The 141,473-nt window shown below is 41.9% G+C and overlaps 14 protein-coding genes across 31 annotated transcripts; 9 read left to right on the top strand and 5 right to left on the bottom strand.

Annotated features, from left to right (window-relative positions):
* Positions 1–25,748: 25,748 nt before the first annotated feature.
* On the bottom strand, positions 25,749–36,994 carry LOC109470668 (coiled-coil domain-containing protein 22 homolog). Its single transcript, XM_019769695.1, has 18 exons — positions 36,916–36,994; positions 35,899–36,070; positions 35,094–35,226; positions 34,272–34,405; positions 33,384–33,468; positions 32,891–33,060; positions 31,906–32,016; positions 31,256–31,345; positions 30,805–30,861; positions 30,082–30,201; positions 29,526–29,645; positions 28,795–28,911; positions 28,265–28,366; positions 27,763–27,870; positions 27,243–27,338; positions 26,946–27,005; positions 26,394–26,468; positions 25,749–25,910 (listed from the first exon to the last, which is right to left on the bottom strand). Exons 1-18 carry the CDS (start codon positions 36,963–36,965, stop codon positions 25,797–25,799), a joined length of 1,914 nt encoding a protein of 637 aa, XP_019625254.1. The 5' UTR covers positions 36,966–36,994; the 3' UTR covers positions 25,749–25,796.
* A 667-nt stretch (positions 36,995–37,661) lies between these two features.
* LOC109470545 (putative protein arginine N-methyltransferase 9) lies at positions 37,662–45,295 on the top strand. Its single transcript, XM_019769510.1, has 11 exons — positions 37,662–37,890; positions 38,633–38,807; positions 39,256–39,492; positions 39,826–39,993; positions 40,361–40,481; positions 40,844–41,006; positions 41,400–41,527; positions 41,951–42,140; positions 42,781–43,543; positions 43,952–44,108; positions 44,792–45,295. Exons 1-11 carry the CDS (start codon positions 37,662–37,664, stop codon positions 45,149–45,151), a joined length of 2,691 nt encoding a protein of 896 aa, XP_019625069.1. The 3' UTR covers positions 45,152–45,295.
* Positions 45,296–46,183: 888 nt separating this feature from the next.
* LOC109470739 (transmembrane protein 184C-like) lies at positions 46,184–50,831 on the bottom strand. The gene is given in 11 exon segments (XM_019769804.1): positions 46,184–46,455; positions 46,458–46,484; positions 46,487–46,543; positions 47,158–47,332; positions 47,831–47,933; positions 48,290–48,402; positions 48,877–48,970; positions 49,384–49,458; positions 49,865–50,067; positions 50,307–50,343; positions 50,581–50,831. Coding segments are annotated over 11 exon segments (1,386 nt in total). The 3' UTR covers positions 46,184–46,204.
* A 1,359-nt stretch (positions 50,832–52,190) lies between these two features.
* On the top strand, positions 52,191–55,943 carry LOC109470544 (spartin-like). Its single transcript, XM_019769509.1, is given in 6 exon segments — positions 52,191–53,664; positions 54,041–54,060; positions 54,062–54,187; positions 54,644–54,857; positions 55,106–55,196; positions 55,649–55,943. Coding segments are annotated over 6 exon segments (1,998 nt in total). The 5' UTR covers positions 52,191–52,412.
* An 851-nt stretch (positions 55,944–56,794) lies between these two features.
* On the bottom strand, positions 56,795–58,541 carry LOC109470740 (3-oxoacyl-[acyl-carrier-protein] synthase, mitochondrial-like). Its single transcript, XM_019769805.1, has one exon. The coding sequence runs from the start codon at positions 58,338–58,340 to the stop codon at positions 56,943–56,945; it is 1,398 nt and encodes a 465-aa protein (XP_019625364.1). The 5' UTR covers positions 58,341–58,541; the 3' UTR covers positions 56,795–56,942.
* A 95-nt stretch (positions 58,542–58,636) lies between these two features.
* LOC109470742 (integrator complex subunit 12-like) lies at positions 58,637–65,245 on the top strand. Of its 3 annotated transcripts, XM_019769807.1 has the most exons (9): positions 58,637–58,927; positions 59,349–59,414; positions 59,983–60,141; positions 60,920–61,119; positions 61,794–61,860; positions 62,408–62,500; positions 63,090–63,119; positions 63,976–64,101; positions 64,517–65,245. In XM_019769807.1, exons 1-9 carry the CDS (start codon positions 58,763–58,765, stop codon positions 65,012–65,014), a joined length of 1,404 nt encoding a protein of 467 aa, XP_019625366.1. In that variant the 5' UTR covers positions 58,637–58,762; the 3' UTR covers positions 65,015–65,245. The 3 variants fall into 3 exon arrangements, with proteins under 3 accessions (XP_019625366.1, XP_019625367.1, XP_019625368.1); XM_019769808.1 differs by lacking the exon at positions 63,090–63,119 and having other exon boundaries at positions 58,657–58,927; positions 64,517–65,242; XM_019769809.1 differs by lacking the exon at positions 59,349–59,414 and having other exon boundaries at positions 58,660–58,927; positions 64,517–65,240.
* A 959-nt stretch (positions 65,246–66,204) lies between these two features.
* On the top strand, positions 66,205–67,565 carry LOC109470543. The gene is made up of 2 exons (XM_019769508.1): positions 66,205–66,565; positions 67,315–67,565. The coding sequence occupies exons 1-2, from the start codon at positions 66,205–66,207 to the stop codon at positions 67,563–67,565; spliced, it is 612 nt and encodes a 203-aa protein (XP_019625067.1).
* A 198-nt stretch (positions 67,566–67,763) lies between these two features.
* Positions 67,764–72,362, bottom strand: LOC109470542 (protein unc-93 homolog A-like). The gene is given in 7 exon segments (XM_019769506.1): positions 67,764–67,961; positions 67,963–68,156; positions 68,829–68,930; positions 69,960–70,127; positions 70,509–70,608; positions 71,136–71,542; positions 71,789–72,362. Coding segments are annotated over 7 exon segments (1,575 nt in total). The 3' UTR covers positions 67,764–67,931.
* Positions 72,363–73,794: 1,432 nt separating this feature from the next.
* On the bottom strand, positions 73,795–82,726 carry LOC109470704 (arfaptin-2-like). Of its 15 annotated transcripts, none has more exons than XM_019769738.1 (8): positions 82,636–82,726; positions 82,148–82,476; positions 80,569–80,883; positions 79,967–80,017; positions 78,915–79,101; positions 78,354–78,528; positions 77,122–77,193; positions 73,795–75,767 (listed from the first exon to the last, which is right to left on the bottom strand). In XM_019769738.1, exons 1-8 carry the CDS (start codon positions 82,680–82,682, stop codon positions 75,615–75,617), a joined length of 1,329 nt encoding a protein of 442 aa, XP_019625297.1. In that variant the 5' UTR covers positions 82,683–82,726; the 3' UTR covers positions 73,795–75,614. The 15 variants fall into 15 exon arrangements, with proteins under 15 accessions (XP_019625297.1, XP_019625299.1, XP_019625301.1 ...); XM_019769740.1 differs by having other exon boundaries at positions 73,796–75,767; positions 80,569–80,880; XM_019769742.1 differs by having other exon boundaries at positions 73,796–75,767; positions 82,190–82,476.
* Positions 82,727–88,054: 5,328 nt separating this feature from the next.
* Positions 88,055–90,061, top strand: LOC109470705 (mitochondrial import inner membrane translocase subunit Tim10 B-like). The gene is made up of 3 exons (XM_019769754.1): positions 88,055–88,168; positions 88,739–88,834; positions 89,414–90,061. The coding sequence occupies exons 1-3, from the start codon at positions 88,133–88,135 to the stop codon at positions 89,834–89,836; spliced, it is 555 nt and encodes a 184-aa protein (XP_019625313.1). The 5' UTR covers positions 88,055–88,132; the 3' UTR covers positions 89,837–90,061.
* A 1,925-nt stretch (positions 90,062–91,986) lies between these two features.
* Positions 91,987–103,491, top strand: LOC109470541. Its single transcript, XM_019769505.1, has 19 exons — positions 91,987–92,664; positions 94,334–94,390; positions 95,839–95,909; positions 96,786–96,879; positions 97,253–97,321; positions 97,856–97,944; positions 98,496–98,569; positions 98,755–98,840; positions 99,228–99,311; positions 99,653–99,705; positions 99,861–99,938; positions 100,066–100,126; positions 100,569–100,683; positions 100,910–100,968; positions 101,075–101,179; positions 101,545–101,781; positions 102,118–102,192; positions 102,623–102,712; positions 103,214–103,491. The coding sequence occupies exons 1-19, from the start codon at positions 91,987–91,989 to the stop codon at positions 103,346–103,348; spliced, it is 2,310 nt and encodes a 769-aa protein (XP_019625064.1). The 3' UTR covers positions 103,349–103,491.
* A 1,338-nt stretch (positions 103,492–104,829) lies between these two features.
* On the top strand, positions 104,830–109,258 carry LOC109470672 (tumor necrosis factor ligand superfamily member 10-like). Its single transcript, XM_019769699.1, has 6 exons — positions 104,830–105,254; positions 106,146–106,185; positions 106,600–106,746; positions 107,266–107,401; positions 108,180–108,308; positions 109,067–109,258. The coding sequence occupies exons 1-6, from the start codon at positions 105,042–105,044 to the stop codon at positions 109,227–109,229; spliced, it is 828 nt and encodes a 275-aa protein (XP_019625258.1). The 5' UTR covers positions 104,830–105,041; the 3' UTR covers positions 109,230–109,258.
* A 2,226-nt stretch (positions 109,259–111,484) lies between these two features.
* On the top strand, positions 111,485–113,744 carry LOC109470676. Of its 2 annotated transcripts, none has more exons than XM_019769706.1 (4): positions 111,485–111,568; positions 112,362–112,427; positions 112,765–113,013; positions 113,498–113,743. In XM_019769706.1, exons 1-4 carry the CDS (start codon positions 111,562–111,564, stop codon positions 113,692–113,694), a joined length of 519 nt encoding a protein of 172 aa, XP_019625265.1. In that variant the 5' UTR covers positions 111,485–111,561; the 3' UTR covers positions 113,695–113,743. The 2 variants fall into 2 exon arrangements, with proteins under 2 accessions (XP_019625265.1, XP_019625264.1); XM_019769705.1 differs by lacking the exon at positions 111,485–111,568 and adding an exon at positions 112,081–112,108 and having other exon boundaries at positions 113,498–113,744.
* Positions 113,745–115,179: 1,435 nt separating this feature from the next.
* On the top strand, positions 115,180–120,835 carry LOC109470540. The gene is made up of 4 exons (XM_019769504.1): positions 115,180–115,207; positions 118,438–118,503; positions 118,859–119,062; positions 119,730–120,835. Exons 1-4 carry the CDS (start codon positions 115,180–115,182, stop codon positions 119,933–119,935), a joined length of 504 nt encoding a protein of 167 aa, XP_019625063.1. The 3' UTR covers positions 119,936–120,835.
* The last annotated feature ends 20,638 nt before the right edge of the window (positions 120,836–141,473 follow it).

The raw sequence follows: 141,473 nt of genomic DNA, 5'->3' as shown, positions 1-141,473 counted from the left end.
TCACCTACAACTTCATAGATGATAATATAAGGTAAATCACCCAACAATTCCAGTACTAACTCTTCCCTATTACCCAATGATGTATGTTTGCTATATTTCGCAAGTTATCGTCGGAAGTAGAGATGTACAGAGGTGTTCGCTATGCCGGTTGTGCTCTTTTACAGAAGAACACAAAAGAATGTAAAATCCACCTACGACTCCATAAATAAGGTAAATCATCCAACAATTTTCCAGTACTAATTCTTTCCCATTACGCAATGATATATGTTTGCTATATTTCGCAAGTTAAGGTAGGAAGTAGAGATGTACAGAGGTGTTCGCTATGCGAGTTGTGCAGTTTTAATGCGTCCTGTGGGAGTACTGCCGGCAATTAACGCTTTACAAGCGTGACAGTTAACACGCCGTAAAATAAATTTCTGACTTGAGAATGGGAATCTAACGTCTCAATACATCATCACTGTAAGTGCATGCATACATGAGACATGTAAACAAGTAAATCTAACTTTCAGCAAAACACATGCTTTTTATCGTAATGCTTCTATCGTTTTTAAGACACCAAAAGATATAAGATCATGATTAACCAGTGGTACAACACTGTGAAATACAAATGTGAAATTATATTTCAATATGAGTGTATAGATATTTCGTTAAATTTTGCTTCTGGCCAGGAATCTTTTGTTTTCCTTTTGGAAAAACTAAAACAATTTGAATACCAGAGCATAGTTGACTATTTTCCTTTATATGACAACACAATAAATTCTTCCACTAGAATGTTTCAGATGTTTCGTAGAAACTTGTTTTCTGATAATATCAAAACAACCCGTACATAAGGACGTACAACCCCAGATAGGTTCGTCCAATCAACGCCTACTTTCTTAGATCCGCCGGTTGAACGACCTGAATGGCCTACATCCATATGATTACAGTCAGATATTTCAATTTCCTTTCCGATTGCAAAAAGAAGAACCTCCCAAGAGAACGATTTCCAGGTCGCTAATAAAGCTATTTACCTGATTGTTCGTTCATCCAACGGTCTTCTAAAGTGTTGAGATGTCCTCTTCAATTTGTTCCTCCTTCATTAAGGGTGGGTCTCAGTAATGGTGGCAAATCGCAAACTGTGAATTAATGTACAGAGTATGTTTATTAACCTTGCATTTTGTTCAATTTCAGTTTATTGGCCCTGAAGGCCGATTTATAATATCACAGTTCAACCACCACTTCTGCTGTAAAGTTCGACAATCATTCATTTGGATACTCGATAGGTTGTTACGAATAACACCTTAAATTGTACGTACCTAACCACAGATAAACCTCTCAACCTTTCAGATATGATGCTTTATGATGTTCAACTAAAAATAACATTCGAGATTGCTGCCGCCATTTTACAATGCAAAGTACGGAATGACCAGTTGACAAAGACTCTTATGCACATAATATTACATAAAGTATCTGAAGCCAATTACAGTTTATATATATGCACGTTGAATACTTCCTAAAATAACTGTTGAGTGAACGTTGCTTACATATGCATGCTAATCATTATCATACTTTTCGATGAATACTCCCACGTTGAATACTTCCTGAAATAACTGTTGAGTGAACGCTGCTAACATATGCATGCTAATCATTATCATACTTTTCGATCGATAGACGAATAGATATATCGATGAAGAGGAAATGGACAGCGACGGCCCATTTCCTCCGGTGGTGATGACATATCAGCGTCTCTTTAGAATGGACCTTTCCGGATCGAACACGTCGAACCCCCATGTTCTATTTCGAACACCTCGGTCAAAATCAGCGCGGGAAATGTAAGAGCAGGAAAATGAGTTGATTACTTGATAAATGCTCCTTGTTTTACCGGTGAAATGGAATTTGTGACATCGGAGGCAATTTCAAGACCAAAGACGTTTTGTCATTCTTGTATTTGTTTATGAAGCCCTCATTATTGTTTACGTTGGCGTTGCGCCCTTCCTCGTGACCACCCGAGCTGTTTTTTTCTCATTTCCCGAGGTGTTCTAAATAGAACAGGGGGCGGGGCTTACGGTGTTCCACCGGAAAGGTCCATTAGTTAGAAGTGTTCAATGTCACAACAGTACACGGGACGGTGTTCGATAGTTAAGCTTGTTGTGTTCTGCATTCAGCCAAAAATCAGATAAAGGAGAACTGGACATCTACAGAAACAGCTGATGATTATCTACCACGTAGCTGCTTCTTGAAGGGAGCAACATACTAGTACGTACCCAATGACAATGCATTGCATAATGGTCTTTGCATACTTCATACACTCTACTATATTTTAGATAATGCTCATTATCAAACAACGTTAACTGCGAGAAGAATGCTTGTTCAACAAATGTATATGATAGAATTTTTCTGTATCTGTATCTGTATAGCCGGTATAACCGCCTTTCGGCGTAACACATCAGCTTCGCAGGCTTGCGGCGCGGCAGCAGCTGGCTACATTACACAGATCGAGCATTGCATATGGTCTTCGCATACTACATACACTCTACTAAATTTTAGATAATGCTTATTATCAAACAACTGCGAGAAGCGAAAAATGGTTGCTCAACAACTGTTTATGATACAATTTGCATAATGACAATTAAACTGTTCTCCAACTCAAAGAATTTGACTCACCAGAATTTTCGTCCGAATCCCTCGGTGTTCCTTAGCTATCTGACCCTGGTGCTGTAGACACGTGACTTTTTCCACACGTGAGACGTCAGCACTCGGTCAAAGGTCGTTGGAAGTCAGTGATGCCACCCGTCCCGGTTGAGAGAAGATTGTTGTGCCCTGATGTAGATTTTCACCATCGGCTTTATTACCAACTCGACCTGATACAAATTGTACAACGATCCAAGTAACTAATCTACTTTGTGAAAGATTATGTAGTACAGGCTGAACCTATATTAAAGTATTAACTTCATAAACTTTATTTGATGTATTCAGTCTCTATCTTAACGTTATTAGGCCACACCAAGTAAATTTTATGGATGACGTCCGCGCGCGCATTGATTTTGGCCTGTTGCTAGAAAGAAAAAAACAACAAGAAATTCCGCTTCCTGTAACTATGACCAAATAGTCACGACAGTGCCGCAAATTACCAGATTGATGTGAAACCCGTAACGCAAAGAAAGTTTCTATTGACAGGACCATCCTGTCAATAACAGAAAATTTTTCACTGTCCACTGTTCCACCTGATTTATTGCTGTTTTGATGATGAATAAAAGACTTCTTGCTTGTTACACTGTGTCACCTCATTCAATTTGTGTCCTAACATTTGTCGTCTCTTAGTACATTTCTAATCTAGGCATCTTGTTTTTTAGGGCCCTTCTTGTTTTTTTTTCGCCCTCTCGCATTAGATTTAGGGTCTCCAAAGGACGTCATCCATAAAATTTACTTGGTGTGGCCTTACCAACTGCTATTCTCTACTAAGGTCTTAAAACCGCTGATGTTCAAAACAGGTAGTTTCGTATTCCCACAAAGTAAAACATATTCATGGGTCTGTCAATGCAATAATACCCGCACTGTCAGTGTCGGTAGCTCCCGGGCCCGTTATCTGATGTTATGTAACTTATCCTGTAGGGACTGTCGATAGTTCCTCTGGAAGCGCCATCCACAGTTATCTTGATTGTGTTTGATTTGACGTTGCGGTCATTAGAAAACCTATAGGTTGTCATTGAACATTTTTAGAAGAAAACTCGTTTCCGCTACACTTACTTAGATATACATTTTGACGATCGGACAAAAAAAAAGAAAAGTTTTTTTTTTATTCCAGAGGCCCTGTTCTCACATAAACGCATAAGGATAGAATTAATATAAAATTTAGATAAAAAAATAATATTGACACGTAAAGAAGAAGCGAAAATATATTTTCTAAAACTACTGGTAGTACTTTACTCTCTCACGACATTACAGTATCTACTTAATTTGCTAATTAATTGGCAATAACTCAGATATTGTAAAGAGAATTTCACTTGACAATTAATATAGCTTATCATATATAATAATCCAGATTGGCAATTAAAATAGCTTATCATATATAAGCATACAGAGAAGCCAAGTCCTTGAACTTCTGTGTTATTTTGCTATAATTACAATTGCGGAGGAGTCTGTCATTGTCAATAAACTGATCATTAAGCGATTTAGAGTACTGATAGTAAACTTTTCTATCACCCCGAGAGGTCACAACACAAGACAGAGTGCACCAAATCAGAGGGAACGAACACAATATTGAATGACTGATATCTCAATTACTCGGTAATACTACAATACAGTAATGATATATGATATTCATGGTGCTCAGTCTATGTCGCGATAACACCTAGAGTCAGCCGCTTCCACCCCAGCCATAGAGTCAGACCTCGGGGGAAATTAAAACATTCCAAAATGTGGAGAATAGCGTAATCGTGACATATATACGTACAGGTGACGCGACCCTGATAATAGAAAATGAATTACTGTGTGTGTACCAACCAAATACAAATTGTCGACAACTAATTGGCACATACAACAGTGTGTTAGCTGAGTACGGATAATAATGCGACGGGAAGGTCGTCATTGGGACAATAATGGTGGTGGGAATTGGAAAATATATTCATCATTAGCAAACCTACACGATGCATATGTTATGCTATCAAGCACAAACGATGGCTATCTGTTAGCCGAGAATCATGACAATAGTATGTTCGGAGCATATGATACAAAACATTAGAAGTTCTGCTGCAATACCACAGAGAACCGCTAGGGCGTCTACCACTATGAATCTCATGTTCAATTTCGCAACAGTCATTGTTGCATAACCTAGCTTAGAAACCTTTGGAACAGACATTATTGCACAACTTAATTGTCCTTGAATCCACGGAAACAAATGCTGCACCAATAGCCTCTTTCTACGTATACATCAGCTAGCTGCATCAAATAACCATTAGTAGGCTATAGTAACCAACGTTAACTCCTGCAACCCTTTCATTCTTCGTGTAACGTACAGTGTCAGCAGTTCTCACTATAGACGTAAAACCTTTGTTAGAAATTGAACATCGAGGTTGCATTTAAAAACGTTATGAATTAGGTTCTAGCCATCCCACGAAGGCTTGATTATTTGGGACGAATTGAGGTTCAAATCACCTGTTGGTTGATAGATAGAAGCAGTCACGTACCTATCTGCCGTCTTCATCTGAACGACGCCAGCTTACAGAATTAAACAGATGTCAGACAAAAAGAGGAGATTCTGTTTATATACTGTCGTTTTATTACTGTAGCTAAACGTTTCTCAGCTAAGGATAAGGCCATATCGGATTTCCTTTTCAACAATGTCAACAGCCCAGACAAAGAGAAATCTGCAGTGTGATCAGCACAGTCCTAGCTACAAACTTGACAATAGGCCTAGGGAGCTGTAAAATAGTTGTAGTAAATTGTTAATTCATCATCTTAAAAAAAGATTTTCGCTTGACTACAAATCCAGTAATCAATTGAATCCGTTCTCCAAATATCTGTGTTCTTTGCCAGATTTCCTTTTCAACAATGTCAACAGCCGAGACGACAAAGAATCTGTAGTGTGATCCGTGAATAGTTTCATCACGTTGGTAAGACACTGAGTAAAGAGACTCTTTTTGCATAACCAAGTCTTGTAGTGTAATATAATCCAGTAATGAAATGTGTGAATCCGTTCACCACATATCTGTGTTGTTTGCCAGATTAATCTCCATGTTAGCTCCAGCGCCCCTCCTCAGATTGCCGCAGACTTTCCCCTGGGGAGTTTTCCTCAGAAGACCTTTCCTGTATGTCATTAGTAAATAGAAGTCAATGATTTTCACACGGGAATCCATGATGAGATCAGCACATGTGATCACAACTGTCAAATACAGCTTTGGTTACAAATGAGGAATCGTGGTGAAACTCTCGTTTTCCCGATGAGCACTTCGTACCTGTGAAACGGTGTGAATTAGAACGTCACGGTTGATATCTCCTTGTGCTGGATATTTCGGAGATTTGCATGTTACCCGCACCAGGCAGCATCCTCTACATTTTACGTTACGTCCCGAGCGGGCAAATACTGATATAACTTGGCGTGTAAGACCAGAGGGCGGCACACCCTGGTGCCTCTGCGATCCTTCGGGAGCGAACTGTAGCCGCTTAATCTTATTAGCCGTCACAGTCAGGAGTTTCAAAAGTATTGGAAAGAAGACCACAAAGAGAAGTCACGGCTTATCACTGGTTATTTCACTTTTCTCTTATCTGTAACACTCAAGCCGTAAGTATTTCACAACTCTTTTCAACTCCAGGGCATTTCTAAGCTTATGTCAAATGCGTATGTAGATTTACAATAGCAGCGATGGTGACGAGTTTCTATTCAAAATAGTTCAAATAGAACCAGGGACGAAGGAAAATGTACTTTGGTAGTAGTGTTCACATTTATATCATTATGATCACTACCACATCCCATCTGATGGTAGAACACTTTTGATTAATACTGAAATAAGTCTGTGGCGTCAACAGCTAAACGTATCTATACATCATCAACATCTTCTAAGAACTTTCCCTAACCCCGCAGCTTTACAAGCTCCTTGGGAATTTTTCAATATTCTCGCGCATATTATCAAGATATCTTTCCCCTTAATATTGAAAATTATTGATAAATCCTCGGGTGTAACGGCCCTTGGTTAACAGGCTGATTTGGAAGGCTAATGGCGTTGTCAAATATGAATTCCGCTCGGCTCCTGCGGCTGACATTGAGTGATTACAGAGTCAAGTTTGGAAATGTCCCGTGGACATGCTTATCCATCTTTTATTCTCTCTGATGAGGAAAGACACGGTACATATCAGGAGATGAATGACTGCCGGTCTACCGTGAAAGTTATCTGAATCATTATTTCATGCGCCAATAGAAAGGATATAGTCAGTATTCTGCCACAAGCTAGTGGACGAATACGAATTCCGAATTATGATGAAGGATCTTTTAAACTGCAAGTTTCAACACAAAGACTTGGACTGGACGACACCAAGCTTTGTTAAGAGCCGAATACAGTTGAAGTTGTTTATTACAAATTCATGCCCGAGGGCTAATTGCATACAGACATTGACAAGAAAAATGTGGGGATATAAGACTATTTGCTAACATGAAGTTCTACGTGCACGATATACTTATCAAACCTACTATCTCTACTTAAATCTAATAACGTTGGTAAACATACAGGATACAAAGCTTCTAGGTCTGATCCTTTGACACATGGTGGCTTTTACGAACCCAGATGAAGTTTAATTTCAAGCTAGAATTTGATTTGTAATGTACAGAACTGTGACGGACCGTCTGATTGCAGCAATGGCGTTATTGATTGGAGCAACGTTCATAATCAATTTCTATTTCACTTATGAAATACGCGGTGACAACAACAGCTTCAAGCGCCTTGCCTTGACACTTAGAGATAGCCAGTAGATTTATACTCTATATGTACCGTCGAAAGTTGTTTTTCGTTGCCTCGGCAATAAAACTACTCTTATTAACAGAGAAAGAAACATTCAGTTGGTATTAAAACCTGGCAGACGCATCATTTACGGCTAAGCCATGTGTGGCGAGGGTCACGGCTGGTCACGGATGACTGCGGTGTTATCCATCTTCAGTCAACTGCTGAACTTCCTGTATTCAGACGGACAGGCACGTCTGCTGGAATTGAATACCGCTAATTACTGTAAGGTCGGGGTGGATCTTCCGCCCATACTGTAGTCTTCGCACACGGATGCTGCATGAATACTGAAGTATCTGATACCAGCCCAGAAAACAACAAGAAACAGTCATGCCTTCAAATATCAGAGTTATCAACCAAGAATTGAGGTGTTCAAAAACTCGTGTTTCCTCGTGTTTCCCCAACTATCGTAGACTGGAACTCGTTGCCACCAAATGCAAGCACAGTAGGGGCATCATCACTAGAAAGCTTTAAACAACTCCTGCAATTAAATGTGCAAAGATTGAGTGTAACAAGTCGTTCAGTGTGATATAGCTAGCTACCGCCGCGCCGCGTGCCTGCGAAGCTGGTGTGTTACGTACGCCGAAGGGCGGTTATACCGGCTATATACAGATACAGATACAGAATACGATATAGCGCGACGAAGGTTTGGGCATGTGATGCGAAGACCAGCAAACACCTTAGTTTATAAGGCATACCACCAGGAGTTAAATAAATCCTAGACCCCAGGGAAGACCACCCAAGAGGTGGAAAGACCAGATCCAGAGTGACACAGGGCTTACACTAAGAGAAGCAGAGACTATTGCCCTTGATAGAGCTGGCTGGAGGAACCTGACGGAGGGGAACAAGGGGCCAGTACCTGGCCTGTGCATATAGGCAGTAGGCAGGAAGGACTACAGAATCTGATATGGTGTCCAAGCGGCGGGGTCACATTCGTGACATAGGCAGTGGTACGGTTTTGATGTTGTAGAAATTTTTAATTGTATGGACTGACACGGTCATCCTACTAGGAAAAGTTGTACCTGTATATATGTACATGAATCTGTATCTGTGCATGAATATGTATCTGTACATGAGTCTGTATCTGATTGCAAATAGAGATCTCGAGTGATTGCCATAGATAGAGAGATAGATAGATAGGCATTTTAAGCAGACTGGGACAGAATCAACCACAGACAAGGATCTAAGATAGTTATCTGAAAGCAGATCTTTTGGCGGCTGCAATTGCAAAGGGAGAATCAAATTGGCCAGGCTGTATACATTGGCCAGACAGTTACTTCTGCCTTTCCCAAAGGGCACAAGATAGGCAGCATGTCAGGACTCGAACCCGGGACCTCTTGGTTCCGAGTAGAGCACTCTGCCGTTACGCCACGCGACCCCACACAAAGGGGAGGGGTTCTTTACAGCGCTATAAAGTTCATACAACTGTAATACTCCTGGCTGATGCTATGCACGTTTGTTAAGTATTAAAAATGTCTACACCTGCACCTGGCAAAGTTTGTTTTCATACGCGAAAGCCTTCCTTGATCCAAGGCTTAAGGGATAAGAAACTGCATGATGTAGAATTTGAAAATGAAGAATTCGTGCTGTGTGTAACAATCGTAGTCGTGATACCACATATTTTTCATCATTACATCGATGCCAAGCAAACGCACTTGAATTTGGTGGTGTCATTTAATGTTTAAGCAAGCGTTTTAATCATTATTGTATGATCGCTATACTTTCACTATTGTTAGTCCGCTAGGGTTGGAGAATAATTAATGATATGGAGAAACTTAATTATAGAGGAAATGATTCATATATACAGTAAAAAGCATATATTGCATAAAGACTATAAGTATAAAGCATCATGAATATTGCTGTTCTGAGTAAGACATTTCACCAATGTACATAAAGCCGTAGTTTCTATTTTGTTAATGAAAGTATTCGTCCAGATGATTACGAATGCAAGTATGAAAAACATCAATATATAATAACTCCGTATAACAGGCACAAAATCGATCAGCGCCTGGGAAAGTCATTCAGAGGTGTAAAGACAAACCGCGGGAACTCTAAGCACGTTGCGACTTGCTTTTAAGAGATGTAAGACGGATTCTCCTCCAGATCCTTCTGGTCTTCAGTGACATCAACTATCGGCAGAACAATGTAAATTCCAAGGTTGTGAACTCGTGGTGACTACATCTACCAGGACACCTAAAAAGGTTTTAATCTTTGGGGGAAACTCGGACTTAATGTGAGGACCTTACGTGAGGGGTGGTCATGTAGGTGCAGTAGAGACGCCTTCGAGCTTTGCCCTCTGGTGCATGAAGAAAGAAATTTAACGGCTCTCAGTGGCCAATGTGCAGATGTTGTCACATCGTCGCACCAAATCCGTAAGGTGTTTTTGGCACACAGTTAGACAGATTAGCCTAAGAGGCTCGGTGGTCGTCACTCCACCGTATAGGTAGGGAAGTCGTGTAAAGTGCCTTTCCCAAGGGCACAACGTTGGGCCACGGTGAGTATCGAACCCGGGACCTCTCGGTTCCGAGCCCAACGCTCTAACCGTTGCGCCACCGACGCCACTATGGTGCATGCATAGCAGCTAAAGCGACCGTTTGATGCGTCCCTGTGGCACCTTGGCGCGTCTTGGTGCAGTAGAGAAGTCTTCTGGCTTGGCCCTCTGGTACATGCACAGCCACAAAAGCGACTGTTTGATGCCTCCCTGCGGGGTGGTATAGGACTCTGCTGGGCTAAGGGCGAGTGTCTATAATGCATACACAAGAACTGTATATGGCACGTGCTCGTAATAATGTCGATAGGGGAGGTACACTCTCTCTAGCCCACTGGAGACTGCGACCGCTCAGCGACAAAGAGTTGACAGATCGTTAAACGAATGCCAAAGATAAAGAACTTTACGGTTTGTGTGTTACGGCAAGTAAGTTGCCTAGTATTCATCGATCGCCCCCTTGATTAGTATAAAGTCTTTTGGAACCTACCAGTTTTAGTGACCTTAAGTATAGGCTCATTGGTTATACAAAGAGCGGTCGTATCTGGTATGCACAGGTTATACCTATGGTTAATGTTATATACATATTGTTAAGGTTATAATTGGTCGTGCAAAGAGTGGTCTTAGTGACCTTAAATATGGGTTCATTGGTAATACAAAGCTGGTCGTCTAATTTGTTGTTGGTCTTCCTCACGTTGCCTTGTCTGACCCGTTACATTATATATGTAAAACAGCAGCAATCTGGTAACTCTTTAGATTCCGTTGCGATTTCATGATAACTGTGGGTTCAGGGTAGACTCAAATTAAAGCTTGTATGCAGTTGCACACTCCGTGATAACCCCATTTACTCTTGGGATGGTTAATCGGGATGTTATATTCAACAGCAGCCCATCCTTTGCGTACTGAATACCGCATTCCGAAAGTTTATGTCCAGATAAAATACGACCACGGTACGTTTCCCGATGTTTTTTTTATCGCAGCTTGCTTCGACCTGTCAGTTAGAAAATGACATTGAAAACGCTTTTATTTGAAACCTGAACATGTGTGTGGAAGGATTTCAATTTCACCTAATGCTCGGCAGTGGCCTGCCGCCTGTTCCCGTGCCTCGGGGGTGTGCGAAACCCCGCGGTTTGACACTTTTATAGGTCAGCGGAGAACAGGATTCACGAGCGGTACTCCCAGAGATGTTACGAGGGACTAAACGGAGGATTTGCGTTTACCTATGGCTCCTGGCTTGCGGCAACAATAACGGAAAAGACATAAAAGATGGCGGATCATGTGCCATCGAATTCGTCCTCGGGCCTAAGCCATCCATTTTAAACGCGGGGCCTGGGCAATTGCCGGGGGAGGGGGGGCGTGAGTCAGCAGTTCTTGGGAGCGATTTCCACTAATGCGACCTGCATTAAAACAACATCAGGCGTCAAACTAACTGAACGGTGCGATAAAACAATGGAAGAAATTAATCTTAGTTCGGAACTATTTAGAAGGAGGAAGAGTAGAAGGAAGAACACTATATCAATTAACAGAGTGCTAAGAAACTTAACGTGCATGTGCTAGAAATTACATTTTTAAGGTAAGGATTTTCAAAAATTTGAGAGCAATATAATATATCTTTGACAAGATGTACTTAACCTTATGTAAGGATCCAAACACGAAGGGGTTTTGCACAATTTGTCGAAAAAGTTCGAAAAGTTCTTTTACCTATATACATGTACATACCAACATACAATTATAAACATGCTGACAAATGTATATATTGACATGCATAACAAATTATATTAAAGCCACACTAGTACTCATGCGGTGCATTACATAAACAAGAACTATCAGACAGCATCACCATTTACCAAACCTTTACAATTCACTATAGCTATCCAGCAATGGGGATGTTGGACATGTGAGACAGTCCGCATAGTTTCCATAAAGCAATCAACATAAAGATGAGTCTCTTTGGGCGGAACATCTACCAAGCCCCTTCACACATGCATCTACGTATGGTTGAAGAGATGAAGATGATATAAGACGATTGTCACATCCGACATAATTCATAACTCCCGCACGACTGTCTGAAAAGATAATATTCCCAGGGTCAGGAGGTTTCCAAAAGTGATTTCAAATTCGTCGCACCGTCAAGTTAGTATCTCGGTTGCATTTGTCAAAACCGCGGCGGGCTGTGGCGAAACTTTGAAACTGTTTCTCAGATCCGTTCAGAGGAAAAGTCTTATGGACTTACCCAAGGTTACTTCTGACGTCAGTGGTCTGATCCTTAACTTACTGGACAGCTTTAAAAGACTGGAAAGGCCTATACTGATGAACTCATCAGCTAATGTCTATAAAGCTATTATCAAGTGGATAGCTGGAGTTAAAGTATGAATGATGCAGCTTGATGAGAACTTGACGCAAGTTTTGTAGGTGTTTTTTCATCTCCCCACCGTACTTAGATTAGACTACATGTATGTCTGTAGTGTCTGTGTCCGTGTGTGTTTGTGTGTGTGTGTGTGTGTGTGTGTGTGTGTGTGTGTGTGTGTGTGTGTGTGTGTGTGTGTGTGTGTGTGTGTGTGTGTGTTTCCTCATACTTTAACCCAAGAAGCTATGTATTGACTGTGGTGGTATTTGGTATGTGGGTGGGTCTTGACAAGTTCAAGGTCAACATTGGGCCTCCTAGCGTCTCTCCTTCTTTAACATTCTGTAAGCGTTTGGCAAATAAAAGAGAGGGTAGGTAATACAATAGACTAATAACAATACGTTACACACACCGTGCGTTGAATGCGTGTTTGGCAGTATAGAGTGCTTCATGGCTTTTTATGACGTTGGTAATTTCAGTTTGCGGAATAACGCAATAGAAATCACCCATGTGTGTAACTGTTATGATTACAAATCTTGGACGCCCACTGAGGTTGCATATGGCAATAGTCAGACCTGCTTGAAACATTTCGTCGTTATTGTTTTGACTCAGTGCCACTAGTATACATCTATATCAGATTTGTACGTGTTTTTGCAGAGTCGTGCAATGGCTTTGATCTGTTTTGAAATTAGCAAACCCTTGTAGCATAAGCTAAGGGTTGCAGTTTGCAATTATACTTGCTTGTGTAATTAATTGACTCTGGACTTTAAAATGGCGAGGCAAAGGAAGCAATCTGTGCCTTCTTTAGTACAATACAACTTACTATCGGACTAGCAACAGAATTTATTCTCTTTTTTTTGGTGGGGGGGGGCGTGAAAATGCCGTATTTTCTCCAACAACTCTCTATAACTGTAAACTCAGTTTCCCTCATCCATTTCACCCTTCTGTGGTATTAACTATGTGGTATATTTTCATCAAGTGCAATTCTTGGAGGGCTCAGACCTAGATAGCATCTTATCCCCTTTCCACAACCTCCGAAATTGAGATAAGAAGTCGTAGGAACGATGTGGGAAGATGGAATATTCTGGAGATTTGTTCAGACAATTGAGTGATATTATGTAGTCCTAAATATCCCGACCGGCGTCCCTGTGAGGTTTGCCTCGTGTTGGAGTTCCAGTCTTGACTGACGAGTGGTGCATGGCCTTTTCCCGACCCACGCGATTTTCATTTCCTTCCACCCCCTCAGCAATCCTTCACAGCCCAGTCCGGACGCCTGATACAGTATATCAGAGTTTATTGCCCGGCAGCATCTGACTGGGAGGTTGTATGGAGGGATTATTGTGATGTTATATGGCCTGAGTTCGGACACCGAGGTCTACAAGTCTCCCCCTCCGGGAACTCATCCACCAGCCGCCGGCAGGCTGTGATTTATCGCCTTTATCAATTTACGGATGACCTTTTCACTTCTTGTGCAGAGAGGCGTGTGCGGCATGTTGTAGAGCGCAGTTTTTTGACAGGACAGTAGAACAGGAGTTTGTTCAAACGCATGTTTCTTCAAGTACCAGAGTTATCAACCAAGGATTGAGGTGTTCAAAAATTCATTCTTTCCTAGAACTATCGCAGAGTGGAACTCGCTGTCACCAAGTACAGTAGGGGCATTGTCATTAGATAGCTTTAAACAATGTTTAGTGGTTAGGTGTAACAAGTCGTTCGGTGGAATGTAGCCAGCTACAACCCTTGAACATCTAACTCTAAAGACTGTTTAAAGCTATCTAATGACAATGCCCCTACTGTACTTAGTGACACCGAGTTCCAGTCTGCGATAGTTCTAGGAAAGAATGACTTTTGAGGAAACTTTATGCAGGAAAGGACGCACACCGTAAGTTCCTGCTTCTGTGCTCTATCATTTAACCCGTGACAAACAGCTACCCACTGGGGTAACACGGCCTTCGACGTCAGCAGTACTCATTAACCAAATGTCCGGGCATCATTCTCATCTACCGATGGACTGTACATGTCCTTGAGTCCCGGTCGTAACGTCGTGTGCAAATGAGCGGTGCAGAGACAAGGGTCATCCAGGGGGCAGTCAAACTTTGTCTGTGTGATAGAATGACGGCATGGACCCGAAAATCGATGATGAATTCAAGTCGTATGTGCGTAGGATGAAAACAGGGACTTGGTTCTTCCGTGTATCTGTATCTGTATCGGTATAGCCGGTATAACTGCCCTTCGGCGTAACACACCAGCTTCGCAGGCACGCGGCGCGGCGGCAGCTAGCTATATCACACCGAACGACCTGTTACACTCAATCTTTGCACATTTGATTGCAGGAGTTGTTTAAAGCTTTCTAGTGTAGGAGTAGATAAGGGAGTTGTAACAACTAGTTTCCATCGTAAATGCTCTAAATGTTTAATTCAAGGTGCATTTATCCAAATCTTTTGATTGATTAAAAAAAAATACAAAAAGGCCGTGCGTAGGAGCATGTCGAGTTTATTCCGTCCGTCCGGACGTGGAAATCTGTCTGAGTAGGCAATATTTCCCCAGATTTCTACGCTGTGGGCAATTTGTACTTATCGGCAAATTATTCAAGCTTATCGGAGTAAAGCCGTCCCTCCCTCTGTGGACTAAAATTAGTCGGAGCGCCGGAGAATCCAACATTTTCCCGGTCACCATGGGAAATTCATTTGAATTTTACGGAATTCATTCCAATTTCAGGAAATACATACGACCATTACTCGGAAATATACGATCCTTACTAATTTGGTGACCTGCTCCTGGATTACAAAATTAGTAAATATCGTATGTTTGCTTGTAATGGATCGTATGGGTTTCTTAAAATTCGTATGACTTCCGTAAAATTCATAGTAATTCCGTAAAATTTGTATTAATTCCGTATGAATTTGGCACCCCCGAATATGCGATTTTAGAACCTGGTAGAACGCTTGAGTAGGTTTCATCGCTGTAGATGCTTGTTCTTTCTACACTTTCTACCTATCGCGCAGACAAGGCGGATAGAACCGGGGGGGAGTCAGTCTTTAAGATTAGGTCGCCGTAAGAAGCGGTGACCTCCTCGGGTCTCATCCTTCTTAAGGACGCTGAGCCGATGAATATGCCAGTCAAAGGGGGAAACTTGCAGATGCAATCTAAATTCGTGTAAATCCGTGGGAATCTTCATGAATGTTCAAATAAGAGCCCATGGTCGTATATTGGACGTACGATCGTAGTACGCAAACTGATGGCATTCTTGGGGTAGTCGTGCCGTGTCGCACAATGAATGTACAACTAAGGCACTGGTCGTACTTTGGTCGCAAGAAAATAAGTTGAAAATAAGTTGAAAAAAAACAAACAAACTTGAGTGCCGTCGCCATGTCTTGTAATAAATGTTGGGATAGAAAAAAAATCACATGACAGGCTACGACGAATGTTACCTCTCTGCAACAGGGCCGGTACACAGACTTACAGTTTAGTCTCTAAAATCTTCAGCAATAAGTCAGATGGATTCGATTAAAGCTGCCAGATGAAAGAAGGGTGGGTATACGTACACACTATTAACAAATATGCACCTGCGGGCTATATTACAGCATATGTACAGAAAGTTCTTATTTAATTAAAGAATTTTGTAAACCCATTAACCATCACTTCACGGTACATCTTACTTACTTGTCTAGTCCGTATATTAAGTCAATAATTCACTTGCAGTGAAGAGTAGTCTTAGTGAAATTACAGTAAAACGTGTATCATATTCAGTAGTATTAATAAAGGATTACCGTCCTGTACCGCCAATTATTCATCCGGTGCGGCAAACTTAAGTACATATTTTAGCGGCTTAACTGAACACGGATGAAAAGTTTTAATAAAATATACCTACACCAAGAAATAAAAGACGTCATGGCTATATTTTATCTTCATTTTTCTGCCTTGATATCAAGGTTGATTCCAACCCTTGTTTCCAAACGCTGGGTTCTCTTTCTTATACAAGGTTACAATGCCCAATCAGTCTGTGAAGTGAAAAGTATGATCGATATAAAAGACAGCAAAAAAAAAAAAAAAAACTTGAAATAAAAAAGGAGAAATGGACACCATTTGAATGTGTTCATTCTTGATATGAATCTGTTTTTTTTTCGTTCACCCAAACAGCCCGGCCGGGCCCCGGTTTGGAAATGTGAACTTAGCATAAACAATAAACTCAAAGACCAATAGTGTCATGGATAGCTTTAATGCTGAGGCCACATTTCCAAAAGCGGGGCCCGGCCGGGCACTCTTATGGAACGAAAAATATGATATAAAAGACAATAAAGTACAAAAATGTTGAAAAAATTGATAATGGAAACTATTTGTGTATATCATTGATATACATTGTTGATTCTTCGTTAATCGAAACAGCCCGGCCGGGCCCCGGTTTGGAAATGTGACCTCAGCATAAGGAAAACCATATAGAAACGGTAGCGATAATATATTATGCAACAGTTGATCAGCATAAATAAAGAAGAAACCTGGACCGGAGACAAGTACAGAGTGGGCCCGGCTGAGTAGGCGGCGATATCCCCACTCCCTCACCGCGCGCCAATAATGGAGCTGGCCGACCTCTGATTTATCATATGTGGGTTGAATCGCAGAGCATTTTTCATGTTGTGTTTTAGTGATGAAAGTAGCTTGAGATGGTGGGGGTTTGTTAGGGAAGGTGGAGGGGAGGCTGGTGTAGCTATGTTTGTCCATCTTATGCTGAGGTCACATTTCCCAACCGGGGCCCGGCCGGGCTGTTTCAATTGACGAAACATCAACAATTTATATCAATAATATACGCAAATAGTGCCATTATTATTATTTTTTTCAACTTTTTGGGGGCTTTGTTGTCTTTTATATCATACTTTTCGTTCCATAAAACTGACCGGCCGGGCCCCGGTTTGGAAACGTGACCTCAGCATAAGTAGGCATATGCAATGGGTCTACGTTATGATAAGAACTTTACATATTCGGTAACGTGACTTGTTGTTATTAATAACGCATTATCTTTACGCATATCCTGAAGCATGCACGTGTAAGAAACGGAACCTTCACGCATTGTTTAAGGCCGTAAGAATGGATTTTGTGCAGTGCAACATGCTGATTTAAATAATCCATTCAGAAATTCTTGAAAGAATTAAAAAAAAAAACTTCTCAATGAATTGTGAAATTCAGTATACGGTTAGGTATTGACTTGATTAGATTTCGATCCCCTAGCGGCCTTCCTTGGTACCGTAGCATAGCATCTTGTTTCGTACGTGACATCAACAACGTATAAACAATACGGAAACGGTTTTATCTTAGTTCCAACTTGCTCGTCGCTCAGAGTAAATGTAGCGGGACGAACGTTGGTATTTGGAGTACGGAAGCCATGCATGCACCATACATTACTGATAATGTAACCACGATACGCCAAGCCACGGCAGGGTACTAAAAAAAGATTTATACTATTGTTGGGCACGTAGTGATACTCATTGGGATGGGGTTATGCGAGTAGGACGATTGTTTATATTCACGTGTGTACCCAAAGATTGAGGTGTTCAAGAATTCATTCTTTCCTAGAATTATCGCAGAGTGGAACTCGCTGTCACAAAGTACAGTAGGGGCATTGTCATTAGATAGCTTTAAACAATGTCTAGAGTTACTTAGATGTTCAAGGGTTAGGCGTAACAAGTCGATGAAATGTAGCCAGATGCCGCTAACGTTACACCTTTAAGTTGTTTCAGATTGGATCAATGTATAGCGGCGACCTCTTGCGTGTTTGTTCATTCCTGCATGTGGAAATAATGCTCCCAATGTAGGTTAGATAGTTATGAAGTTAACGTAAACACGACAAATTAAAAAAAAAACACATTCACCCAAAGTTTTGGACAACTTTGTCAAACTTTGTCAAAAAATTCAATTGCAAAATCAGTACCTGATCTGAGAGATAAAAGACGATAGATTCACAATGCGTGCATATATATGGTACCTTATTTTTCATCCGCTGTCTTATCTTGACGTATCTTTAACATTTGGTCAGTATATATATAACATACTGTGTTCTAGAAGTTGAAGAATCTGTGTGCGAAATAAGTATGATCCTCCGTTAGATACGCCGAACTGTCGGGTCCAATGGTTGTCACGTGACCTTTACGAAGACGTCATGTCACGCACGAGTTACACGTACACCTTAACGACGTGACACCAATTCTTAATTTGCTTTAAGGACGATTTCCTGGCACAAATAAACTTTAACGACGTGACACAAATTTTCAAGTTTTTTTAGGACGCTTTCTTGGCAGAAATACACCTTAACGACGTGACACAAATTCTTAATTTGTTTAAGGACACTTTCTTGGCACAAATACAACGTGGCATCAACTACAAAAAAAAAAGAAACCAGAACATTGAAGCCAAAAAAAAAAATAAAATCGATGCAAAAGTTGCGGATCCAGACAGATGGTTCTGTAAAGACTGCCTCACTCGGGAACGGATTCTCTTATCTACATCTCGGGATCAAGGCACGGACAGCCGGACAGTAAGAGGTCCTGTTTTAAAAACCATTCTTAAGTTTCTTAAGTTTGCTCTGAGAACGGTTTCTTGGCACAAATACACCTTAACGACGTGACAGCAATTCTTAAATTTGCTTTAAGGACGCTTTCCTGGCACAAATACGACATGACACCGATTCTTAATTTGCTTATACAACTTGGCATCAACTAAAAAAAAGAAGAAACCAGAACATTGAAGCAAAAAAAAAAATCGATGCGAAAGTTGCGGATCCAGACAGATGGTTTTGTAAAGACTGCCTCGAGCTCACTCGGGAACGGATTGTCTTATCTACATCACAGGATCAAAGTCTGGACAGCTGGACAGTAAGAGGTCCTGTTTTAAAAACCATTCTTAAGTTTGCTTTAAGAACGCTTTCTTGGCACAAATACAACGTGGCATCAACTTAAAAAAAAAAGAAACCAGAACATTGAAGCCAAAAAAAAATCGATGCGAAAGTTGCGGATCCAGACAGATGGTTCTGTAAAGACTGCCTCACTCGGGAACGGATTGTCTTATCTACATCTCGGGATCAAGGTCTGGACAGCCGGACAGTAAGAGGTCCTGTTTTAAAAACCATTCTTAAGTTTGCTTTAAGAACGGTTTCTTGTCACAAATACAACATGACATCAACTAAAAAAAAAGAAACTAGAACATTGAAGCCAAAAAGATCGATGCAAAAGTTGCGGATCCAGACAGATGGTTCTGTAAAGACTGCCTCACTCGGGAACGGATTGTCTTATCTACATGTCAGCATCAAGGCACGGGCAGCCGGACAGTAAGAGGTCCTGTTTTAAAAACCATTCTTAAGTTTGCTTTAAGGACGGTTTCTTGGCACAAATACACCTTAACGACGTGACACCAATTCTTAAATTTACTTTAAGGACGCTTTCTTTGCACAAATACGACATGACACCGATTCTTAATTTGCTTTAAGGACTCTTTCTTGGCACAAATACAACGTGGCATCAACTATATATAAAAAAAAAAAGAGACCAGAACATTGAAGCCAACAAAAAAAATCGATGTGAAAGTTGTGGATCCAGACAGATGGTTTTGTAAAGACTGCCTCGAGCTCACTCGGGAACGGGTTCTCTTATCTACATCACAGGATCAAAGTCTGGACAGCTGGACAGTAAGAGGTCCTGTTTTAAAAAACATTTTTAAGTTTGCTTTAAGAACGGTTTCTTGGCACAAATACAACGTGGTATCAACTAAAAAAAAAAGAAACTAGAACATTGAAGCCAAAAAAAAAATCGATGCGAAAGTTGTGGATCCAGACAGATGGTCCTGTAAAGACTGCCTCATTCGGGAACGGATTCTCTTATCTACATCTCGGGATCAAGGCACGGACGTCTGGACAGTAAGAGGAATTCGCCACCGCAGATTCACGAAAATTAATCGACTGTAACCGGCCATAATCGTGCACAAGAAGAATGCGGACGTCAAAGACAATTAATAGTAATGGAGGTGGCAGGCACAGTGAGAGACATAACACTCCGTCACTGTCACCCAGTCCGCGTCAGTATCTCTCCTAGATGAATAACGACGCTATATGTGGCCGCTATTAGATAGAAATGGGGACTTGATTAATTAGCCTGATTTCTGGAGATGATTGATAATTTTAATAAACAACTGGGTTATTGATTGATTGATATGGGTGTAATTAATATGCTTGAAAGTGAAGTTGTACTTTTGTTTGCAAAAATTGATTTTGGACAAAAAAGTTGGTCTGAGTACAGGTGGATTTGGCAGGTCTTCAAAAACCAGATTCGATTTTTTAAAAATCTTTTCGGCAATATCTCATATTTAGTTATCGTGCACAAAGTTGTTTGTACACGATAGTAACTTAGAACAATACCGAAGAATATACTAGTAGTACTCTACTCTCTTACACCAAATGTATGCTAGAATAGAGTACTATTCTTAAGCAGAGCGGTATACTCTAAATCTATATTGCTGATGCTACAAAGTTTTTGTTAATGCTAAAACTTCATAAGACGTTTTAGGTTCGGTCGTGGTGACATCTCCCAAGAGAGTGCCTAGTCAACATTACCATCCTGGTGTTCTCATAAGACCGTGGGTAGTATTTTTATAGTTATCTGTCCCCGGCACGCACCGCCAAACAACTCACTACTAGCCGCCCACTTTTCCAGACAATGTTATCTTAGTTCTTTGTCCCCGCTATAATTTCAGGAAGGCTACTTGTTTTACGTCCCCTGAGTCTGTCCCGAGCTCATTTCCATTTCCTATCTCCCAGTCAGGACGTCTCCCGTGTGCCCAAGTTCTTCTGACTTGCCAACTTTTATGTATAGACCAGAACGGATCACCTCGCGCGTTATTTGATTGGTTGACCCGGGCTCAACCCCTGAGAGTCCCCGAGAAACCATCAGTTTCTATTCGCTTCAATCCTGAGGAGCAGAGTTTCATTCCCTCGCCAGCCCTCTGGGACCGGCCTGATGACAAAATCTATAGTCGGCGTCACTTCTTCCGATGTTTTCTTCAATAAGACTGGCACGGGAATATATGACTTATCCGGTCCCGCCAAGATAACGCCACCGTCTCAGACTGTAAAGATAAAACATCCAAAACTCATCCTCAAGACACACTTTCTTTTCTATATTTTAAGTATTACTGTTTGAAGATGTTTTCTTCAATAAGACTGGCGCGGAATATATGACTTATCCGGTCCCGCCAAGATAACGCCACCGTCTCAGACTGAAGAGATAAAATATCCAAAACTCATCTTCAAGACACACTTTCTTTTCTATGTTTGAAGTATAACTGTTTGACAAGACTTGTTGCTAGTAGCCTTATGACAAAGGCGCATATTAAACACATATGTTATCTCTATACGTACATCACCAGATCGTGGCCTAATAACTAGTGATGACGTCTTCCTGACGTCACAAAAATGGTGATGACGTCATCCTGACGTCACAAAAATTTGCATAAATTATCATGTTACAACACGGTACTTATCTTCAAAATATTACAGCCGAAGTAATAACCGAACTGTTATTTTCAAGACAGTCAAGAAGTCCTGTATCACCCTTCTATGTCACATAGCTCTGAAAGAAAGAATTGTTTTATCATGTCAGCCCCGGTTACGTAATCTTGGATTGTGATTTAAGTTGACATCCGACGACAAACTTTTAAAACAACGCCGTTCTGGCACGTACGTGTAAAACGTATCACTATACATTGTGTATAAGGTAAGGACGGAGGCGTGGCAAACCCCGTCGAAACCCCCGAACGAAAGGGTATGCCACCTCGTAAGGGGCGGTATAACCCCGACCAATACGGTCGACCGATGATGATGATGATGATGATATAAGGTAAAAACCCTGTCTATAGTAGTAGCAATTTATTTCATATTCCAACTCCTAGATAATCCTCATTCAAATTTAGCGCGTTATTTTACAAGGAGTTACAGTACCAAACAATAGCTAACATAAAACCTGCCGTGGAAAATCGTGAATCAGGGTAAGGTGCCAACATTCTGTCATGAAAGAGCCGACCGGATTTAATAAAACATATCGGAAATTAAACAACGCTGGAAAGTTTCCAACACTCCCAGAATTGTGTTAGGGTATCCATGGCAGCTCTATTAGTTTCCCAGTCTTGTGAGGTATGGCCTAATACACACGTGTGTAATACAGGCGGTGGTGAAGCATTTTACAGCATGTCGTGACAAACCGGCCCATTCCAACGTGCGAGAACAATGCTGATATTACAGCATATCTTTCCTTACAACAACATTACCTCGACATACATGCAATACTTTCTACACAGCCATGCAATCTGTACTTGTCATAGCAGAAAAGCGCTTCGACTGTGAAGATATACAAAAATTCAACAAATGTATCACACGAACGTCAAGTAGAACGAATTCGACACTCAATTTACCTTCAAACTGACAAAAATATAACGTTTGCAATGCATAATTCTAGCGTCAGATACCCACGGCAGAAATTTCACCATTATACGAACGTCAAGTCTACGAATACGACACCCTTTTCACCATCAAATCTGACAAAAACATGGAGTTTGCAATATATAATTATAACTTCAGATAGCCGGCAGAAATTCTACCGTCATACGAACGTCAAGTCTACAAGTATGACACTCGCTTCCCCACCAAACTGTCAAAAACATGAAATTTTCCATACATAATATTATTATAACGTCAGGTTGCCGACAGAGATTTTACCAGAAATCACACGAACGTCAAGTCTACACGCGTATGACACTCATTTCCCCATGAAACTGACAAAAACATGAAACTTGCAACAAGTAATGTCAGATCCCCGGGAGATATTTTAACGTTCTCCATAATACGAGCGTCAAGTCTACAAAAATGACTCTCGTTTCCCCATCAATTGGACAAAATCATGACGCTCGCGACACATAACGCCAGATCGCTGGGAGATATTTTAACGTTTACCATCATACGAACGTCTAGTCTACAAATATGACACCGCTTCCCCGCCAAATTGACAAAAACATGAAACTTGTCATTATAATTCTAGCGTCAGATTGCTGGCAGAAATTTTACATAGGAATATATATCATAGGAACGTCAAGTCTACACGTATGGCACTCATTTCTCTTTGAAGCTGACAAAAACACGAAGTAATGTCAGATCCCCGGGAGATATTTTAACGTTTACCATCACACGAACGTCAAGTCTGCATGTACTGACATTCATTTTACCATCAAGCTGACAAAAAAACACGGAATTTGCAACAAGTAACGTCAGTGTGCCGGCAGAAATTTTACCATAATATGAGCGTCAAGTCTACAAAAATGACAGTTTCCCCATCAAATGGACAAAATCATGGAATTCGCGACATATAACGTCAGATCCCTGGGAGATATGTTAACGTTTACCATCATACGAACGCCAAGTCTGCATGAATTGACATTCATTTTACCATCAAGCTGACAAACTACGGAATTTGCAACAAGTAAGTCAGATAGCCGGCAGAAATTTTACCATAATACGAACGTCAAGTAGTCTACAAAACTCGTTTCCCCATCAAATGGACAAAATCATGACATTCGCGACACATAACGTCAGATCGCTGGGAGATATTTTTCAGGATCACCTCCTGTGCCGATCACGACCTGTGACAGATCGTGTCTTGGGGGATATCGACTCTGTCGGGTTGCGGTTCGTCAGAGGTTTTGTCCAGAATCCAAAATAATGTCGCCGGATCACAGCGATACCAACTACGCCACAGCCTGGCAGCAGATAACAAAGCTAATTTAAAACGAAACTTTACAGCCTTTTTGTCCAGAATCCGGAATGTCGCCAGATCAGCAATATTAAGTACACCACAGTCTGGCTGAAGACCTACAAAGCTAACTTATAAGGAAACTTTAACAGTATTTTTGTCCAGAATGTTGCCAGATCAGCAATACATATCAAGTGCACTACACTCTGGCCGAAGATAACAAAGCTAATTTAAAAGGAAACTTCACAGCATCTTACAGTTAAGGTCCTACCATTTGGAGTTAACATTACAATGGAAAGTATAAGTACTGGGTTTTTCTCTAACCACCTTTATCTTTGAGTTTGTCAAAACATGTTTTGTGATTGTCCTTATGTCAATAATTGAGCTATTAAGGTAGCTATATGTTTTTTTCTGATATTGGATGAGTTGGTGGTCAGAGAGCTACGGATATCTAATATATGTACATGTAACACACTTGTATAGATTTATCACTACGCCTCTACATATGCCATTTTTCAAATGCCAACTTAAAACCGCATAACGGCCAAAAAACACAGGAGGCTGGGCTATTTTTATACCTCCTTCACCTTCAAACGATTCAGCAACTTTCTAATGGAGACCCTCAGGTACACACTTACGAGTACCACATCTATTATCTAACACTGTGTGTGAAGAAGGCTGGCGTTTTGCCATCAGAACCCACGTAGTCATAAAGTACAGAATAACGACGCTGTGAAATCGTAATGCATGTCTTATGCAATCTTATGGGTGTATTATATAATAATACGTGTAAATTCTCCCTTTCATTACTGTCACAGTCGTGGCCACTGCACGCCTCTTTCCAAATACAGTACATGTATACATGGTGAAATCATTAATCTGTAGCAAGATCATGTTCAGGACATCCTGGCAACTTCTTGGCATTACATGTAAAATGAACTAAGTTCCTTATTAACACTTCATAATATATTTTTGAGAATGAACTTTGACGATGTTTTGTCCAAATTAAAGTTTGTAATACAATACCTGTAGTAGTCAACTGGCATTGGTTACATTTGTAAGCAGACGATACAGTAAATTGGCACTTAATAGTTTCCCGATATAGTAAGACTGAAAATTACTATTATTTCTTGATTGCATAATCCTTGTTGCCTCCAACTTGTAGACGTGTATAATATGACAAGTATCAAATTTTCATAAAGATGAACTTTTGTGTCTTGTAGCAATTCTAAATCTCCACAATATTTTCCCTAGATATCATCATATATCATCAAAATTACCAAGGACTCAGCGACTGTTAATATTTTGAAACACAAAAAAAATTGGCACTCACTGTACTTGTAAACTAGCTATCTAAACTGAGATCACGTAGAGAAAAATTATGGTGATGATACGCACAAAATTCCTGATTTGAACACTAGATTTGATAGTTAGACTTGGCAGCTAAAAAACATTGACTGTCCACGTATCTTAACCATCATCACAGAGTGATATACGGTTGTATGTTAGCTTCTACCTGGCTTCAGGAAGTGGCTGGAAAGAGTAGATATTAGCCATAGCCAGATACTAGTAACATGCCAGGGGAGTTGGTCCACACTAAGAGAAGAGTTTAACGCTCAAACTGTTTTCGTAGTGCAGACCAACTCCCCTGGCATGTTATCTGTCTATTTTTATATACTACATGTATGTCGTCATAGTTAGCTGACATGATGTAGAGAGGATGGTTATTTTCCCTTTAGTTTAGCCACGATGCTGGAGTTTTCTTGTTTCATCTGTTTGAAGTCTCCCATGATCCTGTCCAGGTTCTGGGTGGTCTTCTTGGCCCCTTCAGTTTCAATCTGACAAAATAAAAATAAAAACAATAACAAATGTTTGTGATCTGTAACCTTCCAGTCAATGTTAATCTATCAGTATCAGTTCTACATTAATCTATCAAAATACATGGTAATAATATCATATCAGCACTTAGTGCTCACCAAATACATGTAGGTACAAAAGAACCACCTGGCCATTGTGGTCTTTTAGCCTATTATTCAAACTAGCCCAAGCGTCAAGACGGCTGTCACCTGTATATACTGTGAGCATTTTCTTCCAAGGCCAATAAAAAATCAGGGAGGATTGTTTATCACATTGTATGCAAATTTAATGTATGTATTTGCTGTATAGTAAAAAGCATTCACTGCATAGTAAGTCTTATACTGAATGTTGGTATCCTTTCAAGCAACATATTAGTAGGTCCTGGAATACATGTATTAGTACATAAGGTTACATAATCCATTCTCAGAGTTAATCTCATCTTGTCTGTTATCTAATCCCCGTACCTGATCCTCTAGATCCCTGATCTCTCTCATGATCCCTCCTGTCTCCTCAACTGTCTTGATCAGCTGCTCACAGTTCTGAGGGAGACAAAAAAACACCAAAACATTCAGTCAGATTAAGGTAGTTAAAAAGTTCCTTCCTACATTACGTGGCATATAGGGCGGCACCCATCTCTGGTTCAGTAGCTCTTGGGCCACACAGTAGTGCCATCACTACAGAAGGGGGCTAGTTCACTGGTAGTGGTGTGTGTTTAACCCTCATACTCTCCCCAAATGCTGAGTGCTGATTAGAGAGGGCAGTATTTCTAAAGTCTTTGATATGACTCGGTTGGGGATTGAACTCACGACCTACTGAATTGCAAGGCAAACACTCTACTTGGCCATTGCACCGGTTTACCGGCTAATGGTAGGTGACCACTTTTTATTTCCTGATTGAGACAATGCACAATGCATTATATTATGTGACAATACAATATGGTCTTGGTCTTTTCAGGAATGAATCAGGAATTGAAGTAAGATAAAATATTATAAAGTTTTTAAAAAGAGCCACTGTACCTCATGTAGAGCAGCTAAAGACTTGTAGGCTTTCCTCACAGCCTCATCTTTCTTGGCATCCTGTGATTTTTTCAAACAAATAACATCAATTATGAAAAGAAATACGTACAAGGAATCAATCAGTGTCATAGAAGAGACATACAGGTTAAACAACATTGCAGAAGATTATTCTAAATAAATAGAAGATTATGTTTCACTACTTCCTGTCCATAAGAACAGCCTGAAGGAGGGCTTATGAGAAAAGTTAGTCTCTTAGAGCTGGTACTACAGACACGTTCATCAAATCAGTTTACTCACCCTAAAAATGAGCTCATCGGTGACAGCAAAAGTCCTGTCCAGCTTGCCTGTGAGTTGGTTAATCTCCTTCTGAACATCCCTGGTGTCTATCAGAATCTGTCAATCAACAATTATTGAAAACACAATCACTTTCACCTCAGAACAGTAAGCACAAATGTACCCAACTACAAATACATACTGGGAGAATTGTGTTACCACTTACACTACAGGGATCTGTAAATATGGTAATATTGCAGAAACAAATGGAGGAATATGCCAAACAGTTATAGTTACTGAAGCAAATCAATCAATTATATTATAGTTCTTGCTTTTCTGCACAAGTTCTCTAATGTCACCAACGAAAGGTAGTGGATGCTACTTACGAAAGGTAGTGGATGCTACTTGAAACGTCTGACCGTTTCCAAAATCATATCCAGTTGCTTGAGTACCTGCTTTTTTGGCATATCTTATTACCTGGATGTCTAACCTTCACCAATGTAAATGGAGGAATAGATGGGTAAAAAAAGTCTGTCCCTCCCACCTTGTCAATCTCTTCCTTCTGTTTCTTAATGTTGCCCACTATCTCCATGATCCTCTTAGTGTAAGCACCTCGGTTCACGTCCTTAGTCATTCTCTCATACTCAGACGCCTACAGGAAAATGGAGACCAATTATATAGATGTCAAGACTTACTTATCAATGCATGGTACCTCTGTGGAAAAAGCTATGAGTAATATACAAGTAAACAAGTACTGTGAATGAGTACAGTAGCCCCTGCTGTAGTGCTTTCACTCATTGCAGACAACATCTTTTCTGATACAACATTTGAGTGTTATCCTTAAATATGCGAATACAATAACCTTAAACAAGACGTTCTGCCAAAGTACTATGCACAATATCTTTCAGGTTTTACGCAGGCATAGTACGTTCTGCTGATGTGCTGTGGAATTGGAGATAGACACCACACTATACACCAAAGGGTGTGGGAAGGATTTGAACTGTTTCTCACTGACATACATGGAAGCTATGCAGGAGAATACTAACCAGTTGTTTGTAGACATCATCCTTCCCCCTGGCCTCGTCTGCTACTTCCTTCATCTTCTCTCTCAGGCTCTTGATCTCCTCTAGTTTCTTCTCCGACTGAGACTGGATTTAAGGAAAAAACAAGAACGTCACTTTACAAGAATAAAACTGAATGTTAAGGCATAGTGCTTGAACAACTGTGTGGCCCAAGGGCAATAGAAAATTGGATGGGCACCGCCCAATACATCAAAAGGTGTAGGAAGGACTATAACTGCACTAAACCTCTAGTTGACTGACATATTTTTAGATATATGGGACTTTGCCTGCACAAAAAGAATAAAAAACACTGATGAAAACATTTGTATTGAACCTGTATCAAAAAGGGCTAAAATTTACAAAAACGTAGTAGTAAGACTTAGTACAGATTGAATTTAGACCTTGAAAGGGTGGAGGGTACAAGTCTAGTAGGGTACAAATCGTTAACCTTACATGCACATTGTATATGTGCACAGATTATAGTGAATTTTACCACAAGCCATAGAGAAGTGTACCTCTCTGTTAGCGTTGAGTTCCTTGAGTTCCCTGTACTGCTGTATGAGGGGAACCCTGTGTTTCTCCCACTGCTGGGCAAGGTTCACTAGTCTCTGGGAACTCCCATCAACCACTCCCTGGAAAACAACACAGATCATCTCTGAAAATAGGTTCATCAGGTTAGTAAAACATAATATATAGGGATTTTCTTTTATACAACCAGACAATGCTGGTTACGTAAAAGAAAATCCCTGTAAAACAACACCTATTATTTCAGGCTATACTGATTCAAGGTCCTGAATGTCAACTTGCTTATGTAAAGCTGGGCGAAATTCAGCTGTGGCTGCAAGGCCAATCTACTGTGTTTTAACAATAAACTGAATCACTACTACTACTACTACTACTACTACTACTACTAAGAATTACTACTGCTACTAAGAATTACTACTACTACTACTACTACTACTACAGTAACTACTACTACTACAGTAACTACTACTACTAATACTACTACTAATACTACTACTAATACTACTACTAAAATATGTCATTTGAAAAAAAAATACCAGGATAGGAATCAACACAGAAATGTGCATATTTTTACACCGAAAGTTAAAGAAAGGTCAGTATTCACAGGACAGTCATGCCACCATGCAGAATGGAGCAAAACTGCAACAAGAGAATCTAGAACCTTTGGACGTCTTTGGTGATGATTGACATCAATACACTACGTACACAAGCTGAAGATTACCTGTAGTTTAGTGATGTTGTTCTCAGCGTCAGGCAGAAGGTCCAACGTCCTCTTCTTGACCTTGTAAGCCTCTTCCTTGTCGCTCCTCCCCCGAACCTCTGTATTCACCTTTTCCTCCATCTATATGTACAAGTAGCAAAACATCATTATTAGCATATGTATACGACTATACGACTTATGTTTAGTATTACAGACTTTTACAGACTCAAGTTATACATCAAGTTATCATATTACTGATGTACATGTGTACAAAATAAATGGAGCAACTGCATTAAATTTATCTAGAAGCTTAATTTATGATGTATTACGTGTACTTAATGTTTTACATGAACATCTAACCTTCATCAATGTATATCATTCATTTGATACATGTACATGTTACATGTACCTGTAATTATAATATAAGGTGTTTAAAATAATCAGAATATTTCTAAACAGCTACCATATTTGTTGGTACCATAATCATTGAATTTGCAATTACCAGTGGCCCTCGGGCATGTATTTGCCCGACATTCTTTCTATGTTGAACTAAAATCTGTAAGTGCTGGCTAATCACCTGCTGTATCCCAGCTGTAAACTTCTTCATCTCCACATCCAGGTTCTGCAGCTGACCTGTGACCTGCTCCAGCTGTCCCCGCAGCTGATCTACCTCCTCCTCTCTCCTCCTCTGCAGCTCCTGTAGGGAGGGAGTGGGGGGGGGGGGGGGGCATAAGGACACAGGTTAGTATTAGGCACAGGTGCAGAGGGCCCCGTTTTAGTATATACAGATGGCAGTGTGAAACCAAACGTTAAGAAGTCTTTTTCTTAGGAAATGTAAGTTGTTGTTTTGGAGCTGGATGTTATTGTAAGGGCTGTAGTATTTTTATTTTGTTGAAAAAAAAACAGACTTTCCGCCATGCTTGTGTTGTTGGCTCGCTAAAGAAGATATACTATTAGGTTTTCATGCGGTCATCAGCTGTCCAGAGGGGCCAGGGGTCACTTCTCAGTGTCCGGGCAGAATTCACGCATGCTTCCAGTGTATAGGATCTTTTTTATTCCAGTCTAAATGGAAACTCTAGAGGTTGGACTACCCGGCCAATGTGTGTTTGTTAAGGTCTAAAACTCAGGTAGATGACTTTTGCCTCCTTGTCCTGACATACATGTAATCTCCATATATTAACATGGGAAAGACAATTACTTGTCTTTTCCCATAAATATGTAGCAATGCAGTCATGCCACCTGGCAGAATGGAACAAAACTGAAACAAGCAAACACCGTAACTGGGGATAAGAAAACGTACCTCTTCTGTGTCCACTCTTGGTCCCTCTCCCATCATTTGTGCCGCTGTTTCTTCATCCTACAGGTCCACATGAAGAATACAATATTGATCAAAACATGCAATTAACAAGTTACCTTGAACTGCAGGTGTTTTCATGCACATTATTTCCCTTCCCCTTAAGGTTGACCCATGATTGTTGTTTTAAAATCTTATCTATCTTTATAAGATGTATACTGGATGGAGACATGGTTTCAAGCTTGTCTTCAATCTTACCCAATTGGCATTTGCAATAAAAGTAATAAAAACCACATCAATATTATCAATCAATCGGAACAGAAAAAAATTATAGACAAAATTAACAATTTCTACCAACAGGCAGCATTTGGAGACCCCCAGGAAGTACATATACTTCAGCATTATGTTGCAAGGGGGGATCCCTGAGATTAATGTTAGTGACTACATCATATCTTACCTGAGCAAACTGGAGCTTCTCAGTGTGGGTGAACCTTGACCCTTTGGTCACACCCTTTCCTGCACCTCTGTCAGTGAAGGAGTTCAGTATCTTTGTGTGGGAGGAAAAGATGATGTCAGATACAATGTTCCATTTGGAAAGCATGTACATGTATGCACTTCCCTTAAGTGACATAATAAATGAATCATCTAATGATATACCTTTTATAGATTTTTATGTTTGTTATATTGAAAATTTCTACAATGAAAAACAAAAGTAATTCTTTTGAAATTCACAAAACATAGAATCTGCTAGCTCTCTCTCTGGCCTTTCCATGTCTCATTTGCTACTGAACTACCATCTGAATACAATAAACCTTTTTAAAATATTGATCAAAGCTCTCTCCTCTTGTAAAATATCAACTTGAAACAAGAACAAGAGAGACAAAGGTATTTCAAAGGTATGAAAACAGTGCAGATGTACAAAATACACCAAAGCTGCAAAGCAAATCCAGCAACACTGTCTCCCCTACAGAGACCTGTGAGTGGTTCAAACCTAACAGTCCAGTCTTACACAGCTTTTACTTACATGTACAGAACTGGTATATTACGCCTAAAAAAAGCAGTTTACCGGTTATGCAAAACAAACAAACAAACAAACACCCTACACACCTGAATGAGATCCCTACCAGCCGCAGCTTTGCTGGTCTCCTGTTGGATAGCCTGTCTCAGCTGGTCTGATATTCTCTTCTCTAACCTCTGTCTCTTCCTCGCTTTATACTCCTGCAGAGGGAGAAATCCAGTAAAATTAAGTATCTGCATAGCAGGTATAACTGCCTTTCTGTGTAACAAACCAGCTTCGCAGGCACGCGGTGCGGCGGCAGCTGGCTATACTACTCTGAAAGACTTGTTACACCTAACCCTTGAACATCTAACTCTAAACGTTGTTTAGTGTTCCGCATACATGTACAGTATTGTGACATCAGTCCTGTATCTAATAACCATAACAATAGCGTGCGTGGTCTAGTGGTACATGTATATCCTGCCTCTGGACCAGGAGGTTGGGAGTTTGAATCCCAGCTGTTATCAATCACCTGACATGCACGCTACTGGAAAGGGTCGCAGTCCTTAGGACAGGATGTTAAGCTGCGGTCCACTCTTCATTGTGCTTGTCGAAAAGAGCTAGGGGAATTTCCCTGGTACAATGTACAATGCACCTGTAAATTCTGTACATAGTGTCGTTTTAACTGCAAACTCATAAATTTTAGTAGTATACTCTCCTCCTAAATCTATTCAACCCTATGTTACTGCAAACTCCTGGATGTCAGTATCCTTACCTCCTATGACAGCCGTGAAGCACTTGAATAATATTAAGTGTGATAATCATCCCTGTATCATTCTAATACTCAAACACCTTTTGGCTGACCAATGAAATCACAGCCTCATAAGAGGCTCCTGGTTGGTTGACGCCATCTGGCTTGTGACAATGTCTCTTGGTAGTTACAAACCTTTATTCCTTTTATGCAATGTCTTTATAATACAAAGGCTCACCACTACTGGCTTCAGCCCCATGCTGTTGCAAACTCTTGCAATTGGTATATGACCATGCCTTGACATTTGAGTGCAAATTTAAATGAGTTTACGGTAGTGTACTTACCTCCTGTGACAGGCGCGAGGGCAGGCCGTGCTGGTTCCACTCAGTTTCCCACTCCTGCTGGGCAGTGACCGACAGGTCGTTCACCTCCAGGATGGAAGGTACCACCTGTGATCCGCGGGGGGGCTGGGATGTCAGGGGCTGCAGGTGTTTGTCATAATATCTCTTCAGCTCTGCAATAAACACAACATTTTACAATCAGCAGGGCTCAAAATACTGGGAGCTGTGTGCCCAATCTTTTTCTGTGGGCGCACCAGTGCACCCAAGTAGTTTCGTAGATTTACATACGTAAAGATGTAAATGTATAGTAGTATACAGCATATTCTTAACATCCAAGTGTCAGAAAAATAATAAAATCATTGTTACTTTTCTTTAGAAATGAAACAAAATTAGTTTTTGCTGACATTCTACTTATCTCATCTTACATGGTGTACCCACAAACACCAGTGCACCTTTTGCTAAAAATAAATTTTGCACCCTAGCCTGGTCAGATTACCTTTTGGAGTCTTTTTTGTGATATCTCCTACTCCTTCTGGTGTGCGTACAGGACAGGAGTGGAACCTCTTGACTCCGCTCAGACCCTGAGTGTGAAACATTTGAAAGCTCATTACATGTACATACAGTGGCACAACTACATGTAGTAGCACCTGAAAAAGCTTAAACACCTTACGTAGTGTCAAATATTTTGTGTATATTCCAAGTTGCTAAAAGTATGAGTATGCATCATCAAACACCTAACTAGTAATACATGTTTTCAATACTTATACCTCTCTGCTGTAACATTATATAATTCCAGCCCCTAATAGCAAACTATCATTATGATATTACCTTAAACCTCCCTCAATATTTTTCATCTGGGATGCCTCTTTGGCAGACTTCACCAGTAACTGTTGCATTCATTTTTGAGAATATTATGAATAACTAGAAAGGCCAATATTTGCTTAGGAGCAAATACAGCGATGGCTTCACCACATTTTACGACATGGTAGGGAAAGAATGAGAAACACAAGGGAAAACAATGATTTACATTGATATAACTATAATATGAAGTAACATACAACTAAAACAACAGTTGGATAGCTATTCCCTACTTTATTAGTTAGGATTTTTAATTGCATAATGCAAACTGTTGATTTTCAAAATAAAAAAAAAAACGTTCATGCCCCGCATTCCAATGCTGGAGCAGGAAAGCTTGAAATACCTACCAAGACACTTGAATACAGACATACTGTCAGTGTCAGTATGAAAATGCTCTGTGCAGGTGTTGTGGTGTGGTGAAGCCATAATAATTATTACCATTCGAGCAGAAATTCTGATAACTGAAGTTTATTTTTACAGCTGTAGCAGTCAAAAGTTCTGGAGCTAAAGTAAAAACAGGCCGTACCTCCCTGTGCCAGTGTCGTGGTTTGGTCCCCCTCCAACACAGCCCGTCCTGTTTACAGTAGGCCGGGGTCCACGCTGACTTCATCTGTCTGTCTAACTCTGATGCTATGCTGCGTTTCAGCATGGCTGACTTACCTGTGGGGTAAAAATAGCAGACTCATCACAGATGAAGTAAATAGTAGAGGGGATTCATTCCTCAAGCTAACCGACATCTTGCACACGCAGTCGTCCCTCAGTAAGACATCTGGAGACGCATAGTTCCCGTTTAGAAGTTTTATTCAGCCTGTCACATGACAGGTTTCACCTGTGTAGCTTCTTCAAGTGTACAGCGACTGAGTGTGCAAGATGTCGGTTAGCTTGAGGAATGAATCCCCTCTACCATATATCAACACAGAGGAAGTTTTCCTGTTCACATGGCCAACAGACAGAAGATTTGTTTAGAGTAAAAATTTTGTCCATAAGAGAACTGTTGAAATTTAAGAGCTTTTGACTGGTCACTCTGGTCTTCTTCAATAGACTGACCCAGTGAGACTTGTCACGTGGCTTCTCTGAAGTGTGACGTCATTACTGGGTCAAAGGTATCTGGTAAACGATGTTGTCCCCCGTCGCAGTTTAGTGATTGAGGAAGATCAGAGTTGCTGGTCAAAAGCTATGGGTGAGTATGATTCTTTTGATTTGGAACAAAAGTTTTAACTCTAATAGTCTAAAAACGTGTAACTACCAACCAATATCAACTTTCTTAATATACTCTATATTAGATACAAGATTTACGTATTGGAACGTCACAGTATACAATGTACTACTAGTACACATGACAGTTTACCCATGGGTTCTGATGCGACTTCAGCAGCCTCTTTCGGCATCTTCTCCATCAGGAACATGAGAACTCTCCTGATGTCTGCCTCGTTGGAGTACAGGAACGTTTGGTACCCGATGTCCCCTCGGAACCCAAGCTCCTGGGGAGGACAAAAATTATCATTGTACATATATATTAATATTCAATTCTAAATCAACAGTAAGCTTCTACTTCGGAACCCTGATACAAAGAGAAGAGTTGGACGTCCAAACCTAACACTTAAGAAACTTATAGAAACTGAAACAGGCTTAGAGGGCCTGGAACTTATCTCTGCAATGAATGACAAACAGTTCTGGAGATGACACTTTGTATGCTTCACCTCTTCAGAGGATGATAGATGATGATGAAATCAACATCTGTGTCTATTGCTGTATCTGTATAGCCGCCCGGTATAACCACTCTTTGGCATAACACACCAGCAAATCATTACATGTACCTTGTGATTAACATAACCCTGTTTCTAGATCTTAATCCTAGATAAATACAAAGTAAGTTAAAGCAGTCATGCTTAACTGAGGTGAAGCTAGGTGCCTTCTCTTCTATCTAGTACAATGCAGCTTTGCTATAGACATTATTCAGCCAAGTAACCCCACTCTTCTGGAGAGGTGCGTCTGTTTCTTTTACATTGTGAGGTTTAACATATATAATGTGTAAAGCTCCTCAACCCCTGTACACAGAGTAGCACTGCCAATTTTATGTCACCATCTGAAATGACAACTGCAACCCCTCCCACGCACCATGCCCAAGCGGGTTTAGAACCCGGTCTTCTCACCTGACAGGATGTGGCGAGCTGTGTGCCGACCCTGTACCTGGCTGACATGCCGGGTGGGAGGGCTGGGGAGATGTTGGGGCCATCACCGATCACACGCAGACACCTCACTGTCGCCTCGACTATGTTCTCTGTGGTGAACTGTTTCAGGCTCTGTACGTCATCATCCAACCCACTGTAAGAAACAGGAGGAGCGAGTAGAAACAGATAAAAACCCTCCTGGTCCCAGGCCGGGGTTCGAACCCACGACCTCCCGAGCACCAGATTCAGACTCCGACGCTCTAACCACTCGGCCGAAAAGGTCTAGACCCATTGGCCAGGTCAGTTGGTAGCGCCTATAAACCCCCCATTGTTACCCACTGTAACAAATCCCAGAGATTAAATCTTAAACTTATTACCTTCCACAAGAAGGTTATGTTTTCAAATTAAGCCATAGTAGAGTGGTGCATGATATTTGGTAGGCGAGTAGTGGTTGTGCAAATGAATGTCTAGTTCAAAAATGGTCCACCTGGCAATTTCCTACAGTACTGCAGCAGGCTGTATAGTCCAGCAAACATGCTATTAGTTGAAGAGTTGTGCCAATATTTTGTCTAAAGCAAGCACAATACATTCTATTCTATGTCCTTGGCTAAAGCATCATCGATCATGTACTAGTGTGGAACACACTACTGCTGCAATTTTGTGCAGAATATTGTGTACACTGTAGCTGTGTTACAAGAGTTCATAGAAGCATGGCATGGACTGGAGCTCTTCATTGTACATTATTGTTCCTAAAAATCTTCGTGTGCATGACAGTGGCAACAACAGAAGACGAAATTCCCGACAAAAAACGAAAGAAACTTTGTAGTTCCGCCCACTTCCGCTGACAGCTAGCTCAGACATCCGCCCCCCTCCCCTCCCCCCAAAAATGTCCTTCCCTCTGATCCTAACACCACAAATAACCTCACGCAGGGTTGTATATCGATATGGACATTTTCTCAAACATTTGCGATCCACAGAGTGACAGAGAAGAACACCTACCAGCCGATTTCTCGGAGGGTGTGGATGATAATGTTGTCCACTTCTTCCATCTTGGATCCGTCATGTGATACTTGAACTTTGCACCGGGATGACCTTTTGTGACCCAGACCGACAGAGTTGAAAGGTCAAACCAAAAGCGCCAGAGTTTGTAGCGGCCTTTTTATATCACTATAAAATCATTAATGGATATAGTTTTGCAGTACGGAAACACTGTGTGACAGTTTGAAGGTTTGATTCAGTGTTTTGTACAAACAAAGATTTGGAAGACTGTCGCAGTCTTCAGAGACGGCGCGAGCTCGAGATTCAACCTGTATTTAAGTTGTAAGGGGGAGGGTGCAACTCAGCTATTATGAAAATCGATGGATTTGGACAAAAACCAAACGGACAGCGACATATCCACTGACTGGAGGATGGAGAACGGACGTGATTCTAGTCCTGATGAATCTGGTCAGTTGCATATGCATTAAAAACTTTTTTCAGCAACTTTAGTGCATACAAGGATGAAGTTGAATGATACATAATGTTAACGCTATATGAAAGGTAAGAGTGGGTTTTGAAATTTTCCCTAGAATTATACATTTGTTCAAGTTCCTTCACTATGTGCATACATATTAGCTAGGTAGAAAGTCCATGTCAAGACACTCATATGTTTAAAGTTAAAACTTTTGGTCCAACACAAAAAGTTCTCTCACCTAGAGCTTTTTGTGTTGGACCAAAAGTTTAACTACCAACACAGATGAACTTTCATGATAGTATATAAGACACTCGTATGTTTGAATAAATCCTCATTTTTCTGTTGCCCCTCATACATAGATGAAGATGCTGAGGAGACAGGTTCCTCCTCCAGTAGTGAGGATGGGGACAGACAGTCACAGCTGCACCTGTTACAGCAGACCATGGACACTGCCAGGCTGTCCCTACAGCATCAGGACTACAGCACTGCCTTCTCACATTATCTCATGGTGGTCAGTACAGGTGAGAAGTTTATGATATATGTAATATACAGTTATAACTTTTGTTCCAACACAAAGAAGTTCTCTCACCTAGAGATTTTGATCAGTCACTCTGGTCTTCCTCAGTAGATTGACCCAGTGAGGCTTGTCACATGGCTTCTCTGAAGTGTGATGTTAACACTTACGTGACTCAGGTCAAAAGCTCTACATGCAAGTGAGAGAACTTCTTTGTGTTTGATCTGAAGTTATAACTGTAAACATGTAACGTTAACTACTAACACAGACATCTGGAGCAGCATAGTTCCCATTTAGAACTGTCATTCAGCCTGTCACACAATCAGTTTTGCCCTGTGGGCTTCTTTAAGTGTACAGAGGCTGAATGACACAGGTTCATGTGCTAGATGTCGCTTAGCTTGGACAATGAATCCACACTACTACTATACACTATAGTACATATGTTGTGGCTTCGAATGAAAGCTCATCTGTGTTGGTAGAATCCATAGTTATATAGAGTTCAAGCTTTGTTCCAACACAAGAAAGAAACTCACCAAAAATTTTCAGTCGATCTCGTCAACCTTCGATTCCCGCCACTTTTGATGCACTCCTGACATCATCACGTTTCCAAACATCCGGAGAGTCAGCGAGTGCATCACACATCTGACGAAGGTTGACGAGATCTACAGAAAATTATGGTGAGTTTCTTTCTTGTGTTGGAACAAAGTATGAACTCTAGATAACTTTGTTGTGTATCTGTTCAACGTTAGCCCCGGACCTGAAGCCTTATGTGAAGGAAGACTTCAGCCTGGCAGTGAAGCTGTGGGGTGATGAGTTGGAGTGTGCAGGGAGGTGGGAGGAGGCACTGCACAGCTACCAGCAGGCACTACAGGTGTACCCTGACTGTGAGGTTGTGCTCAACAATATGGGAGCTCACCTCTTCAGGTAAGCCATGTGCTGTATATGCTGTAAGTTCGTTGTTACAGGTTAGCAAATAGGAAAATCTGTTGGTTTTGGCCTTGTCCGTGGGTACTGACAATTACATGACATTTCCCTGGCCATCATTTTAACTTTGACTTAAAAACTTAATCTTGTGGTAGGTGGTGAAAGGAGGCATTCACATTTCTAAGTTTGAAGTTCAAACCATATGGTAATACTAATAGATACAGTAAGATAGACCACAATCATGTTTTAATGTAACTGACAGTATAACAACTTGTAAAGTGCATAAAACAGCTTGTACCCTACTCTGGTCATTGCATGACAAAAAAAGGTAACAAGTGTCTTCTCCATTTTTCACATGTCTACTCTCAGGACTGAGCAATTCGTTTAAAACTTTTTTTTAGTTTGAGAACAGTTTAATTTTTAACTATGTCTTTTCCATTATTGACAGGCACGGCTACACCGATGAGGCAGCTTCCTACTTCATCCAGGCCTTACAGGTGGCCCCAGGTTACAGGTCAGCCCGAGAGAACCTCCAGGCTGTGTGCACTGCGCTGGTGGAGAGGTGGCACTTCCGCATGCTGAACGACCAGCCCAGGAACACAGCCTTTCATCAGGCAATCAAACGAGCCGTACTAGGGGGACATGACACTGTGCTGGACATTGGGACAGGCACTGGGATTTTGAGGTAAATCAGTTATAAAATGTGTTGTAAGAAAGTGAAAAGTTGCCAGTACAAAACTTTTGGAATGCGATTGTATTCTAGCTCCAGTTTGCTCTTGTGATTGTTTCTCTGCAAATATTTTGGCACCTGTCAATAGAGGAACAATTAGCACAGCTCATATTCATTAAGATTTCTGTAAAATATATGTGAGAACTCTGATTGCCTTTGAGTTACACAGACCACTCTGATCATTAGTTTCAAACAGACATCCACATATTTGATCCCAGTTACACCAGCATCCCAGTATTTGGATACCACATCCAGGGTAAGTTCCAACTTGTGTGGCTGTGTTCCCAGTATGTTTGCTGTGCAGTGTGGTGCCAGGACAGTCCATGCCTGTGAGATGTCCCACACCATGTACCAGCTGGCTAACAAAGTACTGGCAGCCAACGACATGCAGAACAACATCCACCTGCACCACATCAAGTCAACAGACATGACTGTTCCTGATAACCTACCTGAAAGGTAAGTTTCTTTAGATAATTATGGCATCCAGCTCATGCTTTGTTTGCACATTATCTTTAATTGTTTGCTTCATTTAGCTGGTGGGTCAATCACAGACAGTATAAGTGTTTTCACTGTGTCTTTTTTTTTCAAAGTAATTACTAGTACTAATAGGGTTATCGTGTAAAATTTAAAATTGTCATTTATATGTATGACCCTTTTGAAATGAAAAAAATTTATTTACCTTGGATTTGGGATGCCTTCAAGTGTACATACATGTTTATTTTAATTTGTTGAGTCTCTCTGTAGGTAGATTTACAACATGTACATTCACATATTAGACATTAAACTACAACAAGTATCTTTCCCTGTACTTTATATTCTCCAGAGTATCCCTGGTGGTTACTGAGACTGTGGATGCAGGTTTGCTGGGTGAACACATCCTGGCCACCCTGAGACATGCATGGGAACATCTGATGCTGCCTCCCAAATCTGCACTCAACCAACCAGTAAATGATGTAGTTCCTTTGTCCAGGATTTTTTAACCTTCTTGCTTTGTCTTTAATTGTAATAAGTACAACGTCATTTAAGTACAACTACAGGTAGCTGGATTATTGTGCTTTCATAGTGACATTCTTAAATAGTTTTCCACTAGCTCGCAGGATTTCTTACCTTACAAGAACATATTGCACATTTTTGTAAATATCTGTTTGAATTGCTTGTCCTTTCCAAAGGGCATGTGATTGAAATCTGGTAGGATTTGAATTCAGAATGTCTAGATTCTGAGGCAACAACCCTCACCACAAGGCCACTATACCTGCTATACCACTACCCTGCAGAAAGTTTGACATTTTGTATGAATCACTTGCAGGAGTGTGTACGGTATGGCAGGGTGATACCAGGCGGTGCGACTGTCCATGCCTGTATAGTGGAGTGTCCAGACATCAGGCGTAACCACGCGGTTCTACAGTCCAGCTGCTGTGGAGTGGACCTGTCTGGACTGGTCATCACCAGTCAAACAGCAAGCCACACAGGTACATGTACATGCAATAGAGTACTTCACACACTTTCTATAGCTGTGATGCAGACAGGTGCCAATGTTATTATGACAGTCACACTGACAAAGCTGTCCCTGTCCTTGGTGCTGAATGACATTCACACTGGCACAGCTGTCCCTGTCCTTTGTGCTGAATGACATTCACTGGGGACAGCTGTGTCAGTGTCAATGTCATTCAGCACCAAGGACAGGGACAGCTGTGTCAATGTGAATATCATTCTGTACCAAGGACAGGGACAGTTGTGTCAGTCTGAATGTCATTCAGCACCAAGGACAGGGACAGTTGTGTCAGTGTGAATGTCATCCAGCACCAAGGACAGCTCTCTATTTTTTTCTGCTGTTCTAAGAGATTTTTATGTTTTGTTTCCAGACAAGGCTGACCAGATGCCCCCTGATGCAGAGCCGTACTCCTCTGAGGTGTTAAGCCGAGTCCGAGGCGGGTTCTCCTGTCTGACAAAACCCTGTCAGGTGTTCCAGATAGACTTTAATGATCCTCAGGTAAACTACTGGTTCTCACATATGATTTTAGAATTTGTAGATTGGCAATATTTGACAGATAACAATGTGATATGAAAGCAGGTAGCAAGGAGATAATTAGAGCCAGGGTGCCGACTTGGGCCTGGCAGGGCGTATGGCTTCTTTGGGCAAAGGATATTATCACTCACTCGCAAAAGGGGCTGGCACCCAGGCAATATTAGCCTGGGTGCCTATTAAAGAAAGTTAGATCAAGTATCAAGTAGAAAAAAAAAGTAAAAGAACAGCCCTGTGTACCTTACTCCTTTTAAAAATCCAATGGAAAGGTTAGTAAAGGTAAACAGGTAATGTTCCTGTAAGTTTGCACATGTACAAGTCATAGAAAATGTAAAAAGAACTAGTTGCACAGCTGTTTACAAACAGTATGTTGTTGTCATGGCGCTTCAGACATTTTCACCTGAATCTCTGGAGCACCTGCGAGTCTTCCACCTGCCTGTGAAGCGCCCAGGTGTGGTGGATGCCGTTGTGCTGTGGTTTGACTTGCACCTGGATGAAGAGACACACCTGTCCACTTCACCTGAACAGGACACCTGCTGGGAACAGGCTATCTTTCCAGTGCACAGGCATCACCTGACAGGTAACTAAAAATATGTAATTTACCTAGTAGTAATTCATTTTAATTGGTCACTAGAAGTCCAGATATATTGAACCTTGAACAGGGACATCAAAGATATCAACATGGGAGACAATGGGTTCTTCTTCTCCACTTATCCCTGTCCTCCATCAGTGAGGGGAGCTCTGCTGTGGTGATGTTTCTGAGCCCAGCATCCCGCTTCAGGGTGTCAATGAAGGTTGTGCTTCTTCTAGTTCTACCCCTTTTCTTCCTTCCTTCTGCTGGCTCCCACAGGATACGCAGCAGTGGCTGGCTAGTAGCTAGCTCAGGATGTCAGATGCTGTGTCCGGCCAGCTCCATTCTCTGGATATAATGTATCTCCAGATATATCATTAATAAGTCAAATAAGTCATAAGAGTAAAAGTGAAGACAACCCTAAGGAATGTTATACACACGTACACTTCTGCTGGCTTCAAAATGCTTGTTATCTCACATGTCATTAATTTGTTTTAGATTGATACTTAGTTTAGTAAGTAAATATTTTGATGAATACATGTGTTATTAAATCAGTCTGTGGCTCAAATTTGTTTTCTATTAATGATTGAGTTGGAATAATGAGTTCAAGGAACAAAAATGATGTTATGCTATGTTTTTTTTTAATCAGGTTCAGACCACTTGGCAGAGGGTCTCCAAGTCACAGAGGGGGACAGTGTGGTTGTGTCAGCCACATGCCGTGGGGACTGTGTCAGGATGTGGGTGTCTGAAGTACAGCATCACAAAGATGACGGACAGTTGCACTGCACTTCCACCCCAAACACACAGGGGGAGCAGTTGGAAGGATCCAAAGACCACGGAGAAGCTGAGATGGAGACCTCCACTAGTACTGAACCAATGGACCCATACCACTCAAGTCAAGATATACCTCTCTCCAATACGTCAGGACAAGTAGAAATTGTACGCCTTTCTCAAAGTGACATGTGTGTCTTGAATGATAGCAGATTTAATGAAGCATTTTACGCTGCTCTACACAAATACTTTTCTAGAACCGTTGTGAGCAGCAGCAATGTTGTAGACTTGACAGGCTTCTGTGCAGGAGACAGTATGGAAACAGAAGGGGCTCAGATTTCAACAGGGTATTCAGGAATATCAGTGTTAGATCTCAGCCAAGGAACGTCTATGATAGGGCTCTGTGCTGCAAGGCTTGGTGCCACGAAAGTCAGGTATTCTGGCCAGAATTCCAGCTCTCAGGAACTTCTTGACATGTTGGCGAGAAGGAACGGTGTACTGGAAGGGGTTGTAGAGTTTGGGCCGAGTTCCCTGGAGCCGACAGGAAGCAGTGGTGCATTGTGGGACGTGGTAGCGACAGAGCTGGTGGAGCCGTCAGGAGTGCTGAGACAACAGGTGCTGGAGGACGTCGCTTTGGCAAGGTCAGGCCTGGGAAAAAAAAAGTTGTGTTTCCTGACTGACCCTAGAAAAAACTGCCTCACCCTAGCCTTTTTGGGGTGGACTCCCTGCAAGGGACATCAAATTTTTGAGCTGATTGAGCTTTTCTAGCTCCATGATCTGACATCTGAGTGATGAACTTAATGGTGTAATGGTGTTTATTTGAATGGTGTATGAATCTTCTGTTTGTACTATTCTATTTACTCTATCTACACAGGCACAGATACACACACATAAACATGCGCAGATGAAATGAAATACTGTATAGACAACAACCATCTACAGAATGTTTCTGTAAGCTAACTTTGAATTTCATAATTTTTGTCAGCATTTAGGGGATGGATGTACAATGTATTATCTTCTGTACTTAGTAACATTTCTCTGACATCTAGGGCCTATGCTGTAAAACCAGGGGGAGCCATCCTACCCTGTGCTGCAGCAGTGTACGGTGTGTGTATAGAGTCAGATGTCCTACTGAGGGAAAACAGGGTGCTAGGCTCAGAACCCACCTTACAGCTGAACGTTGCAGACTTCATGAACATCTTCCAGGTAAGATTTTAGACTGTCAAACAGATTGTTCCATTTTATAAATTTCTGTTCATATTGTTTATGTGCAAGGGTGTTTCAATGAGGCATTAGGCCACACCAATTTAATTTCTTGGTTAACGGATTTTTGTAGAAAAATAATGGAGCGGGCGGGCGAAAAAAAAAATTAAAATAAAAACAGGCCTAGGCATCCTATTATGGCCCAAAATGGTACGATAGGAGCCATGAAGTCAACACACCAGGCTGGTTCAAAATTTAAACAATAAATTTTGAACTTTTAATGGTAGCACTGCATTAAAAGATGGAAGGACTGTAACAAGTAGTAAGAAAAGGACTGTTTACAACTGTTCAGGACAAAATATGAGCATTTTGCAGTTGATTCTGAATTTTTATTTTTATTTGCAAATCAGAAAAAAATGAAGAGGCGAATCCGTTAACCAAGAAATTAAATTGGTGTGGCCTTATGTAACATTTTTGTACCAAAAATTGAACTATTAAAAAAAATCTTGTGATTCTGATTTACTTTGAATCCACTTTTTCATATCTGTGCAGTTATCTCACATTTCTGACATTTACGCAATGTTTTAGCAACTACATAATTTCCCGAATTTCCCCTTCAATGATTTATATCTAACTTTTGCACCTGTGTTTCTATAAAAATAGTACAAATGTTCCCCACCACACAGGCAACAACCCACCAGGACATCACCCTGTCCACACTTCCCCACAAACCCCTTACAGAGCCTTTCCACATCTTCAACTTCAAACTGGACGAGGAAACCCCCCACGACACCCTCCCCTCGTACTTGGAACAGTCCAGAACGTGGGTGGTCACAGCGTCTGACTCTGGGACAATATCGGCCGTACCATTCTGGTTCGAGATCTGGGTGGACTCAAACAATAAGCTGAGTACAAGAGATGACAGCAGTCACTGGAAACAGGCTGCTATTGTGCTGGACAAGCCAGTGTCAGTGGAGAAAAGGGACAAACAGATATGTCTGGAGGCCAGTTGTCAGAATAGTACCATCTCAATCACTGTTAAGTAACAAGGAAGCATTTTGTATATGGTCAGACAGGAGTCTAATCCCTCCTGCTCTAAAATTGCAACATGATGTAACCCAACACTAGTTACCATGGTAACATACACAACATTGGTTAAGGCCGTTGAGGTCACTGTTTTGGAGAAGAAGAGGAAGAAGAAACGTGTTTTCCAGTAATACAAAATGTAGATAACTGTTCTTAAAAGCTAATTGCATAAAAGACATTTCTACTTGAGAAAGAACCTAGTGACAGAACATTTTGCTGGGTAGAGAAAACACTGACAATGCAAAATGTTACACACCTTTTTATTGTACATAGTACTGTATCTGTATTCTATCATCCAGATTTTTACATTTTTACATCAAATCTATATTAAAAACAGCTTTTGTAAGTCACCCAGGATAATCAACCCCAGTCAACACTAGTAGTTCTTAAGATTAGACTGTCTCTGAGACATTTTAACTGGCGGTTGTAGTGTGTGTTTGTAGTGTGTTCAAAACGTTTCAGACAATAAATAGTTTACAGATATGAATGCAATTATTTATAGTCAAGTTTCAATACATTTTTTGTCTATAGCAGCTGATGTTTTTGATCTAGGAACATGTAACTCTCTTTTAAGACTCATGCCCTAACATCTATGGATTTTGTGAAAAAATAGAAAACTTGATAATCATTAAGCCAGAGAGTATCGTCAGTAACTGAATGTTATTGTCTCTCTACACAAGACAAAATTGAAATTTTCATGAATATTGCACAAACATTTTCACAGTACCACCAAGTCTGCATTGCATGAAACATGCAACAATTAAAAAAATGAAACAATTACTCAAAGACAACATTCAAGATACAAAAATCTAAAGAATGTAAAGAAAGACCCTACTGCCTCAAGCTATGTTAAAATGTTATTCACTTAATATTTTCCATTAAAAATCCCCTTTTTTCCCTCATTCATAGTACATGTAAGCCTGGCACTTGTTGTTTAAAGGATTCACTACAGGAGGCTTGTAAGTACATACATGTAAGTACAGTATTTGATGACACATATCTGGTAATAATGTTTACACATCCTCATGGTGACTGTCTTTTTTAAGTCCTGCTCCTTGGTAAGAAGTTGTACTATCTGCAGCTTCTGAGTCTCTTTCTACCCTTCCTGGTTTGGGAAAACTTCTGTCTCTCTCTGCTACACTCCCCTCTGTGTATCTCATGTGATCTGGGGCCACCTCCACACTACTGAAGGTGGTCATCTCAGTGTTGCCTGCCCTCTGTAGGTTGGACAGGTAGGATGGTTCTGGCTTTTGGTTCTCCATGATGGGTGCAGTAAACTGGTCCTCTCCGAAAGTCCCCATTCCTAATGTCCTGGGATGATGTAGTCTTAACTCTGTTCTGTACCGTGCCTCCTGAAATACAGAGAGTCAAAGTCATTACTTTTTACTACTTATTTCACAGAGAATAGATAGATTCTCTGAAAAGTGCTAGCATAAGGCCATAATTATGATGAAAAATTAGAAACACTTCCAGCAGATAGTTACTCTGATACCGAAGACTAAAAATGATACATAAGAGTAGCATGGTATTCAAACCTATTATAGTTGTGGACAGGATAGAAGAGACTATGCAGCTATAATTCTCTTTATTCTGATACCCTTTAGCCAAAAGGCTAATCTTCCAGGGTTAGGTTGGGTAATACAGTAACTACATGATACTGCTTTCTCTGCTTAGCATTAGACACTTATGACAAAGAGTATGAACACACAACTCTACCAGTAGACTAGCCCCTGCAGTAGTGCAACTGACTGGCCTGGCTAGGCTATGGAAAAGAGTTGGGCATCACTCTATACACCATACACATGTGGGAAGGACTTTCTAAGACCTACATTATTTCTGTATTTCTACAGCTACACAAATGTACATGTTAGCAGAGTAAGCTCTTGCCAAACGTCCACAAAGCCTTTGCAGCTTTCCTGTAACAGTTTAACTTCTAGACAGTGATGATACAACATCACAGACTTACCCACGACTCTGATGTGCTCCCTGACATCATGTCTGACATCAGACACGTCCCACATGGCCATGAAGGAGGCAAAGCAGGGTACAGACGGGGCGTTAGGGTCGATGTAAGGCTTGTGGGAGAAGGTGTAGTAGTGGGCAACTGCTGCAATAAACATCTCGATGCAGATCAAGAAATCCTAAAAACATGGGGAAAATAACCGTGAATAGTTTCATTAGGTTGGTAAGACACTGAGTAAAGAGACTCTTTTTACACGACCAAGTCTTTCATTCAGCCAACCTTTCGGTGTAAAAAGAGTCTCTTTACTCAAGGGGAAAACAAGGTTTAGACATCAGTCAACAGGAGTGTTTGTGATCATGATAATACTACATGGTCTACAAAAATAGTGAACAGCAAGAGCCAACACTGTTAGGTAATCAGAGATGGCAGACTTCACTGCCTTATCCACACTGCTTTGCAAACCTTGCTGTTCCACAGCCAAAAAATGCAGCACTGTCACTGAGGATGGCAGTGCTGTACGGTGTATATTTGGAATCACAGACGTACACAGAGACAGACAAGCCAAAAACAATACTGGTACATTTGTATTTCACTCCACTTGGGTGAGGTAGTGACGCAAAGGCCAAAATTGATTCCTCTTCAAAATTTTGGATGCCAACACAGAATTGCAGATTACCTGAAGTCCGTTGGCAACACTGTCCACCCCATCCCTGAAGTCCCATGTATTCTTCTCATTGATGACCCCAACCTTCACCAGTAAAGCGATGGCCACAGCTTGCCTGAAAAAAAAAACACACACAAACTTGTCTAATATGCATCTTTATTTTGACTGAGAGCGCAGTGATGTCCGAAAAAAGTTTTAAAACTAGATAGGTAACATTTGCAAAGCAAAATGCATAATGTTTACCTTCGCTTATAGTCTACTCTGCTAATTCTTCCTCAAACACATTCACACACATGGTGACAGGAGTCTAAATCCCTCCTACTATAAAATTGCAACATTACATAACCCAACACCAGTTACCATGGTGGGAGACAGTCTGGTTCTCTCAGGTCAGAGGTCACTGTTTGGAGAAGAAGAAGAAGAAACTGAGCAAAAACAATATGTTTTCCTTTGTTAAACATAAAAACTTACCAAAAGGAGAAAAAGACGACCATCTTCACACACAGGAACTTTCCAAAGGGGCTGATGGGGGCCAGTTCCTCCTTCATGGCATGGTAGAACAGCACCAGGCAGTACAGAGCCCACTGGAACAACCACAGTAACACATGTATCTGTATCTGTATAGCAGGTATAACCGCCCTTCGGCGTAACACACCAGCTTTCATGTCACCATTGTTGTAACACAAAACATTGCAGGAGCCTATAGCTACATGCAGAAGGGTTTGGAGAAAAGACCCACACTGTCCATCACAGTCAGATCAATGACAAAGTGGCTGCATGTCTTTCTAAATACATGTGTGTACAAAAATGTATTTGCATTTTTGTGTTTTATTCTGCATTTTGGCAAAGATGTGCTAGGATTGCAATAGTGTTCCGAAGTCAATTCGTTACAGTCATTAATTTAAGATGCCAAAAAAAGGCTTGTTAAAATTACAGAATACAAATGTATGTGAATTGCTGCATCTAAAACATGTTTCTTTGTATACTATTAAATAAAAAATTATGTCACAAAAGCAAGCATAACATGTAATCAAATCATCACTGTTTTTTTCACTCACCACTTGTGAGATGTTATTGATAATGACTACGTATGTCCAGGCAGAATCCCAGCCAAAATCTCCCTCATGGTACACTCCAGATAGCTCACAGATTCTGGAAGAGATCAGGAATAAAAAAAAATATCAAATAATGGTCTTCATCTTCATTGGTACATTCATAAATTTATACAGTACAAATTATCATCTGCTGTAAGCTGGACTTTTACTCTAGCTGTCTCTTTCACTGTACTGCAGCAGTCTTTTTTCATTAAAAAATGAGTCAATTTACCTGTTGTAAGTTACTGGTTAATGCAGATACATGTAGGACGTGTTATTTGGTGAGCAGTGACAGGATACATACTTCTGCAACTTTGCACACAAGTATATCAAACCACAGCGAGAGCATCATAGTCCTGTTTACACTTTACTATCTAACAGATTTACCGACAGAATCATATAGTGCCATTACATTGCAACATGTATAGTGTCTGCCTACATGTAAAATGTTAAGTGTACATGTGTACTTACAAGGCAATAATAGTGGTGATCGGTCTCACCACTGAGTAGGATATTGCACCGTGTTTGCACCACGCTATAAAATTTCTGTAGGGAGAGAAAAAAACAAGTGACATTCAATAAAAGTGACACAAATTTTGACACAGAAATTCTAAAAAAGTGAACTGTATTACTGCTGTAGAGTGTTAGGAGGCATTCGCATTTTTAAGTCAACCATTGCCCTGAGGAAGGTGACAGATGGTCACCGAAATGTCAGCTGTGAATAGTCTTGGTTGTGAAAAAAGAGTCTCTTTACTCAGTAACTTAGTACTAGTACCAGCCTGACGAAACTATTCAAGAAGTAAAGCATGGGGCAGGGGAGCACAAAGACAACATATACAATGTACATGTTCACAGTGTGATAATTTTTGTGGGGCGATTGGAAGGGGTCAAAATGAAAACTTGAAAATATTCAATTACAAATTTCACAAATTACATTAAAACCACCACCTACTTGCCCATCCTCCATGGCGGTAGGAAGCAGAAGGGGAAGAGATGTTTGACTTGTTTCTTCCTGGCACACACGGCCTCCAGGTCCATCTCAGACTGAAGGTAGTTCAGCACGAAGATCATGAAGTTGTAGATGACGTAAGCCTCGTAGCACTCCCGGATCGTGTCCAGGTAGATGGTGGAGGCAGCAAACTTCAGCGCAAACCACTGGCAGGGAAAGAGGGAGAGCATAGACAAGCTGTTAAGTGACCCTTTTCATCTAAATTAAATCACCATAGCCCCGCCCACCTTTGAGATACAAAATAAAAACATGAAATGCAAATATGCAAGGAGATTAAAATCTTTAACTTTTAAGTTCTCTGATGCTACTTACAGTACAGACAGTACTAGTAACTTCTTTGAGACGATATTACAGGGTAAATTGTTACAATCTGTGTAGTACTTACGGCATCAATAGCATATATTGGCACCATCCATAGAATCCTAGAAAGAGAAAGAGAAATAGACATAAATTGGGATTAAATATAATAAAACTTGCCTTAAAAAAGAATGATAAAATCTAGCCTATTGATACTGAGCATTTTGCAAGTCAGTACCCCTCTAGATCTGTTAACTTGAACCATTGGCTGATAATAACTAACCAGGATGGTACCCAGAATAAGTGACACTAGAACTATATGCTAATGTTACATCAAGAGTTCTATAGACACATGCACATACCTGATGATGTGTCTCTGCAGGTGAGGTTGCGTGTAGTGGATGAGGTGTTGCAGGATCCCCAGCAGTGCGATGGGAATGGCCATGAACACAAACATGCCTCCCACAAACCACGCCTGCACAGCCTTACTCTCTCCCCTCAGCTCCCACACACAGAAGGGCAGGGCCACACACAGCAGCACGAAGTACACCGAGAACACCAGCGGTCGGATCCAACCCCGCCAGTTACCCAGGAACGTCGCTGATGACGGCATATTGGCTTCACCTCTACAGGAAAGAGTCTGGAAGGAGAAGAGTTGACACAAATTATTCTTCAACGTGATGCACAGCAGCACAAAGTACACTGAGAACACCAGAGGACGGATCCAACCCCGCCAGTTCCCCAGGAACGTAACTGATGACGGCATGGTGGCTTCACCTGTACAGGAAAAACTCTGGAAGTAAAAGAGTTGACACAAATTATTCTTCAGGGCCACACACAGCAGCACAAAGTACACCGAGAACACCAGAGGGCGGATCCAACCACGCCAGTTCCCCAGGAATGTGGCTGATGACGGAATGGTGGCTTCACCGGCACAGAAATAACTCTGGAAGGAGAAGAGTTGGCACAAATTATTCTTCAGGACACAGCACACAGCAGCACAAAGTACACAGAGAACACCAGCGGACGGATCCAACCCCGCCAGTTCCCCAGGAATGTGGCTGATGATGGCATGGTGGCTTCTCCTATAGTGGAAAGAAGAAAACCCTGAATAAGGTTTTATTGTTAGTGCAGGTGTAAAAGGGTGTTACGCAAAATTTTTCGCCGCCAATTATGAATTACGTTGAAGTCTCAGAGCTGATTACGACTTTACGCTTCGTGGCTAATGTTCTATTGGAATGGTCATTATCATGATCGTGGGTATTAAAAAAAAGAAATACCAAAAGCTTGAACCAGGTAGTGAACTGTCAATCACAAGTCACATGACTCAAGATCACATGCCTTATTATCAAGGATCTACACAGTACTTTTCACTTGTATCCGGTCTAATTTTCAGATAACCACGATCTGCTTTAGGCAATCCTTATCATCTGGTAAAGAAGATAATAGGCATTGTGCTAGAAAATGTGTAGCAGTTCATAATCAGAACAAAATATTGAGAATCGGATTATTTTGATCATACTCTAGCTCTAACATCAATTATTCCTTCAAGTTCTACATGACAAAAACAACCATATGGACGCATTTACCGAAGTAAGACCTGTCCTGTTGAATTTCCTAGCTTGTCATAGATGCAGGCAGGCCGGTAAAGCGTGGATTTCGGCTTTTGAGGCGGCGGGAAGAGTCGATACATTGAAAAACCGCAGCAAACACTCATCCACTGACAAAGTTGACCTCCATTATGGTTCATTGGAATATTCTACAAGTCGAGTATGTGCGGGTGAAAATACTGTTTTACCGGAAATAATGTTTTACGGAAAATACTATTTTACCACTAAAAGTATATTTTTATAATTGTAAAAAAAGTTTAACAAAGGTAACATCATCAGTTTATTTTGATAATTTGCAAATTTGTCAAATAATTTTCACGAAAATAAAATTTGCACCCCTTATTTTGTTTCGTATGGTCCAGCGCTGACGTCACGACAACAAATGCCGTCAGACTCACGGGATGTCGTCCGATCGGTTCAGTGACTAACAACAAATTATCACCTGGTATTTTCTCATTTTATCTGACTCATATAATCCTAAGATATAAGAACCCAAAGTGCAGTTTAAGACATTAAGGAACCTAAGACTAGAAGGAACTGTCAGCATTGACGATAACTTCCGGGTTTTGTAAAGCGGATCCAAAATGGACGCTCAAGTCATGGAAAGGGGGAGGGCAGAAAGTTCTAGTACCGAAGAGGAGCGGTACCAAGCGTTGAAGAGGGAATGTCACGACGCCTTCATCTACGTAGACCAGGCCCTCACTTCCGACGAGAGCGGGGACATGGCGAAAGCCGTGGAACTTTACCGGCGGGCGCGTCATCACTTGGAAAAGGGGTTCGGGATCCAGTGTAGCAGAGAAGAGGCCACGAAACTTCGAAGTAAGATGACAAGGTCATTGGCTCAAGTTCAGGCCAGGCTTGAGTACCTAGAACCAATGATGGCGTCACAACAGAACGGTCAAGCAGTTCCTGTTCAGCCAACTGCACCACCAAGGGAAATAGAGCCTCCGGCTCCTCCTTCTACTACTAGACCAGTAGCCCCCCCTGCACGCCCTCCCCCACCCTCATCAGTACCCCAGGGGGCACCTGCCGCCCCCACACAAGCAGATAATGATTTACCCCCTGCGTACTCAGAAGTGGTTCCGCGGGGTCACATTTCGGCAGGGTCTACCGCCGATGAGCGAGATTTTATTTCTCTGGGAGACAGTATCCTGTCCGAGGAGGAGGCGTCAAGAAGGAGTAGTGTCTTTACGGATGCAGATGAACTCCTGTGCATCCCAGACGGGGTACAGATCTTCTATGTCAGTCCCGACGGAAGTGTCAGCGCCCCGTCTTACCCGGGCCCGCTCAGAATCGTCAAAATCCCAGAGCAGAACACCACCTTCCTTCAAGTCTCTGACTGGCTGTACCCTCTCGTCCCTGGCCAATCGCCAGCCCTGCACAGCAACAACGGAGCCTACATGTTCCCCGACGTCCTGTCGGGACACTACGGCTCTTGTGTGGGGGTTGTCATCTCCTCAGAGGTGGACGCCGTGCAGCAGGCACAGTTCCAGAGCCTGCTGCAGGAGTACACACAACTCCATACACAGCCTCCCGAGGCTCAGGCAGGGGTTGGAGAGGCCGGTGTTGGGGACCTGACTCAGGTGGTGGGAATGAGGGGTGCAGCTCCTACAGCACCACCAGCAGAAGCCCCAAGGAGACCAGAGGTTGCACCACAAAGACCTGAAGTTGCTCCACGCAGACCTGACGTTGCTCCTCGAAGGCCAGAAGTTGCACCAGAGAGACCTGCAGTTGGTCCACAGAGACCAGCAGTTGCTCCAGAAAGGCCTGCGGAACCCACAACCAATAAGGAAGTGCCTCAGTGGAGCCAGAAGGTGTCAAAGGGACTAGTTGTAGGTAAGAAAATGGAAGTTCCTTCGGAAGTTCCTTCCTTGACATTAAAAACACAGTAACTTAAGAGTATAACTGTTATGTAGTATAATATATAGTTATATATTAGCTATAAAGTATTGCTTGTAAGTTGAAAGTTCTTGTTGGCAGTTTTCTGTATCAGTATAGCCAGTATAACCCCCCATTGGCGTAACACACCACCGTCACAGGCATGCAGCGTGGCGGCAGCTGGCTATATTACAGAACTGTGCTTGATGCCAACGAGCTCCACTCTACGATAGAAAATACAAGTTCATCAACCAATTCTTGAATTTGAATGCAATTTTTGTTAGAGACGGATCTTCAACTGAAGCATACATGTATTTGTTCCCAACCTTTGCAGGAGCTGAGTGGGTGTCCTGGGGGAGCAACAAAGGGAGCTGAACTGACGGGAAAGCTGGTGACCAAGGGGACGGCCAAGCTGAAGGAACGTATCAAGCCTGACGAGAAACCTGCCGAGGTGGATCCCAAATACGTCAAGGGGGCACAGGTTAGTCAGACCTATTCTCCACCAGACTTCTTTTGCAGGCTGAATAGATCATAGAAATCGGCCTAAAAAGGTGATATAATTGGCCAGAGGAGTTTGCCAGCCATAGAGAGTCCAGCCAACTGGAGTGGAGACTAAGTCAGATCCTCATTCAGATGCCAGACCACTTTCCAGCTTGTAGTATGGAAGGGTGCAGTCAGGAGGCCATGGGTCAAAATCGTACATACAGCTCTCTCTGCACTCAATACTTAAGGCAAAGAGTACTCTAGTACTAGTACATTTATATATATATATATATGGAAGTACCTCTACCACTGGACTATAGCTAGCCTTTGCTTTAGTGCTTGCACAACTGTGTGGCCCAAGGGCTATAGAAACAGAGATGAGCACAGCCTTAAACACCATTAAACACCACAAGTTGTGAAAAAGATTTTTACTTTTTTACTTTCTCAATGATAGGTTGCCAGGGCTACGACCCACGTGACCTTGAAAGTGACGAAGGCTGTGGTGCTGGCTGTGAGAGATCTGACCTTGAGAGTAGGGCGTGAGTTGGCCCCCCACGTGAAGAGGGTGGGCACCCAGCTGCTGCCAGACAGCGTGAAGGACGACACTGATGGGAAGAAGAAGCAGACCATGGACGGGGTCGTAGAGGTCGCGGCAGGTGGATTGCAAGGTATGGGTCATTTTAGGCAATGCCTCTGGAGCAGATGTGAAAATATTTTGATTCAGTATTTTTCAGATAAAAAATTCATTATACAGATCAAATATTATGTGCAAACAGATTAGATGAATATTTTGTGAACTCTTTTCATATTATACAGTAAAACTTTTGTTTGAATCTTCACTTTAAAACAAAACTATGCAGAATTGAATGCAAATGATATGTGTTTTGACTTCTAATTTTGACTTAATTCCTCCCAGCCTTCAGCACGGTGTACCTGGCCCTAGAGGCTGCAGCTGTCTCTATTGCCAAGAACATTGGTAATGCCACAGTGGAGACTGTTGAACACAAGTAAGGCATTTTACATCATAGTACTTGTAGTAGTGTAGACCTCTTAGTATGATATTGCTTCCTTTCCTATTAAGGTGTTCCACAATACTTGATTTTATCATATATTCAAAATGGTTTAAAAGTCATTGCAACAAAATCGACACCATGTCCTTTGCAATGATCAGTAAAAATTGGTACAGGGTAAACTACATTCTAACAATTGTCACATCTCTCTTACCCTGGAAGCCAGACTAGTATCGGGCCGTTAGCCATTTTCCTTCGGCACCCAAGAGCCCTTTGCCTACCTATCTAAATTACCGCTACAGGGGCATTGAGCCCGAGGGTACTACCCACGGTAGTAGTTTAGCCAGCCCAACACTAGTCTGGCTCTCAGGGTACATCTCGCTGTGTATTAATTTTCACATGTACCGACTCCTTTTGCCTTATCAGTTGTATGACACTTGACTCCCCAGATACGGCACCCAGGCTGGGCGGGTAGCAGACGACGCAGTCAACACCGTGGGGAATGCCGGTCTAGCCTGGCACTACATGGACGACATCGGCATCAAGGCTATTCTCAAGAGGACGGCAAAAGATGCAGGGAAGGCTGCAATAGAGGACTATAGGAGGGATAAGGGTGCAGGGGGCGGGGAGGGTATGGGGAAAGGGGGGTCGGAAGGAGCAGGGGTGGGCGGCCGGGGGCCATGGGGAACATGCTTTAATGTGCAATGTGTGGCTGTTTTGAAGAACTACGTGTTCAACAAATAATGTATGGTTGGTGAGGGACTCAGTGACTTTAACTTGAAGTCAGTGCCTGCAACAAATATGCACATTATCATTTGAGCTTACATCAATATATACTAGTAGTACATAGTACATGTAGTACTAGTATAATGTGAGGAAGAAAAAGTGGGTGAAATAGATAAAAATGGTCTTACTGTGTGATGTTTGCTTCTCATATATATAGGTAAACTTTATGAGAAACCAGATATTATAATTGACTTTTTTATTGCTCCAAATTGAAAAGATAGTGACCGATAAAAAGGACTTCATGTACTACCATTTGTAAATTGCATTATCCGCTTATTGTGCCTTTAAGCTCATGTGTGAACTATTCAAGTCTATGTGTACTACAACAACCATGCAAGCACTCTGTATTCTGTGTGTTAAATGAGGACAATCCAGTCAACTTTTTGCTGCTTTTCACTGTCATGTAAAGAAGATAGAGCTCTATATATGGATGTTGAATTTTGTATGAAGTTTGATGTGGTAAAACCTACCTATTGAAGAAAATGTAAAGGCACTAGAGTATTATGTACATAGTAACTCATGCATACAATTCCCTCATATAATGTATAATGCTTTATTCATAGCAATATGTTGGCCATCTCAATGGGTTACTCTAGATTTTAAAAAATAAATAGGACAGCGCAAATAGTATGTATGTCTTTCATACCCATATTTTATTACCACAGCACTATACCCCATTGAGTGAATATCAATGTTCATTTCACCACAGTGGTCAGCTCCTGTATTTGAATAGAATTTGCACATTGAAAGTTTGAAACTATCTCTGGAAGGGGTTGAAGTACGCACATGTACATGTATTTATTTCCATACATTGTAATATAACAACAAGCTTTGTTGAATCACTTCGTCTCTTCTACACTAATCCAAACATGGCTGATAATTGCTACTTTCGGCTGGCCAAACATTGTTATATGACAAATTTACAGATCCCTAGCCAGCCATGCCTAACTTGTTATATCAATTGATGCTACTGATACATAGAGATGCATTTGTGCCACCAAATCCAAATGAGTTCGTCAACGCAATCCTTTTCCCCACATCCCCCACCTTCCACTCCTGGGCCCTACAGGGGACATAGTTCAGGTCAAAGTCCTTGTCCACCCTTGTCAGGTTCAGTGTCGGTGGAAGCATGCCATCTGCACAGGCTAGGATTGTAAAAATGGCTTCCACTGCACCTGCAGCTCCTAACAGGTGGCCAACTGCCCCCTTTGTCGACGAAACAGCTAAGGATGATGTGGAGCCGTTGAACATAGTTTTGATTGCAGCGTTTTCCACAGCGTCTCCGAGAGGTGTGGATGTAGCGTGTGCGTTGATGTATGTCACTTCAGAGGGGGTGACGCTGGCGCATTGCATAGCTCTCTTCATGCACCGCATAGCTCCGTCTCCGGTCTCGGAAGGTGCCGTCATGTGACTCGCATCCCCCGACAGCCCGTAGCCTAGAACTTCAGCATACACAGTGGCCCCCCTCCTCTTGGCATGACCGTATTCCTCCAGAACGACCACACCAGCTCCCTCACCCATCACAAATCCGTCTCTCTCGGGATGGAACGGTCTGGAAGCTGTCTGTGGGTCATCATTGAACTTAGTCGTCAAAGCCCTTGCCCTGCTGAATCCAGCAAAGGCCAGTGGGTTAATGCTTGCCTCTGTGCCGCCGGCCACCATGACGTTTGCGTCGCCAAACTTGATGAACCTGTAGGCATCGCCTATTGCGTGAAGTCCCGTGGTGCAGGCAGTGGACACGGCGTGGTTCGGCCCTCTCAGATTGTACCTCATGCTGACATGCCCTGCTGCTAAATTGACCAGGATCTTCGGGACAAAGTACGGGCTTACTCTGTTGTAGCCCCTTTCTCGTAGGGCAACGCCGGTGTCGACAATGTCTTGTAGACTGACCATGCCAGTCCCTATGGCAACTCCAGTCATGTTGCAGTCTTCTTCAGATTCTGGCTTCCATTTTGCGTCCTGTAGAGCCTCGTCAGCAGCTGCCAGAGCGAAGACCATGCTGTCTGACATGGCGCGCTTGTCGGCCGCTGAAACAAAGTTGTCCGCGTTAAACTGCCCTTCCTCTGATCCCCTGGGAACGTGGGCGGCAACTTGGCACGGGATCTTCTCGTACCCAGGGCCCTGCACAGCCGTAATTCCGCACTCCCCGTTCAGTAATCTTGACCACACGTGTTTTGTTCCCGTTCCAAGCGGAGTTACAAGTCCCAGTCCCGTCACAACGACTCTCGTACTTTCTTCGGAGGCAAGTTTGGTGGAAGTTGAGAAAGGTCGAAGAGTCTTCGCCCCCCTCCCCAACGCTAAAACGAAGGCTTTGGATACAGCTAGAACAGGCATTCTAGTTCGCATTGTGGTCATCACTGCCTAGTCACATCTGTGTACAAAATACAAGTAGTTTACTTGACAAATTCTGTCCCTTACAACCAAACGAAGCCGGAAATATGAAGAATTTCCAGAGAGTGTCAAAAATTCTTCCGAAAGGCAGCCATCTTGAATTCCCACAACCCTTTGACCTCTGGAATACTACATTCAAGATATGTGATACAACTAAATAATTTGTCAAAGGCTTATAATAGTCACGCAACATAATTGTATACTTCTTAGGTTTTCGTAAAAAAAATTTGTTCTCGATAATAATGTTGACAAAGAAGTAGTCTTCGTCAATAACTAAAATATATTTTGCGTCATAAACACCCCTGTAAACAACATGCACCATTCCAGATCACCAGAGGAAGGAGAGGGAGACGAGTTGGCGGAACAAAGCTGTAAACCTTCAAACCATGGCTACGTTTGAGCTGGATCCGGTGTTTGTAAAGGCTCTGGGTTACCTTCGCTCCAAGAGTAAGGATTCTACAGAAAAACTGAAGGCTCTGGTCGATGCTGCGCTCAACAAATCGTCCCCTTCCCTTGCCACATCTTCAGTGATAACAGGAAAGCTTGACAAGGTAAGGCCCAAAATCGATTTGCCAATTTTATCAGAAATTTAGTTTGCCAAAATATGTTTTCTGAGCCTAGAATTCGGTTACAATTACATGTTTGACGCCCTCCCCCCCAAAATGTTCTCAATCTGTTTTAACCAACTTTGGTGGGTGTTGCCATGTTGGCTTGTGATGTCATCAGTTAGCCATCTTGGAATATACCAAGTACAATATGGGGATAGTACCAGTGTAGAAGGGTGCCCAGGACTGACCCATTATAGCATATCTGCACCAAGCACTAGTAATCACAAATCATATTATTAGAAAGCCGTGGCGCAGGCTGCATCATGTTATCATCAACATCAACCAATCACATCATTTCATTCTGTGTAAAGAAGAACCATGCATGTTAGTGGAGTGTAACACTGTTGCTTCTTGTGTCCCCGAGGTGGAGGATTCTCCATCAGCAGACACTGTGGGTCAGGGGAAAACACAAGTTGAGGAGAAGGCACAGGTCAACCCACAAGTGTGACTTTTCTCTCTTGTGTGCCTTGGTTTTGCTCCTACAATCTCCTACTCCTTCCTGTTCTCTGCTAACAACTTAGTGTACTAGTAGACTTAAAACATCCCCCTTCTTGTAGTGTAGAGAGTGCAGTGTGTTGGATGCATCTGTAGATACTAGAACTAGACATTTGCAATCTTGATGATTCTACAAGACCCAATTTCAAGAAATATCATATTACTTGTAGAATGTTGTAAACCTTTTTACTGAATAAATGACTTTGTTTGTTACACAACTACAATGTTTGAAGTGTTCTATTCCCAGGACTAGTAAGACCTGTCAGTATTGAACACTCAAGGGAGTTGAAGAAATTGTTCACAATACACAGGTGACAAAATTATTTGCTCCTTGAGTCAATGAGAGAAAAAGGTCCACCAAAAAAGTTGTCATGATGGCCAGGTGGTCCTTATGGTTAAGCAGCTCTAGGTAATCACTAGAACAGTTTTGACTGGATATCATAGTACATAATATACATTCAATAGCACCCTTAACAAAGTGTTAAAATACTTAAATATTCCAGGATGTGGAGGGTAGGAAAGGGTCGCCCCACGGCCAGATGAACCGCCTGATGGTCCCGGGACAGAAGGAGCGCCGGTCCCCCTCCCTGAGCGGCAGCGGTGCGGGACGATCCACACCTGATCCGCCGAAAAAACAGCCGGACAAACGCAGCCTGGAGAAGGTGACAGAGCGTTTTCACATGTCATCAGCTATGTTGAATGAATGGGGCCACCCAGCTACCCTGAGATGAAATACTTGTAAATAGATAAATATGTTGGTGTCCCTGTTTGCATTTCAGTGTATTATACTTATACATTTGTACTTTATATAACATTTTTGGACATTCAAATATCCTTCTCAAATACTACAGTCTACCTATACCTTCTCTAATGACCATTGTTAGATGTCTAATCAGAAAACTTGCCACGGAAATACACAAAAAATGTACATTTGAGCATAGATCCATTGGAATGCAAATACATGTAGGTCCACCAACATGGCATTCATAACCCACCTGCTTCACTGTGATGAAAATTGAGTGACAACTCTCTCTATCTATATTAAACATGACTCTGTCCTTTACACAACCAGTTTTGTCTCACCTTGCTTATGTTTTGGTGTCTATCAGACACCTTCCTCAGAGCTTCTGACACCGAAGTGTAAGCAAGGTGAGACGAGACTTGTTGTGTGAAAGAAAATCCCTACATCCTATGCTTTACCAACCTGATGAAACTATTTTTGGATGACTCTGTCCTATCACTATCACTATCAGCTTAAACAGGACCTGACAGACCTGAACAAAGACTTGCCAATGAAACACACCAAAAATATGCACGTTTGAGCTAAAGCCATTAGAATGCAAATAGGTGCATGGCATTCAGTACCTGCTTCTCTGTTATGAAAATGAGTGACAACTCTCTCTATCTTCATTAAACATGACTCTGTCCTATCTCTATCAGCTGAAACAGGACCTGACTGACCTGAACAAAGAGCATAAGAAGCCTAAGCTGGAGAAGCCAGACCCCCCCACGGTGCGTGAGGGCTCCCCGCCGGTCCTGAAGAAAGAGCAGTCGTCAGATGAGGAGGAGGGAGAGGAGGGGATGGAGACCAGCGCTGATGAGTTTGCTGAGGAGATGGGGCTGGTGTGTGTCATCTGCAGGTCAGTGGTACTTAATTACATTGCCACTCTTTATCTTATGTATGTACATGTACGCTATTAGTTTTAGGTAGAGGTAGAAAGTTAGATAAGTAGATCGTAGAGCTCCATGTCAGCATATAGTTTTATATCACTCCTCAATACATTCTGTACTCATTGTTATTGTCAATGTCTGTTTGCAATTAGCCCTGGGGTATGAACTTGCAATAAAGAACTCATAATACAGATTTCACAGTGACCTCTTACCATGAGATCATAAAAAATGTAAAGCTTCTGTTTCTCTATCTATTCAAAGTCAAAGCTATTCCAACTCTATTACTGGATAAATTACAGAGATAATACTTCTGGACATTTCAAGTGACATCCATCACTCTTCTTCAGCATCACCAAAATGAACTGACACAACTACTCAACATTAATCAGCTCTCCTACCACAAAATAAAAACACCACAAATCAGTATAAAGTGTGCTTCTTTCTGAGTACAGTAATACAAAGACTTTTCTGTCCCTTGTTGGCAGTTTCTACTTAACTGCTATATAAAAGTATTTTGGTGTGTACGCCGAAGGGCGGCTATACCGGCTATACCGATACAGATACAGATACAGAAATGTAGATAACTTTTCCCAGTGATCTCTGCAACAAACTTGATTTTTTTTTTTGTTTTTGTCATCTCCAGACAGATGAACGTGACTCCAGGTAACCAGCTGGTGGAGTGTGCGGAGTGCCACAACCTGTACCATCAGGTCAGTAACAGGAGTCTTCAGTCTCAGTCAACGCCATAGCAATACAGTTTACTGGCAGCTCACATGTGGTAGGACGTGGGTTCGATCCCCAAGCAAGTCATACCAAAGTCATTGCTGGGAAAACATGCTTAAATTTTTATTGAAAGAGTCAAATTTTACCAAAGAGCATTTAGAAATTAAAAATCATTAGCTCAAATCTATTATTTGCCAAAATCATTATCTAGTACTATTCACATTTCTCAAATTAAGAACACAGATTTCAAGAGACAATGCTACAGACGGATTTGAGAATATCAATAAGATGCATCAACTCCCACAGTGCAAAAATACTAGTAGGTACTTACAATGTACATGAAAGATTTGCCCCACTCAATTTTAACTCTTAATATTAAAGACAAATGCTATAGCCATTATTGTTTTAGTAATGAGAATGTTAAGTTTTATTCAGTGCCTCTTTTGGTACTGTGTTCAATAGTTGTTGCCATGCATTGTACCTTGTACAACTGTTCACAGTTGTGCAATAAAGTTCTATCTCTTTCCCCTTCAGGACTGTCACCGTCCGCCCGTGACAGACAGTGATGTGAACGACCCTCGGAAGGTTTGGTACTGTCAGCGCTGTACCCGCACCATCAGGAAAATGGTACGATCCGACAGACATTCAGTCACTTTGTTACTGTTTACTTGGCACTTACATCTCAACAACAACATGACTGTTTATTGTGTGAAACTCGCGGCGTTGTTTGAATCAAGACTACTGCACTTCAGAATCAGAGGAGACAAGTTGTGGATACAAGCTGCGGTCACATTTCCAAACCGATGGCCTGTCAGGTTCATGTACTAAGTAGTACTCTTTTTTTTTTGCACTTGCAAGGCAATTTTTGGGCTTTGGCTACTTCCGGTAAAAAGAAAGCCACTTGACCTAAGTCTAAATGGATTAGTGTGAAGGAAAATTTACACTAATGAGTGTAAATGATTTTTTTACTCTTTTTTAAAATTTACACTAATTAGTGTAAATGATTTTTTTACTCTTTTTGAAATCCTCACAACAAGATGATTATGAAATTTACACTGTGACTGTAAAAGGAAGTAGTCCAATTTTTTTTCAGAGCCCAGTCTGGGCCAAGAGATCCGCAAAAGTTCAGGCTGTATTGGAAATGTGACTGAGGCAGTACTTGTCTCCTCTTGCTGTTGAACCCATGTACATGACTGTTGTTTGTCACTTGTCCTAGAACAAGATCCAGGCCCTACCACCGCTCAAGGTCTGTCCAATTAACCCTTTCATAACTCCCCAGTGTGTGTGTGTCCCTCCTCTGTGTACCATAGCATGTTGGCAGAACGTACTGCACCTGCGCGAAACCAGTTATGTATAAGGCCATGTTGATTTGATTATATGGATGACATCCTCTGGGAACCCCAAAACTGATGCGCGCGTGCGAATAAAAAAAAAGTTTTGCAAAAAAAAAAAGTTGCTTTCACTATGAAATCTACGTGGTCATGAAGGTTGAACAAATGGCACAGAATATGTTATGGCAAATAATCTACTCTTCGAATTCATTTCTTTACATTTTTGTCTTTTTTCCTTTGATTTTGGCATTCTACGACATTGTATCGTTTCTAAATGTTTTCCTTGCAACTTATGGTATATTTTTGCTCATTTAGCAACTGTTTTGCACGATTTACAGTATGGTTGAAAACTTCTTTTTTTTTTGGAAACGACCGAAAATTCATGCGCGCGCGGATGTCATCCATATAATCAAATCAACATGGCCTAATATACATGGCATATCAGGAAAAACGTCTTATATAATGTCGTATTTGCGCACATAAGGTTAATATCTTGTCTGTAGTTTAGAAATGTTATGGCGGAAAATATATCGTCTGCAGCAGGCAGAATTCTGATGCAACGTTTACCAAAAATCCACCGAAAAGCGTCAAAATGTAGGGTTCTGCACAGGCGCAGTACGTTCTGCCGATGTGCTCCTCTGTATGCCGTTGCCATTGAATTTATTTTGTCTTGGTGATTGTGCATTTGTGGCTTTTACTATTGCCCGAGTGTTGTGTGCTGTTGTTGGAATGTTTGTCTACAAGTTTGATGTTGTACTACACTGTTTGTAGGCATCCAAGGCCCAGAAGTCCAAGCCCACCTCCACCATATCCAGTAGCAGAGAGAAGGACCAGGCTTCTGTCAAACCCAAGACTCCAGACCTCTCCACCATGCAGCTGTTTAAGAGATCGGAAACAGTAAGAAAACCTAGCTCTGCCCTCTGTCTCTTTGAGAGTTCAAAAATATCTAGCATTATACATATACAGCTGCATAAATAAAGAGTCAGACATTCACTCACTTTTATCAGTGACTGAATATTATCTATAAATTTCACACACACTCTCAATGTTATATCTTTCATTATCTCATACATGTATGTACTAGTAACAAAGGCTAATATATATAGGTAGCCTTACTGAACCACAAATATTTTTTGTGTAATATATCATTACATGTACATGTACCAGTAACTTTCTAAGCACTTCTTGCACCATTAAAAAACCAAGAAGTACTTGTTGGAAAACTGAGAAGTCACAATGCATTGTAAGGTAAAATGAGCTAAAACTGAGCCTTACAGATATACATTAAAAATGTAATAATTTTGTTTTCCAGTCGTCCATGACGTCCTCCTCGACCCTGTCCAGTGCGGGGTCAGGCTCACAGCTCACCGGACTGGCCAGCTGGGCGGCTAACATCAGCGGGAAGTCCTCCCTCCCCAAAACCCCCACCACCACCAAGGCACCGGCCGGTCCCTTCAGCAGTGCCAAACCTGCAGCTGCCGCCGCCGGGAAACAGGGCCTGGCTGCCATGAAGGCTGCCGTCACATCAAAATCTTCCTCATCAGGGAGTTCCAGTAAATTCCTGTCTAGCGGCAGTAGTGGTAGCACAGGGAGCGGCATGGCTAAGCTAGGAGGAGGCTCGGGGAAGCCGCCGTCGGTGTCAAGTTCGAGCGTGAAACCGTCAGGAAGCGGCGCTGCGAAGCCGGGAGGGAATGGAGGCAGAATGCTGCAGCTACCAACATCGCAGTCGCAAGACGCTAACAAGAGACTGCAGATGATGAAGAAAAAAGCCGCAGCCAAAATGCAGCAAAAGAAGCAGAGTAGATTTTAGGACAACCTAAAATGTTTTAACACTTGGGCAAGATGGATTGAAGTTAAAGGATGCATTTTGAAGAAATAAATAGCGTCTCACTTGCTAAACATCATTTAATGTAATTATCATGTTGTACCTGCCAGTACTAGTGTGGTTGAACAGGACGATAACAAGAAATTCTACAGTCATGTTGAAAAAATTGTATGGTCGAACATTGTCATCATTGGAAAATAAAAATCTATAGAAGTCGCTATCAGACTTATGCCTCATTCATATTTCCAAGGGGCCTGTAGAGTGGGTTACTAGTATGTGGATATGTATTTATCCTACTCTGTGTGCAGCAAGCCCTTATTAGGTTAGCCATTATGCAGTATGTGGAGAACCGTCCAAAAAGACGTGCAAGTGAGCATGCTTACTCTCCAAGCAGAGGTTTGGGTTATTTTTGGAGCTCAAGTGTTTTTAGGGTTTTTTTTTTTTTTGGGTTGGGTGAAAAAAATAATTCCAGTAAAAAAAGAAACCCCGATAAAAAAAGCCTAAGCATGCCCGAAATAACCCAAAATGCAAACCTCTGCTTGGAGAGTAATCATGCTCGCTCCGTCCCTAGGTTGTAGTGTATACCTGCACTGTACGATACTCATCATGTAGAAATTGATGAAGATGAATACATCGTTATATGAATACGTTGCTTCTGCTATGATCTTGGCATTCTTGGTATGAAATATTTTATTTTTGCATGGTCAAAAATTCCCTCCATATGCGTCCATCTGTGACATGAATGGCACGGCAGTGGTTAGATGTTGAATGCATCGCCTTTTTCACCATCACCCAAGCGTAACGTAAAGATAGGCCAAAACATACAAGGGAAGTGCTCGAGTATATTTTTCTCCACGCACCATCAGTGAAGGACTCCCCAGTATCACGCCCTAGCCGTATGGTCTTCTTGAAGTGGTCTTCAAGATACACAGATTTTCTTTTGCCCACCGGAATGAATCATCTGAACAACACGCTGTTCTAAGAGTGCTTCAAGAAAGTGTCATCGTCAACTAACCGTGACAGACCTTTTCTTATTACAGTACGACATACTATACAGTAGTCTAATTCCGCGCTAGCAGTCCTGTGTTAACTGTAGTGCACATGGTGTGGCATGCACGTTTCTGCTTCCACAAATTCCATTACTCTAATGTATAGCTAGGTTTAGTTTTGTCTTAATGGAGAGTGTAGTACCGAATTCGGGGTTGATAACCAACGGATTATCCGTCCAAAAAGGCGATGCTGCGACCAAACAGTCTGGTATAAACAAAGGCGTAAAGACGTCCATGCTGGACGAAGAGATACGTGCCCGGATCCTTGCCGCCAAACGGCGGGCGGGGACCACACAGAGCAGCCGAAGCCGCTCGGCACAGAAAGTCTTCCGACCGCAGGGCTGGCTGCGGCCCGCGTACAAGAACAAGCCGCTAAACCTGGAGAGAAGGGGTTACGAGGCGAGTCGTAAGGACGCCGTACCCGTGGTGGACACAGCCATACAAGACTGCCGCTACCTCAGGATGTACAGGATGAGAAGGACCATAGGTAACGTTTTAGTTAATTAGGCCCCATTTCCACTACTACATGTACGTATATACGCAGGGATGGCGATTGCCAAGCGACAAAATTGTATTTGTGTGCCTCTTGCTTTATAGAAATATGATGCAAGATGTTAAAGTACATGTACAATTCAAAAGACATCAAGACATAGAACTTACTCTATAAAATTAGTTGAGCGTCTGCCAAAATTCTGGTCGCTACGCGCGGTCGCAGACGTTAGTAGAAAGAGGAACTGTTGGCTTTTGATTTTCTGTGCGGACACTTTTTATGCATTCCCATGCCATTTATCACTATTCTTACGGAGCAGAAAGGTTACAAGTTAGCCTTCAAACTGTTGGGTTGTTTTCATAATGAAGAGCACACGAGCCGGGTCGCACAGTCTTAGAAGTCATCGTCTGAGACTATACTTGTTCTATGTATTCAAGCGTTTATAAGAGCAGTGGAAGTAGGCTGATAGGGGTACTCAGTTACACAGGTGAAATCACTTTTACTTTAAGCATCACGTTATATAGAGAACTACATATTATTAAAGGGTCGGTCACATTCGTGCAATTTCTTGTCCAATGTGAGGCGAAACATTTACGTATACGACAACATTTTTCGTCAAACGCAAAAGACAGCTAGATTTTGGACGACACATCCTGTCTTATATGCCCACCAATCATTCTTCCTCTTGGCTAAATTTTACTGTTTTTTTATTTCTTAACTTAAACGTACTCAATTTTTCTGGATAGGTATGGGTCTGGAGGAGGTGTTGCACGACGGCCACACGAACATGGAGAGACGACTGAGGGAGAGGGACGACCGGGCTAGGCGGGAGAGGGAGTGGGTCCCCACCGCGAGGGGCTTCCACAGCGACGGGTCGGAACTAGACGAAGGGGAGACACTGAGTGAACATGACGAGATGGATTATCAGGAAGACATGAGCGACACTAGAGCCTGGAGCGACACAAGTAGCTCTTCGATTCTGGAGCTCTCTCCCTGAAAAGTGTTTCCCTCCCGAATCGTGATGCCATGTAACTTACTTTTCAAACCCAACGTTCGCCGTCATGCCCTGGCAATAGATACTTGTATCTCACTATGATGACAATGTAGACTTGCCATACCCGGAGAGTGGCTGTCAACACATCTTTAGATCTTGATACAAAGAAGCAAGCAAAGAAACGTGTTGTGTGTAATACTTTATTAGAAGTACAGTATTGGTCCATTTACAGCAGATACGCTTTTTTCAGTCTTTCGTCATTACTGTTGAGAACCGGACGTTATATTCAGTTTTATCATATGTGACAGATTGATATAAGTCACAATTGAATATCTGCACTGGTACCACAGAGGCTTTTATTCGCTGGTTTCAAGAATGGTTATAACGACGTTTCCCTTTCCAAAAGATCCCATCTTTCCGGAGCGGCGTCACATTCACAACCCTTCTCCGGACCTTCCGTACTTCCCGGTGTGTTGTCTCCTGGGTTGTTCTTGTTCTTGTTGCGCGTTTTCCGGCACTCCACCGCTCCGTACCCCGCCACTCCCATCGCCAGCAGAGCCGCGTAGATGTACAGTTTCACGTCCATGCACAGACCTGGTGTTAAGATTACAATATTGTTTCTCTTTTTTGTTTATTTTGATGTTTCACAAAGTGGAAAGGGGGGGGGGGGGAGGCAAACAAGGTCAAGGTGGGCAAAAGAAGGCATACGAAACTTTACAAGTTGCCCTCCCCCATACAAAAACACATACACAACATCAAAATTTACATAGTCAATAACAACAAGTATAAAAATCTTATCTTAGTAGTATGATTTTTATGTATGTTTTTAAGTTACTTTGATTTTGTATCAATTTGTAATCTGAGTAACTTTATTTGATGCCATTGTTAATTTTGCGTTGATTTTGTTGTTAAAAAAAAATTACGGCTCTCAGTGGCAGATATGAGATGTTGTCACATCGGCGCACCAAATCCGTAAGGTGTTTTTGGCACCTTGACAGACAGGTGGGCGTCACTCCACCGTATAGGTGGGGAAGTCGTGTAAAGTGCCTTTCCCAAGGGCACAACGTCGGGCTACGGTGAGTATCGAACCCGGGACCTCTCGGTTCCGAGTCCAACGCTCTAACCGTTGCGCCACCGACGCCACTCATCATTTTTGTTGTTAATTGCTTTTTTGTTTTGGGGGTTTCCCCCTCAGGAGTAATTGAAAAACGCCACCAGGCGATATGTATTTCCTGGATAAATAAACAAACAAAACAAAAACAAGACCTGCGCTGTAGGCGAACACCAGCATGTTGCCGACACTCTGCGTCATTTTGGCGTTGGCGAAGACGGCTTCCTGGTTACGCGGGAATGTGGTTCCGAGTACAGCTGAAGGGAAAGAAAGATATTTCAAATCTTCGCTGAAGGTTAGACATCCAGGTAATAAGATACGCCAAAAAAGCAGTTACTCAAGAAACTAAATATGATTTTAGAAACGGTCAGACGTTTCAGCTAGTGCTTATAAACCTATATTTCTCCTCTGGTCTCTCAATCACTGACGAAAGCTAGCGGATACTAGCTGAAACGTCTGACCATTTCCAAAATCATGATCATATTCAGTTGCTCGAGTAACTGCTTTTTGGCGTATATTTCAAATCTATCTAAAGCAGATACAGGTAGATACCGGGAGTTTTGTGCGTGTTTTTATAGTATTTTGCCGCCTTGGGAAAGGCTCACTCCACCCATGTCAGGTGTGAATGGGTACATACATAACTTCGGTTAGGGAAAGTCGTATTGAGGTCACCTTGTGGCGCCGAACGACAGCCGCACAGACCCTTGAGGCAGTTCCACAACAAAAGTGTGTGTGGAGTAAATATGTGTATCGCGTGTATCATCTGATCAGCGCTATAAGCGATTGCACGGGTACTGTTTGACCAATAAACTATGTATTATTTATTTTGTAAGTCTTTGTAGCTCGTCGCCTCCACATGGTGCGTTTGACGGTAGATGTGTACGAGAGGAGGCTTCGAGATAAAAACGCTGACCCGGTAATAAGAACAAAACGGGCAAAACAAGCCGGACCCTATACGAGCTACAAAGACGTAGAAAATAAATAATACGTGGTTTATTGGTCTGCTTTGAGCTCAAAGTACGGGAATGTAATAGGGTCATTGTAGATAAGAAACTGGCCAAGAACGATTATGGCAAACAAGTCTCCAAGCAGATCATACGGTGGCCAGAGGAGGTGTCCATTAGTCATACATACCGTGATCTCAAAGCATGTGTTTCGGTGGCCGCAAAAGAGATTTGCCAGGCAGTATCCATTAGTCAGACAGTATCCACTGGCCACCCAACTTCGGTGGCTAATGGACACTGCCTGGCCCCGTATGATCTGCTTGGAGATTGATACATACGTACCGTACAGCTGAGTGTGCCAGACAGCCCTCACCACGCCCCATCCTCCCGACACGGACAGGATTCTGGCAAGGGAGCCCTCATCCGGTTGCCATAGCAACATGTAAATGAGCAGGACGGCGTTGACGCCCACAGCGGCGAGGATGATGATCCTGGTGCCCGCGTACTTACCTTTTTGAAAATACCGAAACTTGTGATTAGCCCACTCGATTGTAACACTTTATCAAGGACTTGTGCTATCCCTTATTATTTGAATAATTATGACATAGATATATTAGGTTTTTTATTCGACCGTCGGTCTTATTCAACACACTTATTTTATTGTTGCTACTCTCTTTATGTAGTTTGCCATACATTGTACCATGTGCAATTGTCGTGCAATAAAGTTCTTCTTCCTTTTTGAAATACATTTGTAGTGTGTTATTTTCGATACATAGAACTTGTAAGCATTACTGTACGTAGACGTGAGAGTAGATGTTAGCTAGATATGTAGTACTGAAGAGTTTGCCATGCATTGTACCCGTTACAATTGTAGTAGAAAGAATGGCTTACTCAGGTGACCCAACAGGGGAGAGAACACACTACTGGTGACGCTGAAGCACACCATGACGTAACCCACCATCTGTACACCCAGGACGCAGCTGACGTACGACTGAAACAATGGCGTCAATATTAGTATCTGTATCTGTAGTGTATCTGTATAGCCGGTAAAACCGCCCTTGGGCATAACACACCACCTTCTGTATCTGTATAGCCGGTATAACTGCCCTTCCCTTCGGCGTAACACACCAGCTTCTGTATCTGTATAGCCGGTATAACAGCCCTTAGGCGTAACACACCAGCTTCTGTATCTGTACTAGTAGCCGGTATAACCGCCCTTCGGCGTCACACACCAGCTTCGCAGGCACGCGGTGCGGAGGCAGCCGGCTACATTACACCGAACGACTTGTTACGCCTAACCCTTGAACATGTAACGCTGAACATTGTTTAAAGCCATGTAATGATAATGCCCGTACTGTACTTGGTGACAGCGAGTTCCACTCTGCGATAGCTCTAGGAAAAAATGAGTTTTTTAACACCTCAATCCTTGGTTGATAACTCTGGTACTTGAAGGCATGACTATTTCTTGCAAGTTCTTTTCTGAGCTGGTATTAGGTACTAGTACTTAAGAATCCGTACCTTTGTGATCTCTCCTGCTACGATGGCCTCGGACATCCCCATGGTGACCAGTAGCGGCATCAGGAGTACATAGTCAACATCCTTCAACACGCGGACTGTACGGAGTAGGAGTTGGGACACCGTAGGGACAGGCTCAGCGGACGCCAGCTCCGGGCTTCTGACATCCTTGTCGAGACAAAGTACTGCAATTAACACCGCCAAGACGTTGCACGCGAGAAAGACCCCGAAAAGTGTGTAGATAATCGCCTGTTGGTTGAAATTGTCGTCTGAAAGTCCGGCGGTGGAATGATTGTAAGACGTGCTAGAGTTTCTAGTGACGTAATGAAGAGTCCAGTTGGTTTCGGGACGAATCCCACAATCCCTCGCGCCGCAGAACTCCAGCTCTCCCTTCCCGATGTCCTGTCTACCTATTTGGAACATTATTAGTATATATAAATATTGATATTTATACCAAATGTCAATTTGTAGATAGCCTTGTCTATTGATGTGAAAAGTATGCAATTCAGCCACTTTACCTGGCTGCGATGTACTTTTTAAGGATCATGTTGATCAATAAACCTTTCATTCATTCATTCATTCGTTCGTTCGTTCGTTCATTCATTCATACCTGTAGAGATCATTCATTCATACCTGTAGAGATCATTCATTCATACCTGTAGAGAGCACCAAGGACGAAATAAGGTTGCCGCTAAGCCCGGCCAAGTCGAACGTAAAGTAGAACACGCCGTTGAACTTGGCAAGGTCACCCTCCGGGCTGTCACGTTTTAACAGTTTGGCATATTCCTGAGCAGAGCGGGTCAAATAGGTGAGCTGTGCCGTCCAAAGCGGACCCGAAATAGCCCCCAGCAACACTGAAGACGGTATCAGAGTGTACCAGGATGGGTAGAAGTTGGATCCTGTGTATAAAATGTGCCCCAGTAAACAGACCACGACGGTCCACTTGCACGAGCCGACTTTGTGGATGAGAATGGGCACGAACAGGCACGACAGCACCATGCACGCGTACACACAGCTTAAAGACACCACGCCGAGTCCGGCCGCGCTGTTCAGCGTGCTCTGCAGGTTCTGTATGGCGCGAAACGCCGTGAAGTTCACCAGGAAGACGACAGCTATCACTATTAGGTTCTTCCATATCCGCTTGGTAGATGACACGTACAGCTGTGGACTTTGTTTCACCTCTCCTTCTGATGACGTCCCTTTCCTAACACTGGGCCCATTTTGCCCCATAGGTTCACCTCGACCTTGACCCTTCATTGGTACGGTGACGTAACCACGAAGTGACAGTCCTCTTAGGGCAATATACTAGTACGCTGCTTCTTTGGCACTCTGTCGTCTGTTTTTATGCTCGCTGCCTTTAGCGCCGGTCGGTACAAAGTTCGAACTGCAACGCAGCCCGACTTAATCATTTATACACGTCAGGGTCAAGCAAAGTGCAAGAATGTTACCATCGCGCCACCATGCGCCAGCGATGTTTACTGCACTTACCACCTGTTAAGTACGCGTAGTTGTCATTACAAGTTTGTAGTAGCAAATCCTGTTTTGATTACCTTTCGTTTGATGTTGTATTTGCGGTCACTAACAGAATTATTGTAATAAAATAAATGTATAATGATTTAATAAAATAAGATAAATAAAAATTTCCGTTGAGTGGCCAGGTTAGTGCTTCATGTTGTAAATGTGACAAAAGTTTATAGCGACTATGCTTTGCCAGAGCAAACAAATGTGTATACACACCACTATACTCTACGAGTGTTGAGTACCACACGACACGAGTACCACACGACAAAACTACATTCGGCATTGCTCCATTGACTTTAATCGCAAAATCAAAGAGTCAAGGTATTCTATCGTCTGAATAAGAAACTTTAACGTAGCACCTAACACAGATCGTAGCAACTTATTTTATAACCTCCTGGAATAATTATCTACAGAACAGAAATCTCAGAAATAGCATTCAGGCAATGAACCTCCCTTCCCCCCTGCAAATGCAAAAGAACAAGTTTTTCAACTTGACCTTACTATAATTTATAGTAAGGCTAAGTTATCTATAGTACAAACAGTTGAAATGCAGCAACACAATAAATAAATCGCATTTGAAAACCTTTTGTTGTTTTAGTTCATTAGATGGTCAATGAGAATTATTTACATGTACAGCAGAAATCTAAGCGAACATTGGGACTGATATGCGATTGTATTAAAGCATTTCTACATATACATTTATATTTATATATATATATTCACCACTCTTATTCCAATACACCCCAAAACATGCACTATCCCATACATCCAGTTATACACAGAGAAGCTAACAGCCTTTGCTGTGACTATGTCTTAGTCCTTAACAAAAACCTGTACAAGGCAGCAAAAAATAGAATAAGATAACAAGCTAGCAGATTATTAGAAGGATGGTAATAGTAACATGTTTAATAATAATTCCAGGCACTAAGGATGGCATTAAACAAGTACAAGCCTCCTTTCACATAGTGGTAAGCACTGGCTAGAGTTAGGGACAAGCATTTTGATCCACCATGGCATGGCCCAAACATGTAGCTTCATGTCAAAGTCCTCTTAAGTTTTCTTTGTGTTCGTTTTACTAAGCACTGACAAAATGGGCTTTGGAACAGTCCCCTTTCATGTTGTTCAGTAACATCACAATCACCGTAGGTTGTTGTGTTATTCTGATGCTGTAGAATTTGCAGGCAGGATATGACAGGACCAGCCACGGACAAGGATCTAAGAGTACGAGTAAGATATTATAACCTTTTCCCTAACAAGACAGCTGTATTTTGAAGCACACATACACGACTATACCCCTAGCTTGCAATGTAGGATGATGGCATAGCAAGAGTGACCAGGCCCTAGAGTGCACACACACAAGTCAAATAGGTTTGTGCTCTGTTGGGGAACAGTATAAAGCAAAGATCGTGTTATAACATGAGTATATACATGTACAATAGCAACAGTACAGCTTTTCTGTGACTTGTGCAGTTTTTAGAAAACTGAAGTAGCTGTTTGGCTACCAAATTCCCTGTTAGTTACATGGGTAGGCAAAAGGATCATAGTAACTGACAATGAAGCTTGTTTGTAATTGTTATAATATCTGTGTATTTTTTCACTAAGGTGCATGAATTTTGCCCATTGCAGACGGTACACGTAAAAAGGTACACACAACATTTGTAACCTATAGATGGGAATATGGCCTCAAATCTGACGTTCTGCTGAAGTGCTATGCACAATAAGGGCTTTGCCCAGGCACAGTGCTTTCTACCAAGGTTCTGCCTATATTAAAGCTTGCAAAACAAGTTCACAGAACTAACATTACAAAAAAAGCACAAAAGCTCACTTGCAAACAATGCTGGAAAATCCTTATTTCTTTCCTAGTGCCTTACCAACAGTTTTTTTTTTACAAACTACGGTGCCTTCTAGCTTCTAGACTTGCACAATGTTGTGTACTTTCCCCGCTGACACCCCTCCCTACAAAAACAGTATCTACCATACCTAGAACACAGCACTTTCTTTACATGTACACCTTTTTATCTTACTCTCAGCATTTTGGTATTCTGTTTTTGTTTCCCTTTTTGAAAGAAAAAAAAATACCCCAATATCTTATCTACCCCTATGCCAATGGTAACCCCCATTGGAGGTGTTACATACACACATGAACTCACTAATACCTTTTTCCACATAGAAACAACTAACTACATACTTACACATGGTGACAAGTGTGCTCTACATTTATAACTTAACACCTGTACAGGTATTGTACGTCCCAAGCATGTGGGACATGTTATTTGCATCAGAAATTTGTGATGCCATCTTCTCCTCATGTTACCAATATTTTCGTGTACGTTTTCTATCCAGTACTTTTTCACTGGATCTACTTTAACATAAGAAATGAATGTACATGTACGTACTATCTTATGTTAAATTCTAGCTCTTGTCACAAAAGCTTTAGGGAGCATTTTTTAGAGTACCGAACCTAACAGTAGTCAGCATATAAAAGTTACTACATGTCTCCCTGGTATTTTGTGTGCTTCGAGTGTACATTTAGCTCAAGATATTGATGAACTAAGACTAGGATGATGTGTCCCAAAGAATATCAATTCTTTGAAATGTATTCTATTATCATTAAAACACAGTATACATGTACAATGTATGTATTGTTGGCAGCCAACATATGTGATGTTCATGTAAACAACAATATATGCGACAAAGCCACTTCTTTTGAAAGTAGGCACCACCTACATGTACATGTAGTTACTGTGGTTCCTATAAACACAAAACATGGTACTACATGGTAGCATGGAAAGAAGATGGCTTTAGTGACATTCTAGGTATTTTTAAGGACTATTGGTTCTTGTTCAAAGGGCACTCTTCCAACAGCCACATTCAAGCCCATGAGAAGAAGGTGCATCACTTGACATGCTATTTATACAGAACTATCATATTACAGGGGGGCGACCCGCTCTTGTTCCCGGGCTACTCTTCCAACCAGGAGGGGTTCTCCTCCCCGGGGGACTTGAGTTTGATGTTGAACTGTTTCAGCGTCGCCTCGAGTGCCGTCTGGTTCCCGGCGAAGTACGCGGAGATCGCGTTGTGGAAGAGGAGCAGCTGCTTGTGCATGACCTTCACCTGGGGTCGTATGCAAATGAAGGGAAGACAGTTAGAACTAGAAAGGTTAACATTTGCAAAGCAAATGCATAACGTTTACCTTCGCATGTGGTCTGCTCTGTTAATTCTTACTCAAACACATTCACATATATGGTGACAGGAGTCTAAATCCCTCCTGCTATGAAATTGCAACATGATGTAACCCAACACCAGTTACCATGGTGACAGATGCCTGGTTCAGGTCATTGACCTTATTTGTTTGGAGAAGAAGGAGAGGAAGAAGAAACAGAGCAAAAAACAATATGTTTTCCTTCTGCGAAGGTAGTTTTGTGTTACTATTGATGTTGATGATGTACTGCAGAATTGTTTCTTGTACTGCAAACTAAACCCACCTCGAAAGTAAATGCATCACATCACAGTATTATTCATCAATAAACAGCAGCAGCAAACAAAATAACGCGAGCATTGCCCAAGAACATACACAAGATGCAGCACAGAAAATGACGAACAGAATCACAAGGCCATGCTGACGCTAGGAAAGAAAAATATCAATGGTGACAGGCTTAAAGTTACGTGGCTGTCAAGGAAACATGTTTGTGACTGGAGGAACTGTAGAAAAACAAAACAAAAAAACAAAACTCCACTTCCACAAACATCGATTTTTGCCACTACAAACAGGCCGGGATGGTTTCTTACAGGTCTACATGGTAACAGCCGAACAACATCCTCTCGGAGAGGCCACAAGACAAAAAACGTCACCTGTGTACGTCGATGAAGGTTAGACATCCAGGTAGTACGATACGCCAAAAAGCAGTTACTCAAGCAACTGGATATGATTTGGGAAACGGTCAGACGTTTCAGGTAGTATCCACTAGCTTTCGTCAGTGACTGAGAGGACCAGAGGAGAAATGCACGTTCATAAGAACTAACTTGTCTTGACTTGTCTGACTTTTGTTCCGTTTTCGACTTCCAAGAAATTACCTTATTTGCATATCAATCAATAGTTAGTGCTTATAAACCTGCATTTCTCCTCTGGTCTCTCAGTCTTTATTTATTTATTTATTTAATCTTCAAAGACACCTGGGTAGCTCCTTCAGCCAATAGCTGATTTCCAAGGAGGCCCAGGGGGGTACAATAAGTAAAAGAATAATAGTTATATACAAAGTACATGACAAAAAATGTAAATGAAATCAGTATAACTGGAAGTTATACATAAATAAATGAATAATACGAAGTTCAGCATGAACTGAGGGAAGTTACAAGAAAACATACTAGCTGAAACGTCTGACCGTTTCCAAAATCATATCCAGTTGTTTGAGTAACTGCTTTTTGGCGTAACGTCACCTGTGGCCAGCCTCACAGACAGCCAGGTTACCTTATTATCTTCCAATAGCGAAAGCTTGACAGCCACGTCACCGCTAAGCCTAGTAAACTTGTCCTGGTGAGGCTATGTGTGCGGCAAAACCAGACGTTGTACATCAGTGTGTGAAATACAACGTTTGTGTTTTGTACCTAAGGCCACACCGACTTAATTTTATGGATGACATTTCGCCTGTTCTCAAAAAACAAAAGAAAAAAAAGATCACGTCCACCAAGGCTCTGGCCTGGCTCTAGGCCTAGGTGGTCCATGGTAGTTAGCAACAAAACAGAGTCGGTGGTAACTCTGGAAGATGGCACCCAGGCTTCCGAAGCTCCACATACGTACAGTGCAGATTCAGAAATTCCCCCAAAGGCCAGCATGTTTGGGGGCCTTGAAAGGATGTCATCCATAAAATCAAGTCGATATGGCCTAACATTGCTGTGACAAAGCTGCCCAATGAAAAACCTGGTCTCCATTTGTTACCTAGGAGCAGAGCTTTGGCTAAGCTAACTGTCTGAAGAACCAGATATTTCACACACTGACAATGGAACGTACATCAATGTAAGTGTATGTACATGTACAGGTGTAGCAGTAGAAGGTAGTATGTTATAATTATGAGGATGATGTTAAATTATCAAGTTATACAGTGATAACCTTTACACAGACAACTAAAGAACTTGTGAAATTAAGACAGTAGGTAGAAAGATTATTACAACATTACATAATTATTATCAATCAATATTTATTTTTATTTAAGTGGGAAGGGAATAGAGATGAACCTTGTTGTGTGTATTTTCTTCAGTGTGGGTTATGATAGTAAGTCCTCACCTTTAGAGATCCAACACAAGGAAGTTTTCTCACCTAGAGCTTTTGACCAGTCACTCTGGTCTTCCTCAGTATACTGACCCAATGAAGCTTGTCACGTGGCTTCTTTGAAGTGTAACGTCAACACAGGGTCTAAGGTATCTGGTATACAATGTTGGCCCCTGTCACCGTTATGTGAAGGGTGATGGGCCCTGATGTAAATAGCCTCCTTCACCCCTCTCGGGAAATAGTCTTGTTCAGTGTCCAAAATCCTTGCAGTGTTGATGTCACACTTCAAAGAAGCCATATGCATGTTACAAGCCTCACTGGGTCAGTCTACTGAGGAAGACCAGATCTAGAGTGTCTGGTCGAAAGCTCTAGGTGAGAGAACTTTTTGTGTTGGACCTTAAGTTTTAACTAAAATAGTCTAAACAAGTTCTCACCTTGTTTTCCTCCAGAAATTTAAGCTTAACGGCGACATCGCCCCTGAGCCTGTCAAACTTGTCCTTGTGAGCCTGGAAGGCACTGTCTGCATCCTTCATTCTGGCCTGCACAGCCGCGTCTTTTGGTCCCAGCTGCAGCTGCTCAAGGTCTGTCCTGTACGCATCATACTCCACCCTGGAACAAGGTGTAAGAACAACAAATCTTTGATTCCTAACCTCTGGGAAGTAGACACTGCATTATATCTACAACAACTGCTGACAATTTCAGGCATCTCATTTTCAAAAGTTACCAGTAATGCTACACAACTTGAAAGATGGGTGATAACTCAATTATAATACACAATACAGACTTATCTCCCCTCTCCTGAAAGTAAAGTGGTATGACCTGGTGGACAACTGCTGTTGATAGACGATGTCTTATATTTATAATAACTAGATACTTCAGAGCCTTCCAGACTGCACAATAACTTTGCAGACAAGTCTCACAACTGAACTAAAACCTAACTTACTTCATATTTCTGCCATGTTTACTCTAATACAAATTTGCTTTGCTGTCCCTACCTGGCCTGCTCATATTGCCTTATTGTGAGCAGGGTGTCCTCCATGGTCTTGTTGACTAGCGTGTTGACGTTGGATGTGAAGAAGTTGATTGCACCCAGGAGGGTTTCCCCATTCTTACACAGGGCCTTCTGGGTCTCTGCGTTGTACGTAAACTCTTCCTGCAACTCTGGAGACTTCTGGGCTAGATCTGTCAACACAGAAAAAATATGGCTGATGTAAAAAAACTGCTTGATGTTTGTCACACTGTATACTGCAGAATGCTATAACATGTACAGCATATACTGTAGAATGCTATAACAGCCATTCATGGGCATTGCATATATTATAATAGCCTGAGTACCATCCAGATTTTGGCTCCGCAACGCTTGAAAAAGATTTTGTTTTTGCGTAGCCAAAATCCGGATGGTACCCAGGCTAATTATACATAATACCTAAGATGGCTTAAATCTGATCTATACATGTAAGACCAGGGGCCCACAACTGGTTATTCTTTATTTGAGATAAATATCTAGCACAAAGCCACCTTGAGTTGTCAACCATGTGTAGCATTAGAATGATCTATGCAAGCACATTTGTCTTCACAGACTTATTAAGCTTGGAAGTTGCATGAGCAGCGTAACATCCTTTTAAGCACTGCCTAGTCTTGAAAACAAACATAGTTCTTTTAAGGCCTGGAGGCTGTCACATTTATTACAAATTTTGATATGGGATGGATACCATCTCTTGGTATCTGTTGCTAAATTATCAACATTTGCAGAAATCAGTTTTTAGCTTTAACATTTAAGTACCTTGCATTGTGATTGATTCACTCAAATTTTATTAAAATACTCCACAACATCACTTTCATATGTATACAATTGACAGCGATATCATGAATAAACTTCACTTTGATTTTCTATATTGATTATATCACAAGCAACTTAATACTTAGACCTTGCTTTTTAAACAAGAAAACTGCCAATGCTAATTGTACGATCAGTTTTGTAAATCATTTTGAAATTTTTTTTCTGCCTTCACCTGAACACCGAGGCAAAGTCCGTGGTCTCTCTTACCATTGTAATAGTTTGAGTTCTGCATCTGCATTTGTAAGGTCTCTGCACATGCTGTAGAATATGGACAATTTGGCCTATTAACAGTTTTCATGATATGCACACTATAACTAAGTTGGAGTGTGCCAGCAGCAGTAAGATTGCAGGAAGTTTTGAACTGCAGAGCCAATACCGGCAATAGTAGAGCAAGACATACAAAGTATGATAATCAAGCCAGAAATAGAGAGACCATTTTGCAGAGAGTCAAGCAGATGCACATATATGGATTTTCTTTACGAATCAAGGATAATATGAATGATTTTGGTAAATATTACTGACTGTGCAGCAGTAAACTGATCATAGAAACTTGCTGGTAAAATTTCAACAATCAATACAGATCCAGACTCAAACTTTTGGCTGGAAAATGGATCGATACTGCCTGGCCAATTTGATGCTGTATTGCTGCCATCAAAAGATCTCGATTAATATTTTCACAAGCCCTCTAAAATAACAAAAAACGATTGGTGAGTTTTTCAGCTATCCTGGTATCAAAGATTTAAACCAACACTGCCATTAAACCTAGTTAAAACTAGAACCCGCAGTGGATATACATGCATCAAGCTAACCTGAGAAGGTGTCCCCCAGAGCCCTCTGTGTCTGCACCACATTGTAGAAGTGCGAGGCCATGCCGCGCGCCAGGCGCAGGATCTGCTGGTACTTGCGCTGCGTGTCCCGTAGAACCTCGATCTGGGCCTCCAGCTGGAGGTCCACCGTCCGGGAGCCGCGTCCGAACCGCTCCGACAGGATCTGCCGCGTGCACTTGATCTGTTTTAAGCTCCAGTTCTTGATGGACTCGATTTTGGACACAGCGTTGGCCATGGACTGTGGCGGGGGTCCACCCTCCGCATGGTGTTCTATTGCTGTGGGGGGCGGTCTGGCTGCTTTGGGGAGGATGGGGGGTGAGAAGAAGTAAACTTGTTGTTAAAGTCTTAAAAACTACTAAATACATTATGTAGGTAGTACTATACTGGCAATACCAAGGTCGAAACAGTTGTTAGAAGATGATTGATATGAAGGCAAGAACTTTTTGTATACTTGCAGTGTTGTAATAATGTTACACATGCCTTGTAAGAAAATTTAAACATGCACACACTCACTAGTAACTAAACCTGAGACAAATGTAGCAAGCATACTGATGGAATATGATAAAGAAAGTTGAACTGAACAATATGTATAATGTACTGAGTATAGGTGAAATGTTAGAAGCTATGTGAAAACAGCAAATGTTGTATATGCAATGTTAAATGTAACCACATATTCCCCATGCCAGAGTATCATGCACAGCAGTGTGTGAAACGTGTGAATATCTGCTTGTGTTGTACAGATGGGTTATAAAAATGGACTCTGCAAGGTTTAGGGTCCATCGTAAACTGCATCTACATGTACTTTACATCGAAAACTGATGTACACACAATTTTGAGTGTAACTGACTGACTTCATGGAACATGACATTGTCTTGTGATATGCATTGAAGATGACTCTTTAGCATGTAAGACTAGGATTTTGAAGGAGTTCAGAAGAACCTGTAATTTGTTGAATCGTTCAGGTACATTTTTAGGTACGCACCTGTACCTAAATCCGTGTACCTGTGCCTAAAATTTGTTTAGGTACACAACTGTTAATGAGGACCAAATCCTGCAAAGTTCATTTTCAGACACACAACTTCCACACACTGACTACAGGTCCACATGCTAAAGGATGAGGCTGGATGGGTGACAGGGAGGATGTGTTAGTATTCAGCCATGCTTCCTGGTTACAAATGTTAAAATTAGACACCGAAATCAACCAACTAAAAATCAAACAAATGAGGTGCATACTCAGCCCGCGAGTTAGAAGTTAGAACCACGGCACTCAAATTCAGGATGGGCCAGTTAACACTTACGGGACACTGTACATGTCTTTCTATATAAAAACAATTGTCATACATGTTGTATACACATGTATCATTGACTGATTCTATAACAAATGAAATGAACATATTTCAACAAAAAAAGATTACCAATTCTTCCAAAAACAGCAAATTGCTGCAGTGCACATTTTATGTGTCTGGCATTCAATTTTTGTTCAACCGAAACAAAACTTGAAAGTTTGATTGCCAAATTGAACCCAGGTGACACTGACCCATCCTTCCAACACCTCTTTTACCAAATTCATCAGCTTCATAATCCTCTAGTTCTTGGGTCGAACCTGGTGCTTGATACTGTGGCGGTTTTAGTGTGGACGCCAACCTACTTCCCACATAGGGGTTCGGGGGAGGCACAGGCCCCGTGGGGGAACGTTGCTGCTGTTGGGACGGGGCCGTGGGCGAGTTCAAACGCACGCCGCTGAACGGCGTCGGCGCTACGGTCGTCGGCGTGGTTCCGGACCCGCCCTGGACGGCGCTGCTGTTGTTTAGGTTGGGGCCATCCTGGAGCATTTTCTTCAGGTCCCTCTCGAAGGTGTCGTCCTCCGCGGCATCGTTGGGAGTGCCGTTACTGGTGATGGGAATCTCTGATGTGAGAGGGGCGGTGGCATCTGTCATGGTGACAGTCTACTGGTCATAGATCTGCGGAAACACAAGCAAACATACAACAATAAGAACAACAGTTTCTCCTGTGTCTGAACAGTTTCTCCTGTGTCTGAACAGTTTCTAACTGGTGATGGGGATCTCTGAGGTGAGGGGGGCGGTGGCGTCTGTCATGGTGACAGTCTACTGGTCATAGATCTGCAGAAACACAAGCAGACAGCAACAATAAGAACAACAGTTTCTCCTGTGTCTGAACAGTTTCTAACTGGTGATGGGGATCTCTGAGTTGGCGTTTGTCATGGTGACAGTCTACTGGTCATAGATCTGTGGAAACACAAGCAAGCATCAACAATAAGGACAACAGTTTCTCCTGTGTCTGAACAGTTTCTAACTGGTGATGGGGATCTCTGAGGTGAGGGGGGCGGTGGCGTCTGTCATGGTGACAGTCTACTGGTCATAGATCTGAGGAAACACAAGCAAGCATACAACAATAAGAACAACAGTTTCTCCTGTGTCTGAACAGTTTCTAACTGGTGATGGGGATCTCTGAGGTGAGGGGGGCGGTGGCGTCTGTCATGGTGACAGTCTACTGGTCATAGATCTGCGGAAACACAAGCAAACATACAACAATAAGGACAACAGTTTCTCCTGTGTCTGAACAGTTTCTAACTGGTGATGGGGATTTCTGAGTTTGCGTCTGTCATGGTGACAGTCTACTGGTCATAGATCTGCAGAAACACAAGCAAACATACAACAATAAGGACAACAGTTTCTCCTGTGTCTGAATAGTTTCTAACTGGTGATGGGGATCTCTGAGGTGAGGGGGGCGGTGGCGTCTGTCATGGCGACAGTCTACTGGTCATAGATCTGGGGAAACACAAGCAAACATACAACAATAAGAACAACAGTTTCTCCTGTGTCTGAACAGTTTCTAACTGGTGATGGGAATCTCTGATGTGAGGGGGGCGGTGGCATCTGTCATGGTGACAGTCTACTGGTCATAGATCTGAGGAAACACAAGCAAACATACAACAATAAGGACAACAGTTTCTCCTGTGTCTGAACAGTTTCTAACTGGTGATGGGGATCTCTGAGGTGAGAGGGGCGGTGGCATCTGTCATGGTGACAGTCTACTGGTCATAAGATCTGAGGAAACACAAGCAAGCATACAACAATAAGGACAACAGTTTCTCCTGTGTCTGAACAGTTTCTAACTGGTGATGGGAATCTCTGAGGTGAGAGGGGCGGTGGCGTCTGTCATGGTGACAGTCTACTGGTCATACATCTGCGGAAACACAAGCAAGCAAGCATAGGACAATAAGGGAAACAGTTTCTCCTGTGGGCCTTTTACTTCATGATCTTGCTTTTGTGATATTATACAACCATATATATATGTGAGAGACAATTTTTTTAAAATCCAATTCGTCATTTTTTTTTATCATCATGTGCAAGTCTTTTTTGACGCAAGATATTGATTAAACAATTTACGATGGTACACTACTACATGCTTATCAATCAAAACATCAGACGTCAGTAAGCATAACATCATCTGTACAGTACATAGAAATGACGTACCTGGTATTGACAATCAATATGTAAGAAACTATTTTGCTATAGGATTGGCTACATTATTACATTCAATGTATCTGCCACAAGACCTGCTATATAAGGCTAAAACTTGTCTAAAGCAAAGGGGAACAAAGAGAATCATCAGTACTAATACATGTACTAATAGTAACAAAATATAAATAATTCATTGTTTGGTATACTGTGCCCTGTGTGTTTAATCATTTGTTTAACCTACCTGATCTTTTTTTTATTCGCATGATCGCACTAGTTTTGATGTCAGATGCTGGAATAATCGCCTATGTATGGCCTAACTTGTCTAACATGAGCAAATTGGACCATTTCATTTTGAATGACAAGCACATGATATTCTGTGGGCTGGGCGTTTTCTACCCTATAATTCTAATCTCTGAGTCTCATTTATATATTGGGATAGTCCATTTCCTGGTACCACCTGGAGTCAACAGCCACACCTAGCGAATGTATTGATCTTTTCACTGATAATAGCAAAGTAACGTGGGCCATGATCAATATTTAATGGACGACGCTAAAAAGTGCTGGACAGACGCCACATGCAGTATCAATGGGGGCTAAGGGGCCTGGACAGGGGGGCTGTTAACTGTAGTACAGTATAGGATCATAAAAATTATACTCAGGTCGTTTGGCTTCATTAAAATTCAATGCTGACTGTACACAAATCTCATCTTCCACTGACATTCTTCGTATTATTCATAATCTCTGTTTCCTTGTGTGCATGTCACATTGTGTGTTCATTGATTTTGGCCTGATCAACACCTGTAGTAAGAGTATGCTATGAAGTATGATGTATAAGATACAATAGGTGTCCTTTTATCAATTTTCAAACTGGATCTGAGTGCAAAATGCTCTCAGCACTCCACTGTATATAGACTAGAAGAGCCTAAGAGCAGGAAAAGGGAAATGGGGTGCAATGATATCAAGGGGTGGGGTGTTTTGTACAAGGGCCATACAGACTTGCATGCACACTTACGGGTCATTCTTCTTCAGCGTGACTTCACTCTCTGTGCTTCAGGTTGTATGCAGGTATGTTGGAATTCAGAAGCACTCTAGTGCTCAGCTGAAGTGCCTCACTACAGTACATCATGCTACTACTACTACTAGTAGCAGCCCTCCCACTGGTCAGGCCCAATCTGCCCAGCAGTAAGAGATTATGTAACACACTGTGATAGTGCAATGTACTGGTAACCAGACAGAAGGATGCCAATAGGAACCAGGCTAGTACCTATACAGGCCATCATATCCATCAAATAAAGAGAAACCCTAACTGAAATTCTATGTATTTCCTACCTGACTGAACTCAGTACTCTCCCCTCTATGTTGTACTCTCCTCAGACGAATTCAAACCAGTTGTGTATTTAGCTGGCTAAGTCAACATCACAGTACCATTGTCCTTGGCACATAGTGTATAGTGCTATGTGGTGTCCTTGGCCTACTTTTCATTTTGGCAAACAGATCCACATGTACTCCTTTTGGGACATGGCAAATTCTGTACGTAAATTTGTATGTAAAGCTAGAGCGTAGAGTGTACCATTTTCTTATCTCACAAAAAGGCATGCACCTGTAGTGTAGTTAACATGTAGGTACTGTCACTTCTGTGAAGCAAACTCTGTACGACTGTAGGTTTTAAAGCTAGATTAATCAAGACATTAACGGTACATATATGACCTGGGGCCCTATTCGTGATTTGCTGCCTCTATGGCCACATTGGAGGCGCTTTAATTTCCCAAGCCTACATAAATACATTTTTCTTCATTACAGACAGGATCCATCTACAGTATTTCTCTCCATCTCTGCCTGCAGATCCATGCATCCATCAAGTATGTTCCAGACATTTAGGCCTACAGATAAAAGGCCACCAGAGGCCCATTACAAACGAGGTACATGTGATGTATGCGAGGCATAGATTACAGCAGATATCCCCCTCCCCATGCCACGCTAGTGCGTGCTGATGCTGCCAGATGTGAAGGATGCGCAGACATACGTGTGTGACACTGAACCTTTCCCTGAAGACAGGAGATAGCCCCAAAGTGCCAATCTAACTACTACAGGAAATGTGCATCACACAGGTGGCAACCATACCATAAATATTCCAGGCACAGTGGTGTTCGTGACTGTAAATTGTAGTAAAGCTTACTAGTATGAACACGAAGAAAGGCACACCCTGGAAACAGCAACTTGTCGCGATTCATAATGTAGACTTAGTGTATAAAACCTGTATAAAACATCATCTTCAAGGACAGTAGTGGCTAAAATGTTCTATACAATTGTATGAAACTGTGTATTTACAATAATTTACGTGTAACATGATGAAAAGGCTCGTCAAGTCCAACCCTCATGAGGCTCTGAGAGATTGCAAGTACAGGTACATTGTAGTAACTAGTAATGTATTACACTACTACAACTACTACTAGTACTAGTTAGCAATATTCAGATATCAGAGGCAGATTTAGATTTCCACACAATTAAATATAAGTCATAGCATACACGGGTAAAGCAGAGGTACATGAAAAATACAACACATACACATATGTAATTTACGCTGTTACCATTTGTATGTTTGTGTTGTGTTAACACTGCTGACCAGTGAATCAATGTCCTGTAACAAATGCAGGATCTAGCTATAGGTAGATGTAAACACTGCGCTAAAGGTTATACCATGCCTCAGTAGACAAGAGTAACACGACAACATGCACTGCAGCAATGCCTTTACACAATAACAATACTTGAGAACGAGCAAGCCGGACTGTAGACAACACTATGATAGTATCATAATATCAACACTGACAACAGTGCAAGTTTTCGAATTTTGGCTGTCACTCTATCTAAGCTAAAAAAAATTGTGGTGCATCACATAGAATAAAGTAGAATGTCAGCAACACCTAATTACAAATCTTACTGCCTCTGTTCAAATTTGGATCCAAAAAGCTACTACGTGAACACGGTTTTATGATGTTTTTATGACATTTCAACGTCAAGAATGTGCTATATATTAGTGTACAACAGTACTTTTACTATATTAAACCCTACGCAAATACAAGCATCTAGGTGCACTGTTGCAGTTGTCTGCACTCAGACTCACAGTGAAGAATTATGTGTTTAATTCTTTAGTTTGTTGGTAATCTACTTTTTCTCCTTACGGCACACAAAGGAGGATAAAAGGACCAAAAGGGCATGATTTAATTTTACAACTTTGCGGCTCAGTAGTCATCAAGGTAATGCTATTACGCCAGCTGTGTAACCAAATTGTATTATAATAATTTATATGATATACAGCACTATAAAATACAATAATGAAAGGACCTAATCATGTGGAGAGCACAGGAATACTCTATGTTTGTTGAAGTTTGAATAAAATCCAGTGGCCATGTCATAAAATTCATCATCACTATGACTGCGTGAAATTATAGATTGGATTTATGATATATGAGTTATAAAGTGTCGTTTTGAAACCACTTCACATACGCCATGGAACACTATAGTGGAACAAATCTAAGTATTTCTAACTTCCAGTGCACAAAATCTGCAGTTTTATAAGCGGCCATTTGATGGACTTGAAGCTAAAATATTAATCTCTTTTTTTAAAAGAGCCACGTCATCAGTCGGTGATACCTTTCTGGCAAACGTGCAAAAATCTCGTCTGCCACATAACATCCCACTCTCCCCAAAATAAGGTACACCGACCATGGCGCCAGGTGGTGCCCAGCGTTTCAGTACACTTCAGGACGTAACCGCGTCAACAACCCGTCACGTATCACTTTCTTAGCGTTCCTCCTGTCCTTAACTACCCATCTGGCGCCGATGGACCGCCTTGTCGGGCCTGATTTGTTCAGAAATGAGTGAAAATTACCTGTTCTTTGCTGAAAACCCGGTACGGTTCCTCACCACCTGACGTCACCACATCCGGGACTTCTGGGTCAGACAGGCCGTCAGTACGCATGTGTGCTACCGATCCGCGGTGCATGACGGGATGTGTGCGTAACCTTTCACCTTTGACCTGTAGCAGCTGAAGGGCATGTGAGATGGATCCAGCACAATTTCAGGCAAATTTACGAAATGTAAGCGTTATAAATATCATAATTCTATACCATGCTATAGATATGTACTCCAGGTGATGTTTGTCCGAGTAAGAATTGTGCTGCGTTCTCAGTTTTCGCATGACGGGCCGAAATGTGGTGCGTGGGAGGGCATGGTGGGTGGCACACGTGAAACTGAAAAAGGGTGTCCTTTGACAACATACAGTGAAGTTCTTTGATGTGAGAAGAAGAGAAACCTTTAACCAACGACGTTATAGTGCTTTAATTGAACCGAATGTAGTTCCCGATTTTTCAACGGTTTCTCAGTTATGGGAGTGAGTGAGTGAGTATGAGTGAGTGAGAGAGTGAGTGAGTGAGTGAGTGTAAGAGAGTGAGTGAGTGAGAGAGTATGTGAGCATGGAGGTAGAAAAACTCTTTTACCTCCATGATGTGAGTGAGTGTGAGAGTGTATGTGAGTGAGTGAGTGAGTGAGAGAGAGAGAGAGAGAGAGAGTATGTGAGAGTGAGTGAGTGACTGACTGAGTACGAGTGAGTTAGTGATCAGTTAACTTAAACCCCCTAACTGCTGTTTCCCTGTTTGTCTCCTCTGTAGTTACGTGACTTCCTGGCAGTGTATAACAGACTGACAGAACACTGCTTCAGCAGATGTGTGTCCAACATGAACTACAGGTACCTCACAAGGGAAGAGGTGAGTGAGATGGCTGCAAAATGTGGAAGTTTTTGTGACATTTAAGATCGCAGACCCCCAAGAAGTGTTTTGGGTCATGGTGAATGTATCAGAACTGTGAAGGGGATTGTATGATATAATATAATCGGGTATTTTAATACCCGATTATATTATATTATATTATATTATATTATATTATATTATATTATATTATATTATATTATATTATATTATATTATATTATATTATATTATATTATATTATATTATATTATATTATATTATATCGTAGAATTCATGAAGTGGTTTTAAAAAAACACTTCATGAATTCTACCTGCTTCATGCTGGGTCACCTTCAGGCTTGACCTTCCTATCAATCATATGTAAAAAAATTCCTACCACTAATCATGTAACCAAAGCAATTAGAGACAAACCCAAAAGTCCCTAAACAATACTTCCATATCCAGCCAAAAAACTCCTTGTACATGAAGGGTTCAGACTTCAGAGTCACCAGCAAATGATATGTGAATTGTGTAAGGGATACAAGTGGTTAATACAGGTGGAGTCAAACTCAAGACTTGTTATTCTCTTTCCCAAACAGGAAGTTTGCCTGGAGGGCTGCTCGGGAAAGTTGATCAACGCCAACCACAGAATCATACAGAAGTTCGCAGAGATCGGGCCTTATGCCAAACTGCAGCAGGAACAGGAGAGGGCGGCTGCACAGGCTGCAGCTGAAGCAGCTGCACAAGCAGGTGCAGCAGGTGCAGCAATGGACATTCCTACACCCGCAGCTGTTCCAGGTGCCCCACCTGTAATGCCAGGTGTTGATTCACAGTTGCCAACAACACCTGGATCAAACTCAGGTGTAACAGCAACACAGGTGCTAGGTGCAATGGCGGAACAGCCCGCAGCTGCGTCACCTGTATCAGGTGCTCCTACTTCAGGTGCATCGATAGGAATACCTGGAATTGCTGAACCACAGGGACTTGCCACGAATGTAACACAGCAACAAAGTACAACATAGTGGAAGCAGCATTGCTAAGTTTTGTGTGTTCAACTTTTACGCAATGAAATCAACTTGTAAAATTAAAGACAGTTCAAACTTGTTGTCAGTAACTCCATGACTAACAGGTAAATGCTTTGCTTTTCAATGTTCAGTTAAGATTAAATGTCTCATTGCCTCTGATGTTCACACAACTTCTTGTAATATAACTTGTAACTTGTAATATCAAAAGACCATCAATATTTGTGCATCTTCTAGTAAGTTGGCAATAGAAAGTTTGTGATATAAGTTGGTGTGTTTACACCCATGTGTACCTGTATACATTCCTTTTGAATAAATTACTACCAACTGACAATATAGACTATAAGTTATCTATAATGAAAGTTTTCAGTGCGGTAGAAGATATAAAAGTGATTTTAAATGCATCGTTGCATAGAATTAGTACTTCAATCTACTTATGCCTACAGTGTTCTGTAGCATGCAGTGGTTTCTGGACCTTGATGTTGGAATTGTAATCCCAGTTTGGTCATTACCATTAGCATTAATCTAAACACCTTAATACACAAGTGTTGTATTAAACTAAAGAAGTAAGTAGCCACTGGCACTTCCCAGTACAGGAACATATTACCCAACAGCGTAAATCACGCCACCTAGCGATTATGATTCACACTGCAGCAATTTGCGTGATAGCTAATCCTCTCTCGGGTACAGGTATTGGATTAGCACGGGAATCGCATTAACATTCAAGGCCGAAAACACTTTTAACGAAGGTTATAAGATTACTTAAAAGATCAAGACCCTTCAATGCGGTTCATTGTACCTGCAGCTGCGTTTTGAAAACAGACTTCCGTTAAAAACAGTCTGTTTTGAAAAGTGCAATCGCCCACGCTGGTGAAAAGGCCACCTGTTTTTACTCCGTAGTAACCGGAACGTTTGCCTTATTCTGATACGTCAACAGCCTGTCTAGACCTTTTTAATGAAACACTAGACAAAAAGTGGCTTTCTGCCCTACCTGAGGCACCTGTTGAGTTAACAATGACAATAACCAGCACAGAGCAGGACTTAGAAGTGGGTTATATATGCTGAAAAACAACTTCTATCAATGGAATTTACAATAGTGATGAGAAGCGACCACAATGTATGTCTCAAAGTCTAAAGTTAACCATTTTTGTACAGTAAGTACAAGCTGCGTAAGACCGGACTGTAAGGTAACTTTGTTTTTACACTGGCCACAAAGAATGCGATGACAAATAGCTGGGTTCGCCCCTCTAGGCTTTGAACATCCTTAAACACCAAGTTATTGTAAACAACCTAAGACCCACTCATACAAACCAGGCGATCCGTGTAAGCGTTCATATGCCACACCCGGTGCGGGGTAAATCCTATCCGGACCGGGCCACATTAACCACCTAGTCTCTATACCAGACTAACTACGCTGGCTACTAGTATATATAGGAGAATATTTGCCGGGGGATCCGGAGTTTAGCCGCCTTGTAGGTTTGACTGGACCGTGGAGGCCAGAAAGAAACTACCTCCCTGCGGCCGGACTGTCTTGGCCAATTTTACTCTCTTTTTTGCCGAATTCTACGATCCGTATTCCCGTAGAAACGCCTGGTGGAGGCTATTAATCAACGGTCAATAGCAGAGTCCCACAGAGAACGTTTATACAATAATTTATGGTATAATTTTCCAGTCCGCGCCACAAGACCGAAGCAGCTTTGTTCACCCTTCGATGTGCGAAGGGCCGGTAATGAATAAGGCGGTTTACACTTACAGTCACCTTTTAAGCCACGGGTATACAGTATCCGATTTACAGGTGGTCAAGCGAGACGGGTAACTATATCCAGTGTTACCGGTGTGTTATTATACTGCCGCTAACACGCCTCATAGCGACCCCGGAGCTGATATATTGCTTCGCCGGACCAGATAAGTGTAACGTGTGGGACAGGTAGCCTGGTTTTGCCGGAGGGGATCCCGCCTTTTGTCCGCAGTGTCTTCCCCGCTGAGAATTCCGCCGCAGGGACGTCATCAGACGGGCGTAAGCAGACCGGTGGTTGACAGATTCCGACCGGTGTTTGGGTCAGGACAGGTTGTAGCCAAGACTTATAACAGGAGTAAACAATCCTTGAGGCTTCTCGGTAACGACATGACGGTGAACTGAAGTTTTCTGTATGGCGGAGGACAAGGATAACCCGCCTGAAGCCACGCCCGGGCCAGACCCGGGTGAAGACACGGATCCAGGCGGGGAAACAAACGCAGGTGACCGGCAAACTGTTGACGACCTTCCCGTGGGAGAAGAAGAATTGAATGGAGGAGCTGAAGCCATAACAACACCACCACCGGTTCCTGAGATCACTTCTTCTGACAGAGGAGTTAGCCCTCCTACGTTCACTGTGACAGAAGAAGACGCGAATTCAAACGGTTTTTATACTGACGCAGGTGTAGGTGAGGATCATGAGTTGCGGCTCGGGAATGGAGGCGAGTTTCCGTTCCCCGAAGTCAGCGAGGGCTTGTCTCGAAAGGTGTCGTCGGCAGGATCGGTCTCGTCCACCGGCTCGTCCTCGGAGTCGTCCCGCGCCGAGTCCCGGGTGGACCTGAGCCACCTGTGGGTGCCTGACCCCGAGGAACAGGCCGAGAGGGACGGGAACGGCAGGAACGTGGCCGGATGGGACACCAAGAAGAGGGTGGAGGCGCGGAAGAAGCTGATGTCGATCCGCACGTCCCAGGAGGAGGACACCATGGACTCCATCAGGAAGAGACTTGTGGAGGTGAACGACATGGTCAGCTCACGGGGGTTTGTCTTACACACACTGGACAAGATGGGAGACTCCAAGAGAGCCCTAGTACACGTAAGTACTTTTAAGAACTGTCCCCCTTTATTTGTGTGCTTAAGGTAGTATGGAAGTGTGCCTGAGGACATTGGGGACATCTTAAAGATACTAGTTAGGGTTACGTATGATCAATAAAAAAACAGTTTAAAACATTGACAGTGCAAGTGGATATGGAAAGATTGAAGAAGAAGTCTGCATTTTACTAGTAATGGGGCATTTCTTATCAGCCCCTTTCCTTCTTTTTTTGCAAATTTAATTGTAATTCATGCCGTCATTCATCAGCTTTATTCTCCCCCCACCCCACCCATTTAGGCAATTTTAACTCCTTTATGTAGGGCGTTTCTTGCTTTGTCCGTTTGATAAGATCCACGCCTCTTTTTATATCTTATCACTCATCGCTGGCCATTGACGGCGTCTTCAGTTGTGATTGTGTTCTTCCTCTCAAGACTTGACAGACTTATTGAATCATATGTTTACACCATAACAGCTGGAAAATTCAAATTGCTCAACTTGCCCAAAACTATATCTGCTCTAATATCGGCCAAAAGGATACAATTTGAAGCGTATAGAACGAATTGCGGTGTTGCCTGATAAGTACTGAAGATGGCACTGGTAACATTATATTACGGCATAGCGTTAAAACGTGGTTTAGTATGATTTCCCACAATGATATTTTGACAAAATATAATTTCTTGTGCATTATAACGATTACAAGCAGTTAAACAGATGGTTCACGGTGCTTCGAATCTTTCCTGCAGGCCGGTATTTTTTTCAGGTTTTTCATCTCCCTGTGTGTAGATATATACTGTTACCTTTGAGCAAACATAGCAGCCACAGTTATGTATCCATTCCGGCATGGTTTAACGGTTCACGTGAAGGCGATAGATCTAGAAACTCTAACCGCCCGAGCAGGGTAGGAATGAACCAAACGTCGGTTACTGGGGACTGAAATAACAGACCCTTTTTGTGTACGTTAAACAACAAAAATATTTTTCAAGCCAACCAGGACTTCTGGATTCAATGCCAAGGTTTTCTCGTTCTTGAAAGTCGCGCGGTAAATCTCTCAACCGTCTTTTGTCTGTTAACTGACTAATCCCTAGCCCGGTAGCCCGGTATCATTTTCAAGATACCGTGCTGCAAAGTAAATAGATACTGTAAGTCAGGCTTTTCAAGATATACTCCTCCACATAAGTCAACGTCTGAACTTGAAAGAATCCACAAAAGTACTTGTATTCGTCTGAATTTCAAAGGTCTAAACTCAAGCAAGATAAGGTTATAATTATAATGAATGTGGACACAAATCCCAAAGCTCATAATACTCCAAAACACACACTTGTTGATTTGGATTAAACCGTCTTTGAAGTCAGTTGGTGCCGGATTCACACCACAGCAGTATCACCGTTACCAGTAATTTGTGTTGATTGGGAGAGGGGATTTAGAGCGTGTACCTGACAGCAATTTTGGACTACAATAACCCTTTTAACACAATCAAGTGGTCTGTTAAGTTTTGTACTTTTTTTATAAAATGTTTCAAAACCAACCGGAAAGTTTGTAGTCAACAAGGCGAGGACATATCAAATAATTTTTTTAGATTTATATATCATGTCCTTCTCCAGGAAGCTTGCAATTGCATTTGCTTCTTTACATGTTCCTGCATGAACTGATGATGGTTGATTTTTTTTCTCAGCAATTGGAAGACCTACACCCAAGAGACTTCAAGAAAATGTACACAAGTCATCTAAAGGTACGCACATATATACTTACGAATCCTCATTATTACATCAGTCACGTAGTGATGTTACAAGTCATCACTTATAGTCAAACTCTTCATTCTTTTCATTCCGATACCCTTTAGCCAAAAGGCTAATCTTCCAGGGTTCATACAAAAAAAAACATACACACAACAAAACAACAAATTTGTGTTTCCCACCAACCTACAATGTACAGGCTTTCAGTATTTCCCACCAACCTACAATCTACAGGCTTTCAAATCAAACGTTCACCGCCATCTCTTGACATAGCCATGTTTCTCTCATATTTCTAGTTCAACGCCGAGAAGTGGTCGTATAGGCCTTGCATTGAACCACTCCGTTAAAAAATAACATTATAGTAAAAACATACACAGAGATTTACAACTGTTGACCTGTTTGAACTTACAAACGTAACAAATATCTCCCCTTCTGACACCTCTATGTAAGACTATCTTTACCAACAGTCGGTACAAAAGTCTGTTGTTTGCTTTGAGCCGCACGTTGGCGCACTGAGTGAAGAACTACGAAGTATAACGTTACACAGACATTACCTCTCCTCCTGGTACAGAACTATTAAGTGCTGTTACAAGCCGTACAGTGCGACTATCTGTTTACTGAAACACGGTCGTACTGTCCAGAGTAAAGTCGTGGCGTCAAGTCTGTAAAAACTAAAATGATGTCAAGATGTTATTTTTGTTACCCAATCTTCAGTTGTTTTTCCTTGACCCTCCTGAACGAAATTCTGCCTCTGGCTAGAGTTTAGTCAAGTACAAGGACAACAACACTAATCTCTTCTCGATGTATAGAGAATGGTCTTGTTGCCACAGCAACGCTTTTGTTGTTGTAGTGTTTTGTTTTATGTCCAAACACGACCTACATTCTCATGTGATGATCCTGGCGGATGGATTACATATTTATGCTAGTCACCGTCTTATCACAACACATCTCTCTCGGTAGTTTTGAATCAATCCGCGGGGTGAAACAGTCTACTGAAGTCCTAATATTGTCCATTAGACCAAGGGCTGAACAGAGCAGTCCATATTAGCTGTAGTATGACGAAACTGTGCTTTATATAGTCTCAGTACGTCGTACTTTACTCAAGACAGGTTTTTATGGAGCACCTAGTACATACACACACATGCAGCTGATGATAAAATACAACTTTGTATGCTACGAATGTTACTCAATCAGTTCAGTACACTCGATATCAAAATATTAGAAGTATATGTAATCAAGGAATCGTTTTGCATAGTGTGCTAGATTGTGCTAGATTTCGGGGTACAATGCAAGAGTACGTTTTCTATAACTCACGAGCTAGCTAGGCGCTGTGCCAACACTGGTACTCCATACAACTCTACTTATCCTTAAAAACTACTGGAGTTTTCTTGTGCATTATGTACGCTCGTAACTCATATATATTCCATGGTCTGCTTGTGTTCAGGGTCTGGCTCGGTTCCGACACGCTGTGGAGATCCTGATGATCCTGGTCAGCTGTAGCCGCTTCAGGAGAAGGTCAGTCAACTCTTCATTATTCAAGATTCAAGATGGTTTTATTGGTTCTTCGCAGTTAAATTTAGCGGTGGTATTATTTACAAATTTCTGGTAATACCACCGCTAAATAGTAATACCATAAAAAAAAACGAATTGCAAACGAATTTACACTCATCATAGATTAAAGCATACAGGTATACTGTGTGCCAGATTAAGACGCTTAAACATTAAGACATTTAAATCTTGAACATTTTTTCCACGTCTGAATACAAAGAAAAACTAGGAAGCTAAACCGGACGGGCTCTTCCTTATAATCCCCTACTTTATCAGCTGTATCTAGCCTGGGGCAAAATGAGTGACAGGCTCTTGGTTTACCTGATGAACTGATTATAGACTAACATTCTACTGTCTTTTTTGGATGTCTATGAATGCTGTCATTTTGGAACAGATGGTAGTCCTACACAGATACGAGTATAGATTAGTTTTGTCACACTCTTAAAACAAGTGTGTAAATTGGCGGGACTGATCCTGCTAGACCTGACTCATCATTAGGTCCATTAGGTGATCCCTGGGCCGTGGGGGATTTCGGTGGGAGGGGCGGAAGAGATCTGATCAGCTGGACAGAGTTTGGGAGAGTTCTTGCTCATTTGTACTGAAGACTACCTGAATTGTTATTCATTCCTCCATCCTCCAAAATAGCCCAACAGCCGATGTGACTCCCACGGGATTCCAGCGCAAAAATAGGACTGAGGCATTACAGAAGAGCCCAAGCGCTTAGAAATAATCTTTTACATCAATCCCAGATATGTTTCCTGCGCACCAAAGTTTCGCAGTACAGGGCCAAAGTAAATGATGTTGAAAACGCCTGGTCTTACGTGAATATACGTTCTCCTACAGATATCACACGGACAAAGTTGCCGACTCCGGAATGCCCCAGGCCGCCTCTGAAGACACGTCATTCAGCTCCAAGAACTACTCCAACAAAAGCAGCGTACGTAGACATTCGTTGCAAAGTTTTAGTTTAATAATAGTTATAATATTTACTTACGTAGCACATATCTGACTATGTTAGGCATAGTTCTTTCGTCTGTGAAGGTTAGGCGTCCAGGCAAAAAGATACGCCAGAAAAACAGTTACTCAAGCAACTGGATATGATTTTGGAAACGGACAGACGTTTCAGGTAGCATCCACTATCTTTCGTCAATGTAGTAGGTATAGTTGTTTTATTTTTGGGCATCCAGAGATTTTATAAATCAGATCAAAAGATCAGGCACAGAAAATGGGGTGAACTTGAAGGTCACGAAAACCCAAACTATTTCCCGAGAGTCTGAAATCATCTCCGATGTCATGTTTGTCCTGCTCAGATCGGCTGGGAGTTGGAGATGCACCTCACCACGCCGCCGGAGATACGCAGTCAGGACCAGATCAAAAAGGTGGGTGTTTGATGAACTAAAGTCCCATGTGGCAAAAATTTAAAAAATGGGTGGAGGTTCACTGGCCTACGTGAATACGTACATGTTCATCGAAGGGCGGCTATACCTTTACACATACAGGTCGTTTGGTGTAATATATCTGGCTGCTGCCGCGCCGCGTGCCTGCGAAGCTGGTGTGTTTAATACGACGAAGGGCGGTTATATCGGCTTTACAGACACAGACACAGATACGTCTAGACCTAGGTCTCAGTGTGTACTGAGTTCAAATGAGTAGCGTCTTTGCTCCCACATGGACTATCCTGCACACGAAAAGTGAATTTGATTGGAAACGTCTCTATTGCATACCGAACCTGTCGGTACCCACATTCAACACACACAGATAATAAACTATATACTGACTTTAGCTCCATTTTTATGGAAATAGCCCAATTTTCGTGATGTCGCCAGGTTAGTTTTTAATTGCTGTGTGCATTGTCGTCCATCAGCATGAGACTACACGCGGTAATTGCCCTTTAATCGCTTCTTTGTCCACAGATCGTCAGATACCTGAAATCCACCAAGCCGTTTTCTGTCTTTCCAACCGACATGGAGAACGAGGTGGCCAGATGTGTCGCGTATGAAAGGTACGATGATGATAATTTCATTTGCCAACTCGTGGCCCATGGTCAAAAGATGGAGTGGGGAACAGAGTCAAACAAATCATATGTCCATCGAGAATTGAACGAAACGTAAACGTTGTGCTACGGCGGAGAGGATGTAGGACTTGAGTTGCGGAGAGGATGTAGGACTCGGGAGCTAAAATAGGTTTGGTAACCAGGCTAAAAGTCATCGGGACTACCCAAAACTATCATATAAGGAAAGTCAAGGCAGGAAGAAAGAAAGAGGGCATGCAAGTGAAAATTAAAGATGGAAGGATAATGTAAGAGAACAACAAGGCACTGATGAGTATAAAATGTTAAGAGGAATAGAAAGCCGAGTAGGGTGGAGAAGGGTTGTCAGATCGTCTTTGGTGCCCCAATGGTGATTACAGAAGTCATTAGACTCAGGAATAGATAACTAAAGATGAGCTATGATTGGGCGTCATTGTCACGATGACCATGAATTCGTAACTACTTCTGATGATACGAACAAATTCTGTCTTATATACTTCAACGCGTTTTGTAATCCACTTTAGGTACGACAACGGCCGAGTGATCGCCTTCCAACAGAGAAAACCGGACCGCTTTTACTACATCTTAACGGGCAGAAGTAAGCAACCTACCTTCTCTTTTATATAGATCAATTAACAGTGATAGTATGGCAGTTAGCATTAAAAGTCAGCAGCCCTCATACCGTAAGACTATCTTGCCTTCTGTTTTAACATAGTTTAGCTACACGTTACGCTCACAGTGCAGTTAAAAATCTAACTATTTTGTGCTTTTCCTTACCTCCAGTCAACCTAGTGCGCCTCTACCAGTTCTCATCATCAAGTGATGTCGCCAAGTCCATGGGTTTCCTGGCCAAGGGGAAAAACTCAAATGTAAGTTGTTTTTTTTTTCATTCAAGAATAACTGCATGCTGTATACTAGTAGTATTTACTTAGAAGTAATGAATTTACGTTTTGGTATCACATTATCACCGTAAACTTCCCATGGGATATTAACGTACTGGAACAAAATTATATAAGCCCTTTCCTCAAAGATTGTTCAACGGTAGCCTGACTGAACCTTGGTTTTCGCCGGCTCCCTAGTAGTCCGCCAACCAACCTTAGGTGGCGGACTATGTAGGGAGCCCCCCGGAGCTTGGGTTTCACAGGCTAGATCAACTGTTCTAGATAGAAAATATACTTGTGTGGTGTATCTGTTTTACCTTTAGAGCAAGTGCCTTCATAATTCTTATCATTATGATTGTTATGCTTGTTGTGTAGACAGAAGAGATGGAGACTCAGTGCCCAGGAGAGTACACCATGGTGTGTAAGGGACAGGTGGAGGTGCTGCTTATTGAGAGGGAGGTAAGATCATAGCACTTTGTCTCATGTTTGGAGTTAAACCTTTAGATCCAACACAAAAAGTTTCTCTCACCTAGAGCTTTTAACCAGTCACTCTGGTCTTCCTCAGCAGACTGACCCTGTGGGGCTTGTCATGTGGCGTCTTTGAAGTGTGTTGGATCAAAAGTTTTAACTTTAAACATGTACCTACCAACACAGATGAACTTTCATAATAAGTTAACACTTAGTCTTACGTAGTCTCACTTCGACAGAATGTCAACAATTACTCAAAATTTATTTGATTTCTTTTACAATAGACAGATACTCTGTTTGCTAACGTTTACATGATCTTCCTCCCTTTACAGTATTACTTTTATCTACAAAACGTCCAGTCCGAACCGCCCATAGACTTTCTCAGGTAAGGGCAAGGAAGTTTTCATGATTTCCAGTATGAGTGAGTTGTTACTGAAGCGGTGATGTAGAACATGCATTGGCTTTGAGACGACTTTAAAACCCTTGTTCCAACAGGACTGTATTATACAACACTGGTTCATCTTTTTTTTTTCACCCCAGGTCCCTGAACCTTTTCCGAGACTTTCCCTGTGAACTGTTCCTAGATAACAAGGAATCAGTCATACAGAGATATTACGGGTGAGACATTTCTAAAACTTCCTATCTTGTATCCAGAAGATATATCTAATCTATACTGAAAATCATTTTCCTATCTTCTCAGAGTATAAATACGATGGGGTATGTAAAATATTACTTTCTGTTGCAGGAAGGACAAGTTGATTCTGAAGGAGAACGCGGAGACACAGTGGATGTACATCGTCAAGTCGGTAAGCTACTCACAGTTTGGATAGATAATAGGAAAGGTGTTTAAAGTTAAAACTTAAGATCCAACACAAAGAAGTTCTCTCACCTAGAGCTTTCTACCAGTCACTGTGGTCTTCCTCAGTAGACTGACCCAGTGAGGCTTGTCACGCGTGGCTTATTCGAAGTGTGGCGTCAACACTGGGTCGAAGGTATCTGGTAGACGATGTCGGCCCCCGTCGCGGTTGAGTGAAGGGTGAAGTACTAAGGTGTTAGAACATATAAAAGGGAAGGACATGAAGGGAAGTTTTGTTTTTTATTGGATATTCATCAAATATGTAAACCATGTTGTACGCACAGGGAAAGTACAAACTGGTCCCAGATCGTAGTTTTGGCAGAAAGTTTAGTTGGTCATTTCTTGATTGTGAAAATCCATGAAAAGGACTTTGTACGTACTTGTACGTCCAGGGGAAGTGCAAACTGGTCCGGCGGCAGAGTGTGGAAAGCGCCAACAACTCTCACCTGTTCCGGGGCAAGCGGCCGGAAGATGTGGCGTGTGGCAGGCCATTCAGCCATGCGGACGGTAACGCCGATCGGCCGAATCTTCTGTCTTCAAAACTGTACAAAAACTTGCTTGGCAGAAAGAGAAACCGGAAGTTAGAACAAACAAACAGACAAACAGACAAACGGACGAACAAAAATAAATGGGACTGATCTCAGTTTCTAGATTGCTTTTTTATGATTAAACTAACAAATGTTTGCTTCATGATATGCTGACATGTTATTATGATTCTTCCTACATATTCCAGCAATGATGTCACATCAACTTCAAGCGAAGAGGAAAACAATGTGGCCGCTCTACACCCCAGTAAGCAAGAAATTCTTAGTCCTCCCGGCGTCTTCTGTCATTTAATCACATATACTATAGTGAACATCGCTCTAGGTTTGCTCAAAATACTTTTTGTTGTTTTCAGACCTATAGCTTTGAAGACGAACTGTTAGAAGCCATGAAAGACCCGTTCCTGACGTCCTTTACCACCAACATCAACTCTAGACATCGCGATCGTGTCAGAAAACCGGTAAGGGGGGCGTGTGTAGTGAAAACAGATGTACAGGTACAACGTAATGTAACACTATTGTAATGTAGCATAGATTCTTGCGATATACATGTATATGTTAGAAGCAGAAAGTTATGAGAAGTTGTACTTCAACAGTGTATTAGGGCCAGTGTGTGTGTGTGTGTGTATGCGTGTGTGTGTGTGTGTTTGTGTGCGTGCGTGCGCGCTCGTGTGTGTGTGGTACGGTACAACACAGTGCATAATTGTTGCCTTCGCCAGAAGGGTATGTCTTCGGTTTGGCCATTGTAGAATGGTAAATGGCTGTGGTGGCGAAGGTATGAGATCGTGGAACTGTATACTTATACGACACATTTCAATCTCCTCAGCGTGGGCGGATCCACCTGCCTCCCTTGAGACACCCGCTGACGCCGCCGGGCAGTGACGGGACGTCCGCAAGGAGCCGCCGGTCTGAGGTGGGCCGGTCCCGGGTCGGGAGACTGTCCCACACAGACGGGGACATCCAGGTGTTCCTACAGGACACGGTCGGCAACGTCACCGACTCTCCATCCTCCGTCAGACACGCGTACTTACAACTCGGCTTCGTCGGACCGGGGGAAATATTCGTAAGTACAGCCTTACATATAGCAAGTACACTGGATGTCTGCCTAATTTTAGTTGACAGGGAGTGATAGACAGAAAGTAGCCTCTATCACGCTTCCGGAGGCGGCTGGAAAGAGTAGAAATTGGCCAACTAGAGAGATTACATGCCAGGGGAGTTGGTCCGCTGGAGAGAACAGTTTGCCGCTCCCGGATAGATAGAGTGTGCTACTGCTAAAAGGCTGACATCGAGGTTACGTATATGTCGCTTTAGTCCCGATTTCATGCTACACTATATAGCTATGGTGAAAAAGAAGAAATAAAAACCAAACCAAGAAATGACTTTTGGATGATTTCTGCAGGGCACAGCCGATCTACTGAAGAACTATAAGGACCCGGATGACGAGTATAAGGACGAGGTGCAATCAGTCAGCCTGGTAAGTCACAAGGTTTACACACATGCCACAATACTAGTTACTGTAGTATCCCAATTATTCGAAAATTGCAGAAACACACCAGAAACAATATCCCCCATGTAACTAATTTTCACTGAGGTAGCAAACAATTGCACACATACATATTATCTGTATTGGTAGAGTCGGTATAACCGCCCTTCGGCAAAACACACCAGCTTCACAGGTACGCGGCGCGGTGGCAGCTAGCTATATTACACTCAACGACCTGTTAAACTCAATCTTTGCATATTTAATTGCAGGAGTTGTTCAAAGCTTTCTAGTGATGATGCTCTAACTGTGGTTGGTGGCAACAAGTTTCACTCCACTGCGTTACTATAATTACCAAATTGTATAGTACATGTACATTTGCAATTATGTAACAATACTTTATTATGGTCTCCACCCTGCGTAGGTGAGTGACGGAGCGGAGTTAGTTCTCATCAACAAACGGTTCTTCCTGAAGTACGCCAGTAACCAGGCACTCATGAAGATTCAGGCTGCGGTAAGGGCACAATATAAAATATACTATAATTCTATCATTTATTACTTTACTATATTGAATATAGGTATTTTTTACACAACCAATATTGTCTCTTACCTTACTTACGTTTAGGTGTCTATCGGAGCTTCTGATTGGAGTTCTGCTTCTCGCCTATGTAGCCGATGTAGGTGTTCACATGTACTTAGCCTGGGGCACGATTGAACAATAAAGGTTATCTATCTGTTATCTCGTTTAAAGTTAAAACTTTACATCCAACACAAAAAAGTTCTCTCACCTAGAGCTTTCGACCAGTCACTCTGATCTTCCTCAGTAGACTGACCCAGTGAAGCTTGTCACATGGCTTCTTTGAAGTGTGACGTCACACTGAGTCAAAGGTATCTGGTAGACAATGTCGGCCCCCGTCCCGGTTAAGTGAAGGGCGATGGGCCCTAATGGTACCTTTGACATGTAACTACCAACACAGATGAGCTTTCATGATAATATCTGTTCTCTCCACCCCAGCACAGTGACGTGGTCTCCCCTGACACGGCCACGGAGTCACTGACCCAGCAGGACACGTGGGGTCAGTACAAGAAAGTCGTCATGAAGAAGCTCATGAGCCCGAACGGCGTCCTCTTCCGGAGTTCACAATCATGACAGGACAGTTGTCTAATGCTGTGTGTCGTATCAATGAGGTTTAAACCGCCTTGGTTTTATCATTAGTGCAATTGAAAGAAGACAGAACGCGATTTTTATGCGTGTTATATAGAATTGTACGCATATCAATACCCTAAAATGTCAACTTAATATACAATTTACTACGGTAAACTGAGGTAGCATGTGAAGCTTTGTTGTATTATGACGACACTACAGATGTCGCAGTTCATTGGTCAACATAACAACCGTTGTAGTTCTACCGTAGCCATGACAACCATTGTATCTCTACTGTTACCATGACAACCGCTGTGCTTCTATGTGGTAACCATGACAACCGTTGTAGTTCTGTGGTAACCATGGTAATATAGAATCCACGAAACCTGCCATGTCAGCCAGCCATCACGAAACGTTAACGCTATCTGCTTGAAACTATATTTTTGTACTTTTAATACTTTTGAAGCGTGTTCCAGAAATAATACCTGAATATATATTTATAGAGTGACAAATGAAATGATGATTGTAACTGTCCTCATTTCTGCAGCAAGAAAATAAAAACCTATACATCGTTACTCCCTCACCTGTTGCAACTGTGTCTAGTCATACTGCAGCTGAGTAAAAGGATAACTAAACTTTTACCACGTTTATTAGACTTTGGATAGATTGATTACATGGTGTTTGTAGAATCATGGCTAATGTTGCTCGTTTTCTTATGATCGTCTGCTGTAACGTTGGTGGAGGTAAAGACCCTGCAAGGCTGACGTGTACGTAGATACAGCAACATCGTCATCGATATAGGACACGTGGAGCTTTTAACATCATCTACATCATCTACAAGGATGAAAAAGATATGCAGTCGGACAGTCGGAGACTGATGTCACCTACAACTCTTCAATATTTCATAAGTCACTAACGTTTCTGTGTGTGGTGGGGATGGGGGTGGGGGGTTGGGTTGGGTTGAGCACGCAGTACTGTACTAGCTATAAACACCCATGACTCGTATAAGGGAGATATAGGGCATACATGTCATGACAAGACCGATATCACACCTGTCCAGTATTCTAAATGTCAGGCCTGTCACACGGTATGGTCTTTTGTTTAGGCTCATCAACTTCTGCAAAAGTACAAAAGACGTGTCGATGACTCATCTCCAAATTAAAAGCATGACAAACGGTAAAAAACACTTATTCCGCTTCTCGACTGCTGTAGTTTATTAATAGTTGCACCGCTCGTGCAAGTAGTTAAATTGCACTTCTTGAAGGCAACATCGTTAATAATAGGTCTAAATCTGTGACTTTTGAATATTGAATTCGAAGATATTGAATTTACATTGACCACCGGTACACCTGGACTTGTTTGTCAACGATTTTTCGCGCCGGGAGGTGAGGGGGGGATTCCCCGTATGGGTCATAAGTCACAGGAGCGGTGCAGCGATTGGCTAACGGAACTTGTTTACCAGGTTGCACACTGCCAGGTACCTAAACCGTCACTGGGTCCCGGGGATTTGTCAAGGGTGGGGGCGCGGGTTTCTCTACTCTCCAGTCTTATCTTAGTCATATCTATATTTAACAAATCTTTTTAAGACAAATTTTTCCGTTGCATCACATGGCGAACGTCTGGAAAAAAGGTTTCGAGAACCACCTGATGATGTGCATTTGGCTTCGTTTGAAATACTGGCATAAGAACGACGTTTACCATGGTTTGTAAAGGCTACAAGGAGCAGAGATTCGGCCATGTTCTTGAGTTCATAGTGTTCTTCCAGCTCTTCCTGCTATTTGCCCTGTGCGTGAGTTTTGTAACTGTTACTGTCAACTTGAGCGCCGAGATTGACGGACTGAGGGCGGCTAAGCATTCTGGGGACGAGAGCTGGGAGAACTTGCACCCTGGGCTGACTGCTATCGTCAAAAATGTGAGCCATATTTTCAAAGGCAAAGCGCATGGTTTAAGCATTGAACACGTTCGTTTTTTTTTTATAAATAGGTCGAAGCGATAAGTATTCTCCCTTTCATATCATTTGTGCAAAATACCATGCACGTTAAAGAAGTTGACCGCTAGTAGTGGTAGCTCTGTGGTCAACCACTAAACCACAGGAAGTTCGTTACCCACATTTCCTACTGTAAATATGTGCATGTTCAGTTCAGTTCTAACCACGGGTTCCGGTCTAACGATTATGTACACAATAGAAAGGCACCACACCTGCAAGTTCTCACAAGCAGTAAGAGTTTAAGCACTTAAAATTAGCCTGAGAACAACATATTGTGTAAGCTGTACATATACAAATCCTCAGTCATCCCTGTTTCTTTCTTAAATCATCCGTAAAGGTTGATAATCTCTGACTTCAACACTTAAACACAGTCTTGTTTGGAGCCAAACAAGACATGGGAAAAACACATGATGTCATGTTGCGTTCAAATTACGTAACGTGGTGACTGGAACTTTCCATATGTTCCAGTTGTTGTGGGAAAGTCCGATATGTTTTTTTTTACTTTCACAATCGCATGTCTGTAATGCAAGACATGTACCTTTGTTGTTAGTCAATAGCGTGAAAGTAATTGTGCAGGTGGAAAAACAAGTTTTGTGGTCAACACCTTTAGAGGCTTACGTACGTGACCATACTATAGATGAGCTTGAAGACTTGTAATTTACAAACGGTTATACGTATAAAAACTACAGATTTACAGTCTTTCTACAAGTACTGTTGCTCAGGTAATGCTCGCTCACCAGGTTTCCACGGCGTTTGTTTGCTAAGTCATTGTAAGTTTTCACCTGTCAACACTAATGACACCTCGTTTGTTTGCAGGCCGTTGCGCAAGAGTTGGCGAATATCACAAATGACAAAGGTGTGTAGTCTAGGCGGTTAGCCTCAAGGCTTAAGACAATTTCATATCAATGTTTTAGCTCTTTTAATGTATGCATATATGATTAGAAATTAGCTAGTGAGTCTGGTGCATTCTGAGAGTGAAAAGAGTAGTGTCGTTTGTAAAAAAGACTAAGGTAGTATTATTTACATCAACGCTCTCTTCCTTTTTTAAATCAAGAGATAATGATCAAGAGACAATGATCTCGACAGTCATTCTCAACTTACAAAAAAAGACTTTTGACACTAACAACACATGTTATTTTGTTAATGTTTGGCCTTGTAATTCTATACTTAATATACCTTTGACAATATTGACACCAATAAATTTCACAACATTAATATGGATGACTTGAAATGTATGTCATTTCATGAGTTTTTTTATGTCTTTTTTAAGAGCGAGACAGAGAGCAGACCGGCCGTTTTACCCCGTACGGTCCCCTGGTGTACCTGCAAGAGCATGCCGGCAAGGGAGGCGGGAAGGAGCGGGGTTACCTCGCCAAGCCCATGGCGCACCTCACGGGGTCAAACAAGTCGGCATGGGGTATGCGTGGAATTTCAGTAACGTATAACTGTGTGGGTGTGTATAGAACATGTATCAGATAGCGAGAGAGGGGGGTAGAGGGAGAGGGAGAGGAGAGGGAGAGTCAGGGAGAGAGAGGCAGAGGGAGAGAGAGATTGAGAAAGAGAGAGATTGAGAAAAAGAGATATTGAGAGAGACAGCGAGAGATAGGCAGAAAGACAGGCAGAGGGAGAGAGAGAGATTGAGAGAGAGAGACAGAGAGAGAGAGATAGGCAGAGAGAGAGAGAGAGAAATGTTTTCGATATTCAACCATGTATGACAATCTCCATCTGTTCTTACATTTACATCTGCCTTAAAAGCGACAAGAAGTTGTACAAAGTAGCATATTAGTCCTTGTAGATAAGGTACTATGGACCCTCGCTGTAGCTGTACCTAGAACCTCTATAATTCATAACCTGATCTTCTATTCAGTTATCAATGTAGTAGTTTCTGACTGTAGTAATTAAGGTGCTAATGATCTTAATGTCCCTACCTGACCAGTACTCCGCCCTAAGACCGCCCTGGTGAAGTTGCGTGGTTGGGAGTGTGACCAGGGCCTGGCGACGCTCGCTAACGGCATGAAGTACGGCGGCGGACACATCCATGTGCCTATGGACGGCCTCTACTACGTCTACAGGTGAGCACGTGAGAGTTTCTCATCATGCCAAAATATCTTTGAACAAATGTTTGCATAGGCAATGAAAAACAGGTTGTACTTATGTGTACACATCTAATGTGTTACGCCTAAATGTTATTTACCGGTTATGAGAAACAAAAAAAAGAGGATTTGGTACCTGGCGTATTTAGATTAATATCAACACATTATGCCAAAATAACCTTGAACAGATATTTGCATAGGCAATGAAAAACATCGTGGGGGACATTAACTATTGGGGATCAGGATCTGTTTTTACAGTTTTAGCTCACCGAAAAGCTACTCTTCCACTGGTCGTGACAGAGGAGACAGGCACTATGTACAGTGTGTACAGAGAAAGAAGGTAGTTGTGGTGGTGATAACAAAAAACTTGTTCTCTTTATGCCTATGGATGGACTGTACTGCGTCTACATGTGAACACACTATCGTAAACTACCGCGAGAGTTTATCTCCCTATGCACGTTAAAGAACCCAGCACACTTATCGATCGAAAAGAGTTCAAACCTTACAGTCCGGTATTACGCAACTTGTACTTACATGTACAAACTGGTGTGTTACGCCTAAAGTTGATTTACCGGTTATGCGAAACAAACAAAATATGATTTGGTACTTGATGTATTTAGATTCATATCAAATCATCATACCAAAATATCTTATTGCATATGCATTAAAAACATCGTGGAAGGCAGGAACTCTTTGAAAGAAAATGTGCAATTTTAGTGATGGTAACAATAAACCTGTTCTCTGTTTGCTCTTCTAGCCAACTGTACTTCAGGTACATGAAAGGCGACGATGACACCAGGAAGCACATGCAGATGCTTCACTACACTTTCAAGAGAAGCGACACCTACCGAGTGCCACAGGAACTCATGAAAAGTGCCCGCACCAAGTAAGCATGTCGCCTAGTTACCAAATCTATAATAGCTCAAATAGCGGAGAGGATGTAGGACTCGGGAGCTATAATAGCTTTGGTAACCAGGCTAGTGATAAGCATGCCCCAACATCAACGTATAGCTAATTACAGCTCAAAAACGCCAAGAATAGGATTCACATATTGCTACACACTTTACCGGAAGAACTTTCAAACATACTGCAGTACACATGCATCTGAAACAGTCTCCCAGACAACGTGGTCGGCCTGATCACTGGCAACAACCTGCTGTCATTAAAACAAGAGTACACCAGCATCTTCTTTCCACCATCAGGACTTCTACATGTAGCTAGAACTTTGCAGTTGCTGTAAACCAATAATTACCCAGGAGTGTTATTGGACTGTTACAACCCAGGCTATTGTTGACGTTAGCACATTATAGAAAAAATCACACTTGCCAACATCTTTGGTGATAGAAAGTAATATATTCATATTTGCAGTTCCAGGCTAGAAAATAAACTGAATGTTCACCACCCCCCTCCCCCTGTGTTCAGGTGTTGGTCTAAGAAGTCCTGATTGTGGAAAGGAGATGCCGGTGCACTCTTGTTTCACGCAGGCTAACAGATTTGCACAGTTCCAAGAAAATATTAAACTGAATTTCCTCTCACCCATATCACGCTTGCCAACAGCTTTGGTTATAGAAAGTAATATATTCATATTTGCAGTTCCAGGCTAGAAAATAAACTGAATTTTCACCACCCCCTTCCTATGTGCAGGTGTTGGTCTAAGCACGCTGACTACGGGCTCCTGTCCACGTACCAGGGCGGCGTGTTCCGGCTCAGGCGGGGAGACAGGCTGTACGTGGCCGTCAGTAACAACAACGTCGACCTGGTCAGCTTCGAGGAGACGGGCAGCTACTTCGGGGCCTTTCTCATCTGACAGCTGACAATCATCTGGGAGACTGCTTCTTTATAGGCCTTATAGCCTTGGTCAGATAAAGTGGGAGTTGCACAGCGCAGAGACCTTTCCAAAAAGAAATGGATAAACACTCTTTGTGCTTCTTTCGTGATGCTTTGCGGAAAAGAGTTTATTCAAGTCCAACCAAGGGTAATTTTGTACCAATCCTTGATTTGATTTAATGTATTAGAGGCATAAAATGATACAGCCAGGACTTCCCAACTAGCAGGAGGCTTTTCTACACGTGTTCTAAACGGCTAAAAGGCAATAACAAAATTTACAATGCTCATTAAAATGTTTTTTTTACAACGTTCATTCGAATACGTTAACCGATGTAGCTTTTACGTGGATTATACAAATTATGCGTGGATTATACAAGTTATTTTGAATACAGAGACGTCCTCCGTCACCTTATCTTTGTTAAACTTCTTGTGCACAGGCCAGACAACATATATTTCAACTGGCGTACAGGGATCATTTTTTGCTGTGAAAGCACTTTTCCTTTAGTTTGGGTTAAAGTTAATTGTACATGTATGTGATAATCACAATCAAAGTTTGTCCCTTCGTACAGTCTGGGAAAAGAAGGAGAAAAGTAAAGATGTTGAACATCAAGTGTATGTAGGGATTTAAGACATGTGTTAGGGTCTCAGGAAGAAAGGCAACATCCAGACCAGGTTTATGGATTTATGGAGAATGTAAAAAGGCTTGACTTCTAAGATTTATAAAGAATCTTACTTTTGTTATCCAGATTTGCATTGCACTGTATTTTACTATATTATGACACTCTTAAAGAACTTTATTATTTTTGATTTTGAATAACTTACTAGATCGGTATCTTGGGCAACCTATATTGTGTCATAAATTTCCTACATTGTTAAAGAAGATTGAATTTAAGCATATAAATAGTGGTTAAAATGCACCAGATCACGATAGTGAGTTTATAGGTGTACGGAAATCATTACGTCTACATCGGTTCTAATGTTGTATTGCCGACTTATTTGGTGATGTTGTATGTCATGTACTAGTCTGTAGCTCTTTATACGTTTTAAGAAAAATTTATACTTTTTATACTTTTGTACATAGCTCAAACTGAGAAGGTTTTGGAATACCCACAAGTGTATTTTTTATGAGAGAATACATCAGTCGAAACAGAACGCTGTGGTCTTTTTTGTACAATATTGTTTAGTTAATGTATTTACACACACTATCGTTTTCAACATTACTTAACTTCCGAAGTGCCTAAGATTTACCACAGTACAATTCTAGTCAGCATAGTTAAGACGGTAATGGTCCTTTCCTCACGACAACATCATTTTAACCAATATACTGCATTCAATACACATATAGAGAAGATGATCCCTTTCATACTAGTACATGAATACACTTAACTTGTTGCAACTTGTGCAAACCCTGTTGTAATCACTTTATGAGAGGTAAACACATAGCAACGGACACACAAGGACATCGTCATGGAAGTTCAAAGGGCTATTTGTCAAGGACAAATATTTAGTTCAAAGTACGGTTCAAGCTTCTGTATACCTAACGGTTCGCACAAAACATGCAGTAGTTGTGTTATTTTGTTTATTACTAGCTTGTTTTCTTAGGAGCTACAAGCTAACAGCACTACATGCCCGTAGCCAGGATATTGAATGGGGGAGGGGGTCTTCCCACCGTCTATAATTGAATAAATGCTGGCGCCGTAGGGGGGGGGTCCGGTGGCATGCTCCCATGGAAAATTTTGAAAATAGAACCTTCTGAAATGGCATTTCCTGCGCTTTTGAGAGTATTTCAAAGGAAAAAAGATCAGAGATAACTTTTATTCAATGACAAAGTGAGCAGTTTTTCTAGGATTCCAGCCCCGCTGGTGATACAAATCAGTCCACCTTTTAAAGAAAAATCTTGGACCTTTAGAACCTTTTAAAGAAAAATCTTGCTCCTTTAGATAAAAAGTGCTACGGGCATGCACTAGTACTGGGGGCTCTGTACTGGTAACTCTATACAGAATCGTGAGAAACAGTATATCCCCATAGTGTACCGGACTCAACAAAGAGGACTTTTGTTTTGACTAAGGATATTTGTTTGGGGTGAATGTAACTCCAGTACGTCACTCAGGAGACAAACACAAAGGATCAATGTCACAAGGGAGGGGGGCGGCTGGTGAGTCACTTATTTTCCCGCCTCGGTCGGGTCAAACATTCACTAACATCATCGGGACGTCCAGATTACAAGTTTCAGTTCTTCTTTTGTCGTGAAGATTTCTTTGATAAAGGATAGGGAAGCTTGCCATTCTTCGTGCTCGGGCTGGTGATACAATATGGAAGGTGAGTGCTCATTATTACGGGAAAGACTAACTTAGAAGTTAAAATATGTTGTTGTTATAAGAAGCGAGAGGAGTTTGTGGGGGGGGGGGCACTATTGACAACTCTGAGGTGTACTTTAAAGATAAGATGGGGCTGTGAGCACATCGGGTAAGTTAGGTTTCACACATAGAAATACTAGGGCTGTATATAGAAAGATATGTAAGTGTGTACCGTATGTTACAGGTGTGTGGCAAGACCTACGATGGACAGAGGTGGGCGGGGCGGTCGATACTGTAGTGTACATTAACCCCCTAACCGCCTGATATTAGCCTGTCATAAAGTACACTAGTACTGGGGAGACCTTAAGTGATACTACAGTACATGGACATGTAGTATGCCAACAAATTTGCTACCGTTTAATCTGTGTTTAAGCCATAGTTATCTCACTTCCGCTTTCGCTGCCAACGTTATATTTGCCTTTCATCTGCACCAAGATTGTAAATGCCGTACCCCTGATCAGACAGTTCTGCAGTCTCATTGCACTGAAAATGCAGCGTAAATGTAAGCCGGTGAAATACAAATGCGTGCGTGCGTGTGTGTGTGTGTGTGTGTGTGTGTGACTATGTGTTGGGGAGAGGGGAGGGGGAAGGGGGGGGGGGTGGGCGTTGTTTGTGGGCTGGAACACTCACACAGTGTGGGTTTCACTTTCATTTTGAAGGGTAAGTTTCGTGCTCCTCCCGCCATGTTGCAATGTTATAGTTCATTAATGTAAAAGCTGGTCTATTAACTAATGTGTTTTATTTTATGTCCACAGTCTTCACATGTCAGAACTTCAGCCGCCTGCTATCCTTCGTCATCATCCTGTGTATGATCATCATAGGTGGGTACAGTCAATAGATTCTTTTGTGTTTAACTCTTGTCCTTGGCCTGCTGGCATTTTTTTTTCCATTTTCAAATAATTTGAAGTCTTATCAGGTCATAGACCTTTGACTTTTTTTGCCCTGTGTCGGCGTAGTGACTTTCGCAATCATTGCGTTTCGCTGTGGTGTGATGCGTTGCACGAAAAATACCCCCAAATCTCACATATACAGGGCGCTATTATATAAATGGTACTGTACGTGCAATCCATATACTGCATATGGGCTCCGTAGATCAAGGGTTTTTAAAAGTTATACACGAAAATATAAGAAGTGAACAAATTGCCGTACATCTTGCAGGTGGCGTGTACAGAGATGACTGTCCCATCAACTACCTGATCCCCGTCTACCTGATCGTGTACGGGGTGTTCCTGCTAGTGCCGACTATCGGTTCCCTCGTGCATGGCAGGAAGGACCAGGACGAGACGGGTGGGGAGACAGAGGGCGGAGGGTCCGGGGGGCTCGGTCCGGACGAACTGATGAAGTCGCCGGTGTTCTCCTGCGTCCAGGGAGTCGTGGGATGCTTCTTGTTCGCCTGGTTCATTGCGGGTAAGCACATATCGTGTATTTTTTTAGGCCTAGGAATCCAGAGTACCATGTGTTGTATCCAGAACCGTCCTTGATCCAGAACCATGCTCACGAGTACGACTTCTATATTGCACGCGTATCCAGAACCATGCTTGATCTGAACCCTAACACTACTGAGTTAGATAGGTACAGTTATGGTAGCCTTCCGGGCCCATGCCCAGGCTTTCGCCCCGTTCATCTTTACTGTCCTGGCCAGTTTGATAGCTCTGCACGGAGGCTTAGAGTTGCTAACGGGGATTGCAAACGTCTCAGCTTGAGGCCTGACAGAGGCTAAGCGGTGGTGTACTCTGACGTAGGGTATGATTGTGGGACATTATACCTGCCTGCTATATTTAAACAATATGCCAATACAGGCAACTAAAAACTGAATATCCAGCAAAATTTGCGTGTATTTCTGTTGTATTTCTGTTTATCATTTATTATATGGATTATCTTCACCCCACAGGTAACGTGTGGGTGTACTCGGCGTACCCGGTAGTAAACAGGGATAACACCACCAGTACGGCGTACTGTCACTTCGTGCTGTACGACTTCGCGTTCACCGTCACCACGCTGGTGTGGATCGCCTGCGCGCTGGGCCTGTGTGCCGGCGTCATCACCGTCGTCTGTTCGGTCGGGAAGGACGGGGAGGATATGTCATAGTTTAATAGGCTTAAGAAAATATAAATGTAGGAGATCACATTGTTAGAAACTGGCCTATGCTTAAAAGAGCTCTTAAGTTGGGGAGGTGGGTGGTATTTCCCATTTTTGTGTGCCGGCGTCATCACCGTCGTCTGTTCGGTCGGGAAGGACAGGGAGGATATGCAGTAGTTAGGATTAAAAAAAAACATTATCATAAAAGTTCATCTGCGTTGGTAGTTACATGTTTAAAGTTAAAACTTTAGATCCAACACAACGAAGTATCATGAAAGTTCATCTGCGTTGGTAGTTACATGTTTAAAACTTAAAATCCAACGCAAAGAAGTTCTCTCACCTAGAGCTTTCGACCAGTCACTCTAGCCTTCCTCGGTAGACTGACCCTTCACTCAACCGCGACGGGGGCCGACATCGTCTACAAGATACCGTTTGAAATAGGTTATTACACAGCGTGGTCCACCATTTTTGAGAGCTGTAAACCACTTAAAAGCCTTGCCATTGTTCTGTAGTTGTATTTGCAAAAGAAGTGGCTAGAATACATGATAGTATACGTGTATATGTGCATACATAATGTGTTTGACTTAGAACTGAATGTAAGGTACACGTGTAGAATTTGCAGAATATATATAGATACGGGAGGTCTCGGTTGTAAAATGTGCGTAATGTAACGTTATTATTGCACTTTAGATGGCTCAAAATGTCCTGGTGCTATTCTACCCTACACGTTGGGTACTAGGTGCGTGCCGCTGGATTTTATCTTGATCACTGCACTTCTGAACGGGCGGTCAAGCTTGTGCACACGTGTTTCATCTGTATCTTTAAATAAACGCCAATTTGAAAAAAAATCGTCTTGCATTTATGATAGACGTCACTAGTGCAGTGAATGCGAACAAAATGATTGAGTCTGAGATAACTTGTAGTCTATACTATTTCTAATTATCCCTGATTTTGAAGTGGTCCGACTAAAAACATAAAATTAGCTTGAGAAGTCTAATTCTGATTCCAGATGCTCATGTATGACGTGTTTGATACGATCTTTAATTTTATCAATGTCAGTAGTCAGATAAAAAAAGGGAAACCGGAGGGAACAACAAGTGACGCAGTATAGCATAACAACTCCAAAACATTACTTCGCTTTGCAAAACTTTGAGAAATTATTTTACGTAGCATTAACATCTCTTTCCATCGCGGAAAACATGTTTTGGGACGTACCACGAAAAGGAATGCTACACACTGTAAAAGAATCACGACCAGTACTACTCTTGTACATCTACACCAAGAGCCACTTGTAGTCCAGTACCACACGACTGTCACGAGAGGGTTCATTGCCCCCTTGTGTCATGAATACCAGCGGCGGGGTCAAAGGTAAGGCTGAAGTTTCCCCCAGCCAGGCTAGCGTAGGGCGGATTTCCCTCGCTGTTTTTACTGACAGAATTAGTCCAGTTCAACACACACGGACGGGGCGACTCACCCTGGCACATCTATGCCACCATGGGCGAGCAGGAGTCGAGCAGAACAGGTGAGTAACGTGTCTTGTCTTCTCCTACACACGAAAAAAGTTGTATACAGTAATCTCTGTAGGGAGGGGGGAGGGGGTTTCTCTTTTTAGCGAACGCCCACGAAAGCCCAAAAATTGTCGCACGAATCTTAAAATTTTTTGTGTGGTCATGTCCAGAGTGTGCTCCCGGGTGTCCATGCCAAGTTTGAAGCGAATCCATCGAGCCGAACTTAAATAAATCGAAATTTACTGGTTTTTTTCTCTTCTTGGCGAACGCCCACTTTACTTCCGGGTTCGCTGCGAACGCCCACTACTCTTTGCAAAATTTCGGCCCTCGCGCAACGCCGGCAAAATCCACCACCACAAATATGTTCCTATATGCCTCCCCTGAATTTCTGACAAGTTTCCGTGCTTTACGAGCTTTTAAAGTACCCATTTTTTGACAAAATATGCGCTGCGACGAGCTCGCCGCCTCAGCGTATACGTTTCACCTGGTCACATGACTTGCGGTCGGGGACTGTTCGATAATTTCATGATCAGCCGGGAGGGAGGACAGGAAGGGCAGAAAAACGCAATCTACCGCACAAAAGGGGCAGAATTTCGTGTTTGTAACATCAAACATAAATGATTTCCTTTCTTACATAATTTTCACCTCGGTTCTAGTAGTGACACCGCCGAATAAAGTACGCACTTTTGAAAACTTTTCAAAATACAAAAAGTACCTTATTTGAGGTTTTCCCCGACAAATCCAACGACTACCGACGAATATAGCGAAAACCGGCAAGGAGAATTGCACTACATCGATTCGTACATAAATGTCGGATGATAATGTTGACGCGTGAAAATAAAGTTAAACTTTAATAAATGAACGTATTTCATGTGTGTATCGTCGATATTGACACGAAGTTGCGGTAAAACGAGAAGACGCAAGGTAAGATAATCTAGGTCACTCACGTCGCGGTGCTCGGTCATGCTGACGGGATGGTCGCCAGCCAGCCGCCGATATCTCAGTGGAACCCGCCGAAAATAAATACCCCCGTAAGTATGAACGCAATTCTATTAAATAGATTTATGAGTGGTAAGATGGTAAGATTTAAAATGGTCCGCAAGTCGTCGTAACGTAGTGAATAACGTTACTAGTATAACATGACAGTTGCGCTTCAACTGATGGTCAGTTCTAATGCACTTTCGGCTATAGTTAAACACAGAAATCTTCAACAAATGTTATAGCCATGCCGTTACAAAGGTTCAAATGACACAAATCTTTTTACTTCGTATCACAAATCTATTTAAATATAAACAAATGCCGCAGAAAATTATTTTGTAGCGGGACTATACCAGCCAGTATTACGTTAAAATGATGGGTAGATGTACAAGGCATGGCCTTACAATGATAGGGGTTTTTGGGCGAAGTCTTTGAAATCTTTTGCTGCCCGCCGGTGGGTGGGGCCCGTGCGCGTGCTGCTGTGGGCGTGACGCCGCTGTGTCTGATCAGGACGTGCCGTCGTCTTGACAACACAACGTGGGAAGCAAGCGGCCAGAAGCATTCAATGCTGGAAAGTTTTTATTCCTTTGATTTTGTGACATGAGCAGTAGTTTACTAAACGAGATATTTTTCAAAAACTCTTTCGCTCGCGTCTCAGCAGTCTCGCTGTTGTTTTGGGTTCGGTGTCAAATTTTAAATACGGTAGCACATTAAAATTCCCCGCCCGGTCGAACTTCTCCGCCTCGATCATTTGTTGCTCACTGATTGGGCGGTCAATCAGCGCGGACGTGGTTTACAACGAACGTGGCGAGCGGCGCCGACAAAAATTAAGGGCCCCCTCCGTACTGTAACGTTGCGTCTGTCTATAGTTCAGCAGAACAATTTTACAACATGGTAATTGCGCCGGCGGTGTCACTACTAGAACCGAGGTGAAAATTATGTAAGAAAGGAAATCATTTATGTTTGATGTTACAAACACGAAATTCTGCCCCTTTTGTGCGGTAGATTGCGTTTTTCTGCCCTTCCTGTCCTCCCTCCCGCTGATCATGAAATTATCGAACAGTCCCCGACCGCAAGTCATGTGACCAGGTGAAACGTATACGCCGAGGCGGCGAGCTCGTCGCAGCGCATATTTTGTCAAAAAATGGGTACTTTAAAAGCTCGTAAAGCACGGAAACTTGTCAGAAATTCAGGGGAGGCATATAGGAACATATTTGTGGTGGTGGATTTTGCCGGCGTTGCGCGAGGGCCGAAATTTTGCAAAGAGTAGTGGGCGTTCGCAGCGAACCCGGAAGTAAAGTGGGCGTTCGCCAAGAAGAGAAAAAAACCAGTAAATTTCGATTCATTTAAGTTCGGCTCGATGGATTCGCTTCAAACTTGGCATGGACACCCGGGAGCACACTCTGGACATGACCACACAAAAAATTTTAAGATTCGTGCGACAATTTTTGGGCTTTCGTGGGCGTTCGCTAAAAAGAGAATGCGGGGGGGAGGGGCATGTTGTTTACCAGGTTGTGAGTTTCGATCTGATAAATATTTGCCTACCGTTTGTACTAGTATGGGTGTATGAGTCAACCAGAACAGGTGAGCAGCGTGTGTTATGTACTCTGCACACGAAGTAAGGGTTGTTGTATACAGTAGTCTCTGTGGGAAGGGGGGAGGCGAAACGTTGTTTACCAGCTTGTAAGTTTCGATCTGACAGTCAGAAGTTGTGTATATACAAATTTTGGCTATATGTATACGTATGTTGTGTATTGATACACGTAACGTTACTATTGTTGCCAAGATCATGAAGATATCGAATTAGTATTGTCATTCACCGTCGATATATACTAGCTACGTTTGTATTTGCACGTACACTAAGTTGGTCACTTCACCACCCTTTTGAAACATTTATTTATAATAAATTAGACGTCTCGTTGTACCTTCATATTTCAGCGATGATAGGGTTAATAATTCTACTTAATGTACTGTGGTACAGTAGAAAGCGTTTCAGTTTGATACTGTACAGTACGGTGTACACAGGAATAGATCTGATCTGACCCGTATCGTATCTCCTATTCACCTGTCGTGTTTGTTGACAGTGGTTGTACACCTATATTTTAGCCATGAGGTTTTAATAATTCAACTTAGTACTGTGACATAATAATCATAGAAGCGGTACAGTTTGTTACTACACAGTACTGTAGTACTGTATGTGTACACATGAATGGATCTGATATGACCCGTATCGTATCTCCTGTTCACCTGTCGTGTTTGTTGACAGTGTTCGTCTGTGAGACCTTCTGGCGACTGGTCTCCCTCGCTATCAATGTGGCCATGGTTGTCGTAGGTGAGTATTACGTCGTGCGAGGGTCTTGCGATCGTCGTAGGATCGTTGTACGATCGCAATGTGAGGACATTCTTGGAATAGGGCAAAGGGTCTAGAAAATGTGATGCCAAATGCTACCATAAATGCACAATAAAAGTTTATTGTAAATACATGCCCGAGGGCTAATTGCAGGTACAAACAACATGAATTTAAAAAGAAAATACTAGTACTATGGTATGTGAAACTACGTCTAACATTATACAGTAACTACATTCTACATACAACATGCATGGTACTATGGTACTATGTAACGTAACTTAACCATACGTTGTACCCGTTACAATTGTCGCGCAATCATAAAGTTCTTCTATGTCAGGTTCCCTGTACGTCCACGACTGTCCAGTCCAGTACATGATCCCGGTGTACCTGATCGTGTACGGGATCTTCCTGCTGCTGCCCACCTTCACGGCACGGCACAAGACGGGAGCCGGGGAGGAGCCGCCCGACGTGCTGCAGTCCCCCGCACAGTGCTGCTTCCAGGGCGTCGTCGGCTGTTTCCTCATCGTCTGGTTTATCGGAGGTTTGTACTGTGTTGTAGTCTGTTAGTAGTGCTGTTTACCTGTTTGCTGGAACTAGTTGCGGACTTATAAAATGTTTATGTTAAAGTCCAAAAACAACGTATCTTGCTTCTAAATCCTTATAATGCAATGCTCGCTACAAAATTTTGCTGTAAAGATGCCCAATTTTCCATTGGGAAATGTTAACTGAGAAGTCCCTTCCGCGTACTTTATATACGCATGCCTTGGATTTAGCTCCGCTACCATAAATACAATCAGAAGACCATGGATTGTTGAATTCCACGGCCGTGGAATTGACCACTTGTAGTGGTGAAATCCATGGCCGCAAGGGCCGCCAAGGCCGAGGATTTCACCACTTAAAATTGTCATACTAAAAGCTCCTTCACGGCCATTACATGGATTTCACCACCATAGGTGGTCGACCAATGCATTCCACGGCCGTGGAGTTGAACAATCCACGGTCTCCGGAAATAGCTCAAGATGTAAAAAAAAACATGCAAATGCCAGTATGGACCGATCCGGATCGAACACATAGAACGTGTTCGAAATAGAACAGGGGGTTCGATGCGAACACATCGAACGTGTTCGAAATAGAACAGGGGGTTCGATGCGTTCGATCAGGATCGGTCTACTGCACAAAGATGCAAAACAACGTTTTTTTTCCCTAAGGAACCAGTTGGGTGTATCCTGCCTTTCCTGTGGTGGACATGTCCAACACCACCAGTTCTAACTACTGCCAACCCGTCCTGTACAACTTCGCCTTCACCGTGACCACAGCCACGTGGGTGGTGGCAGGCGTCGGGCTCGTCGCCTCGCTATGTTACCTCGGCTATACGCTGGTGCGTGGCGACCAAAATACATACAGCGAGGTCTAAATTGTATCTATTAACGTAACTATGCGAGAGTAAATTTGAGTAAGTGAATTGAAACAAAAGCAGCAAAAAATAATTATGTTTCATTTCTGAAGAAAAGTACCACAACAATGATTTTATTATTTTCTGACACTTAGATGTTAAGAATATGCTGTGTACTAATACACATCTTTACATATGTAAACCTACGAAAATATTTTGGTGCACTGGTGCACCCACAGAAAGAAAATTGGGTGCACAGCTCCAAATTTGGGTGCACTAAGGTGCAAATGTACCCAGTTTTTCGAGCTCTGCTTTCGTTATTTATAATCAACATCGTAGGCTTGCGTAGCTTTGAGTCAAAGTGTTTGATCATGATACATTTCTGATAGGTTTCAGACCCTATGTTGACTTATTTTGTTTGCATTTTATATTTACGTTTGATACTTGGTATTGTATTGATTTTGTAAATATGCAATGTTGAGTAGACTTTTGACTTTGATTTCTAAATGGACTTAAACCTATTATATAATGTAAATAATAAATTGATGCGCAGAATCATCACAAAATTATCTATAAGTTCAAGTAAACAAATGATTGAAAGTATAATTCAATCTTATCGAACGATTTTGACTGTTATTCTTAATTAGCAGTTCAACCAATGATAGCATTGTAATTACTGTTCCACCAATGACACAGTAGCATGTCCGTAACATATTTGCATTTACATGTTTTTAGTTTGCATTGCTAATGCGATGCCTCTCAATATTGCTAGGGGGCGTAGTAAGAACAGCAGGAGATGAATTGAAGCATAATTGTTAGAAGTCGTAGGTACCTTGGCCAGTATGGTTTTCATTATTCTGAATGAACGTTTATCGCCAAGATCATAAAATGTATTTTGAAAACATGAGAGTTGCCACATTACCAGTTTTGCCTTCTTAATTAACAGTCGTAGTTATTTTTATATCTGTTTCTATACGCGTACGTCAATCTCTGGTCGTTAGAAGACACACACTTGCCTATCATCTTCTGTTAGAAATTACTTACTTACTAACTCTTAGATATGTTTTAGAAAATCGTAAAATGATTGTTTATTCACCACCGAGAAAGAAAAATAACGGACAACGCAAAGTGCATTAACAATCTATAATATTCATTACTTCTAAGTACGAAAATATTGTGGGTTTGTGTGTCTGTCCAGGCAAACTAGGTTGATAGCACGTGGGTTGGGGTAGATTAACAGGCAGTATGACAGAAGGTCAAAGGGTCAGACACAGGAAATGGGGTAAACTTCACGGTCACAAAGCCCCAAAATTCTTCCCCGAAGTCTGAAATCGCCCTTTCTTTTAATTTCGTGGATCGGTTAACTTTGAAAAAGGATTACCACCCAGTGGGAGATAAAACATTTCCATCCAACTGGGCTCAGGGCAAATTGAAATTCTAATTTATAGCCAAGATATATATTCCATAAATTTCTTTGCTAGCAGAACTAGAAATGCAATTTCTTGTTCGCCGATGCCTGTTATTGACGATGTAACTCAGCTGTTCAGCCGTCTGTATCTGTACAACCGATATTTAACCGACATTCGGCGTCTGTCTCCTTTCGGGTGTCTACACTTGGAAATAGGTATAAAGTCATCAATATCTACATGTACACGTGCCCTCTCTCGTTGATAGCTTTATTTCATATGGTTTTTCAGGAAACCATTCGTAAAATTGCGTAAAACATTATATTTATTGCATTCTGTAACAAAGTGAATATGTCAGACGAAATACTGGTACGCATCTCTACCCCGGCGTCGTTTTACGACAATATGTCAAAGGAATGGCTGTGTTTTCCAGCAATTTGTTACGATGACTACTGACCTTTTATGTCCTTAACATGTGTGTTACGGTAAATACTAACGATTTAAAATCACTGCTGTTCATTTGACGGTCTGAGGAAGTGACTATTGGACCGTTCTGGCTGGGTAAAATGTGGGGTCTGAGAAATGTCACCCGTCTGTTTAGATTAAGGTGTCTACACTGTGTAATTTTTATATACCATAGACGTTGGTAGTCAAATCTCACGAGGATGATAAAGGGGACCTCTATGTGATAACTTGTATAGCAAAAAAGGATAAAATAGAAAGGTAACATTTGCAAGGCGAATGCATAATGTTTACCTTAGCATATGGTCTGCTCTGTTAATTCTCAAACACATTCATATATATGGTCAGACGGGAGTCTAAATCCCTTCTGCTATAAAATTACAACATGATGTAATCCAACACTAGTTACCATGGTAACAGACACAATATTGGTTCAGGTCATTGAGGTCACTGTTTGGAGAAGAAGAAGAAGAAACGTAGCAAAACAATATATTTTCCTTCGGTAAACATAATTAACGGACTTAACAAGTTTGACTCGTTTGAAAAGTACTGTAGTAAACGGAATAGTAAGTTAAAGATAAAAAAAACCTCTGCAATTTCCTGAATACATTGTAGATAGCATGCGTGACAAGTCAAACTTTTGAGTCTTTGAGTGGTACTGTGCAGCATGTGCGGGTAATTTTCCCGTGTAATGTGGGTCTATATATTGATTCCATGGCACGGCGCCAACCTTCCATTGTACAGGCGCTTTTACTGCGATGGTTAAAAAAAACTCTACTACAGATGACTTTGACGTTTTTGAAGCCCCCAAATTTTGAGGTTTTTTTTAAACTGCTGATTAATAGCTTAATTTGTACGAAAATCATTGCGCGGGTGTGTGTCTGAATTCCTGTTTCCAAATTTGGGCCGAGTCGACCAGGGAGATGGGCCGAGTTAGCTGGGCCGACTTGGTAATGGTCCGAGTCGTCCGACATTCAGATGACCAGTGCTGGTATCAGCACTACTCATATCTTTTATTGTGGGGCTATGTTTTGCTTGTAACATTTGCACAAGGGTAGATTTCGTAGCGTACAACAATGTCATAAACCTATGCGTGAAAAATGATGTCTTGATGGTAGCACCCAGGCTACACTGATCGTAGTTTTAGCCCTGCGCCAGGGTAGCTGCCTATGGATGGATGCCCAAGTGTGTGGGTCTCAACCTGTTATCCACCTTAAACAAATCCACGCGAAGACCACCGTGTCAACTGTGATCCTCACTCAGGTGTAGGGACCGACACGGTCATCCTACTCGGAAAATCTGTATCTGTATATCTGTACAAGAATCTGTATCTGTGCAAGAATATGTATCTGTACATGAATCTGTATCTGATTGCAAATAAAGATATAGAATGATTGCCATAGATTAAGAATATACAGAAATAGCGCCCATGATCACTATTAAAAATGGTTTGTCGTCTTTTACATCGTACTTTTCGTTCCCAAAAGCTGCCCGACCGGGCCCCGGTTTGGAAATGTGACCTCAGCATTACCCAAGTCTCACACGTACTGTTGCCCCGGTGCAATAGCTCAATTGGTAAAGTGTAGCGTACTCGCTTTGTAACCGGGAGGTCGTGAGTTCAATCCACGGCCGGGTCATACCAAAGACTTTAAAAATGGTACACACTTCTTTCTCTGCTTAGCACTCAGCACATATGAGAAAGAGTGTGGGAAGGTCAAGCACACAGCACTACCAGCAGACTACCCCCTGCTGTAGTGCCCTGCACAATTGTGTGTCGCCCAAGGGCTACGGAAATGGACATGGGCACCAAAACCCTATGCTGTGCATGGAGCACGGGTAGACACGTACTGATCGCAGTCAATGACCTCTTATAGCACCGCTCTCCCCGTGAGGTGTCCTCACATGAAGGGGAGACGCGCCGTAATAAAAGTCGATCTCAGGCTGCTCGATCAATTTTTCATCACTCAAGCATGCCCTTCGCGTCTTCCACCCAGACGCTGTTGGAGTAGCGCCGCTATCAGTCGGAGATTAAAACTCTACTCCGACATCGTAGCTGGAATTGTCGGTGGCAGGTTGTGTGATAAAGGTTAGTGCAGGGGCAGTGTCGACGCGTGATGGTACTACTAACCTGTATCTGTATCGGTATAGACGGTATAACACACCAGCTTCGCAGGCACGCGGCGCGGCGGCAGCTAGCTATATCACACCGAACGACTTGTTACACTAAATCTTTGCACATTTAATTGCAGGAGTTGTTTAAAGCTTTCTGGTGATGATACTCCAACTGTGCTTGGTGGCAACGAGTTCCAGTCTACGATAGTTCTGGGGAAATACGAGTTTTTGAATGCCTCAATTCTTGGTTGATAACTCTGCTAACGTTTCAATGTAGACACGTCTGGACCGCACAACGTGTGTACTAACATCCCTGGTCCTAGTTATCGCCGTATTTTCCAATTTGTGACTTGTCATGGCAATAGATTTATAAACAAACCGCAACTTTACAATTTGTTAGTCATAGGATCATTGCACTATACCTATACTATTATGTGCAATATATCTTTTGTTTGTTGACGATTGCTGTACTTTGAGGTGAGGCATGACATCGAACATGGGGATAATTAGGACCGGGGATGTTACATATGTCCACTTTTAGGCTTGACTTCAAAAAGAATTACTAGAACGCAAACGTCTCCATCAAGGCAAGTCAATATTGTTCTCTAAATAGGAATTACTTACTTAAGACAGTATTTTAAGATGTCTATATCGTGTAAGTTAACGCATGTAGCCGTGAGAGTTTCTGCGCGGTTCCATGAAGTTTTTTTTTTTTCGTTTCGAACAGAGCGATAGAGAAAATATTATTTTGATGGTCTGTCAACTTTTGGAATTTTCATTTGATTTGATTTATTTTATTTTATGACGATTTACCACATTTGTGGAAGGATTGACATAACAGGTGACTATCACCTCTTCAAAGATGTCAATCCCGAGACCGGACTGTAAGGTTTGAACCACTCACACCATGGACCAGGAAGGTCCCCTACTCTTTTCGAGTGTGGTGGGTTCTTTAACGTGCGCGGGGTGTGGCTTTCCCAAACACGGGACCTCCATTTAACGTCCTATCCGAGGGACGTCCCTAACCGAAGCTAGGTACTCAATTACACCTGAGTGAAGTGAGGAAAGTCGATTTGTTGACGTCTGATCAAATTCCTATGTCTATTTCAAAAGTGAATGAAATCTTTATTTAAAAAATCAACTTTGCAGACGTGTTGAATCTCTTCAGACACAACTGAATGAATCGCGTTGAAGAATTTACAGATAGATTAATAACATCGATCCATCCATTTTCGCCGGGAAACAGTTTGTCGGAAATGGTGACGTCGTGCTGCCCATGCATCCTTCTCGCCCGTCTGCGGTAAGTCGTGAAGGACGCTGTGTATCCCTCCATCCATCCCGGCCGTGCAACGGCGGGTTGTTTGTCACGGTGGAGACCGTACATCATGGCACAGTGATCCATGCACATTCATCAGGCCTGTATCAACCCCCCGCACGCAGCCTTAGGCCACAGCAAGTCATTTTTATGGATGGCATCAACGCGCGCATAAATTTGCACCTGATTTTGAAAAAAAAAAAGAAATTTTGCTGCCTTCTGAAAGTGGTCAACATGCAGAAAACGGGCATTTGTTTCCATGCCGGAAGGTGGACGGCAGACAAATATGAAGAGAGGAGACAAGACAAGGCTATGATTGATTGATTTTAAACTTTTATTTTTTTCAGTGACAAGTGGATATTGTAATACAATGTAGTTGGCAGTAAACTCAACACAATATAGGCATTTGTGTCATCATTACATGTTTAACAAGATGTCAAAATTTGAAAATGTAGAAATCTTGTTTATTTTTTGGCTCGCCTTGTTTTTTCGTAGCCTGGGTACCATCCGGATTTTTTTCGAGCGTTGCGTAGCAAAAATCCGGATGGTACCCAGGTTAGTTTTTTTCGCCCGCTCGCATTAGATTTAGATTCTGCGGAGGATGTCGTCCATAAAATGTATTTGTTCAGGCCTAATGAGACGTTAGTGCGATGGACACTGATGATTCCCCGGCGCCATCTCCGCGCAGTCTGGGTAATTTATACATCCAGGAGGCTGAGTGTGACATGACTGGATACTAGTCTCTATCTGACAAACTACGCTGGTTATATATAGGAGAATATTTGCCAGGACATGCCCGTAGACAGGATTTTCAATGGGGGTTCTTCTCACTGTCTGAGAGACCAGCGAGCGCCGTAGGCACGAGCTTAAGGGGGTCCGGGAAATTTAACTCTCTGAAATGGCATTTCCTGCGTTTTTGAGAGAAGATTTCAAAGGAAAAAACAGAGATAACCTTTTATGCAATGATAAAGTGAGCAGTTTTTTTTTTCATTCCAGCCCCGCTGGTGATACAAGAACAGTTCACCTTTTAAAGAAAAAGGTTGGACCTTTTGATAAAAGTGGACCTTTGAGGCTTGTGGGGGTTCTTCCGAACCTACGAGTTAATGTATAATAGAAAATAAAGTATCATGAAGTATCATTATAAATGATAATTATGAAATATTGATGCTTTGTATACTTTTTCTTAGGAAGTAAATGATTGAATGCACCATATTGTATCGTTACGCTACAAAGTCACCATCTATGGGAATAGTTTCTTGTTTGATTTGTAGTCTATTAAAGTTTCAATGTTTTCGTGCATCACCGACCGTGCTAAAGCGACATCTAGCGCCGCCGACGAATAACTGCAGCGTCATGTGCCAAGCGGTGCGTTTTCTCATTTTACCTTATCAGCCCCAAACTGGTTCAATCCGATAATGGTACCGACTTGCGTCACACGATATCAAACTACGATGCCACAGGGAATACTTCAGCGTGCCGCTTTGATGTACGCAAATTTTATTAAGACCGTGACCGCGTACTGCGATACATGAGGATGGAGGCAATCCGCCATGTCAGTTAGTCTTAGGGCAATCCGGGCGTCTTTACATACTAATCTTCATAAGTAGAAACTTTGTAAAACTTTCAGCGGAGTTTACTTTCTTCGTCTGGTACTTGAAACAGAGCCAGACTTGGTAATTAATTTCGTGTTCACCTAACTCTTAACAGGAGGCCGCCAACTGTATATTTAAGACGGCCTGGCGTCTGGATTCGATGTGGACTACAGATGTAAGTAAAAAGTTTGAACTTTGTAAGTGCATTAGGCAGAGTTCCAAGCAGTAAGGTTATCATGTAGTGATTCATACATGGAGGTTTGTATGAAAGTTTCAGAACACGTACGTAGCAGCGCTAATCTACTTTTTCATCAATGGTAGCACTTAACACCGGTGTCACGCAGCTCGGCTGATTACCGTCGCTCAGAGTCATGGTGAGAAATTCTGATTCCTTCCATCAGAATCAATTCATTTTGAACGTCAAGTTAGGTTGAATACTGATTATTTGTGTTTACTTGTAATTATGTTTATGTGTGGCTGTGGAAAGCATCATTGATATAATCTGCTGAAACAAAAATAACAACAAAAGTGGAAGATTTCAGACTTCCAGAAAGTATATTTTATTTGTTTTCGTGAACTTCAAGTTTACTCCCATTCCTGTGTCTCACCTTTGGCCTCCTGTCATTCTGCCTGTCAATCTTCCACCCGTGTGCTGTCAACCTACTAGTACTCTGTCTATAGACAAACAGACGCAGATGTCCACAGTTCTGTATCTGTATCTGTATCTGTATAGCCGGTATATCTGCTTTTCGGCGTAACACACCAGCTTCGCAGTCACGCGGCGCGGCGGCAGCTGGCTACATTACACCGAACGACTTGTTACACCTAACCCTTGAACATCTAACTCTAAACATAATGCCCCTACTGTACTTCGTGACAGCGAGTTTTATTCTGCGATAGTTCTAGGAAAGAGTGAATTTTTGAATTTTTTTTTCCTATGTACAGTTTCTATCTGGTATTCCGTTATATTCTGACTGACACCATCACAGCATGCGCCGTCCGTCCTGTCGTGCGGACCAAGATGATGAATTGTCTCAAGTTCCCGGTCCAGACTGAGTGATGGCCCTTCCCGCAGATCAGGGGTGTGGATGACACCGAAGTAACACCCTTGTCTCTAACCTCTGCCACGCAAGGTCTCAGCTTTCCCGACTGGCGCCATTAGGGGCGCTTTCCTAGAACGAGGAGAATATCACATAAGTTTAACCCGGCCGAAGATTTTTTTTCATTCCATTTCATGATCCAACATTTCATGACCAAACATGGCGACGGCACACTCAAGTTATATCAACTTATTTTATGTCGCCACCAACACAGAGTACAAATACAAGACAGGACAATAGTCATTTTCACTTGAGTTAAGTGAGGAAAGTCGTGTAAAGTGCCTTTCGCAAGGGCACAATATCGGTGGCATGTTAGGACTCGAACCCGGGATCTCTTGGTTCCTAGTCGAGCACTCTGCTGCTGCGCCACAAGACCCCACAACCCGGCCGAAGTTTCAAGTTTTTCTTTCTTTCTGCGTAACCGTTTTTCCGTGCACTCAGTGTGATGACTCTTGGGGGTTGACCTCTATGGGACCTTTAGCATAGGGATCTATTATAGTTTCTGGGATAGCAAATATCCATAAAGATCATCATTACTCTACCGTTAACCACCTGCGTCGCTTGATGGAAGCCGTTTGCTGCTATCTTCCCCGGATTGTGAACTATTATCTTCAGATGAAAGCCCCGCTGTGCACGCTGAGATCTTTCACACTCGTTAATATTTGGGATAATTGTCGAAGCTTTTACCGAATGACGCAGTCTGAAATGAAACAGTCGGCGGTATTGAGTGATAAATCTCTCATGAGGATAATTACTCATTATCAGGGCACTCTGCTTGTCGGTTACGCCACCAAGATACGTGCAGATAGAGGATCATGATTTATATCATGTAGATTGTCTCGTATTGTATCAAAATATAAAAATCGCTGGGCCACAACAGTGTCTTCATACATACTAGTACTATTGCGAGGCCGTCATGTGACGTTTTTAGAGTAAAAGAGTGTCCCCTCTGTGGCAAAATTACCGAATTGGTTATTACTGTCGCATTTTCGATAATTTTGTTACAAAGGGGACACTATTTTTACTCTAAATGCATTATCGAACATGTAAACAACATGGCGGCCCGATTAACTCGTTAAGTGTGAATAATACGCTTTTAGAGTAAAAGTAGCGTCCCCTTTGTTGCAAAATTACTGCAAACGGTCGTGACTGTAGCGTTTTTGGTAATTTTGCTACAAAAGGGGCGCTACTTTTACTCTAAAAGCATTACCAAACATGTAAACAACACGGCGGCCTGATGATGAACTGGTTAAGTGAGGACAGCATGCTTTATAACAAAAATATTGCCCCCTTTATGGCAAAATTACCGAAGACGGTCGTTTCTGTAGCGGTTTCGGTAATTTTGCTACAAAAGGGACCCTAACTTTTACTCTATATTAAAAGCATTACCGAATATGTAGGCTAAATGGCTCGGTTAACTGGTTAAGTATGGATAGCACGATGAGATCCCTTACGTCATATTTGTAGTAAGTCTCGTACGATCTTGATGTCGTACATGTACGACAGTCTTGTGGCACATGTGACCGGTCCCTAAACAGCAACAGCGATGAATTCACATGTCAGTCATAGGCACCACATTCTTTGTTTATGAAATGTTAGTCTGATTCTGTAATTCAGGGCATTCACCGCCATTTCTGTCATGTTTCATGACGATAACTGATAGGACGTGTCAGGTTGGAAGGTAGTCACAGATCGTGCTTGGCAGCCATCAGCAGTCGTGAGTTATTGGTACTGAGAGGGACGGAGAGCCTAATGGTGGTGTCATTGTGAAGTCACGGAACTATAACCCCGGTACCTTTCCCACAGATCAAGCTGAACACAGTCGTCTAAAGCACCAATGTCGTCGCCGTGTGACGGCTGACTAAGCTTCTATGGTATTGAGGGTCCTTTTCTCGACTTGTACTTTTTAAAACTAGCACGTCTCCCTCGATATGGATCCGCTGGGAAGACGGATGCCCAAGTGTGTGGGTCTCAAATTCGCAACCTACTATCCACCTTAAACTTCCGTCTGTCACAATAGACATTTTTGACTATTTGTATATTTATTTCTATTTGTATATTTATTTCTGTTTCTTTTTGTCTATTTGTATTTCTATTTCTTGGATAAAATTATTGGAAATATTCTTGGAAGAAAGTCCCAGCGATTGCCTAGCCCATCGCAGCAGCCTCTTAGCATTGCCGGCAAGACTTCCGCACAAACTCCCTCACTTCAAGGTGCCCTTGGCTCGCTAGAATGTCCTCCCGCGAAACCCCCGCCACTTTAATCCGTCCCCTGTAATCACCCACACGATGATGATAGAGGTCTTGTTAAGAAGCCGACATCCTTCCGGTGGCAGCAACATGCTATTGAACTGCTTGAAGAGGTCTGGAGGAAATGGGTGGATCAGGCTAAAGTCCATCTCATCACCAGAGTGGGTCTATTTTCCCCACACTGTACGGGGAATACCAAGTACCGTGTCAGGAAGCCTGCAATTTCTTATAGTGGGCATTATTATCCGAAGAGGGTTGACAGGAATGTACAAGCTGTACAAGACCTTACGGAAGTCACTGTATTTTTTCTTGAGTCAATAAAGATTTCAGTGTGCTGGAATGCACATGTACAAAAATGAGCTACTTAAGCACATTTTATAACAATGTAAACATTTCAGAACGAAGGTAGAATGGTATTGTCTCACAAAATCACATGTGAAGACCAAATTCCACTTGTGGGGTTCTCATGAATGTTTCTTTTACACGTAGAACTATCTTAATGCTACTCCATGTGCAAGTGTACATGTAAGATTCGTCCATGTCCATATACATGTAAGCTTTGGATAAGAGAGAAACCTACTGAATGATTCATTGCAAGATCAAAATAAAAGAGATGCCATTTGGAATAAGACATAATTGTTCACTTTCCTTTGAACTCTACTTACGGTAATGTTACGGTAATGTTTCTGCTGAGAAATAATGACTTCGAGTGAGTGGAACATGCGAGTAGTTTACAACCAAATGAAGCAGTACTAGTGCTTCTCGGACGTCAATGTTCATCCGTTGCCAATTCTAACATTTTATCGTTTGCTCAAGAATTTATCGCCACAAAGGGACGTTTCTAAAACCATTTTTTCCCTTTGATGATGAGGACTGGTTTTGGTTTGCCTTTGTTACCGTGTCCTATCATTTTATCCTTTTCGTCATTGGGTAGGGGACCGGACAGGGCTTATCAACATTATTACATTCCATGTAATAATCTGTATTTCCTTTGTGATATACAAAAGGGTAGCGTAAAAACAAGTCCTTGTTACTTGAGTGCGCTATCACGTTGTGTTGTATCACGTCTCAATGTGTGAATAGAAAAGATACATGACGTCAATAGCGGTCAACTGAGGTAGTAAAGCCTCCTAAGCCTCTACCTTGACTACAATAGACACATTTCCTACTAAAAAGCGGACGTCACTTTAACAACTCCCTTTGATCCTACGCATTGCCATTAATATAATGTCTACGTCCGAAAGAGATCGTTTCAGGGCATGCGTGGGGTGAGTGCACTTCATCCAAAATGGATGAGGAAAATCTGCGTCTTTGAGACTGCCAGAAACATCCGATCATCGTCTTGCGAAAGATTGATGGAAGAATTAATGCCTCGTCCTTCCTCGCACTTCTTTATTCATCTGAAACATTGCTTCGAGTTCAAGGTGAAGATGTATGAATAGCTTATCGTGACCTTCAAAATAACGCGCTTAACCTCAAGGTCACCTGACCCGTTCGGCAGGAGAAGTTGCCCTTTCCGTTCGGCGGGCTGATTGTGCAGTGTTGCGCCATGTATTAACCTTATTGCGGAAAAGTCTGATGTCCATTTGGTGTGTGATGATCCGTTAACAGGTCCGGTTCTGGCCTTTCGCTCCGCAACTATAAGGCCACACCAATTTAGTTTCTTGGTTAACGGATTTTTCTAGAAAAAGAATGGAGCGGGCGGGCCAAAACAAACATAAAAATACAAATAAAAACAGGCCTAGGCATCCTATTATGGCCCAAAATGGTACAATAGGAGCCATTATGTCAACATACCAGGCTGGTTCAAAATTTAAACAATGAATTTTGAACTTTTAATAAGCATTGCATTGAAAGATGGAATAACTGTAACAACTAAGAAGAAAAGGACTGTTTTCAACTGTTCAAGGCGAAATATGAACATTTTGCAGTTGATTCTGAATTTTTTTTTGCAAATCAGAAAAAAATGAAGCGGGCGATTCCGTTAACCAAGAAATTAAATTGGTGTGGCCTAAGCCCATAAATGCCGCATCGAATAGAACATTCCTCTGAAACGCCGACGGAGGTTATTCCATGACGTCAAGACGGTAGGCGAAATGGAGAAGCTGGAAAATTGGGTTCATCCGCCGTCTTTGCGCGTTCGGCCTGTGTCTTCCAGGGTCGTCTGTTATACAAGACGTCTTAGGCAGGCGTGAAATTAAAGGTGTAAGTCAGGAGTCATCAGTGGATCGGACCACATGGGGACATGATGCTACTTCTATCTTTGTTCTGAAGTCCCCAGAAGTTACGCAAAGAGGACCAAGCAAAACTGTTATTTGAAACAGAAAAAAGAAGTCATCAGTAATGCTGAGGTCACATTTCATCAGTAGATCAGACCACATGGGGACATGATGCTACTTCTAGCTTTGTTCTGAAGTCCCCAGAAGTTACGCAAAGAGGACCAAGCAAAACTGTTATTTGAAACAGAAAAAAGAAGTCATCAGTAATGCTGAGGTCACATTTCATCAGTGGATCGGGCCACATGGGCACATGAACGTGAGAAAGCCAATTGCTACCTCCAGCTTTGTTCTGAAGTCACCAGAAGTTAGTGTACGCAAAATGTACAAGATAATGAATAAATGTCCTTGCCTTCCTGAAACCTTCCACGACACCTACACCTTCTTATTAAACTCCACAACCACTTTACACGCCAATGCAATTATTTAAGGCCATCCAATGCGAAATCGAATCTTCGTCAATTTACAATCACGTACAGAGGCCCAACAATTTGGAACAACCTAAGTAGAACTTTACAAATTAGTCCCTCCGTCACCATTTTCAAAAATCATACTAAAGTAACTTTCATAAATAACCCCTCACATTCTTAATTTTTGTTTAAGTTTCCTTGTTTACTACTTTTCATTACTACTTTTCATTTTTGTAGATAGTATTGTATCGTATTGTATTTTATTGTTTTGTTTCATTTACCCGTTACCTAGTAAGTTATTTCTTATCTATCCGATTTATTTGAATTGTTAATTACGTTATGAAGGGAGGCCTCCTCATAAGCATTTTATGCTTTCGGCCTCCCTGCACTGTTACATTTCATTTATATTTTCTTGTATCTGCATTGTTACATTTTGTTTTAAAGTGCGAATAAAAAAAACTGAAAAACCTACAAACAAAACTAACTATGGTTATTTGAAACAAAAAAGGAGTCCTCAATAATGCTGAGGTCACATTTCCAAACCGGGGCCCGACCGGGCTGTTTCGATTGAAGAAAAAGAAAAAAATCATATAAAAAAAATAAGCAAATAGCTCCATCCCTCTACTTTGATTGAGCCTTTGTCTCTCTTTATCACGAACGTTTTCTCGCTCACCTTTTTTGAGATCTGGCAGATTTATTGTTACTTCTTTATGCAAATAAATTGTAATAGGTACCATAATGTAGTTACCGATTATTACTTATTACCAAGGGAATGTATAATGAGATTGACTGAATATATATATCTTATATTGGGTACCAAACATCAATCCAGTAGGTCATTGATCATTCTATGAATATTGTCGCCGTGCAAACGGATGTATAGTTTATGGTGTGCCTGTTTGTCTGTAAGATCATGATTCCAACATACCTCTGGGTGAATAACATCATATAAAGAATACATACACTTGTATTACTTAACTAGCTGCATTATGCCATCATCCTTCCAACTCGCGGCCATGCAACCGAACACACAATCACAAAACCATCGTTTGCGAAAACAATACTTACAAGAAATCTATTGTATACAAGAGCGCTGAATGCCTCACGGACTATGAGATCTCCAAACTCTTGTTGTACATCCCAAGTTCCTGCACTGTAGAATACGGGAAGACGTAGAAAAGGTTGTGAAATGGTATTCATAATATTAAGTAAACCTTTTCCTGACAAGACCAATCCCATTACGTTCCTTTCACCAGCATGTTAGGTCCATAGCTAGATCATATTTATATACAATTGATGTTTAATGACAAAGTATTTCTCCTTTTTCAGTCCGATTAGGGAAAAGTTTAGCGCAAAGCCTTCAGCAACAGCAAGGTTTAAACCAGATCCCTGCACTTCGGGCTTGTAGGTTTAAAACTAAGACACATTATGTAGTAATCACTGATGATTGATTGCAATTGAAAATGTAATGCGATTGTCTGGATCGTTTATTATCATATTTGGTACAGCCTTTACCGAGCTTTAATCAAGTAATCCAGCAAGCGATCAATCTTAGAAATGCTTTTATGGAATTTCTTAATATGATTACAGTTTTCATTAGCGACGAACATTAAAACCATTAATCGAGATAGTTTTGTTTCCAAGTGTATTATAAGAAACGTACATACTTCAAAACCCATGAATGAGAATAAAGTATACCAGAAAAAAATAACCGTCATTGGTTTGTTTTTAAAAGGATTCTGAAGAGATGACTGCTTCATCACGCGGCAATAATCGAAGGTTCATCATATTTTTTGGTTCGATTTTCTTTTTAATGCCCACAATCATGATAATGATCATTCTGGCATGCTCATTTTAACCTGAGCGAAGTGAGGAAAGTAGTGTTAAGTGCCTTTCCCAAGCACAAGATCGGTGACAAGGCAGAGTTCGAACCCGGGACCTCTTGGTTTCGAGCTGAACACGCTACCCCACAATGTAATATATGGCTTGTTTTTACAGTTTTATACGTGGTTGGTGCGATCACACGAGATGCGGAGTTAAGACAAATGTAACCCAGATACGTAGTCAGGCGGTTTTGAGCGATCTCAAGTACACGTTTCGCTGCAAACGCCTGATATTGTCGAGTAATTTGTCATCCACAAATGTGACGAGCATGTTTGTGTTTATCAGTTTTAATGCGCCTGATGGTTTGCAGTGATAGCGCCACGGTGAGAGATCGGGAGAGAGACTGAGGAGGCTGCAGCTGAGAATACCACATTAATTGCACAGCAAGGTCCACATAGCGTGCCGGCAATGGAGGTAAATTCTCTTTACTACGCGTTTATTCAGCAGATTGATGCCGTAACTGGAGTTTATTTGCACACCTCTGACGAAGGGCGAGGAAGATTGAATACGGCTTGATCTATCAATATTCTAAACAGTAATCTAATGGAGAAGCACTAATTCCGCATGCTTGGTTACTATAGCGTTATTATATATCACATTAATAGCTTAACTCCTTATATTACTCATAAACAAATAATCTGCAAAGCTTGGTTGTGTGTGTTTGGGGTCTGTTATCAGCATAGAAGGCCATACATTACCCTACGATAAGGGACACCCTGTGGTTTGACGGATGCTTATAACACAGGTTGTATCAGCAGTTTGTCCCTGGAGAAAGGATCATGGACAGAAATCACGTTAGAAAGTTGGCATCGCCCATGCACAACCTCGGACGTGTTTTTGCAAAGATGCAAACCTTAATCTAAAACAAAAACATGAATTGACACGATAAAGACTCAAGTCTTGGTTGATATCAGAGTTATCAACCAAGAATTGAGGTATTCAGAAACTCTTATTTTCCAAGAACTATCGTAGAGTGGAACTCGTTGCCACCAAGCACAGTTGGGGCATCATCGCTAGAAAGCTTTAAACAACTCCTGCAATCAAATGTGCAAAGATTGAGTGAAACAAGTCCTTTGGTGTGATATAGCTAGCTGCCGCCGCGCCGCGTGCCTGGTGTGTCACGCTGAAGGGCGGTTATACCGGCTATACAAGATACAGATACAGACTAGACCAGGAACAATTAACATGACAAAGTGAGGAAAATGCGAAATTCAAACTTAGTCAACAGTATTAACACTGTACATTGTGAATAAGAACTTTTAAAAAAAGATCAAGCACCATTCTCCACGAAGAATGTGAAGTATCAGAGCTGTAACATTACTAACAAATGCAGTATGCAGTTCTTGTTGGGCCTAAAACCGTTATAAGTCTCCATATTGTCTATATTGAGTTGTTTAACATTCAGTCTCACTGTCCAGATTTCCTGCAGCCCGGATATCACATGTCCGTCTGTGAAAATGAACGTAATAAAAGTTTAATAAAGCCGTCACATGAAAGGCATACGCTTTGGAGGTTTTACCAATAAAAGTTATACTCCGCGTGGGAAACTATTATATATAGTTGTTTGAAGGTGGAAGGGTATTACTGAAGCTCGTCACACACTGTACTTTTTACCGTCTCTGATTCTATCTATTAAACGAATGGCAATTGAAAGGTGGTAATGGGGCCGTGATAGTAGGGCACCGATTGAGGCTGATCACTGGAGGAGGAAGTTGTGTGGAGTTAACGCTATCTCCAATCCCCTGGTACATTCATGCGTAAAATAAAGGACATGGAATGTTTCTTTTTGGGATTCTCATGAAGGTATAATTCGGACATTTGCTTTTATGTCGGTGGGTCCTTTTCAAACTAACGGGTCGCTCGTATATTGCCTATAAGTCCAGATCTTAGATGCGTACCGGGTGCATTACTGTTTTGTAGGACACGCGTTATTTAAGTGCAGATGCGTGTGTGCACTGAGGCACACATTTGTGCCTTTTAAAAAGAAATCCAGTAGGTGCATTTCTCCATAAAAGTTATAACTTTGATTATGCCTGCAGTAGGTTGAACGCTCAAGCCGTAGGGTACACATATATATATATGCAAATGTGTTCATTGCTTATTCGTTTCTTGTTTAAAGTTTTAAAAAACTTTAGTTCCAACACAAGGAAGTTCCCTCACCTACAGCTTTGGACCTGTCACTCTGGTCTTCCTCAGTAGACTGACCCAGTGAGGCTTGTCACGTGGCTTGTCACGTGACGTCAACACTGGGTCAAAGGTATCTGGTAGACGATGTCGGCCCCCGTCGCGTGTTACTTTAGTACTTTCTATTACAGAAACACATACAGACACACAAACCCACATCTCAGCCACCCAAAACAATACTCCCGAGCCCTGAAACAGTAATTAACCTACCGCCGTCGATAACGCCTCGATGAACGCACGCATGCACGCACGCACGCACACACGCGCGCGCACGCACACACACACACACACACACACACACACACACACACACACACACACACACACACAGAGCTCAGCCACCGTTGATAAATAGTTGTGAAACTTCAGCATTTTTTGTCGACTCGCAAGTGGCAGCTATATACTGAAGGATGTTCCGGCGGTGCCGCTTGAGGCAGTTCAGGTCTTATGTCTGATCAGGCTGCCTGGTCACGTGCTGGGAGACAAATGGAGTCATTAGTAGTACCTATCAGCCTATTCCAACACCATTAACTCCTGTCGCTGGGCCGTAACAAACCTGATCTTCCCCGTCTGAGCGGACACCGTCTTCATATTTCTGTCTCTCATAAGTATAACCGTACCGTATATTAAGTAATATACCATAATCTATTGTTTATGACAGAAGGGAGAACGATATGATACATAGATGGAGGGAGACTTAGAGATTTGCTCTTCGTGGGGTTGATATATAATCAAATTAATTGAACGCCAGTGACGACTAATCACAACTGCTGGCTTAATTGTAGTCGTTAAGCCCTTCATGGCTGGGTAGGATGTTGGAGAGGCTTTGACGTGTAGAGTCTGACAAGACGAACGCCTGGAGAAACTTTAAACTGTAATGTTGCCTCAGATAATAACATTTTCAATTTTCTAGTCAGAGAGCTTATTAGAGATATTTTGCCACAGGCGATGATTACATCCTGCTTGAAGTTTATTGAAAATTGTAAATTATTTAGAGATTCCATCCCGTTTCGTACATGTACCTTTTCAAACTTTTTCTTTACGATGGAACGCTGATAGTGTACAGTTAGGCACAGTGTCAAAACGTGTTATCAACTGCAAACGTTAAGTAAACGTAATGAGCTACATTGAGGTGGATATAGTAAAGTAAACAATAGAGCCTATACATATTCACATATAATGCGTAGGTGCACTCACAAGCGCCAACGTGTCTAGCTATGTTTTGCGTAACTTCTATCCTCTTTATTTTTTCTTTTGTACAGACGCTAGTAAGATCCATCATAGGACCCTTAGACAATAAGACGCCCTTGACCTTTCAAAATAACCTTGATTCAAGACCTAAAGCTCGCATCCTGCCGCCAGACTATGTTAATTGCAGCCCGTGTGCTTGTTATGGCGACAATGAATGATCATTCTACTTAAGGGATTTCTTCTTTTGCTGCTCATTATCGTAAATCATGACCACTTTGTGGAGAAAATGCCTCTGAGACGGGTCACAATGTCGTTTTCTGCAGCATATATAGATAATAGATAAATGAGAATCCCTCGCGAGATTGCACGTTGGAAAGAGAAAAGATATTGTCTGAAAAGCTACTCGATGATCGAATTCATAATGAACTAGAAAGATAACATTTGCTAAGCAAATGCATAATGTTTACCTACGCAAATGGTCTGCTCTGTTACTCAAACACATTCATATATAGTAACACATTCATATATGTGGTCAGACAGGAGTCTAAATCCCTCCTGCTATAAAATTGCAACATGATGTAACCCAACACTAGTTACCATGGCGACAGACGTCTGGTTCAGGTCATTGACTTTATTGGAACGGAACAAGAAGAAGAAACTGAGCAGAAACAATATGTTTTCCTTTGGTAAACATAATAAAGCATCCGTGATTTCAAACCTGTTCAAATTTCTTGGTTTGGGTGAACGTATTGGAACTGTCAGTGGTGTTGATTGTATCATGTACGTTAATCAGGTATTGCGCCACTACCGGAATTCCTCCACGTACTGCCCACTTACTGCGAGTACTGGACCTCCCTGCCAATCAACTGTCAAAATCACCTCCCACCCACCATGCAACGGACGTTATATTAGGACAAGCAGAGACATAAACCCACAAGTCAACCACCCGAAAAATCTGTACCCGAAAGTAATGATTTGGGTTACAAACACCATCATTCCTATGTCTGCAATGAAAGTACAAAAATGCACACATTTTGTGACATGATTGGCAAATTGCCGATACACAGACATTCAGAACAACTAGTGCTGCATGCTGCACAGTGCTACATACATTTCCCTGCATAAGTCTGTTTGAGTTAGAACTCAGTTGAGCACACCTAGCTCATTACACGTGGCAGGGCAATGGCAGCAGGACAACTTGTATGCATCAGCCGCGGTCTATTTGCCTTGAGAGCACGCTAAGCAAAACACCATTACCGGCTATGGTGGAATCTCGCCCGATTTAAGGCCGTGTTCCTCGTGGCAGAAGGGTCACTAATGCAGGGATGATATACCGGAGGCGCTCAATGGAGGCCCCGACAGGACGGCCAGAGGGTACCGTTTATGTGAGCTGACTGCTCTCCGTGGGACACAACTGTTGTGTGGTGCCAGCAAATTCACTGGTCTTTCATGGTGGGATAGTCGTGAATTTATGACCACAAGCCACACTGTGTGCAGCGCCACACTGTCCTTGTTATGTTTTGATGTTTTGATGAATAAAAAAACACAGCCGTTGTGCCAGCAAATTCACGGGTTTTTCATGATGTGAAAGAGTCGTGAATTTATGACCACAAAAACACAGCCTTACTCTGCATGGTGCCAGAAAACTCACCGGGTTTTCATGAGGGAAAGAGTCGTGAATTTATGACCACAACCACAACACAACCTGTGGCGCTGTTAATATAAGATATAAACTTGAGTGCAGCGTCACACTGTCCTTGTATGTTTTGATGTTTTGATGAATAAAAAGAAACACAACTTTACTCTGCATGGTGCCAGCAAATTCACGGGTTTTTCATGGAGAAAAGAGTCGTGAATTTATGACCACAACCACAACACAACCTGTGGCGCTGTTAATATACTGGATATAAACTTGAGTGCAGCGCCACACTGTCCTTGTTATGTTTTGATGTTTTGATGAATATAAAAAAACACAACCTGGTGCCAGCAAATTCACGGGTTTTTCATTGGGGAAAAAGTCGTGAATTTATGACCACAAAAATGCAACCTTACTCTGCATGGTGCCAGCGAATTCACATTTTTTTCATGGAGGAAAGAGTCGTGAATTTATGACTACGAAAAGTCCAACGTGATGAAATTTTCCTCTTACAGACAAGATGAATGGAGCTTCAAGGAGCCAGTCCTTGGCTGTGAGATTTCAGCACAGATGTGTTGATTGCAAGGTTTTTTTATTGTGCCAGCTGCAAGATATGGTGAAGTAACACCATTTTATGCATTGGAACACATAAATGCATGATTTTTTTGCAGTATTTTTGAGTTGGTTGAGTTGGTATTTAAAACCTTATATTTCAGTGGCTCCCATTGAAAGACTGCAAAACACTGACAACTGCATATGGTGCTTTTCGGGCTCTTTATTTTGTGCAATATTAAGTGAGAATATTCCCCATGTACATATTTATATGTAAGTTCATGTATCTAAAGAAGTAAAAAATTCAATGAGGAACACTATCTATCGTTAGACAGCCAATTTATTGTAGACAGCCAATAATAGACAGCCAATATTGTGTTTTTTTTTGCCCAGTTATATTGCACTGCCTCTGGCTCTTTTATCAGATAGAATATTTCAAACGGAGTTTGCGAAATGGTGAAATTACAATTTCCGCCTGAGTAACACGGCGTTTTGAATACACGAAATGTGATAGTTGTAATATAACGTGCCGTATATTGTTTGTCAAAATCTCAACATTTAGTTCTCGATATATTCTCTCTAACATTGCATAGTTACACACAAGGTTTGCGTAATATACATTTATACTACTAGGGTAATCTAAGCTGGCAGCCCGTCCCAAAGCTTCAGCAATGTTATCTCGATGTTTCCACTGCACGCGCGCAAGGTGGACTTTCATAAGGGCATATCGCCTCGTCTAACCGGACATTTTCTGGCAAAGGTTGGGGAGGCGAGTTGCTTTGAAGTCGGGTACAGCCTGGGGTGGAAACGCTGCAAATGGATAGCTTGTGTGGGTAGAATCTCGTCGCCCTTGACACCGCTGTCGCTTTCGACTCTGTGACGGATGGAAACGGAGCTGCGCGAAACCACGACCTTCTCTCATGGTACAGATAACAATTTCTGCTAGCTACTTTCTACCGGCTAGTTAGGGTCGCTACGAACCTAGTCTAACTTGCTAATCGTCACCGCGGAGGTTTCAGCAAAAGCAGATGCATGGGAGGGGTCTTTCTAGCTGTATGATCGTCTCTTTTGTATTTCACCAAACAGGAAGAAACTTTTCCCAAAGGTTGATTGAATAAGCTGGTCTTTGAGCAGTATAAATGACTTCCGGTACTGATGAACTCTTTAGGAATACAACTTTCCATGATGT

This window comes from Branchiostoma belcheri, unplaced genomic scaffold (genome assembly GCF_001625305.1).
Source record: "Branchiostoma belcheri isolate BF01 breed outbred unplaced genomic scaffold, Haploidv18h27 scaffold23, whole genome shotgun sequence".
In the NCBI taxonomy this organism is placed as follows: Eukaryota; Metazoa; Chordata; class Leptocardii; order Amphioxiformes; family Branchiostomatidae; genus Branchiostoma; species Branchiostoma belcheri.
This window is presented reverse-complemented; position numbering and strand designations above follow the sequence as displayed.

What these genes read in the sequence shown, in the direction of transcription:
- LOC109470668 (XM_019769695.1), bottom strand. Translation starts at nt 36,965, where the DNA reads ATGGAAGAAGTGGACAACATTATCATCCACACCCTCCGAGAAATCGGC. An exon ending in CACAAAAAAGACTCCAAAAG is followed by an intron (nt 33,061 to 33,383) that starts GTAATCTGACCA and finishes TGTTTATTGCAG; the next exon opens with AGCTGAAGAGATATTATGAC. An exon ending in CAAGAGTGGACACAGAAGAG is followed by an intron (nt 30,202 to 30,804) that starts GTACGTTTTCTT and finishes CCCTCCCTACAG; the next exon opens with GAGCTGCAGAGGAGGAGAGA.
- LOC109470545 (XM_019769510.1), top strand. Translation starts at nt 37,662, where the DNA reads ATGATAGTATATAAGACACTCGTATGTTTGAATAAATCCTCATTTTTC. An exon ending in TCAAACAGCAAGCCACACAG is followed by an intron (nt 41,007 to 41,399) that starts GTACATGTACAT and finishes TTTTGTTTCCAG; the next exon opens with ACAAGGCTGACCAGATGCCC. An exon ending in GAGGACGTCGCTTTGGCAAG is followed by an intron (nt 43,544 to 43,951) that starts GTCAGGCCTGGG and finishes TCTGACATCTAG; the next exon opens with GGCCTATGCTGTAAAACCAG.
- LOC109470740 (XM_019769805.1), bottom strand. Translation starts at nt 58,340, where the DNA reads ATGACCACAATGCGAACTAGAATGCCTGTTCTAGCTGTATCCAAAGCC.
- LOC109470742 (XM_019769807.1), top strand. Translation starts at nt 58,763, where the DNA reads ATGGCTACGTTTGAGCTGGATCCGGTGTTTGTAAAGGCTCTGGGTTAC. An exon ending in TAACAGGAAAGCTTGACAAG is followed by an intron (nt 58,928 to 59,348) that starts GTAAGGCCCAAA and finishes TGTGTCCCCGAG; the next exon opens with GTGGAGGATTCTCCATCAGC. An exon ending in GCCACAACCTGTACCATCAG is followed by an intron (nt 61,861 to 62,407) that starts GTCAGTAACAGG and finishes TTTCCCCTTCAG; the next exon opens with GACTGTCACCGTCCGCCCGT.
- LOC109470543 (XM_019769508.1), top strand. Translation starts at nt 66,205, where the DNA reads ATGGAGAGTGTAGTACCGAATTCGGGGTTGATAACCAACGGATTATCC. An exon ending in CAGGATGAGAAGGACCATAG is followed by an intron (nt 66,566 to 67,314) that starts GTAACGTTTTAG and finishes TTTTCTGGATAG; the next exon opens with GTATGGGTCTGGAGGAGGTG.
- LOC109470704 (XM_019769738.1), bottom strand. Translation starts at nt 82,682, where the DNA reads ATGACAGACGCCACCGCCCCCCTCACCTCAGAGATCCCCATCACCAG. An exon ending in GAACTCAAACTATTACAATG is followed by an intron (nt 79,102 to 79,966) that starts GTAAGAGAGACC and finishes CTGTGTTGACAG; the next exon opens with ATCTAGCCCAGAAGTCTCCA. An exon ending in AGGCAATATGAGCAGGCCAG is followed by an intron (nt 78,529 to 78,914) that starts GTAGGGACAGCA and finishes ACCTTGTTCCAG; the next exon opens with GGTGGAGTATGATGCGTACA.
- LOC109470705 (XM_019769754.1), top strand. Translation starts at nt 88,133, where the DNA reads ATGGATCCAGCACAATTTCAGGCAAATTTACGAAAT. An exon ending in TTCAGGCAAATTTACGAAAT is followed by an intron (nt 88,169 to 88,738) that starts GTAAGCGTTATA and finishes TCTCCTCTGTAG; the next exon opens with TTACGTGACTTCCTGGCAGT. An exon ending in GGTACCTCACAAGGGAAGAG is followed by an intron (nt 88,835 to 89,413) that starts GTGAGTGAGATG and finishes TTTCCCAAACAG; the next exon opens with GAAGTTTGCCTGGAGGGCTG.
- LOC109470541 (XM_019769505.1), top strand. Translation starts at nt 91,987, where the DNA reads ATGGCGGAGGACAAGGATAACCCGCCTGAAGCCACGCCCGGGCCAGAC. An exon ending in TGTACACAAGTCATCTAAAG is followed by an intron (nt 94,391 to 95,838) that starts GTACGCACATAT and finishes GCTTGTGTTCAG; the next exon opens with GGTCTGGCTCGGTTCCGACA. An exon ending in AGGTGCAATCAGTCAGCCTG is followed by an intron (nt 102,193 to 102,622) that starts GTAAGTCACAAG and finishes CACCCTGCGTAG; the next exon opens with GTGAGTGACGGAGCGGAGTT.
- LOC109470672 (XM_019769699.1), top strand. Translation starts at nt 105,042, where the DNA reads ATGGTTTGTAAAGGCTACAAGGAGCAGAGATTCGGCCATGTTCTTGAG. An exon ending in GTCAAACAAGTCGGCATGGG is followed by an intron (nt 106,747 to 107,265) that starts GTATGCGTGGAA and finishes CTACCTGACCAG; the next exon opens with TACTCCGCCCTAAGACCGCC. An exon ending in GGCCTCTACTACGTCTACAG is followed by an intron (nt 107,402 to 108,179) that starts GTGAGCACGTGA and finishes TTGCTCTTCTAG; the next exon opens with CCAACTGTACTTCAGGTACA.
- LOC109470676 (XM_019769705.1), top strand. An exon ending in CCTGTGTATGATCATCATAG is followed by an intron (nt 112,428 to 112,764) that starts GTGGGTACAGTC and finishes TACATCTTGCAG; the next exon opens with GTGGCGTGTACAGAGATGAC. An exon ending in GTTCGCCTGGTTCATTGCGG is followed by an intron (nt 113,014 to 113,497) that starts GTAAGCACATAT and finishes TTCACCCCACAG; the next exon opens with GTAACGTGTGGGTGTACTCG.
- LOC109470540 (XM_019769504.1), top strand. Translation starts at nt 115,180, where the DNA reads ATGGGCGAGCAGGAGTCGAGCAGAACAG. An exon ending in GCAGGAGTCGAGCAGAACAG is followed by an intron (nt 115,208 to 118,437) that starts GTGAGTAACGTG and finishes GTTTGTTGACAG; the next exon opens with TGTTCGTCTGTGAGACCTTC. An exon ending in TGTGGCCATGGTTGTCGTAG is followed by an intron (nt 118,504 to 118,858) that starts GTGAGTATTACG and finishes CTTCTATGTCAG; the next exon opens with GTTCCCTGTACGTCCACGAC.